Genomic DNA, 127,831 nt, shown 5'->3' with positions numbered 1-127,831 from the left:
GACTGGGGAGGCCTGACTGGGGAGGCCTGACTGCGGAGGCCTGACTGGGGAGGCCTGACTGGGGAGGCCTGACTGCGGAGGCCTGACTGGGGAGGCCTGACTGGGGAGGCCTGACTGCGGAGGCCTGACTGGGGAGGCCTGACTGGGGAGGCCTGACTGCGGAGGCCTGACTGGGGAGGCCTGACTGCGGAGGCCTGACTGGGGAGGCCTGACTGGGGAGGCCTGACTGCGGAGGCCTGACTGGGGAGGCCTGACTGGGGAGGCCCTGGGGAGGTTGGGGAGGTTGTCCCAAGCAATGCAAACCACAGGAGGGCCTTGGTGGCCCAGCACACATAGGGAACCACGCAAGCCCATGGTGCCTCCAAGCCGTAATAGGTCCTACGGATGGACGCCAAGAACTCACGCTGTGCCCTAGGGCTCGCGGTGCCAGATAGAGACAAGGTGCAGGGAGACTGGAGGCCATGGGTTAGCCCCAAGAGGCTGTGATCAGAACATAACTCAGGGTAAAGGATGAGCGGAGAGCGGGAGGCACACTAGGGACTATCTGTCTAACGTTAGTTGCAAGCACAGACTTCCCCAGCCCTTGAGGAGTGACTCTCCCCTACTTGATCTAGCAAGTAAACCCTGAGCCTCAAAGGTCAGCTTGTGGGGGCTTCAAGTAGCAGGCAACACCCTTGGTCATTTCACTTGTGTGCATAGAGCGCCACTGTGGGGCGCTGCTGGGAAGGTCAAAGGCCAACTGAGCTCGGTCTATTAAGACAGACTCCCTTTCTCAGTGGGGTTCTCTCTTCACCTGACCTAGGGAACCCCAGAACTTGTAAGGAGCATCACACAGCCCTCGACTACAGGCCTGACTCTATCCTGATAGGACCTGTTCAGCAAGCACCTGGGGATTCCTAGAAATACCCCACCCTATGTTAAGCAGATTCTAGCCTTCAGCAAATGGCCTTTAATCATACCTGGAAGTTCTTCCCCCACCCAGAGGATAGCTAAGCACTGTGTTCTCTTTCTTGTGATAGGACCCCATGCTACTGCATGCAAATGAGGTACTGCACCACTGCATGTGGATTAAGTATCCTGGCACCCCTCACCCCAGCAAATCAGACACATTCACCCACTCACCCTCAAACCCCTCACCACTGCCCAAAGTTCATACATCCCTAGTTCATGAAATAAAGGTTGGCTGGCTTGCTCTCTCATGCTCGAAGTATGCCTCCACCATGGGTGTCTGAGACTCCATTTATTCTGGGGAAGAATCGCCGCTGGATGCCTGGGGCCTGGCTGCTGGTCAAGGCAGTCACAGCAGAGCTGCCCGCTGCGGAAGCCTGCACCGTCGCTGCTAGCTCGGTGCTGACCGCTGGTGAAGCACCGCTGGGCTTGCATCTCAACGGACCTGCCTGCCAGCTGGTTTCAGACATCCACCTGCTTCCTCCGCCATGCTTAGCCCAGCAGCTTGACAAAGAGCTCTAACACTTTTGGTGTCATCGTGGGCTTGGGCAGCTCCCGAGTCTCCACTGCCACCTGATGCCAGCAGTCTCATTCTAAAAGAGCTAGCTAGCTGTAACACTCAGTGGAAAAGACCCTTTCCACACCCCAGCCTAGGGCACGGGCCTCACCCTAAAGTGCTCTAGTTGGTCCTGAGAGAAACAGGCCCTTTGATCTTGACTTCTGTCTGTCCTCATTCTGAAGCACGCAGCACCCAGACCGACCCACTGGATGCTGAGTGACACTCCACACAAACACACAGGACTCCATTTGTAGTCTAGAACTAGGGTAGTGGGCAGGGTGTGGTGTCTCGGCCAGAGGTTTCCCCAGGCTCAGACCTGCTGTGTCTCCACAGAGTGGCCTGCACAGCTGGAGGCGCTCCAGCAGATCTGAGGGAAGACAATTTGTCTTCCAGCTTTAAAGCGATGTCTGTCAGTGGCAAGCGCGGCAACGCCAGAATGCTTCAATGCCAGGAGCGATGGCTCGTGCCTATAATCCCAGTGCTCTGGATGCAGAGGCAGGAGGATTGCCAGCCAGTTTGAGGCCAGCCTGGACCACAGAGACCCTGTCTCAACAAGCGAATGTTTTAACATTAAATCCCTCAGGGATAGCAAGACCCAGCAGGTAAAGGCAGTTGCCTCCAAGCCTAATGACCTAAGTGTGATACCCGGAACCCAAAGGTGGAAGGAGACCAACTCCGTGGGGTTGTCCTGACTTCCACACACACCACGACTAATACCCACGTGCATAGACAAATGTCAATCGGTTTACTTTTACTTTAAACTACGTATTATGTGTATGGGGGTTTGTACATTTGCCCTTGGCGACCAGAAGAGGCCACTGGATCTCCTAGAGCTGGAGTTACAAGCAGCTGTGAGCTGTCTGGGAGGGGTGCTGGGAACTGATGTCAGGTCCTCTGGAAGGGTGGTGAGAGCTCTCAACAGTTAAGAGAAGATACATGTTGTGAGTAGCACACTACCCTGTGTTTGTGTCAACATGGTATTCTGTTAAATGTAAGCAATGACCACTGCTTATGTAGCCCTGCTGTGGTTTGAATGAAAATGGCCCCCACGGGCCCAAAGGGAGCAGCACTATTCGGAAGAGTGGCCTTTCGGGAGAAGGTGTGGCCTTGTTGGGGGACGCGTGTCAGAGGGAATGGGCTGTGAGGTCTCAGATGCTCAAGCCAGGCCCAGTGTCTCTCTCTTCTCCTGCTGCCTGTGGACTCAGATGTAGGGCTCTCAGCTCCCTCTCCAGCACCATGTTTGCCTGCACGCCGCCATGCTTCCTGCCATGCCGATAATGGACCAAACCTCTGAACTGTAAGGGAGATCACAATGAAATGTTTTCCTTTGGTTTGTTTTGTTTTGTTTTTCAAGACAGGGTTTCTCTGTGTAGCCTCAGCTGTCCTGGACTTTGTAGACCAGGCTGGCCTTGAACTCACAGCGATCCTCCTGCCTCTGCCTCCTGAGTGCTGGGATTAAAGGTGTGCACCACTACGCCTGGCCAAATGTTTTCCTTTGCAAGAGCTACTGTGGGAGATGGAGAGATGGCTCAGAGTTTAAGAGAACTGGCTGCTCTTCCAAAGGTCCTGAGTTCAATTTGTGGCAAGCACATGGTGGCTCACAACCATCCATGAGATCTGGTGCTCTTTTTTAGCCTGCACACAGAACACTGTATACATAATAAATAAATAAAAATCTTAAAAAAAAAAAGCTGCTGTGGTCATGGTATCTCTACACAGCAATAGAAACCCTAAGAAGCCCCATTTAGCATTTTGTCCTTTTAAAACTTGTTTCAGTGGATTTCACAAGTGAAGCAGCCCACTGTCTCTTGAGTCTGCCTTAACTAACAGGGTGGGAGCTGGTGCACACCTTTAATGCCAGCACTTGGGAGGCAGGTGAGGACATGCCCGTAGGCTTGCGTTAGACCCTGGCCTCTGAACCAGTCATTCAGGAAGCTAGCAACTGCCCATCACATCCTTTGTCCTGTCTCCAGGTTCCTTCCTCTCTTTTTACTATACTTCTAAGCTTCCTGCCTCCAGTGCAGCCTCATCATCCATCACAGTCCTGGGCTTAAACCCTGGGCCTTGTACATACTAGGCAAGTGCTCTACACCCCAGCCCCACTTCCTAGAAAAAAAAAAAAACCTTTTGTGGTGCAGCTCTGGGAACAGTCTATACATGGGGCCTCTTATGGGCGGCCTGGACTTCTACCAAGCCATGGGTGCCTAACAGCAATCCTGCTTCGTCTGTTACGGGTGCTGACCTTGGTCCATAGTGTCCACAGCCTCTTGTCCACTCCACTTCTCTCTGGCCAGGTGTAGCGCACTAGTACAGTCAGACACTAGATTCTGACAGGCCATCTGGGAGCCCTCCCACCTCCATCCCCTCCAACTACAGAGCCCTGGTACTGTTCCCATCGTGTGTCATGGAGAGCAGGCCAGGCTGGTCTCAGCTAGGACAGACATGCTAGATTAGTATTTCCCAAGGAAATGCGTGCTAAGTGCTCCACCCTCAAGGCTGAGTCTTTTTGTGCTAAGCGTAGAGATAAAGAGGCAGAAAACTGTGAGGAGGGTCAAGGCATGCTGCAGTTTTCCAGCATCAGGTTTTGTTTGGTTTTCTGTTTTGTTGTTTTGCTTTGTTTTTCCCCCCAGATTGAAAACTTGTTAAAGTCAGACTTAGACAAAACAAAATCTGGACACCCCACCTGTATCTGCTTAAACATGACAACTCTGGCGCAGCATGGAGCTGGTCCTCACCCAACACCTCACAGATGTTTCCCTTTAGTCCCAGCCCTGCTGGCCCCGTGTCAGCGGCAGCGTGGCCTGGCCTGAGGCTGATTTCCCACAGGCCCCTCAAAGGCCACAGCATTCAGAGTACAGATTTCCAAGATGAGAGCAAGGGTAGCCCTACCCTTAGTCAAGCAGACGCAAATAGCTTTTGACCCTGGCCCTGTGTGCCAGGGCCTGTGTTAGGTAGGCCTTGAGAGGACAGCAACATTTGAGGATAGAAAAAGGGAACCAGGAGTTCTGTGTTCTAAGTCTAGCAGGTGTCCTCTGGACACGTCTCTTCCATAGACCCCTATCTGTCCACGTGCGATCTTAAGGGACACAGGAGAGTCGCCTACTGGGGATGACAGTGGATACTGGGCAGGCTAAGGGAGCCAGGGCAGCGCTGAGGAGCAAGGTGCCTTCCCTACACTCCTTCATGCCCACCTCTGAGCCAGTGGTTTCCAGAAACACACACAGGCCTGCTGAGCTCAGTTCTGCATGCACCCAATTGGCGCTCCAGCCGCCTCCTGACTTGTCTGCCTAAACTCAAACTCTTTCCCCACACATTGTCTTGGATTTTGGCCGGCATGGACCCTGCAGACCGATGCGAGCATCAAAGGTGTAGCCCATATTCTGAGTCTCCAAATACTCTCAGGAGAGACCAGCTGGTGACAGGCTGCTTCCTGAGGAAAGGGCCCTCTCCTCCAGGGTCTTAGGGTCTGCCACCCGAGGCTCCCTCTCCCTTCACACAGAACCAGTCCCAGTGTTCTATGGCTACGGCACCTCACTGCTATCCCAACACACAGGAACCAAATCACCTACAAACCAGACCTGGGGTTTTTCTCATGGAGCCAGAGGCAGATAAGAGGTGTGAGCGAACAGGGAGGTGGCACAGCAATCTGGGCGACCCGTGCCGCGCGCGTGCCGGGGAATACATACAAAGCACTACTGTCATTTACACATCCCAAAGTGATCTAGTGGAAGCAATCCTTGGAGCGGAAGGCTTGTGTACATGGCTCACACTTGAGGTACCTGTCAGCACCACCACCGTTAATCATCCCTCACGAGCACACCGTAGGCACAGGACAGAGGATGATGATGCCTGCCTTGCTGGTCACCCGTATCACGGTAGTGGCACACACTGGGAAAACACAACAGGCCAGGCTATGCTATCAGCAGGTAGGCAGCTCCCCTGGGAGACGCCCACGCCTGGGCCTGAAGGCGATGCACCAGGGCTGCAGCTCACACTATGGTTTTTCCATTAGGCGGGACATTCCTAGGGCCTCACCCCACTTGACTGAGGCAAGCAAGGAATGCAAATACTGCTGGCTGGCATGTTCTCCATGAGTCAGCTCCCTCCCCAGGGCCCCGTGAGACTGCCGTAGGAGCTCTGGTTCTCCCGGAAAATAACAAACACTCTTCTATCCATGAAGCTAAGCTCCCATGCTGCACTGTGAGCAGCCAGAGGACGAAAGCTGGCTGGTAAGCCAGTGACAACACTCCTTAAGCAGCCTTCACAGTGCTGTTGAATGTGGCCATCTTACGAAACACCAGGGAGGGCCATAAAACACAAAGGACTTTCAAAACAAGCGTGGAGTCTGACATGTTACGACGTGCCTGCAACCTAAGCCCAGGCAGGAAGATGGGATTTCAGAGGCATCGGGGGCGACAAAGACTCTGAAGAAAGGCTGGCCAGGGACCCAAGAGGCCACCAAGCCCCTGACCCAGGGCAGGTCTCCTGGATCTCCTGGCTAGCAGGAGGTTACCTGGCAGGTACAGAGGCAGGAGGCCTGGGCCCTCCTGTGGCCATGGCCCCTTATTCCTGACCTGCAGAAGCACCAAGTACATAAGGGAGTGAATCGCTCTTCTCTTTTCCTTCTTCCTTCGCTTTCTTTTCTTACTATGCAACCTTGCCTGGCCTGGAATGCACTATGTAGACCAGGCTGGGCTCACACGCACAGATATCCACCTGCCTCTGCCTCCCGAGAGTGCTGGATTACAGCCGTGCGCCACCACAGCCGTCTGGCTTTGTGACTTTTCTTTTTTTTTTGGCTTTGTGATTCTTATTGTGAAAGCTTTATGAAGGAAAAATAATTCACAAAATACTTACCACAAGCTATTTTCTTAGACTACTTTCTGCAAGGAATCTGTTTTGGAGGCTGGGTCTTGTTAAATAGACTCAACTTGACTTCCTCCCCAGAGCAAGTGCTGCATGCAGGTCCATGCCACCATGCCTGTGTCTGCAGGGTCTTCATTTCAGTGTCTCTTGTACTCTGGAAGCAATCAGCTCCCTGCAGGACAGCGCCCTCTTCCGTTCCAGCCTGACAGCACACTGCTGAAAACAGTGGTGTCATGGTATAAAGCTGGAGATGTTAGCAACACTAAGCCAGACCGGAAAACAGACTTTATTTTTACATGTACAAATGTTCATTTAAAAATTTAACAATTAAGAAAAATATATACAAGCCCGACTCAAAGGAAAATTGAAACAAGCACTGTCCATCACGGCGATGAGCGGTCATCCCAGGAACCCGACTTTCGGCCTCTTGGGCCCCAGGCTTTCCTCGCTGTGCAGAAGGCTCTGCAAAGACATGTGCAGCACCTTGCCCACTCGCTTACTGCTCTGCAGGATGACAGGGACAAGACAGACGTCAGCAGTGAGGTGCCAACTGGTCAGCAGCTCCCACCTGCTTGCCAGTCTGCCCAACACCCACGTATATATGTCACAGAACTTTTAAAGCAGTTTTTCATTTGTCCTACACGTTAGGCACACCTTTCACTGAGCTACACCACAGCTTGCTAAAGGACTTTCAATTAATACAAAATGAACTATAAACCCCAACAGTGACAGAACAAAAAGTAGATTAGTGAGTCTATTCTTCAACTTAATGCCCCAATTGCCACTCACGGCGTTATTTTTAACTCACTGTATGGATTTTGTATATAGATGCAAAATAAGTTTAACTTTAGATACAGTGGTGTATAACTCAAATGTAAAATTATTCTTCACACACATTGTATAGATTTCTACTCTAATATGAGGTTTGTGCCATATAACTCAATATAGTACAAGGTTTGCTTCCAATGCTTTGAAAGTGCTACTGCGGGCTGTTTAGGATAGTAAGTATACAAGTTAATTGCTAGTTGATCAAATCATGGTGTTTTTTTATCACAAGAATATATATCTTAAGTACAAACAGATAGATATGATTATATAGAAAAATAAGGCAAAACAGATAAGGTATTTAAAAGCCTCAAAGACATACAGAATATGGCATTTAAAAATGTTTTTATTATTTTAAAGATTCACTGACAATGAGACAGGTTTAACTCCTGGCAACACCCCAGCCTCCCTTAAAGAGGATGATGAGCATCAAAGAGCCTCCTTATGGAGATGGCTTCAAATGTGGCAAATAAGACGCTAGGAAAAATGTCCACATTTCTACCACAGACAGAATTCTGCCTGAAAAAGGACAAGCTTGGATGTAGGCAGAGTCCACCAGCCAAACTCTGCCAAGACAGGGTAAGCAAGTCCTTAATAGTTCCTGCCTCACAAATGTGTCTGTCAGATATATTGGGCCAGAAGGCTGAAGCTATGTTCCAAAGTTACAGAGTTCTGGGTGACTGCTCAGGCAGCAATCTGTCTCTGTCATCTTCTCATTTGGGGAAGCTGCTAACCTGCACCCCCTGTCTCCAGGCTCAGGAACCATTTAAGAACACAACGTACCAACCTCAACTCTCCACGCAAACTGAGTGTTCCCAAGCTTGTGGCTGTGACTGACACTGGATAACCTCATGTCAGAGAGAAAGACCCCAAGCCTACCCTGCAGCCAGGCCAGGCACAACCATTGTGTCTAGCCTGGGTGAGGTGAGCCTCTAGGTATGACTACTTGTGGAAAGACTACTGTGAACTGCAGTTTCTGATTCCAGCACGCAGTAAATGCGGGCAGATGTGGGAGCCCACCTGTGAGCTGAGCCAAAGATAGGGATCCCTGTGAGCTGAGCCAGAGACAGGGGACCCCTAGCCTAGCAGGCTGTATGAGCTCTGGGCTCAAGGGAGAGATTCTGCCCAAACACATAAGGTGGAGAGTGAGTGAGGAAGACACACAGTGTCAACCTCTGGTCTCCACATGCATGCACAGGGATATGAATATGAACAGGCACCTACCACACAACACACACACAAAACACACAGAGGAGAGAGAGAGAGGGGAGAGAGAGGGCATGAATATGAACAGCACCTACAACAACAACAGAGAGAGAGAGAGAGAGGAGGATGGAGGAGGAGAGAGCGAGAGGAGAGAGAGGGAGAGAGAAGAGAGAGAGGAGAGAGAGAGAGAGAGAGAGAGAGAGAGGAGAGAGAGAGATGAGAGGAGAGAGAGGAGGAGAGAGAGAGAGAGAGAGGGAGGAGAGAGAGAGAGAGAGAGCGTGCTCTATACTAGAAAGATGTCCAAGTCTATCAAACAGGTGTCTGGCTATTCATGCAGGTGAAGGTGGGGGAGAAAGATGAGGAGAGAGCAAGGGCAACAGGAGTGGAGGAGAGGCCACAGCCTGCAGAGCTGCCCAGAGGGCCTTGCTTCACCACTGGGTATTCAGAACCACTGTGTCCATGATCTGAACAGCCACAGCCCTGTGGCTCTTTGAGGCAAGTTTGCAGATCGCACTCCCAGGTCCCGAAAGCTCAGGCTCAGCTCACTGATGGAGCTAATTTCCCAGGCACGCAGCCCTGGAGGCACAGCGATGACGACATCCTAGACACCTGCTTGTCCTCCACATGCCTCCGTTCTTCATGTCAACTATGGAGGATAACAGTTTGGGAAAAAAACACCAAGAACCATCCTGGCAGGTGGTATACAACAATCTACCTACTGTTTAAAACACTGGGGCTTCCCACTAAGTTCTCTGAAGTGAGTCCTCTCCAAGGGGAGGTGTGAGCTCCTCTTGTCTAAAGACATCTTTGGTGGGGCTCCTACTGCAGTCTAACAGCTTGCAAAGAACCCCACACGCAGGCTACTTAAAGGAGTGCAGAGAACTCCCACACTCAGGCTACTTAAAGGAGCGCAGACACAAGAGCTAATGGGCACTGATACGTAGGCTGGAGCTGGAACGCACAGCCTGAGAGACACGTCTTCACAGCCTACAGCTGGGCGTGGAAGCCCGCGTGAGAAAGCTATGGACCACGGATCGGGCAAAGTATAGCTTGTCCTTCCCACGTGGTGACCTTCTACAAAGACGTGCACACACTATAGTACATGAAGGCACTGAGAAGCAAGGTGAAGGGTATACACGCCCTGCCTCGGCCACAGTATCTCTGTGGGAAGACAAAGGCCTGGGAGGAACAGTCTTGGCTTTTCACATGACCAAGAGCGGTAAATCACAACATCAGTTGTATTCCCTCTCTGTACGTGTACATGCTTAAGTTAGCTCACATGTCCCCTCATGTTTTGCTTGTTTTAACAATAAGAACGAGACATGCTCATTTGCTCTTCTCGAGCTCCAACGCCTGGGGCTTCCAACAGGAAGGCCTCTGGAATATGGGAGATGGACACCTGGGTCCAGGCATGCTGCCCGTTATGCCCTGTCGGTGTTTGTGGAGGCCACAGGGGAACATGAGGCGTCCTCCTCTCCCATTCCTCACCTTCACCTCAGAGCCGGGGCCTCACTGAATGGGAAGCTCACCCACTGCTGAGAACGGCGGATACTGAGCACCTGCTCACAATAACCCGGCTAGCTTTCCCTAAAATACGTCCAGGCTGTGGAGAACCCAGGACAGGTCACTCTTCAGTGTGGTCTTATCCACTCTCTCCTTGGAAGGGACAGGAAAGATAGAAGTAATGTGACTTTTTATATGGTCAAAGACAATACTCTCAAATCAAAATGCAGCCACTGGGGATTAGAGGGGGGAGAGACTTGCTGAAGACAGTCACTGGCAGGGCCTGACCCTCAGCCCAAAGCTCTACCCATGAAGCTAGTCTGCCCACTGACCTCCTAACCCAGCTTGGGGTTCTGGGTGTCAATGGGGAAGATGCCTGGATGAGAGGCAGGACAGCAAGCTCCCACCTGGATGATGAAGAGACAGGGACAGCAAGCTCCCACCTGGATGAAGAGGCAGGACAGCAAGCTCCCACCTGGATGAAGAGGCAGGACAGCAAGCTCCCCGAGCCAGGCCTTACCTCCATCATCTCGAAGATGCTCTCGGGGTCCAGGCTTCCCTTCCCCACTTTCCTCATGCACGTCACAACTCCCTTGCTTGTCACCGACACCAGCAAGCTGGCCAAGGAACAGGCCTCCTCTTGAAGTGTGGCATCTACCACATGCCGGCAGCCAATCTGCAAGACCAGGGTGCTTAACACGCATGTGAACCATATACCAGAGTCCCAGAGTCCCCTGCACAAAGCCTATGTGGATGTACACGGATGGCCCACTTCAGGTCTTATTTTAAATTCTGCTCAATTGGAAAATGTTGGAAGGCTTGTTTGACATTTTTACCATGGTTCATTGTATGAATAATATAATTAAAAGACAAAATAGAAACAAGGGGCATGGGAGAACAGACAGCTCATCAGGACAGAGGCCATGTGAGGCCATGTGACCTCCTGCTCACCCCAACAGTGACTCTAGAGAGCCAAGCGGAGGGACAAGTCTGATGACCTGTCCTCCAGGCTGTTCAATCCCAACACTGAACATTTCCTTATAATTCCAGTGGAATTAAGCCTGACACATTGTGTTCTTGTTTGTTTGCAGATGAGGCCTTACTGTGTAACCCAGCTGACCAGGTACCTGCTATATAGATCAGGCTGCTCTCAAGCTTGCAGGGGTCCTCCTGCCCCTACCTACCGGGTTCTGGAATTATAGACAGGAGCCATCACACTTGGCTCAGTTTTATTTTTATACAAGTCTCTTGTAGAATTAGTCACAATCCCAGCCACACACAGGCCTGAGGCTATGCTAGATGTCAGGCAGGCTCTGAAGTGAAAACCATCCCTGACATGTGACACCCAGCACTGGCCCCAAACCCTCAGTTTGGAGGTGTGGCTATCAGGGTCCACAAAGCACCACTGTTTGAGACCCTACTGTGTGCAGCCACCTTGGACTCTGGGGTAGAGGGAGTTAACGGAAAGTGAACACAGAGCAGTGCGAGGCTACAGAGAGCGTCCTGGGACTCGTCACATCATCTGAGCAGAAGGCAAAGAGCATTACCTGATGGTTTCTACATTACTAGGTTTCGGTTAAAGCTACATGTGTAGCTGGACATGGCAGTGCACGCCTTTAATCTCAGCACTCGGGAGGCAGAGGCAGGCAGATCACCGTGAGTTCGAGGCCAGCCTGGTCCACAAACAAACAAGCTACATCTGTGCCGTTTGTACAGCTACAACCCATGAAGTAATCTCAACAGGCGAAGGTTGGAGGGGACCCACCTTCCCAGGGAAAGCTCGTACCTTGCACAGGGTGACAATGCAGGGGACATTCTCTACGCTCAGTCGGATGCAGTCATAAGGATCATCAGACAGTTCAATGTCCTTCGCTCCTTCTTCATCCTCTAGAACACGAACCCTTGGTATCCTGAGAGGCATAATTAAACTTCTATCTACTGGGAGGAGGAAGCCTGACCTTTCCTGAGGTTGAGAACAGCAGCTGAGATTGCTGTCTTACAAGCAGGCATCTCAGGGGCCCAGAGTACTAAGAAATATCCTATTTTAACTGAGCAATAAGCAGTCTGGAATTGGGTTGGTATGTCAAGAAAGCCTATACAACACACACACACACACACACACACGCGCGCGCGCGCGCGTGCACATGGGGGGTCACGGGGGGGGGGGGGAGACGAAAGAGAACACGCGAGTGCACATTAGTTTCATAATCCTTTAGTCCAAACCTCGCTGGGCCTTAGGTTGTGGAAGACCGTCGGGTGGTGCCCACTCTTCTAGAGGACTCCAATGCACAAACGACTTTTTATGCTCTATCTAAGGGTGTCCTAGGCACCTGGGGGTCAGACCGACAGTTGCTGGGTAGCTGGGTTCACAAGCTGGTACCCATTTTCCCAGGACTCCTCTCACACCACAACAGCTTCCCCCAACTCCGCAGCACCCACAGGAGTCAGCTGGCTGAGAGGCTGAGGACACTTCTGACGGCAGCTTCTCTCCCTTGCTGACACAGCTCAGGCTGCCTGCTGCTGTGGGGCCTGGCACACAGGCTCTCACATGGAGGCGGCCAGCGGCACAGCTGGGTGGACAGCCCACAGTTCCTCGTCTTACACATAATCCATCTTGAAGCTCACTTCTAAGCTTAACTTTGTTTTCATTTGCTCTCTAGTCGGCATTTATAACAGGAAGGGTCTAAATGCTCCATGGGTTGCAGTGTCCATGATCTAAGCACTGAGAACTAAAGCTAGGGGCTGCGATCCTCCCAGACACTAAGTACCACCACCGAAAGTGAAGAGGAACAGCCAGCTAACAGATGAGAGAGCTGCATTTAGGGACGTTTCCTTGTCATCGGCCCTTAAGATGCGGCCGAGCGTATTCTAAAGGACACAAGGGATGTTCCAGAACCACCACGCTTGCTCACTTACTCACAGTCTTGTTCCCGTTTACACAGTGCAGGGCTGAGGGCCTCAGCGTCTCCTGATATTCACCTTACTTTTCTGTGTCTCCAATGGACCCCGAGGCTCACTGATTCAGCCACACAAGCCGCCAGCAGCCTCAGCTCAAAGTTTTAAAACCTCGTTTTACCCCAGGACACTTCAAGAGATGAAGACATATCCACTCACACTTGCATTCAAACGCTAGACTCTCGTCACAGGTATATAATCAAATATTCCTTATATTTGGTACATAATCTTAGCTCCCTGTGTGTTCGCGGCCTATGCTTACAGCTTACCTATGAAGGGAAACCACAGGAGGAACCACAGCCCTTAACAAAAACCAAGCTGCTCCTTCCTAGAACAGTCATGCAAACGACCAAAGAGTGTGTGAGCACCTACTGCATGCTGGGCGCTGTGGGTACCAACTGTGTGAGAAAGCAAAAGGCAATTTGCAGAGTCCAGCACGTAACAGGCAGACAGACTGCAGCTAGGGGGTCTTTTTGCCTCTCTTTACATGTTTACATAACACATGCTTACCAATGGAAACCATACAAAAATAAAGATAAAAATATATGTATCTTACTCAGTTTTAGTATACAAAATTCCTTTCCTGGAGTTTAACATCCCTGTCAGTGTTCCATGTAAGCTCTACACAGGCCCGGAGGCCTGGTCTTCAGGAAGACCCACCTTGTGTTGAAGAGAGCAGCCTTCACAGCAATGGAAATGGCGTCAAACAGATTCCCACCACACTCCAGCAGCTGAGAGAGAGCACAGAGGAAAGAAAAAGTCAGCATTACTGATCACTAAGCATGAATTAACCCAGCCAAGAAAGAGTCCTAAGCCATGCTAAATGCATACTTAAAAAATAAAGACACAAAACCAGGAGTGGTGGCTCACGTCTATAATCCCAGGACCTAGGGGGAGGCGACAGGAGTCTCATCATAGGCTTGAGGCTCTTAGGAACAGCGTGCGATTCAGAGTAAGACTCTGTCTCAAACACAAAAAGACAAAAACACAATAAAGCTAGGCATGACGATGCATGCCCGTAATCCCAGCACTGCAGAGGCAGAGGCTGCTGGGTTTCTGTGTTCAAGGCCAGCCTGGTTGACACAGTGAATTCCATGACACCCTGGCTGTCTCAGAACAAGCAAGCAAAACCCAAAACAAATAAACACACACAATATAAAGTAATTAATTAAAATAAAGACGAGAAGGTGGGCTGCCCTCCTTGGCTACCTGAACATGAGGAGAATGCCATGTTCCCTAACTACAAGGCTGCTATTCCATGGCTGTGGTGACACAGTAAGGTCCCCCTGACCTGCTAAGGAGACAAGGTTCTCACAAGCAGTTAGGTTAGCACCTAAGCAGTGGCTGACGATAGCTCCCAACTGCACTGCAGCCTCACTCTAACCTTAGCTGTCACATACTGACAAAGCATGCTGCATGTATGGAGTCAAGGACACCTCTGGTCTATGAGTAACAAGGCACATACTGAGTGTTCAGACCTGAACCCCCACCCATTGTACAGTAATCATAAAAACCTAAGTCTACAGTCAGCAGATTCTCACTGGTCAGGTCAGAGCACACATCACACGGAAGCGGCAATCTACCCTCCTGAGGTTCTGGGGAAAAAGCCAACAGGCAGAGCCCTCGAGGAGATGAAGAAGTTATGTGCTGAGAAGCCAAGAATCTCTTTCTGGCTTTGATAGACATGGCATGTATTTGTATATCCATCATCTTCCTGAAAAAGACCCCTAACAACATTCATCTGCATAGAAATGCCTATCGCTGACCTAAGACCTAAATAAAAATACAATCCTGGAATTAAAAATTGGATCCTTTCCTCAGGTTTTCGAGGAAAATATCGCGCACACATCCCTCAGGGTCAGCTCTTGTACTTAAGCTCAGGGTGAGCTCCAAGAGGCTACGCTGCAGGTAGCCTCACGCACAGCTCTCCTGACTACGCAGCAGCCTCCAATCCCCAGAGAAGCCTTGCCACTTACTGCTTTCCTGACATACTCATCTATGCATATTTATATGGAGTCTAAAAATGCTCAGCCACAGTGATTTCAGGTGGTTATCTACGTCCCAATCAGAAACAGGAAATAGTGTACTTGAATCCTACTGTGTGTGCCAGCCTCCCTCCTTGAGAAGGCTACCCAGGCTCACACTGGCTGAGTTCTTTATTTCTGTAGGTTCTGTGCCCCACTGACCACAGATGATGCTCTAGTTCCCTTTCGTCTCTAGGTCTCTAGTGTCTACTCACAGAAGGTTTGGAAGGCTTACCTGAAAATCTGTGAAAAGAGCCCATCATCCCACACAAACTGCCAACTTGCTAAACTCTTATCTGTCTGGTATCATACTGAGGGTCCTTGTTTTTTGTTTTTTTTTTCAAGACAGGGTTTCTCTGTGTAGCCTTGGCTGTTCTGGACTTACTCTGTAGACTAGGCTGGCCTTGAACTCACAGAGTTCCACCTACCTCTGCCTCCCAAGTGCTGGGATTAAAGGTGTGCACCACCACCGGCTGGCTGAGGATCCTTGTTTTTAATTCCTTGGTAACTCCTGTGGGTAATTTTAGGTACAAACTCTGCTATGACTACAATCTTACTCTATGTTGGGAGAATATTTTATGTATTGTATGGAATGTACTGCCTGTCAATTAAAAAACCTATGGCCTATAGGACAGGCAAAACAGAATGGTGGACGTCTTCTCCCGGCAGATGTGAGAACAGTCTCAAGGTACCTGAACAGAGGGAACTAGCCACGTGGCAGAATGTATATTAGAATAAATAGGTTATTTTATGTTATGAGCTAGTCGAAAAGAGAGTCTATCTATAAGTCCTACCTACATATTTACAAATAATTTTGAGTCTCATTAGTCACTAGTCTGGGAGCTTGGGGCCGGGAGAAAAATGCACCTTACTACAAGTATAGAACAGGGTCACATGTACAGGGTCACATGTACAGGGTCACATGTACAGGGTCACATGTACTGCTCGTTAATGCTTTACATTTGTCTTGCAAATGAAAGACTATTACAGGAGACCATTTCTTCCCAAATGATCTGAACCCTGGATGCTGAAAACACTCCTCTAGGAAGGGGAAAGAACAGAGGGAGGAAAGAGATGGTGTAAGCCAGGGACAGTGCACGGTGACTCACCAGCACGTCCACGTAGAGAACCCAGCAGTGCTCCTGAGGGCTGATGCAGAGGGACCTCAGGTCTACACTGCCTCTTGTTGTTAAATATCCGATAGAGAGTGTTTGCGATCTCCGTGCCAAGGTCATCGCCTCCTCGCCCTTCAAATTCTGGAGTGGCATTGGCTGAACTACACAAGACAACAACAAAAAAAATGAGTGAGGTTTAAAAAAAAAGATTTGTTTGTTTGTTTGTTTGTTTATACAGTATTCTGCCTGCATGTGAGCCAGCAGGTCAGAAGAGGGCACCAGATCTCATTATAGATGGTTAGGAGCCACCATGCCATTGATGGGAATTGAACTCAGGACCTCTAAGCCATCTCTCCAACCCCGAGTGAGTCTTTATAAATACAAAGAACTTATTCTCTGTGGAATGTTGGAGAGCCAGAATAAAGGATGTCACCAAGAGCCAAAAGGCAGAGAGCTGTCCAAGTTTGCATGATGCAAAATGAGAAAAAGCAAAGTGATCGAAATGAAAAAAAGGGTGGTATTAGCAACCTGGGGCCTCTAGGCATAGGCAATGACCTAGCCCAGTGCTGCGCCCTGTGCTGTCAGTGGGTGTGACAGGCCTTCAGGCAGAGGCCTTCATCAGCCAAGGAGGAAGAAGAGGTGGGGGTAATGTGAGCCTCAGCTCTTCAGAGTAAACCAACACTTTTCTCTGGCTGGCCTGCAAACCTAGGAAGCCTCCCAGCTGTGAAACACAGCGTAGAGACGTCTCACCACAGCAGCTCTGGCTTTCAGTGCACTGTCAGTGTCAGACCCTTCTGGAGTGATTTAGAAAACACATGTGACAATAGACCAGAGATCAGAGCATCACTGGACTGAGAAGGAAAAGGAATAAAAGCACAATACAACTTCTGGCCTGTTAAACATCCCTGTTTGAAGTCATTTGATCTTTTTCAAGAGAGGGAAAGAAAATCATTGATACTTATGTCCAATTACCTCAACAAAGAATTAAGAAGAGCTCACATTCTGACATGACCCACAGGCTTTACAGGACTTTTTTTTTTTTTTTTTTGAGAGTTCTATACTGACACAAACCAGCATAAGTCTGTGGGGTAAGTACACATCACTCATCTATGTACTCAGGACAGGCACGGGGCTAGCCTCAGCTCTGACTTGGCCAGCATGACCACCCATCTATGTTCTCAGGACAGGCATGGGGCTAGCCTCAGCTCAGACTTGGCCAGCATGACATCACTCATCTACGTACTCAAGACAGGTACGGGGCCAGCCTCAGCTCAGACTTTGCCAACACGACATCACTCATCTATGTACTCAGGACAGGTACGGGGCCAGCCTCAGCTCAGACTTGGCCAGCATGGTGGCCTACAACTGGGACCTTGCATCTATTTAATGTCGAAAGGAACCTTGGGCCGGACGTGGTGGCAACGCCTTTAATCCCAGCACTCGGGAGGCAGAGGCAGGCGGATCAATGTGATTTCAAGACCAGCCTGCTCTACAAAGTGAGTCTAGGACAACCAAGGCTACACAGAGAAACCCTGTCTCAAAAAAAAAACAAAAAAACAAAAAAACAAAAAACAAAAAAACAAAAAAACAAACAACCAAACCAACAAACCAACAAACCGACGCCTCCACGAAAACAAGGAGTCTTACTTAGCGATACAGTCTAGGAATGAATCACACGGCAGCATCTATTGTGTAATGACTGAGTCTCCAATTGCCTACTCTTTCCTTACGCCGTCAGCAAGCAGATTAAAGAGCACAGGGCAGCTTCTCTGCTGCCACAGTAATGTGGCAGCCCCCAAATTCCTCTGCCGGGCTCAGCTGCAGGAGTGAAAAGCAGCTCTTATGGAGGAGTGGCCAAGACCACCAACCAAACCTTTACACAGCCTACTCTGACTCCAGCACCAAGCAGCTGACATTAAATCCTATGTGGTTACGTGCCTAACAGCACGCCACACAGGTCTCTGCGCACAACCAGAGATGCCTGTCCTCAGCTCTTATGTTCCCCCAACACAGCAGGCACGTCTTCAACTTCCCACTCTCAGAGTAAACCATTCATAGTCTATAGTTCAACTGTCGGCCTCATCTGCCCACAAAGCCAGTGAAACTTACCCACGTGAACCAGCCTGTTACCCAGTGAAACTTACCCACGTGAACCAGCCTGTTACCCAGTGAACTTACCCACGTGAACCAGCCTGTTACCCAGTGAAACTTACCCACGTGAACCAGCCTGTTACTTTTGAGCTCACCACCCCTTTAACATAGTTTACGATCGGGCAGAGAGGAAGATTAGAGGCTTCTGCAACCACGCCTAGTGCTATCTGCCTGGCCCCAAGCAGGATGTCATGGACTAAGGAGGTAAGTGTTCAGCATGGGAACAGAGCTCATGCATTGGGCAGCATTAAAACAAAGCAAAAACAAGGCTGGGCACCCGAGAGTCTATATTCTGACAAACAGGGAACAGACAGGGCAGAGAAATTGAGGTTCTATCCTTTGTCTTGGGCTCCTAACTTGCCACCTGTCCAGCAAGACATTGGGTTTAAGAGAAAACTAAGATCTTTTTTTTTTTTTTTTTTTTTTTTTGGTTTTTCGAGACAGGGTTTCTCTGTGTAGCCTTGGCCATCCTGGACTCACTTTGTAGACCAGGCTGGCCTCGAACTCACAGCGATCCGCCTGCCTCTGCCTCCCGAGTGCTGGGATTAAAGGCATGCGCCACCACGCCCGGCTGAGAAACTAAGATCTTAGAGGCGGCCTGTGACCTACAGTGGGACACTACATGGCCCAGAGGTAGCAAACAGAAATGTTTACAAATGTTTGCTATGGGCTACACACACTCTTAGCACTGCAGATGTGCCGGCCGTTCTGTTCTCACAGCAACTCTAGGCAGTATCTTATGTATCTTTATTTTACTGTGGTACTGGGAAATAAAACTAGGATTTCATAAATGCCAGGAAAGCTCTTTACCACCGAGCTACACCCTAACTCTCTGACACAACTCAGGTGAGTCAGACAGGTTGTGTAACTTGCTGTAGGTCACATGACCAGTGCCTGAGGAGCTAAGGCTCTAATTCTGCACTTTAGGCCTTACCAACAGCCTCCGTAACGTGTCGCTGCAGCTCAGCCTGCACTATGATCTCAGATGAGCCTTGCCTTGAGCACCTTTGCCCGCGACGAATGAATGAATGAATGAATGAATAGGTGTCCTGATCACAGGACTTATTAGATCATACATGTGGTCAAAGAAAGCAATCCTAGTGAAAAACCTTTTCTGAGAGAGGGGGGAGGGGGGTGGGACCACACATACGAAGGCTGGTAATTCCAGGCCTCTGCTTATATGTATCATCACTAACTCAGACCCTCCATATGCGTGCTCCAGTCCCTCTCCCAGAGCATGAAAAACAGCTCAGCAGCTGGGAGAACATGAGCCCCCCTGCTCTCCGCCCTCCACCCTGCCCTGCTCATGGCCTAGCTCTGGGAGAACATGAGCCCTCCCGCTCTCCGCCCTCTACCCTGCCCTGCTCATGGCCTAGCTCTGGGAGAACATGAGCCCCCCCCCCCACCCTCCACCCTGCCCTGCTCATGGCCTAGCTCTGGCTGACCTGGAGTAGGGTGAGGTCAAGGCGATGTCTGCTCCAGGGAGCCCATTACTGCTCCCTCTGTAACCAATACATCCTGAGAAGGTATGTAGCCTAGGGCAGGACAGGTGACTGTAGAGAGTAGTCCTTGGCTGACTTCTTTGTGTGCATGAATTCATTTCTGAGACCGTGGGGGGGGGGGGTCACGTCTCTGCTCTGTCACCTTCTCTATCCCTTCAGGCAAGAATGGTGCTCTCCTGACCAGCAAACAAGATACACAGTTGTACCCACCAGGTCCAAGACTGCAGTTCTGCACTAGGGAAAATACACACGATCATACTAAAAATCAGTTAAGATCCCAAAGGGAAGTAACAGAACCTTGGCACACTGAAACTCAGGGAGGTCAAGCACTCTCCTGGATCTCCTCCCGGCATCCCTGTGAAGCTCAGCACAGGCTCGGTGGGCTGCCATCTAGTGGTGGCTCAGTGACATGCAGCCCACTGAGTCTTCCTGACTTTAGATGGAAACCAACTTTTCCTTTTTTTGTTTTGTTTTGTTTTTTCAAGTCAGGGCTTCTCTGTGTAGCCATGGCTGCCCTGGACTCACTTTGTAGAGCAGGCTGGCCTTGAACTCAGAGATCAGCCTTCCTTTGCCTCCTGAGTGCTGGGATTAAAGGCGTGCTCCGCCATGACCAGTTTTCTTAAAGTTGCAAAGTCCTCATTTAAAATGGACTTTTATGAGCTACAAGCAAAGACCTGTGACAGGGTGAAGGCCCACTCTGCTTCCAGATGGGCTAGTGCTGCCCTGGGTCAGCGAAGCTAGTGCCATTTCCATGCGCTGAGACATTTGAGGTGTTTCACCGTTCCCAAGGAAGTGGCCACACTGAAGCAGTGAACTGCACTGTCTACTTGGGTCCAGACTATCGTAATTCCAAGGACACAAACCCAGAGAGAGCGAATTAGCAGAAAAGCAACTGGCTTTGAGAGACCAGGACCACTGAGAACCGAAATAAGAAAAACCTGGGAACTGGAGAGATGGCTCAGAGGTTGAGAGTGCAGGCACACACGCGGCAGAACATAATGAACCTGGGAGTTGCTGATCAAGCTGGGATCAGAATGGCAGGAGGGACCCCAGGGCAACCAGGTATATAACACTTCCTCCCCTGGGCAGCAACTGTGAAAGCCCGCATATAGGGCGCTCCGGCAGAGCTCTTCAGCGTGTGGCATACACACTGCTGGGCACCGTCCACAGGCACTAAAGAGCTATTTCTGTTTTCTAGACAAGAAAGAAGTCTCTGCTTCTGTCTCTGAGGACTAGGAGAGGCAGGCAGGGCCTCTAGACAAGCACTGCAGAACTCACTGGCACGGCATTCTGGGAGGCACTCTCCCACTGACCTACATCTCCAGCTCTCTTTTTATTTTATTCTTATTTGCAGTAAAGCAGAGTTGGAAATATAGTAAAGATATTTTAATATAGGCTTAATCCTGAGGATCAGGAGAAAATGACTTGCTAAGAAGAAAGTAGGGCACACCCAAGAGGACTCTGGGTGCTCTCAGAAGGTATGGAGGGTGCAACTGCCTGCCGGGCCGTCTGAGGAAGCCAGAACTCACTCTTGAGACGACATCTTGACAGGCTTCAGAACTCCCTGGAAACTGGAGCGCCCAGTGAGGTCCTCCGAGACGTCGGAGGAAAACAGACAAGCAGCGAGCCATGCTCAGGTAGGCCAGCTTTATAAACTACATCTTGACAGGAAGCAGCTCAAAGAATCTTCCCCCATGGGAGTCACCTGGCCTTGCCGCCTGGGACAAGAATGTGAGGAGGCAGATTCGCATCCCCGTATCGAGACACACAGCTGACAGTGAGACTCCATCTTGAGCAAGCCATGGTGTTCCTGCCTGGAAAACCCTGTACTTGCTCTCCTGGACAACGCTCCCCGAGACCAGGAGAATAAGGGCACGGACGGCGCGCACACGGACATACCGTGCCAGAGCTGGGTTTCACTGTGTGAACGCACGGTCCCCTCAACACTAGGCACCTCTCTGGTTCCAGGCTTGCGTCAGTTTTGTCATAGACAAAGATAAAACAGGCCCAGCGATGCGCTAAGCAAGCCCTATTAAACTCAGTGTGCTCACTGGACTGAGTATGAACAACCTATTCTCTGGGCTGCGGCTGTGAGTCCCAGGGGTGAGAAGGAACAGATGTTAATTTTATATGTCCTGGAAAAAGTCACAAACCAGAGCCCAGCGAGTCCTCCCTTCCCTGCACCTCAGCAGCTAGGCACGGCCCTTCTTATGATGCAGCCAGCCCCAGCGTGCCTTTGGTCTGCCCAGGACGAGGGAGGCAGAAGAGGAAAAGGAAAGCATGCCATCTCTTCTGTGCTAAGTAATGGGGTGTGCAGCGGAGGGCAGAGAAGGCACCGGAGTGAGTACCAGCAGCACACACCCGACCAGAGCAGCACGCAGCAGGCGGGGAGCTGGGGTGGAGGATGACAGAAAGATGAGCGCACATCACACCCAAGCTCAATGTGCTTCCTAAGTGGCCCCCGCATGCTATGGAGAGAAGAGGAGCCAGGCACAGAGCCAGACAGGTCTGTGTGCTTGGCCACTTGACCCTGAGAAGTCGCCTCTCCACTATAAACTTCATTTGTCTTTTTCTCACAGTTCAGGGAGGTTAAGCTTCTGTGTTTGAAAATGAAGACAGGAAGATTAACTCCCATACAAACATGGGCCCTCCTGTCTGGAAAGGCTGACAGTGGCCTTGCTAACTGGTTCTGTGCTTTTCTTCTAGTGTGAGCTGTGCACCAGCTGGGGGTGCCGCCAAAAATCCCAAGCGTAGAATCTCTGAGTGGCAGAAATGTTTCAAGTATGTTGTTGCATCTACAAAGCTTTGACAAAGTTCAGCCACGTGCACAACTATATACAAAGTCCCGTGGTCCCTCTAACAAGCCTATAAATGCAGAGATCTCAGAGCTACAAAATACACAGCTAGACCTAGCGAGAGCCATGAGGGGATCTAACCCAACTAAGAATGTTTAACGCTCTGGAGGCAGTGGGAACTGGGAGAACAGAGCCTAAAGATGAGGGCGGCTAATGTCTCATGTTTATCAGACGTGTTTACACTTTGTTCAGAGCGTTAGACAGTTCATATCCTGAGGGCTAAGAAAGGTCATCTGAGTAAAGTTCTCCTGAGTTCAAGCTGTACATAATCACAACACCCAGCTGCACTCCGCTTCTAAACAACTGCCGCTTTAATAAATAATCTCAATCAAACTCACTCTTATCTGCTACACCTGGGAGGCGTGAGACATTTTAAGAACAATTCCATGTTTTTGAAACAAACAAACAAAAAAACCCAAAACTGAAGTCACAAGACTGTTGTCTTGTTTCTTGGACTGTTCTCACATGCACTCAGAATTCCTTACACACGAAAGAAGACTCACTGTTGTCAACACTAGCTTCTGGGAGCAAGGCAGGGACAGAAGTGGAAATGAGACCATACAATAAGAAGTCTGAATACCAGGGTCTAAAGAGTTGGCTCCGTGGTTGGAAGCTGCTGTTACAGAGAACACAGGTTCAGTTTCTAGCACCCACAACTGTTTGTAACTTCACCACCAGGGGATCTAATGTCCTCTTCTGGTCTCCAATAGCACCAGGCACACATGTGGCACACAGACCTATCCATGAGGGCGAAACACCCTGCATATAAGATAATTCAATAGTCCCAATTCTAGAAGGAGAAAGAAACAAGCCAGTCACTGTCTAGGAGCTGCTGTTCCCGCTCTTCCTCACCACACGTTACCACGCTCCCTTTTTAGATGAAAAGATTCAGTACAGCTGAGGCTGCACGCTTTGGCCCACCGCTGGATGCAGATACCCAGAGCTGGTTCTTCCCAGCATGCTTTGTTGCCTGTATTGTGGCCATTTGCCCAGCTTGCTGGCTGTTTGGCCGATCCTGACCCACTTGCCAAGGAAAACATGTGATCTCTATAGAGCAAGAGCAGGAAGAGAAGTGGGGGTTCTGGAGCAGATGAGCCTATTACCTACCCTTGGGGGTTCTGGAGCAGATGAGCCCGTTACCTACCCTTGGGGGTTCTGGAGCAGATGAGCCCGTTACCTAGCCTTGGGGGTTCTGGAGCAGATGAGCCCGTTACCTAGCCTTGGGGGTTCTGGAGCAGATGAGCCCGTTACCTAGCCTTGGGGGTTCTGGAGCAGATGAGCCCGTTACCTAGCCTTGGGGGTTCTGGAGCAGATGAGCCCGTTACCTAGCCTTGGGGATTCTGGAGCAGATGAGCCCGTTACCTAACCTTGGGGGTTCTGGAGCAGATGAGCCCGTTACCTAGCCTTGGGGGTTCTGGAGCAGATGAGCCCGTTACCTACCCTTAGGGGTTCTGGAGCAGATGAGCCCGTTACCTAGCCTTGGGGGTTCTGGAGCAGATGAGCCCGTTACCTACCCTTGGGGATTCTGGAGCAGATGAGCCCGTTACCTACCCTTAGGGGTTCTGGAGCAGATGAGCCCGTTACCTACCCTTGGGGGTTCTGGAGCAGATGAGCCCGTTACCTAGCCTTGGGGTTCTGGAGCAGATGAGCCCGTTACCTACGCATGGTGTTTTCAAAGCACCTCACCACTTACAGGTTCACTCAACCCTTGTAACAAGCACACGCTGGGCTTCCCAGCTGATGGCCTTTTTCATACTGAGAAAAGCTTAGCAAGTGCCAGGGATTTTAAAACAAGTTAGGAGCTCGGCGTGGTGGCACACACCCTTAATCTCATCACTCGAGAGGCAGAGGCAGGAGGATCACTGTGAGTTTTGAGGCCAGCCTGCTCTACAGAGTGAGTCTGGGACAGCCAAGGCTACAACAGAGAGACCCTGTCTCGAAACCCGCACCCCCTACAAAAGAGTCAGAAACACATCCAAGGGTGCACTTATCTCCCTAAAACAAGGTTAGGTTCTCCTACCGCCTGACACTTTGCAAGTAAGTAAATGCATCCTGGATAAGTGAATGACTATATAAATCATGACATGGTTCTCTTTCTGAATCTTCATCTTTCAATCTTTCTTGGGAGGGTGGTGGAGGGGAAGCAGAGATTGAACCCGGCACCTCCATGCTATGCAGGTGCTCTACCACAGAGTGACCTCCCGAGCACCCCTTCTCCTTTAAAACACCCTGCGCAGTACTGACCAGTCAACAAAGAATTCCAGGTAGCCTTCATTTGGTTTCTCCAGCTTCGGTGTTCCCATCTCTGCTTTCACTCCCACCAAGATGTCTGTATGACCCTGTAGGCACATCCAAGAGTCCTTGCTCAGGAGCGACCACACTCATCTTCCACACGGTGGGTGCTGTGGGTAACGTGTCCTGTCCCTCCCAGGCAGCAGGGCCTGTAACTGACCTGGACCCTTACGGCTTACCCATCTCTCCACCTGGGTATGAACTGAGGCCACAGGACTTACCAGCTTGACTCTGGCAGACCCACTGGTGTTCGATACCACGTCAGTCTCCACTTCCATGCATCGGTAGTCCTCACAGGCACGGCCATCCACCCGAAGGTCTTCCTAAGGAACAAGTTTCAGGCTGAGATTCCAAACTCACACAGACTCCCTTCCAGAAACACACATTCAATCTCCTTTTCTCTCAGTGGGTCACCCCAACCCTCACTACTACTGACAATTCTACCAGCCTAAGCTAAGGAAGACACTCAGAAGTGACTTATCCTCCAGTTAATGACGGCAAAGCTGTGGTTTCAGGCAGATGTGCCTGACTACAAAGCCCTGCTATTTTTGGATGTACAGAATACATAGCAGAATGGAAAGGCACATACACAAGCCACACCTCCAAATCCACAAGGCTATGCTTTGCTAGAGGTACAGACACAACTGTTTCAACTAGAGCCCTGTCCACCCCAAACTCAGTGTTCTGCACCACCTTAAATACTAACCTTCTAAAATAGGGTCAGCAAACTAATGTAGGTGAGCCACTTGTTCTGTGACTAGGTGGTAACCAGGCACGCCCCTCCCCTAGGCACTCTGCATGCTTTCCCCTCGTTAACTGAGGGGAAACCCAGAGTCCTCCCTGGTCCTCATGTGGAAGATGGTTTCCAGGTTGGCTGCATGCTGCCTGTCCCTTCTGCCAGTCTGTTTATGTTTTTCATTGTTTACCCTTCCTTTCCCCAAGGAGCCCTGGTCCCTCTTACTGACACACAGCACTCGAACACTAGAATCTGGGCTTGTAATTTCTAGCCTATCTTAGCAAACAGAACTGAAAATACGTACGTACACACACACACACACACACGCACACACACACAAACACAAATTAACACATCTTCATTCAGTTCCCTAGCTATGAAGAAGCCAGGAATTCAAATCAATAGCTTATTTCCTACTTAATGTCCACAGTTCATTCCAGCATTTTTCTCATGTTAGTTCTGTTATGAAATCTCTAGAGGTGGAGGTAGGGAGAAACTTGGCTGTGGTTGTCTACCTGCGATTTCCTCAGTACAGACATTGTTTCGGGGCTGCTAACATTCTCCTCAGAGAAACAAACTTGCGGTGGAGAACGTTGTAACCTAGACTGATTGCACCTATTTACACTTCAGTTCCACTGACTTTTGGCTACTTTTAATTACTTCCTTACCCACTATGCTGGGTGTATGGAAGTCCCTCTGACTCTCCCAGCCCAGTCAGCTCTGGGTACCGGCCTCCTCCCTTTATCTGCGGTGTGCTTTTCCACGCCCTGCTTCTCCTCATCTATTTCCCATCCACCCCTGACCAATGATAGGCTTCTTATTGAGACCCAATTTATCTTATATTTACTCTACCCAAATGAATAGATATTTAAAAAAAAACCTTCCCCCTTTAAATTAAGCATTATTACAAAAAGCACCCACTTGACTCTGGAATTTGGACCCCTATATTGAAACAACTTCGATTTCTTATAATGCTCTACTTTGGGGGGTAATAATCCTCGTTTCTTATATGAACGGTGGCATATAATTTTACATGTTATTTTAAAAAGATTTATATTTATTTATGTATATGAGTGTTTTTACTGCCTGTAAGTACGTGTGCCACACACCAGCCTGGTGCCCATGGATGTCAGCACAGAGCACTGGATATATGGAGTTACCCATGGTTATGGGCAGCTGCATGTGGGCTGGGAACTAGCCCTGGGGCCACTGAAACAGTAGACAGTGCTCTTAACCGTGGAGTCAGCTTTCTGTTCCTTTACATGTTCTTCTTACACCGCCTATACCCAGTGAGCCGACACACACCACACAATGAAATGCCCCACGCCATCCCACTGAGGCCTTTCCTCATTCTTCATAAATACCCTTGAAAGGACTTTTAACGTCTAGATTCATTGTGGCTGGAGAGATGGCTCAGTGGCTAAGAGCACTGTCTGCTCTTCCAGAGGCCCTGAGTTCAATTCCCAGCAACCACATGGTGGCTCACAACCATCTATAACATGATCTGGTGCCCTCTTCTGGCCTGTGGGTGTGCATGCAGGTAGAGCACTATATACATAAGAGAAACAAACAAATCTTTTTAAAAACTAGATCCATTCATTTTACTTTATGTACGAGTATTCTGCCTGCATGCATGCATACCTGTGCACCACATGCTGCCTGCATGTATGCGTACCTGTGCACCACATGCTGCCTGCATGTATGCGTACCTGTGCACCGCATGCTGCCTGCATGTATGCGTACCTGTGCACCGCATGCTGCCTGCATGCATGCGTACCTGTGCACCGCATGCTGCCTGCATGTATGTGTACCTGTGCACCACATGCTGCCTGCATGTATGCGTACCTGTGCACCACATGCTGCCTGCATGTATGCGTACCTGTGCACCACATGCTGCCTGCATGTATGCATACCTGTGCACCACATGCTGCCTGCATGTATGCGTACCTGTGCACCACATGCTGCCTGCATGCATGCGTACCTGTGCACCGCATGCTGCCTGCATGTATGCGTACCTGTGCACCACATGCTGCCTGCATGTATGCATACCTGTGCACCACATGCTGCCTGCATGTATGCGTACCTGTGCACCACATGCTGCCTGCATGTATGCGTACCTGTGCACCACATGCTGCCTGCATGTATGCGTACCTGTGCACCACATGCTGCCTGCATGCATGCGTACCTGTGCACCACATGCTGCCTGCATGCATGCGTACCTGTGCACCGCATGCTGCCTGCATGTATGCATACCTGTGCACCACATGCTGCCTGCATGTATGCGTACCTGTGCACCGCATGCTGCCTGCATGTATGCGTACCTGTGCACCGCATGCTGCCTGCATGCATGCGTACCTGTGCACCACATGTATGCCTGCATGTATGCGTACCTGTGCACCGCATGCTGCCTGCATGTATGCGTACCTGTGCACCACATGCTGCCTGCCTGCATGCGTACCTGTGCACCACATGCTGCCTGCATGCATGCGTACCTGTGCACCACATGCTGCCTGCATGTATGCGTACCTGTGCACCACATGCTGCCTGCATGCATGCGTACCTGTGCACCACATGCTGCCTGCATGCATGCGTACCTGTGCACCACATGCTGCCTGCATGCATGCATACCTGTGCACCGCATGCTGCCTGCATGTATGCGTACCTGTGCACCACATGCTGCCTGCATGCATGCGTACCTGTGCACCACATGCTGCCTGCATGTATGTGTACCTGTGCACCGCATGCTGCCTGCATGTATGTGTACCTGTGCACCACATGCTGCCTGCATGTATGCATACCTGTGCACCACATGCTGCCTGCATGTATGCATACCTGTGCACCGCATGCTGCCTGCATGTATGCATACCTGTGCACCACATGCTGCCTGCATGCATGCGTACCTGTGCACCACATGCTGCCTGCATGTATGTGTACCTGTGCACCGCATGCTGCCTGCATGCATGCGTACCTGTGCACCACATGCTGCCTGCATGCATGCATACCTGTGCACCACATGCTGCCTGCATGTATGTGTACCTGTGCACCACATGTATGCCTGGTGCTAGAGGAGCTCAGAAGAGGGCATCGGATCCCCTGGAGCTGGAGTAATGATTGGATGGTTGTGAACCACCATGCAGATGCTGGAAATAGAACCCTGCAAGAACCACAGGTGACCGTAGTCACTGAGACTTCTCTCCAACCCACTGTTTCCTTCCTTCCTTTTTAAAAAAATAGAAACAAGAGGCTGGAGAAATGGCCCAGTGATTAGGAGCTTATACAGGACCTGCGTTCGGTTCCCGGTACCCGTGTCAGGTGGTTCAGAAGCACCTGCAACTCCGACTCCGAGGGACTCAATGCTGCTGGCCTCTGCTGGCCTCTCTTGTGCATACAACCACGCACATAATTGAAAATAATAATGAACTTCATTAGATTTTCAAAGCTGATGCTCCCCAAAGAAGAAGGGGGAAACAAAAAAAGACCACTGATCTTACATGTGGCTATCAAAAACTTATCTTTAAGGCTGGGCGTGGCAGCGCACGCCTTTAATCCCAGCACTCGGGAGGCAGAGGCAGGCGAGTCCCTGTGAGTTCAAGGCCAGCCTGGTCTACATGGTGAGTCCAGGACAGCCAGGGATCCACACAGAGAAACTCTCTCTTGAAAAACCAAAACAAAAATAACACCAAACAAAAACAAAAAAACTTATCTTTAAACTAACAGGCTACTGCCTATGTATTTGACTTTATTTTTGAGACGTTAAACAGAAAAAAGCAAAACATTGCTGCATTCCCCCACCACGTGATATTAACACTGACCATCTGTCACGCGTGTTCCAGTGCTTCCCTCTCAGCAACTTCTGAGAGGAACAAAACACCTAAATTACACAGAAGTCCCAGGGTAGCCACCCCTCCCACCCAGCTCACTCTTTCACTGGGGGAAAAAAATCCTCTTGACTCAAGAGACATGTTTGGAAAGCAGCAGAACCTGGTACCAGGTGCCTTGTCATGATGGCTGCACCACAAGATCCACTCTGGGGGGAAGGCTTGCAGGCGAGCAGACAGATGGTTGCCAGGTCAACACTCTCCGTTTCTTCTGAATGTCCAAAAGCAGCACCAAGCACAGATCGTAGCACTCATTTTTAGCTACCCAAGGACCTAAGCGCCCCCCGAGTAAAACAGGAAAATCAACAATTATACCACAGTCTACCAGCCTGCTTTGAAAAATTCTTCTCAGCCAGGTAGTGAGGGGGCATGTCTTCTGCCAAGGCATGAGCTCCACATACACGCCAGGGATACAAAGATCCCCTCTCAAAAAGCAAGCCACGCCCCCCCCCAAAACCAACCACACCTCGGTCCCCTCTTCCCGAAAAAAGAGAGAGGACTAGGAATGCTGCGCAGTGGTGGAATGCCTGCCTAGCATGCACAGGACCACGAGGTTCAACCCCCAGCACCAATAAGAAAACAAAACACTCCCTACTCTTTCCTACTTGTAAGCAACACACGTGTGAGAATGATTTTACTTGACACTCGGTCTTTATAGCTCAGTGTGGTCTTAAGCTGCTGATAATCTTGTCTGCACTTTCCAAGTGCTGGGGCTACAGCGCCAGCCACCAAGGCCTTGCGCATGCTAGGCAAGCACTCCGCTGCTAAGCTGCATGGCCCCCTCCGTGTGTGTTTGTGTGTGTGTGGTGCTTGCTGTTAGTTTATATTTTGGCCCCCCCCGTGTGTGTGTGTGTGTTGTGCTTGTTGTTAGTTTATATTTCGAACCCCCTCCCCACCGCCCCGGATGCATGGCCTCTTTGTGCAAAGTCTGCAGACGTCCATCCACGGGCCGCGATTCTAATCACTACAGGATCTCAGGCGCAGGTCTCTCAGGGCGCAGAGGCCACAAGGACAATCCTTTGCTCCCCGGTGGGCTAGGGACGTCCTCCATCCCGAGAGCAAGGTGGATGCACACCCGCCGCAGGCCGCACTGAGCCTCTGGGCGTCGGTCTTGGCCACGTGGCCTCCCCGCGCCTCCTCCCCGCGGCCGCGGCCGCCACCGCTACCTGCACTCCGTGAACGATGTAGACCTTCTCCGCCTCGCTTAGCGCCACCGACGCCATGCTGCCCGGCTCACCGCGCGTGCTCGCGCGTCATCAGCTCGCGCCCCACTCCCCGCCGCGCCTGCGCGTCATCAGCCCGCGCGGTGGCCGCTCCCGCAGCCGCGGCTGCCGCCACCGCCTGGAGCTCCATGGGCCTCTCCTGCGCGCCGCCCCGTGTGAGGCCGAGTCCGGCAAGCCGCGGCGCCGGGTGCCCGAGCCATCGCGGCTGCTGGAGGCTGGGCCCCGGAGCAGGGGCAGCAGCGGGCGGCGCGGGACTGCGAGCTGCCTCCAGATTGACGGTCAGTGCGAAGGGGAAGCCCCCCGGAAGGAGGGAAGCGCGGGCCCCCGGGACTCGAGGAGAAGCGCGCAGCCGAGCGCGCTGGGGCCGGAGTCGGAGTAGCCGAGCGCGCGCACGTGAGACAACCCCAGGAAGGCGGAAGTCGTGCTGTCCAGGAGGGGCCGTCTCCTCACCCCCCTAGGGTGGCTGAAAAGAAGAGAGCACGGCTCCCTCGTTGGGTCACTCTGGTCGGGAAGGGTCTGGACCAGCTGTGGGGCGCCAGCTTCTCAGTTTGCTCACCCGTCCTTCCACTCCAGGGATCGCTATTTCTCTGTCCTCTCTTCGCTTATCCCTTCCTCTCCCACTGCTCATCATCAAATAGTGACCTCTTTGCAAGTTATCGTTGTGTCATGTGGTTGCTGGAGTATTGTCCCAAAGAGAGTAGGGAGAGTGTCTTGCGCTTCAGGATGCCAGGATTGGGATGGGGGCGGGGGCGGGTGTCGCTGGGGGCGTTGAACAGCTGCCTAAGAAAGAACCGACCCTGGGAGGATATGGACTTGGGTTTCCGGAAAGGATGCCTGCAAGGTGAAGCTGGGGTCATCGTGGGAGCCGGGTAAGGAAAAGAGATAGGGATATGAGCCGAGTTTGAAAGGAGCAGGATGGGGAAATGGGAGGTAGAGTTTGTTGAAACTTCACTTACCTGGTGTTCTGTTTTTGAGAAAGTAGCCCCTCACAGCTTAATCGTCAAGAAATAAAAGATGCTGGCCATGCACGCCTTTAATCCCAGTGCTTAGGAGGCAGAAGTAGGCGGATCTGTGAGTTCGAGGTCAGCCTGCTCTGCGTAGTGAGTTCAAGGACAGCTAGAGTTTCATAGTGAGATCCTGTCTCAGAGAACCCCCCTTCCACCTCCCAAAAAGAAAAGAGTGTTTCTTTGCTTATGGCTTCACGGATAACCAAACAGGTAGACAGAACTTGTGACCAAAGACTCTTCTGTGGCAGAAGAGAAGGCTCTTGTAGGCATAACCACAGAACGTGTGATTAGAGCTGCGATGGTGAACTAATGGGGATAGTGGGATTGCAAGGTGAGACGAAAAAGCAACAGGAAGTGCCTGGCTATATTCCTAGGTCCTGAACTGTTAACTGCTAAGCCCCCAAATGCATAGTCTTTTCTTGATAGACTGGACATGAGTTTCCAGTGTCCACACGTAGTACTACAGGTGCTCCTGAGAGAAGCTTTCTTCAGGGTTAGACTTTGATCTCTAGGGTAACTGGGAAAGGTGGGGCCGGAAGGGTTTTGTCCTTTTCCGGAGGCACAGGTGCCACTCTTGATGCAGCACCAAGTCCCCATCTCTGTCTGGTTGGAGGACTCGATTCTATGTGAAAGACTGTTAAATTACAGGGGCCTCCTGGTGTTAGCTAGGGTATCTTGTGCTAGAGGTTACTGGGAAAAAGACCGTTTTAATAGTTTATGGTCTGGGAAGGCTTAAGATTGGAAGGACAGCAGCGAGAGACACTGGAAAAAAGTTTGACTACCAAGGAGTCATTTTCCTGGGGGAGGGGATCTTTCAACATCTCTTTTAAAATATATAATAGTGGTGGAACACCAGCACATGCAAAGGCTCTGCGTCCCCTCCCCCTGACCATAGACAACAGGCTTTTTGTGAGAGGGTTTAGTATTATTTATTTTGTGACTAATTTTGTGAGTGATACCTGATACTGGGTCCAGAAGCCCCAAGGAAGCAAACAGTGGAGCGTCTATTCTCTGCTAGAACCTTGGTACTGTGTCCGGTTCTTCTTCCTCTGTGCTGCCAGATCATTTTCATCATAGTCATTAAGTGCGTTAGATGTCTTTAAAACTCGTCAACTCAGTTCTTTTTTTAATTGAAGCAATTCAAAGGACATATTAGAACCAGAAAAATAAAACAGCCAAGGCTGGCACAATATTGTATTATACTAGTTTGCTTTTCAATTTCTGTTAGACTTCTTTTTTGTTTCATGCTCTTTTATTGCTCCATGTGTTTTTTGTTTTATAAAACTCTTGTGCTCTATTAATTCTCTATGACATTATGTGATGCTTATTGTGGGTCAAGAACTTTACAGAGATTCAATTTTCAAACTAGCCTTATGAGGGCAGCTTTACAGTTTGGAAAACACAGGAAGCATAGGTGTTTGATCAAAGCCACGGGCCACATAACTAGTAAGTAGCAGGCTGTGTCTGATCAGAGTCACAGACCACATAACTGGTAAGTAGCAGGCCGTGTGTGATCAGAGCCACGGGCCACATAACTAGTAAGTAGCAGGCTGTGTCTGATCAGAGTCACAGACCACATAACTAGTAAGTAGCAGGCCGTGTGTGATCAGAGCCACGGGCCACATAACTGATAAGTAGCAGGCCGTGTCTGATCAGAGCCATGGGCCACATAACTAGTAAGTAGCAGGCTGTGTCTTATTAGAGTCATGGGCCACATAACTGGTAAGTAGAAGGCAGGATTTGAGTGGAACCATTGTAGTTGCCAAACCTGCACTCCTGTCACCTTCCATAGCCTGTCACAAACTCTGTGTCACCCTCCCGGGACCTAATGAAGAGCGCGCGTGTTTGCTATGGGGCTGTTATGGTCCTGTAAAATCCTGCTCAATTTCGATTAATCATCCAGTTTTTGATGATGGTGCTTGAGGCTCATGAATCTTAAACATTCTATCATTGAGTTATATCCCCAGGCCTCAGGATTCATTTCAAAAGCGAGGATGGGTGTTCTAGCCTGAACTTCTCTTGAACCCTCTTCCTAGAGGAACATGAAAAGCGATGTTGATACGTTCTGTGCCTGCTTTAGTTCACCTCCTCAGGTAAAAGAAAGAGTTAGCTACAACAAGTAAAGCTAAACTCCATGGAGCCGAGAAGAGAGCCCTCCGGAGCAGGAGCGGGTAGCTCTACAGTGAGGGGCGGTTGAGTGTGTAATGAGCTTAGAGAGTCAAACATTCCGCAAGTGCCCTAGTGCCTTTGAATGCCTGAAGTTCTCACAGACCTAAGACATGAAAAATTAGGCACTTGCTTAAAAGAAGTTTAGAATTGCTTATAGCTAAGGAGTCGAGGCCCCTGAGCTGGTGCATGCACCAGATGGTAAAATGAAGTGCTCAAGTGAGCCTTTGGTAATTAGGGCTATAATAAGGTGCTAATTGTGCAAGTACAAGAGGGAGAGAGCTGCTGCTAACAGCAATAACATGATATAAAGCAGAAGTAAATATGTCCCACCCACCCCTGGTTCATGAAAGCTGTAAAAGCCACTTAGCAGAAGAGCCTGGGGCAACGTTGTGAACTAGAAACAGCAAGGGCGTCTTTCCTGAAGATCTCCTTCCTCTGCGTACTTTGCTGTTGTCTTGCTTAGGCCTTGTATGAACACTAGATATAAACAGCCTTTCATAATCTAACCATGGTCTGGGTGTCTCATCCTACATCTTGTGTTTTGAGACTAAAGTGATAGAAAAATTGATTAACCGTACATGAGCCATGCTTTTGCCCCTTAGAAGAAGGGTCTGCCATGTTTCACTTTAAGGGTCTGGCCTATCTGAGTCACGAGGTCGTGTGTGAGAACTGAGTCACATATCCCAGTTTCTCAGAGTCTGGGTGGAAACTGAGGGCTGATTCACGGCTGACCCAAAAGGAGGTTGACACCATGCTGCCTCTAGTTCCACTCTCGGGAAATTTCCCGAGACACGTAGTCAGGTCACTCCTGGCTGTCAGGTGTGAAGTGAGAGAGCTAGAGACAAATATTCCTGCTTTCGTCATCCCAGCCCTGCAGAAAGGTAGGAATTCTTGGTTTCATGATCCCAGCCTGCAGAAAAGGTCGGAAGTCACATTTTTGTAGTCTCACCCAAACTGTGGCTTTCAGGGTGCACACAGATGATTGAAGTCTTTGGATTTTGTTCACTGAGGACGTTGACCCTTCAGGGCCAGTGGGTATGGGAATACCTGTGGGTGAATTCAATTTCTCACTTAACAAAATGAGTCTAGCACCCACCTAGCCACAGTGCTGTTGTAAGTCTTGACCTTGGTACATAAAGTCTTATTTCCAGAGCAATTCAGTATGGAGAATCCAGAAAGACAGGTTAGTTAGGAAGATAAAGATCTGCAGCCAGCGGATCCCTTGGCTTCTTTCTAGTGCCGTGACGGGCTCTACTGAGCACTCGCTTTGTCTGTCCCCTTCCAGCCTCACTTTACCCCCAAACTAGTTTGCTGCTAGGTTGTAAAACTCAGACTAATCCTGGGTGTACAAAGATTTAAATATTGTCTGAACAGGTCAGTAGGTGAGAGCGCCAGCATCAAGCCTGACAAATAGAGTTTGACTTCCAGAACCCACATTGCAGAAGAGAAAATGACTCTCACCGTTGTTGCGCACGCGCTACACACACTCACACTCACAAGTTAAAAAGTAAACCCTGAGCAGACATTTCTGTGAGCTCAGGGCCAGCCTGATTCACTGAGCCTCAGGTCAGGGATGGCTATGTAGTGAGACCCTGTCTCAAAATAAATATTGGATAAAATGGCCTTTAACTTAGAGTGTTTGTTATTTTGAGCCAGGGTCTCTCTGTGTAGCCCTGGCTGTCCTGGAACTCTGTGGACCAGGCTGGCCTCGAACACACAGAGATCTACGTGTTTCTGACTGCTGGGTGCTGAGATTAAAGGTGTGCACTGTCACACCCAGCCTACCTGGGTTTTTACACTTCTCACTATTATTTTGTACTATTTGACCATTTTGTTGTTGTTGCTCTGTTTGCTAAGCTGTCTGGGACAGTCTGGTGCAGCCTAGGATGATCGACCTGATCCTGCTGCCTGTACCTCTCAAATGCTGGGGTTACAGGCCTGTGCACCCCACATGGTGCCCAGGATTGCACCCAGGGCTTTGTAAACACTGAGCAAGCACCCTAGCAACTGAGCTACACCCCAACCGTTATCTGTACCTTGATAATGCTGTTGGGAAAATCTAACAGAGACAATTGCTAGAGGTTTCTTTTGACTGTTAGTGAAGCATTGAGAAGGGTGTTAAGCTTTGGTTACCAAAGAAAATGTTTAAATTGGCCCCATCAACAGAGGGTTTCAGGATCTAATCCTTGCAAGGACCTTTGCAGTTAGCTTTGTCTTTGCCCCCCCCCCCTTTTTTAAATATATATATAATTCTAGCACTGGGGAGGCTGAGGCAGGAGGATTGCAGGGTTTGAAACTAGCCTATACGTTTCATGTTCCCCCATGAAGCTTTTCTCTTACATTATCTCACACACGCCTGGTGTAAAGCGAACAACAGAGGCTTGAAAGCCAGCCGCTCCTCTTGAGGGTAGTGCAGTTGAAAAGCTTTTCTTTTTGTCCTTACAAAAGCCAGGCCTTTGCTTGGGTGATGTCACAGTAGCTGTGAGTCTGCACAAGGCACAGTGTGAGGCCAGGTGCCACCCTCAGCACCCTCAGGTGGGAGCCTGTGCTTGCTTGGGCTTTGTCTAACATGGGTGGGCTTTCTCAGAAAAAGTTGTGTACAGACACTGGCCCCACAGGAAGTGGTTCTCAGCAGACTGTAAGGATTCATTCTTAGGCTGGCTGCTGCTACAGTGTCATGGCCTTCACAGCTCCTAGCCTAGAGCAGACTCAGTCCTCTAGATGGTAGCTAGGTGTCCCTCCACGGCCCTGCGTCCCTCCAGAATGCTTCTGTTCAAGCCCATGGCTTTGAACACTGCTGCATGGGACCAGCCCACCCACTCGCACCCGCTCTTCATAACCATGTGAGGGCAAGATGGCCAAACTGTAAGTAGCCCAGGGCCTGGTGCCGACATTGATGGGCCTTCTCTTGTTTCTTTTAGTCAGTGGTTATGCTGAGTAGTTAAAAGCCAGGTTTGGTTGTGGATTCTGTCGCTGCTGCTTCCTGGAGGTGTGAACGGAGCCAGAATTCTCTGTGCTTCCATTTCCTCTTCTCTCTAGGAAAGAGACGAGTGGAGCTTAGTGCCTCAGGTGAGACTGAGGCAGCCCAGTGCCTGCCAGCAGTAAACATTAGTAACAGCTGAGAAGAGTCCTAGCCTGTCTTACCTTTGTTACCCCCCAGTGCCATGTCAAGCCTTTCAGAAGCTGCCCTGAGAGGCAGAAGACAGCTTGTTGTCAGTTGAGATTGTATACTTGTTTTTAAGGGCTGTTCAGACTGAGGTGATCTCACCCATTGGTAGGTATTTTCTCTCTCTCTCTCTCTCTCTTTTTTTTTTTTTTTTTTTTTTGGCTTTTTGAGACAGGGTTTCTCTGTGTAGCATTGGCTGTCCTGGACTCCCTTTGTAGACCAGGCCGGCCTCGAACTCACAGCGATCCGCCTGCCTCTGCCTCCCGAGTGCTGGGATTAAAGGCGTGCGCCACCATGCCCGGCTGGTAGGTATTCTTAAGTAACCAGATCGGTGGCTTACTTATTGCTGTCTATAGGAAGGTTTTCTTTCTGCAGTACAGACTGCCTGTGAGGGGTTACTCAGGGCAGTGGCCCTCAGAGCCAGTCCAGCAGATTACAGCACGTACTGTTGGCCATTCTCAGAGAAGAGGTTACCCTTCTCCCCGCTTATTTCACAGGCATCCCAAGAGCACCTTGAGCTTCATTCCTGAGCTCTGAACAAGCTGACCCAAGTTTAGAAGAGGCCAGCTAGTCTCACAGAGCATTTCCAGGAGGCTTTGCTTCTAAGGGCTTGTAGAATGGCTCTGAAAGAAGGAATTGTTTATTAGATTGCTTTGTTTTGTTGCTTTGCTTTTTGTCGTGTTTTTGGGTGAAGGCAGGTGTTGAGGCCCAGGCTGGCCTGGGCTTAAAGAAATGTCTTTCTGTGGTCTGTTGAGCATTGGGTATGGTGTGGCACACTGTTAATTTTAGCACTCAGAGCAGAGGCAGGTGGGTCTTGTGAGTTAGTTCAAAGCCCATCTGTTCTACCGAGTAACCTCAGGCCAGCCAGAGATGTATAGTGAGCCCTTGTCTCAAAAACAAGCAAACAAAAAGAAGAGGACCAGTCAAGAAGCAGGACGGGCAGCTTGGCTTACTGTTTTCTGGGGTTTGGCAAACTGTAATACAGGCAAGGTTTGGGGTGCAGATGTGACGTTTACTTTTTTGCCCTTTAGATAGGGTTGAATGTGGCAGGCAGAGGGGAAGGAGTGCGGATTGTGTACAGTTGCCATAAGGCGAGATAGCCAGGCTTGCCTGCCGGAACGCCTTCCCAGCCAGGCTCTGAGGCACAGATGAGGTCCCTGGTACCTTTGCTCTGCCAGGCTCTGGCCATACCCTTACCCTGTGGGAAAGTTGAGTGATTCGTTCTGTTGCTATAATGTTTCAAACATAGTAATTCATTGTTCATTACTGGACTTTTGGAGTCTCACCCGAAAATGGGTATACATTTCACAGTCATTTGTGATCCTTACACAAATTTAGGTTACTATAGCTCAGATAAATGAAATTTCTGCTTGCTTGGTTCTTTTTTTTAAGATTGTATTTATTAATTTTGGTTTATGCATATGTATGTGTTTGTGCCTGATACAGGTGCTGGGAATTGAATCCAGCTCCTCTACAAGAGCAGTGAGTACCCTTAACCTCTGAGCCATCTCTCAGCTCACCTTCCCCAACCCCCACTCACTTAGAGCTTCTGGGACCTGGGCCACTCACCTCCCTTTGAAGCTGCTAGGTCAGCTTGTGAATGATGCTTTTGTAGAGCTTGGCACGTGACTGTAAGGTGGTCTGGAGGAGTCCAGTCCAGCAACAGTTCCGTGTCTAACCTCCAGTTAAACCGTGCAGGTTGATGTTAAATCTCTAGATGTGTTTCAAGAAAGTTATGAAATATGCCACAGTTTGAATGACATTTTAAGTGACTGTGGGGACAGGGAGTCACTTAGCTCTAATAGAAACTAGTTTAAACAGGAATTAAGTGTTTAGGGTGAGTTTGAGGGGAACGGCAGCCAGGCCCTATCCTCGCAGCATCCAGCATCATGCTAGGTGTGCTGGACAGCCTAGAGCCTTCTTCTTTAGGAGTTGCTGCAGCTTGCTAGTGTACATAACTGGATGGAACAGATTTATCTATAGGCTTCCCACCTGCAGGGACCTAAATGGTTTAATCGTGGTCGCTGCTGCTGTTGCATGTATGTTCAGGCGATCCTCGTCTTTAAGGCAGGGAAGATAATCACAGGGGATTGGAGGCCTCGCCAGCATGGCCCATTGTCTTGAGCTACTGAGTGTCACTTTACACAGCCTCAAATCCGCTCTCCGGCTGGGAAGGAATGCGCTTGTGAGTGGGAGAAGCAGAGTGGGCGTAATGTTTTAGAAACAGAATCTTCACACAGTGATTTAAAAGGGATTCCAGGAATTTGATATCAGACTTGTCTGAAGTGTCCCATGACTTCAGGAGGGATCGTGCCCTTCCAGGAGAACAAGTGAAGCAGCAGAGGACCACGGGGACTTGCTGGGAGGGAAACGGCAGCGTGTGGGGTCTTTTGTTCTTGTTATTTAAACATAGCATTTTTATCATTACATTCAGAATTTCATGCATGCTTACAGTGTGTTTTGAGAATTTGTGTGTTTTATATGATAGCCGTGCCTTTGCCTTCTGTCCCTAAAGCAAAGACTGTGACCAGGCCAAGTAGTACACTGATTTGCCCTCATTCACTGTAGCCATGAGCCCTGCCAAGCCTGCATATCTGCCAGTCTGAGTAGAAGGGCATGCTTGCTGTCAGGCGCAGTGGACGCTGTGCTGCGTGCCTGGGTCTGCACCAGAAGAAAGTGGGTTGGTTTGGGTTTCAAGACTGCTCCGCAAGCTTGGAGCAGGAAGAGTGCCTGCTCTTCCAGACCTGACTGGGTTTCCGGGCACCCACATCAGGTGTCTGTGGTCTGCTGTTGCCCAACTCCAGGAGAGCTGAGCTGCCTTCTGGCCTCTTCATGCATGGGCATATACAGACACTGCCCCAAACACACAAAGACTGAGAGCCCCAGCACCCTCAAATACCTTCTGTCAGGTGAGAATTATTAGTTTCCATTGGAGATTACTAGCACATGGAGGGGAGCTTTTTTTGATGCTATAAAGCAGCCCCAAAAGTACAGTATAGGCCACTGTAAGATGAGAGAAAAGGTTGTCTTCTCAGTCCCTCAATAAAAAACTGGTAGCCACTGAGAGGAACAGAAAACCTAGCCTCGCCAAAACAGGACTAGAGCCCGTGGCCCTAGTGCCCTCCTGGGCTCCTTGGCTTCTGGGCTCAGCCATCTAATCTGCCTTATCTGTCAACAGCCGGAGTGGCATGGTCCCTCACAACTCCTCCCTCTCCACCCCAGCACAGCCTTGTGTGTGCACAGCCTGGATGCCCCGCCCTCTCCACCCCAGCACAACCTTGTGTGTGCACAGCCTGGATGCCCCGCCCTCTCCACCCCAGCACAACCTTGTGTGTGCACAGCCTGGATACCCCGCCCTCTCCACCCCAGCACAACCTTGTGTGTGCACAGCCTGGATGCCCCACCCTCTCCACCCCAGCACAACCTTGTGTGTGCACAGCCTGGATGCCCCGCCCTCTCGCCAGGTCTCCAGGCCCTCCTCACCTGTGCCTTTACTTCTCTTGTTCCACTCTGAGGAGTCTGTTCGTGTCACTCTGCCTGTGGGTTTTTGCTTTGTTGCTGTTTAGATGCTGCTTGCGCCACGTTGTGTTACTTATCGTCTGTTTGACATCTTCATTCACTTAAAAACTTTGAATTTGAGCCCAGAATTCAGAGCCAGACTACAGAGTGCAAGAAAATAGGGCTTCTAATTCAGCAGAAGAAAACAAATGAACCCAGTCTTCCCAGATGGGGGAGGGCGGGTGCTGCTCACATTCCTGCCTTGACATCCCAGGAGTCTGCAGGGGTGCTGTAGAGCTCTGCACACAGGGCCTGTTCCTTCAGGGTCGTACTGAGCTGAGCTGAATGGAGAGAGGAGACTGCAGACAAGGAGAGAAGGGTAGAAGGACTCGGAGGAGACCCTAGAGGAGACTATTCCTCTGAAGGTGCATGGCTGGCTGCCAGGAGTGGTGCTGGGGAAGGGGCTCCTCCCGGGCCTCCCCTAGCCTGAGCACCGGCTTCACCTGGCTCCTTGGAAGCCGCGGGGCTGGGGCTGGGGGTTAGAGCTTGGGAACTGCTGTTGGTCTGTAGGGTTAGTGCACCTAAGAAGGGTCTTTGCCCACCTTTGTTGTTGGAGTAAGGCTGAGGGGACACAGGCCTCTTTTACATTGTTCCTCTGAGGCAGAAGTAGGAGGATTGCCACAGTTGAGTTGGTTAGGTCATGGGTCAGTCCTTACGGGAGCTACTACTTCATTATTCTGGAGAGGCCAGGCTTAGGGAACCTTACTTTCACTCTTGGAATATTGTGAAACTTGGGTGTGGGTAAGAAGGCTACCCTCAACATGATACAGACCTCGGGCTCTGCCAGATGGGCCTTTTTGTGGTCTTTCTCAGAGCAGGCTCTTGTTCCCAGCAAAGGGGCTGGAAAACAGCTCCTCCTGTACACTGTTTGGCCCCAGATCACTCACAGAACATTCTCGTTTCTTGAGTAAATATTAGTCTACTTACTTTACCACCCTACTCAGTGTATACTTTCTCACCTGAAAAGAAGCAGCCCAGGCAGGCCTCTCAGAGGTGGCCCTGGGACTGCAGAGCCCATTGCTTACTAGTGAGCACATGTACTGAGGGGCCTGAAGGACCCTTACACCTCAGATGAGCATCCTTCCTTTACAGAGACCTCTAGAAAGCTCTTTACTAGCCGTGCCAGCTTGCAAAAGTAGGCAGAGGGCACAGGGACAGTGGTCAGTGTCAGGAGAGGAGGATGCAGAGGGCACTGTGTAGACACAGCAGGGACAGTGGTCAGTGTCAGGAGAGGAGGATGCAGAGGGCACTGTGTAGACACAGCAGGGACAGTGGTAGTGTCAGGAGGGGAAGATGCAGAGGGCACTGTGTAGACACAGCAGGGACAGTGGTCAGTGTCAGGAGAGAAGGATGCAGAGGGCACTGTGTAGACACAGCAGGGACAGTGGTCAGTGTCAGGAGAGGAGGATGCAGAGGGCACTGTGTAGACACAGCAGGGACAGTGGTCAGTGTCAGGAGGGGAAGATGGCCACACAAAGGAGCTACTGGAAGTACAGTAGCTGCATAGGCTGTAGGTGACTGTGAAGCCCCAAGGTTCATTCAAGGTTTTGTTGTGTTCTGGGAGAAATGGGTGGTTGCCGTGCTGAGGCAAGCACAGGAGTCCCATCTAGTGTGCATCCCATCTCCTCCCTCTTTGTTTCTTTTCACTCTTAAATTTTAAGATTTCCATCTAACCAGCCAAATGATCGACAGGTGTTTCTGCTTTGAAAGAAGTCCCAGTTAGCCGGGCATGGTGATACATGCTTTTTACCCAGAGGCAGGTGGGTCTCTATGAGTTTCAGGCTAGCCAAGGCTGCAAAGCAAGACTGTCTCACTCCCCCAACCCTGACCTCCTCCTCCAAAAAAGGGGAAGAAAGAAGTCCCAGTTGCTTGGGAAACTTTGCTTGTATAGAAGGTTTATTCCTTAGTAAAACAGTGAGCAGAGTTCAGCGTCCTCATCGCCATCGCTACACACACAGCTGAGAGTGAACAGCTGCCGACGGGCAGAATGAAGTTACACCTGTGTCCCTGGAAGTTTATTTTTAGTGATCTCTCATTTATGAGAGCTACAACCTTGTGAAAATGGGAGTACTAGTGTAGAGGAGATGACAGGAGGATGTGCTGTCAGGTTTTGGGGTGCTTTGTAACTGACCGTCTACATCACAGAGGAAGCTGGGTCCTGATGATCCGTGCCTTGCTTAGTGGTTGGCAATTAGGGTTCAGCAACTCTCCTGTAAGTACTTAGGCTTGCGTGTTGATACAGCCCCACCATGCAGAGGCCACCAGAGGCATCTATGGGGTGACCTTCAGTGTGGCAGGAGCCCTGGTGATGATCCTTCAGATCCATTCTGTGAAGACACCCTGCCCCTGGGGAGTGTGGCTCTTCTGCTGTGGCCTATTAGCTATTTATTGGATTTGGGCTGTAATTGAATAGAATTTAGGGCTCTAAAATTTACTAGACACAGGTCTGTCTCCAGACATTCCTGGCCTGCAGTTTCCTACTGTAATTTGTGACTCTGATGCTCCTCTAGACAGGCATGTGGCAGCACTTCGCTGTCTGCTTGTCTCTAATCTTAGGTTACATTTGGGGCAGAGCCGCACTGTGTGCACATGGTCAGCCTGAGCAAGAGTTCACCCCACCTATAGCTGCTCCCTCCAGATGTTCTTCCTGATAGGGGAAGAGCGCAGGAAAGGCTAACAGCGTCTTCAGAAGACGCGGGGCCAGGGCGCAGGGTGACTGGCCGCTATGTTACACGTGGTTTCTGTGTCTGAGAACGGGCTGCGCCATCAGTTTCTCAGTGAGAATTCTGATTGGTGTTGCAGCAAGCTAGCAGCTAAGATGAGCAGAGGAGGTCATCTGTGTGTAGCTAGGCATGAAAGGGTGATTCTTAGTTCTCACTCGCTCTATTATTTAACTAGGTGTGGTGGCCCACACCTGTAACCCACCACGCTGGCAGCAGAGGCAGGCAGATCTCTGTGAATTCAAGGCCAGCCTGATCTACAAAGTGAGTCCAAGACAGCTAGGACTGCTACACAGAAAAACTCTGTCTCAAAAAACAAACAAAAAATAAATAAATAATAATAATAATTAGTATTATTTAAGTTAACAATACATAGTAATGGTTTCCTTGCGTCATTTTCATCCTATGTCATTATACTTTGTTCTGTTTCACTCCCAGTTCTTAGTTATTGCCTCTCTGGAGGTCAGTGTAGCTGTTAGGAAGGAAGTTGCTTACCCATCACTTTTCCAATGGAACGAATGTTTTCCCAAGAGAATACTTGTGCATGGCCAGTGAGCTATCAGGATGAGCCCCTCCCTGGAGCCCCTAACTGTGGCAGGGGCAGTGCTTCCCAGGTGAGGAGATATGGCTTGTGGTGGGAAGTGCCTTAGACACACTGGCCAAGATCGCTGTGCTGCCCCGTCACTCAGAAAGAGCAGAGCTCAGAGCCTCCTGCTCTAGAGAGCTAGCCATTTCAGTTCAGTGCCACTCTGTTTCACGAGAGCTTTTCCCCAGCACTTGCCGTCCCGGGTTGGATTTGGTGGACTGTCTGCCCAGTGGTGCTCACAGTCCAGGAGACTGAGGCTCTAGTCCCTCATTCGGTTGCTCTCCTGTGTCCGGTCTGCCTGCCTCTGGGAAGGCATCATCGCCCTGCCAGGTCTCTGCATTCTCGCCCTCACAGGAAGGCTAGGAAGGGTTCTTGTTCTGCACTAGCAGGGACAAGGAGGGTAAGCGGCAAGTGAGCAAGGCACCAGGCAGTGTGTGTGCGAGGGTCTGCACACGCACTGACACACTTGTTCAGTGCCCTGGCTACTGAAATAACAGCACGTTCTGCCCCCTTTCCTTCCAGATGCCAGGATGGACAGAATAGCTTATGATGCTTATCCCCGCCCACCACTTCCGAGACATTGAGCGGAAACCAGAGTACCTCCAGCCGGAGAAGTGCGCCCCACCTCCCTTCCCGGGCCCCGCGGGAACCATGTGGTTCATCCGCGATGGCTGTGGCATCGCCTGTGCCGTTGTCACCTGGTTTCTAGTCCTCTACGCGGAGTTCGTCGTCCTCTTTGTCATGCTGATTCCATCCCGAGACTACGTGTACGGCATCATCAACGGGATTGTGTTCAACCTGCTGGCCTTCCTGGCGCTGGCCTCCCATGGCCGGGCCATGCTGACGGACCCCGTGAGTATGTCTGGGCTCGCTTTGAGCAGGCCACATCCTCTCCTCTGGCCCTGGCATGGCCGTAGCCCTCACGCTTCCTTGGGCCTGTGTCACAGCGTGTGTGGCGGGTTACGTGGGCTGTCGCCACACTGCCTGCCGCGTCGGAGCTAGCTGGGGAAACCAGCTGTTTGGAGGAGCAGAGAGTTCTGAGCTGTGGTGGCCTGGCACTCCAGCAAGCCACGTCCACTTTTAGGTTGGATTGGGTGGCAGCTACCTGTAGTCCCAGGGAGGCAGAGGCCACAGAATGTTTCCTCACCCTGATCTCACGCCCTCCTGACTTTCCGCTGTGTTGTATGGGAAACACCCATTCAGGTAGTGTGGTGAAGCCTCCTGTGGATGCACTGTTCTGCTATGCGGGTGGTAGCCATTAAACCAGAAAGAAAAGTTCTGCTAATGGCCACATGCATCTTCTGTAAATCCCGGGGAAGCACAGCAGGGACCACAGGGATGAGCCAGTTCCCTTCTTCAGGCATTGTTAATCCCTCCTCAGGAGAGGCAGGCAGGGCTGCCTGAGGCCTCACATCCTGGGCCTGTGCACTGATGCTGAGGTTACTTGCAGAAGAGTGGAGCAGTCACCTGAGGAAGTGAAGAGCTGTGCACTCTTGAAAGTGTCCCATGCACAAGGGCATAAAGGTTAAAACAAATAAGGATTTATTCAGAAGTTTGTGTGACGCCCTTGCTATTGGAGACAGCAGAGGGAATTATGTCCCGTTCAGCTCACAGTTCAGTCCTGTTGCAGAGCCAGGTGAGGATAGTCCTGGCAGAGGACGTGGAGCTCGCGTGGACAAGCAGGGAGCGGGGTCAGTCAGTCAGAGGTTGGTCGTGAGCCATGGAGAGCAGACGGCAGGGGACTCTCCCATGCAGAAAAACAGGCATCGGCTCCCCTGGGCAGCTGGTGGCTGCGATGGAAAACCATTGGGACATGGATTTACCTTTGGGGTCTTCGTGGTTATGGAGAGGAAACATAGGAGAGGAAAGGCTCCAGAACCTCAGCGTGTTGTTGTTGTTGTTATTGTTTTCCGAGACAGGGTCTCACTATGTAGCTCTGGACCTCACTGTGTAGACCAGGTTGGTCTCAATCAAACTCAAAGAGCTCTGCCTGTCTCTGCCTCCTATGTGCTGGGATCAAAGGGGTGTGTCATTAAGTCTGTAAGATTTTTTTTTTTCTTGAGACAGGGTTTGTGTGTAGCTCTGGCTGGCCTCGAACTCACAGAGATCCTCCTGTCTCTGCCTCCCAGAGTGCTGGGACTATAGGCCTGCGCCGCCGTGCCTGACTGGCTGTAAGAATTTTTAACTAAAGCCCGAGGAGACCAGAGTATCACTGGACAAGGATGGCTATAGCAACAGTGTGCGAGGCCCCGCTGCGCACTGATGTGTGGACTGAGTGCCAGCCCCACAAGAGATTCCTTCCTGAGCAGCAGGTGCAGCTGAGAACGAGGGAGACAGAACCCCTGCCCTCTGGAACCTCACATTTCAGTGATAAATGAGGCGATGGCAGAAATTGCTAAGTGCTAAGGACAAGAAAACAGCAATGAGTGGTGTGGCAGGCTTTCAAGGAACGCCCCGGCGGGTCAGGGCAATCCAGGAAGGCCTCTCCGCGGTGATGCCACTGAAGCTGACCTGAATGGCATGAAGCTGCAGCCAGGGCATGCAAAAATTTTCAGGTAGACTGAGGCAGAAGAGAGAAGTGTTACAGAGCCTTGAGCTTGAAGCATGAGACTAAAGCACCATGAAAAGGCCCCGAGGCGGGATCATGACAGACCTTGTAGGGGCCTCAGGACCGTGGGGAGACAGGTGCAGTGACGCTGTGCTCACAGTGCGGTCAGGTGGGACTTGCAGAACAGTGAGACCAGAGGCATGGACAGCAGTTTAGGCAAGACACAGCACTAGATTAGATCAAGGTAGGAACAGAGAGGCTGGTGAATTTGTAGCTCATTGTAAGCCACTGATTCTGTTTTTAATAATTTTTTTAGAGATTTTTTTAAAAATCATGTATACAATGTTCTGCGTACATGTGTGCCTGCCTGCCAGAAGAGAGCATCAGATCTCATTATAGATGGTTGTGAGCCACCATGTGGGTGCTGGGAATTGACCTCTGGAAGAGTAGACAGTGCTCTTAACCTCCGAGCCATCTCTCCAGCACCGAGACTCAAATTAACCGTCACAGGAGGTGAGAGCCAGTGTCCTGAGCTCTAGGCAGCTCCCATGATGCAAATGAGGACTGCTAAATAACTCGCATTATTGAGGAGACCATTCCAGAGCGTGCTGTGTGGGCGAGCCTGTCACGAGATCTCCATGCCTCTGCCTGAAGTAAGCCCACATGTAAAACAGGTGGGGCTGACAAGTGGGGCTGGCACTACTGGGCACCCTGGCTTCTAGGAACCAAGCTGGGAGTCCAGATCTCAGGTCAAGCAAATGTCAACTAGGGCGTCTTGTTAATCAGCAAGTGGAGTCGGTTTCCAGCATGGAGTGACAGTCTGTTAGGGGACTTTCCTAATGGGGAACAGATGGTGGTGATGGCGTCTATCGCAGGAGTTCCCACTGCTTACAGCTGAGGTTATAAATAATATCTGCATTATGTGTCTTTTCGGTGAGGACCGAGAGGGTGGGCAGAAGAGGAAGGGAAACAGGAGAAAAGGGGCGTGGTCTCCACAGGAAACTGCAGCACCACTTCCAACCTGGGCTTTCCCAACTGTGACCCCAGGACAGTTCAGCCATGGCGGCTCTCTGGACCTCTCAGGGGTTGGTTGTTGACTCCAGCACAGCAGTAGCTGAGGTCAGACAGGAGGGGCAGAGAGAGATCACCCCCAAGTGTGTGGAAAATAGATATGGTGCCATTGAAAGTGGAAAAGAGTACTTTCAAAGCATATATTATAATTGAGTTATGTGGGTACAATAACTCAACTATAATATATGCTTTGAAAGTGCTATAAGCTGTTTAGGAGAAATAAGTTATACAAATTAAACGTTAGCAGATTAAATAATGGTCATTGTCAATTGCTAGTCTGCTTTTATCTCAAGAATAAACACCTTAGGTACAGCTGATAGATATGATTCTATAGAAAGACAAGGTCTTCAGAAACCCCAGAGACATGCAGAATATGACATTTAAAAATGTTTTTATTACTTTAAAGATTCATTGACAATGAGACAGGTTAACTCCTGGCAACACCCAGCCTACCTCAAAGAAGATGCTGAACATCGAAGAACCTCCTTATGGAGATGGCTTCAAATATGGCAAACAAGCCACTGGGCAAAATGTCCACATTTCTACCACAGACAGAATTTTGCCTAAAAAAAAGGGCAAGCTTGGATGCAGGCAGAGTCGACGGCCAAACTCTGCCAATATGTCTGTCAGATATATTGGACCAGAAGGCTGAAGAAGATGCTCCAATGTTATAGAGAGTTTTGGGTGACTATTCAGGTAGCAAACTGTCTCTGTCATCTTTTCATTGGGAAAGCTATAACCTGCACTCCCGGCATACTCAGATAATTAAGTTTACTCCTTCTCAAGTCTCTGAGGGAGTTGAAGACCAGGTCGCTTAGTTTTACAATGGAGCTTAATTGTTTAGGAGTTAAGATGATTTTAGGTCCAGATTAAGTGTTCTAAGTTGATAATGACAATATGTGATGGAGATTGATTTACATTCAGAAATTTAAATGCACCAAGATAGGAAAGATGTTTTCTTTAGGCTGTCAAATGCAAATAGCCAAAACACTAAGAATGTAACATTTGTATAATTCCTGACTGTATATGTGTGTAATAATATAAATGCATATGTACAAAAAAACATAAAAAAAAGAAAAAACAACTAAAAAAAGGTAAGTGGAGAAGAGAAAGGCCTGTCAACAGAGAGCGAGGACAGCTGGACACCTCAGGCATCATCTGGGCTGGACATGGTGCTGAGAACAGGCCATGCTGGTGCTTGCTCTCACGTGCACTTTCACCACGGCAGTTTTCTACGTTCCGGAAGTCTCCACGTGAGCCCGTCCTGTGGTTATTTCCCCAGCAATGTATCACTGGGAAGATACACTCACTCTGGCAGAATCCCCACCCCAGTTCCCTGACCTGTGGAATGAGGGTTATTATTATGGTTGAAGAGGCCAAATGGAAGCCATTGGCATTACCTCTACCAGGGAGAAGACTGAACCAAAACCAACTCTGCATCCCCGGAGGGATTGCACAGATTAGTGCCACCATCAAGGAGCTGAAAGAACAGGATGGGCGCTTCCCGCCACATCTCCCTTTAACGCTGTGTGGATGTGCAGAAGACAGATTATGAAGAATGACAGTTGGCTATCGCAAACTTAACCAAGCGGTGACTCCGATTGTAGCTGCTGTACCACACTTGAGCCAGTGAACTCATCTCCTGGTGTGTGGGGTGCAGCCCTTGATTAACACATGGCCACCAGGGCCACCAGAAGCAATTTCAGTTGGCAAGGCCAGCAGCATGCCTTTATAGTTTTACCTCAGGGCATATTAACTCTCCATCGCTGTGTCTTAACGTAGTTCAAAGGGAGTTTGATCATCTGTCTCTTCCACAAAATATCACACTGGTCCAAAATATTGATGTCGTTAGACTAATTAGGCCAAGTGAGCAGGAGGTAGCAGCCACTTTGGACTTGTTGGTAACACATATGCACATCGGAGGATAGCAAATAAAACCAACCGAAATCCAGGGCCTTCTACCTCATTAATATGTCTAGGAATTCAGTGGGTTGGGTACTTCTAGGGCAAAGGATCATTTATTGCACCTGACCCTTCCCAGCGCCAAGAAGAAGTACAACATTTAGTGGGTCTGTTTGATGCTGGAGACAGCACACTTGGGAGTGTCGCTTGGGCCTGTATACCAAGTGGCTCAGGGCTGCCAGCTGGAATAGGTGAAGGCGCTTCAGTGGATCCAGGCTGCTGTGCGGGCTGCTCTACCACTTCCGCCATACGGTCCAGCAGATTCAGTGGTAACTGAAGGAGCAGTGGGAGATAGGGTGCTGCGTGGAGCCTTTGGCAGGCCCCATAGGTGAATCACAGCAGAGACCGTTGGGATTTTGGAGCGAGGCAGCTCTTGGCCTCCTATTGGGCCTTAATGGAACCTGACCATGGACCGTGGGCCACCAAGTTGCCATGTGACCTGCGCTGCCCGACATGAGCTGTTATCTGACCCACCCAAGCCATAAAGCAGGATGTATGTGCACAGCATTCTTTAAAAGAAGACACTGAAAACTGAGGCCCAGGCCCTGTTGCCAGGAAGGCTAAAGCTGCACACTGCAGCCTGCCACAACTGCATGACTCCTTCCCGTGGGCCTGATCGCTCATTAAGCACATAATTTATTTCAAGTCTGAGAACTGAGAAAAGGTGTAGTATAACCGGGCCCAACTCGACCACAGCACTAAGAGTTCATCTGTGCACCTGCCAGTGCCCCGCTGCTCGCCCCTGTGAGCCAGCCCCCTGCTGTAAACCAGCCTCTGGGACTGAGAACACTGTCGTCGTCTGCCTGTGCACCTGCCAGTGCCCCGCTTCTAGCCCCTGTGAGCCAACCCCCTGCTGTAAACCAGCCTCTGGGACTGAGAACACTGTCGTCGTCTGCCTGTGCACCTGCCAGTGCCCCGCTTCTCGCCCCTGTGAGCCAGCCCCCTGCTGTAAACCAGCCTCTGGGACTGAGAACACTGTGCAAAGGCAGTGCTGGGGCTCAGTTAAATTCACCTGTTATTTCTTTGTGGCACCTTTACCTTTATGTGCTCCCTTTGCGGGGTCACCCAGGACCCGTGTAGGGTTCAGCATTATGTCAAGGAGCTCTTTACAGCTGCCTCCAAACCAGAAGAAAGCCTCCTCCTTTTATACAGAGTAGCCACCCTTTTCCTGGGGTGCTAACTGAGAGGGGTATTTCTGCCCAAACTCAGGGGCATGCATATGTTGACACCAGCCTTGTGATAACAGTGCCTCTCAGTCCCCTGCTGCAAGTGCACAGCAGTGCCAAGTCCTCAGTGTCATTTGAAGGAACCGGGGATGCATATGCTCTCTCATTTTCAATGATGTGCATGTATGTACATCTAAGTGGGCATGCGCACATTTGTGCCAGTGCCTGTGGAGGCCAGAGGTGGAGTTATAGGCGGTGTGAGCTATCTCCTGTGTGTGCTGGACCCAGGTCCTCTGCAAGAGCGGCAAGTGTCCCTAACCACTGAGCATCTCTCCAGCACCATTGATTTCTTTTCCTGCAGTAGGCTCTCACTGTGTAGCTGTGGCAGGCCGGAAGCTCACTGTGTAGGTGAGGCTGACTTTGAATTCGTAGACCCACCTGTCTCTGTACCACCCAGCTGCTTTTCTTCATTTTTAATATTCAGTCTCTTGTTGGGAGTTGTCTCTCCTGCTTTCCTTTTGTATGCTCTATCCTAGTCCTTAAAACAAGCCTATTGTCTTGTTGATGGTTATCATGCATGTTAATACACTGTGGTAGATAGCATTAAAGCAGCAAAGGGGGGGGAAAAGCTTTTCTAAGTCTTAGTGAAGCCACCTGATGAACATGTTTGTGTCCTGACTGTTGCCTGGGCCTGGATCCTTAGTCTGCTGCCTCTGAACCACGCTGTCTGATTCTGTTCACTCACTTCTGCTATAAAACGAGGCATCGCGTAGTCTCTGCCTCCTCATAGATTTATTGTCAGAATTAACTGACAAAATGCTTCCAGTCACAAAACATTTGGAACTGCGCCCGTGCTTTATAAGCACTCAATAAATGTCTGTTTTATCATTGTTACCTGGCTTGGGTATATTGAATGCAGGCCTGATGCCAGGCCGTGAGCAATTTGCTAGGCTATAGGTTGAAAGACATTGTCTCTGTCCTCTTGGAAATTTACAGACATGTTGGAAATGCAATGTATTTTACGGTATGTGTTAAAATGCCAGTTTAGACTGTGGGAGTCAGAGTTGCTTGTGGGTCCTGCTGTAGGTGGTGCCCAGGTCTGTGCCGTCAGGAAGAAGACAGAAGGAACGCCATTGATTTTGAAATGGGTATAGAGGACTTGGGATACTTCCTGCCAAGCTTCCTAGAGGGGCTTAGATGGTGCTAACATATTGTCCTGGGGCAGAAAAGGAGCTTGGACCGTGAGTGGTGCAGCATCGTCAGGAAGGACCCAGCTCTAGACCGGGGCCAGGGTCAGGAGCGGCTTCTGTATCTGCTCCAGGAGTTCAAACTCTGACCTATGGTTCCTAGGGAGCTGGCGAAGGCTTTATGTCAAGAACCACGTGGCCGTTCACAATCTAGAACGTTTTCTCTGGAAATAATGGGAGGGAGGCAGGGTCAGGAAAGCCGTGACAGTGACGTGAGGGGGCGTGGCCTGTGAGGCAGTTTCAGGTAGAGGATGACTGTGAGAGCACCTGAAGGTGGCTGCTGGATTTCTAGCCTGGGTAACGTGGCAGCCAGGACACCACTGGGCTGGAGGGTAGAGTGCTATGCCATGCCCAGTGCCGTGCCACGCCCAGTGCAGGAAGCTCCAGCAGCTTCTCCATGCTTCCTGTGGCTGAGTTAGCCATGTTTTACCTGGCTTTTATGGTTTAAGTGTTCACAGCCTACAGTGTTTACGAAGAGAAGAGGCATATAGAATGTGATTTGCAGTATAGGTAATGCTTCTCCTGAGTGATCAAGTCAGGGTGTTTCTTTTCCCCTTATGTGTATTTTCTTCTTTAAAACAACAACAACAACAAAAAAGAATGTATCACTTTGGAAATGAGAAGAAAACGCAGTGTTTGGACATGTAGGCTGTGGAGATCTGCAAGCTAAAGGACATTCCATTGGATAGGGGTGAGAGTGGCCGAGTGTCTCAGCAGATCTTCCCCCCCATGCCCTGCACCAGTGGACGGCTGCACTCAACAGGAAACAGAATTCTCTTGAGTTAGTAACAGCTTCCACAGTCCTGAGATTAAAGCAGACAAGTGTGGAGGAGGCAGTTCTGGGATTGGGTGGGGGTGGGGGGATCCAGAACTGTAAGGCATTTGTACCACAGGCTTGCCTGGCACTGGCTCAGGTGGCCAGGCAGGTGGGGTCTTGCCCTGATGGGAACAAGTCCCCTGGGAGGCTTATGCAATCGAAAGCACACCAGAGAGGCTCTAGTCACCAGCTGACTAATGCACAGTAATGAGGGTGTTACACAAGGCTCTGGTGCCTCTACAGAGAACCTCCACCTGGGAACCCTGTGTGGGTTGGGGTTAGGGTAAGGGTTGGTGGCACTGGTGTCTGTGTCCTTCTGCTCACATGGGTACTTGGTGGCACTGGTGTCTGTGTCCTTCTGCTCACATGGGTATTTGGTGGCACTGGTGTCTGTGTCCTTCTGCTCACATGGGTACTTGGTGGCACTGGTGTCTGTGTCCTTCTGCTCACATGGGTATTTGGTGGCACTGGTGTCTGTGTCCTTCTGCTCACATGGGTACTTGGTGGCACTGGTGTCTGTGTCCTTCTGCTCACATGGGTATTTGGTGGCACTGGTGTCTGTGTCCTTCTGCTCACATGGGTACTTGGTGGCACTGGTGTCTGTGTCCTTCTGCTCACATGGGTATTTGGTGGCACTGGTGTCTGTCCTTCTGCTCACATGGGTACTTGGTGGCACTGGTGTCTGTGTCCTTCTGCTCATATGGGTATTTGGTGGCACTGGTGTCTGTGTCCTTCTGCTCACATGGGTATTTGGTGGCACTGGTGTCTGTGTCCTTCTGCTCACATGGGTACTTGGTGGCACTGGTGTCTGTGTCCTTCTGCTCACATGGGTATTTGGTGGCACTGGTGTCTGTGTCCTTCTGCTCACATGGGTATTTGGTGGCACTGGTGTCTGTGTCCTTCTGCTCACATGGGTATTTGGTGGCACTGGTGTCTGTGTCCTTCTGCTCACATGGGTACTTGGTGGCACTGGTGTCTGTGTCCTTCTGTTCACAGGGGTACTTGGTGGCACTGGTGTCTGTCCTTCTGCTCACATGGGTACTTGGTGGAACTGGTGTCTGTGTCCTTCTGTTCACATGGGTACTTGGTGGCACTGGTGTCTGTGTCCTTCTGCTCACATGGGTACTTGGTGGCACTGGTGTCTGTCCTTCTGCTCACATGGGTGTTTGGTGGCACTGGTGTCTGTCCTTCTGCTCACATGGGTGTTTGGTGGAACTGGTGTCTGTGTCCTTCTGCTCACATGGGTATTTGGTGGCACTGGTGTCTGTGTCCTTCTGCTCACATGGGTACTTGGTGGCACTGGTGTCTGTCCTTCTGCTCACATGGGTGCAGCCTCCACACAGACTCCAGAGCTAGAGTACCAAGTATCATTCATCACCAGTGTGGAGTAACATGTCAGGTATCTAATCCTTGGCTCCCATCACTGACTTCTGAAGGAGCCCATCCTTCAGAACAGTCACACAGGTGAAAAGCAAAGCAAAGCAGAACCCTCTGAATGTCAGGCAGTGTGTCTTGGCATGAGAGAAGTGAGCTGTGGGATTGGCACTCACCAGTGGACCTTCCCAAAGGCAGTGCTCTTCCCAGGACTCAGAAGAGTCCTTGAGCCAAACTGCCACCCTACCCAGGGGTAGGGAAGACTGGAACAACAAGAACAGTACTAGCAAGTGAAAGCAAAAAAGTTATCAGGTAGTGTTGCAATTCCTTGGGAAATCCTTTGTCTGCGTTGAGGAGATCTGGAACACAGAGCCTGTATGTGAGCTTTGGCATGATCGTCTCCACTACAGAGTGACAGCTGACCCTGATGTCTTTCCTGTTCTCTTAGGGGGCGGTACCCAAAGGAAATGCCACTAAAGAGTTCATCGAGAGCCTTCAGCTGAAGCCTGGGCAGGTGGTGTACAAATGCCCCAAGTGCTGCAGCATCAAGCCGGACCGGGCGCATCACTGCAGGTACCGTGGGCTCTCCACAGCACCAGGCCAGCACCGGGACTGTGAGTGTCCCACCCAGGCAAGGAGTGACCACTAGGGTGGAGAAGGCCATTGTCTGGGCAGCAGATGCCTGGTGCAGCCTCTGCTGAGTGTCTATAAGGTCAAGAGACTCCTGATCCCCTGACACCCTGTGAGTACCTGAGACAAAGGCATCTCTCGGGCTTTCCTTGAAGCCACAGTTGCAGAGCTTGTGACAAGTACAGCTCTCAGGCAGAAGCCTGTTTTCCCTGAGTTATCACAGGTGTTCTTTGAGTCTTCTTGATGAGAAGACGTGTAGCTAAAAATTGCACTTTCTCATTGCAAAGGCAAATGACAGAGACCTGGAGTGTCCTACAGTTACCTTTACAACATGATACATGTTTGGAGTAAGGAGAGTTTGGAGGAAATTGCTTTGCTAGCCTGAGACACTACAGAGAAAGGGAGATTGTGATGACCAAGAGGCTGCAGAGAGGCTGAAAGGCCTTTCCTGTGCAGCCTCAGTGACAGCGTCTGTCTCCGTCACCCAGATGTCAGTCAGCCCCTCAGCCTACCATCTCCCCTCATCACCAATCTTATTTTCATCTTCATGGCCACCCTGGAGATGAGACACTGTTGGATGGCGATGCTCTGCATGAGGAAGGTGGATGGATAGCCGAGACAGGCCTGGATCCTGCCATTCTGGCTCTGGGTCTGTGTGGCTGTCTGGTTTTGAAGGGTTTACACAGGGGCAGCTGTGTGAGCACTTGAGTGAGAAGCTCTGTTTCTGCTGAGGCCATCGTCTTGGGTTCACTTTCCTCAGAGGTGTGTTGAGGCTCACTTCGTGTGCCTCAGTGGCATTCATTACCCTCTGCCACCCTGGAGGACTCACCGTGAAGCTGGAGAGGTTAGTGTTTTAGATCCAGTGCAGTTCTCAGGCCAAGTCTGTGTCTCTATGGGGCATACCGCCCCTCTGTCAGCAGCTGTGAGCGGCTGGACCCATGTGTAACTGCTCAGAGCGATGCTCAGTGTCGAAAGGCCAGGCCAGGAGCCAGAGGGTTAGCTTTAGAGGAGACAGCTGTCAGAAGCCACAGGGCTAGCTTTAGAGGAGACAGCTGTCAGAAGCCACGGGGCTAGCTTTAGAGGAGACAGCTGTCAGAAGCCACAGGGTTAGCTTTAGAGGAGACAGCTGTCAGAAGCCAGAGGGCTAGCTTTAGAGGAGACAGCTGTCAGAAGCCACAGGGCTAGCTTTAGAGGAGACAGCTGTCGGAAGCCACAGGGCTAGCTTTAGAGGAGACAGCTGTCAGAAGCCACAGGGCTAGCTTTAGAGGAGACAGCTGTCAGAAGCCACAGGGCTAGCTTTAGAGGAGACAGCTGTCAGAAGCCACAGGGCTAGCTTTAGAGGAGACAGCTGTCAGAAGCCACCGGGCTAGCTTTAGAGGAGACAGCTGTCAGAAGCCAGAGGGCTAGCTTTAGAGGAGACAGCTGTCAGAAGCCACGGGGCTAGCTTTAGAGGAGACAGCTGTCAGAAGCCACAGGGCTAGCTTTAGAGGAGACAGCTGTCAGAAGCCACGGGGCTAGCTTTAGAGGAGACAGCTGTCAGAAGCCACGGGGCTAGCTTTAGAGGAGACAGCTGTCAGAAGCCACAGGGCTAGCTTTAGAGGAGACAGCTGTCAGAAGCCACAGGGCTAGCTTTAGAGGAGACAGCTGTCAGAAGCCACAGGGCTAGCTTTAGAGGAGACAGCTGTCACGCCGCCGCTGCTCTGTTCTCTTTGGCCCAACACCTGGTGTTCTCTTTACTGCAGCTGCCACCACCTCTCACCCAGAGTGACCCAAAGTGGGCATCTAAGTGCTAGTGAACAAACAGGCTGAGCAAAGCAAGAGCTGCTGGTTCAGAGTAGCCTAGTGAGGCGCTAAACTGCCTGTGTCTGCCCCAGAGAATGTGTCCTGACAACCTCTGTTCATGATGACAGGTGCATGGAGCCCCAGGCTGTTCTGACAGGTGCATGGAGCCCCAGGCTGTCCTGACAGGTGCATGGTGGCCCAGGCTGTCCTGACAGGTGCATGGAGCCCCAGGCTGTTCTGACAGGTGCATGGAGCCCCAGGCTGTTCTGACAGGTGCATGGAGCCCCAGGCTGTTCTGACAGGTGCATGGAGGCCCAGGCTGTCCTGACAGGTGCATGGTGGCCCAGGCTGTCCTGACAGGTGCATGGAGCCCCAGGCTGTTCTGACAGGTGCATGGAGCCCCAGGCTGTCCTGACAGGTGCATGGAGGCCCAGGCTGTCCTGACAGGTGCATGGAGCCCCAGGCTGTCCTGACAGGTGCATGGTGGCCCAGGCTGTCCTGACAGGTGCATGGAGCCCCAGGCTGTCCTGACAGGTGCATGGAGGCCCAGGCTGTTCTGACAGGTGCATGGAGCCCCAGGCTGTCCTGACAGGTGCATGGTGGCCCAGGCTGTCCTGACAGGTGCATGGAGGCCCAGGTTGTTCTGACAGGTGCATGGAGGCCCAGGCTGTCCTGACAGGTGCATGGAGGCCCAGGCTGTCCTGACAGGTGCATGGTGGCCCAGGCTGTCCTGACAGGTGCATGGAGGCCCAGGCTGTCCTGACAGGCGCATGGAGGCCCAGGCTGTCCTGACAGGTGCATGGTGGCCCAGGCTGTCCTGACAGGTGCATGGAGGCCCAGGCTGTCCTGACAGGTGCATGGAGGCCCGCATGGAGGCCCAGGCTGTCCTGACAGGTGCATGGTGGCCCAGGCTGTCCTGACAGGTGCATGGAGGCCCAGGCTGTCCTGACAGGTGCATGGAGGCCCGCATGGAGGCCCAGGCTGTCCTGACAGGTGCATGGTGGCCCAGGCTGTCCTGACAGGTGCATGGAGGCCCAGGCTGTCCTGACAGGTGCATGGTGGCCCAGGCTGTCCTGACAGGTGCATGAGGCCCAGGCTGTCCTGACAGGTGCATGGAGGCCCAGGCTGTCCTGACAGGTGCATGGAGGCCCAGGCTGTCCTGACGGGTGCATGGAGGCCCAGGCTGTCCTGACGGTGCATGGTGGCCCAGGCTGTCCTGACGGGTGCATAGTGGCCCAGGCTGTCCTGACAGGTGCATGGAGGCCCAGGCTGTCCTGACAGGTGCATGGAGGCCCAGGCTGTCCTGACAGGTGCATGGTGGCCCAGGCTGTCCTGACAGGTGCATGGAGGCCCAGGCTGTCCTGACAGGTGCATGGTGGCCCAGGCTGTCCTGACAGGTGCATGGAGGCCCAGGCTGTCCTGACAGGTGCATGGAGGCCCAGGCTGTCCTGACAGGTGCATGGTGGCCCAGGCTGTCCTGACAGGTGCATGGAGCCCCAGGCTGTCTGGAACCCTGGTTAGGATAAGTAGAGTCCCTAAATCATGACATGTACTGGGTGCTTTGATGGTCTCTTAGTCCAGAGGCTACTACCTGGTCCTGGTTCGGGAGTGCTCTGCGTGTGTGTGTGTGTGTCTGTCTGTCTGTCTGTCTTATTTTGAGGTAGAGGTCTACACCTGCACCTCTTTTTTTATTCCCCTGCTTCTGGTGGAGTCTATAGAAGTTGATATTGTTTCCGTTCCCAGAGCTCTGGTGGGATCCTAGCCACACAAATCTTCCATCTAGAGTAATGGTTCTTAGCCTTCCTAATGCTGTGGTCCCTGGTGCTAAGTACAGTTCTTGTGTTGTGATGGCTTCAACAATAACATTATTTTGTTGCTACTTTATAACTGTAAATTTGCTACTCTCATGACTTGTAATAGAAATATCTGATATGTCAGATATCTACTACGCAACACCTGTGGAAGGGTCACAGCTCTAGAGCAGCCTTCCAGCTCTGTCTGAGGCGGACCTTTCCCTCTAGCAGAAGCCCTATAACCAGGCTGCTGTCACTCGGTGGGAGTCCTCCCATCCTTGAGGGACAGTGAACATGTGGAACCCTGTAACCCAGGTGCTGTCGCTCCGCGGGAGTCCTCCCATCCTTGAGGGACAGTGAGCATGTAGAACCCTATAGGGGTTTATGCTTCTGCAGAGCTAAGGCCTTGGGCTAATGCAATAAGTTCCCAGAGGAGGAAAAGCCTGGCCTTGGCTGGGACTCACACCCCGTGCTCCCTGTACCCCGTCATACACACGCTGAGGCTGGGCCTCACACCTCGTGCTCCCTGTACCCCGTCATACACACGCTGAGGCTGGGCCTCACACCCCGTGCTCCCTGTACCCCGTCATACACACGCTGAGGCTGGGCCTCACACCCCGTGCTCCCTGTACCCCGTCATACACACGCTGAGGCTGGGCCTCACACCCCGTGCTCCCTGTACCCCGTCATACACACGCTGAGGCTGGGCCTCACACCCCGTGCTCCCTGTACCCCGTCATACACACGCTGAGGCTGGGCCTCACACCCCGTGCTCCCTGTACCCTGTCATACACATGCTGAGGCTGGGCCTCACACCCCGTGCTCCCTGTACCCCGTCATACACACGCTGAGGCTGGGCCTCACACCCCGTGCTCCCTGTACCCCGTCATACACACGCTGAGGCTGGGCCTCACACCCCGTGCTCCCTGTACCCCGTCATACACACGCTGAGGCTGGGCCTCACACCCCGTGCTCCCTGTACCCCGTCATACACACGCTGAGGCTGGGCCTCACACCCCGTGCTTCCTGTACCCCGTCATACACACGCTGAGGCTGGGCGTCACACCCCGTGCTCCCTGTACCCCGTCATACACACGCTGAGGCTGGGCCTCACACCCCGTGCTCCCTGTACCCCGTCATACACACGCTGAGGCTGGGCCTCACACCTCGTGCTCCCTGTACCCCGTCATACACACGCTGAGGCTGGGCCTCACACCCCGTGCTCCCTGTACCCTGTCATACACACGCTGAGGCTGGGCCTCACACCTCGTGCTCCCTGTACCCCGTCATACACACGCTGAGGCTGGGCCTCACACCCCGTGCTCCCTGTACCCTGTCATACACACGCTCAGGCTGGGCCTCACACCCCGTGCTCCCTGTACCCCGTCATACACACGCTGAGGCTGGGCCTCACACCCCGTGCTCCCTGTACCCCGTCATACACACGCTGAGGCTGGGCCTCACACCCCGTGCTCCCTGTACCCCGTCATACACACGCTGAGGCTGGGCCTCACACCCTGTGCTCCCTGTACCCTGTCATACACACGCTGAGGCTGGGCCTCACACCCCGTGCTCCCTGTACCCCGTCATACACACGCTGAGGCTGGGCCTCACACCCTGTGCTCCCTGTACCCTGTGATACACACGCTGAGGCTGGGCCTCACACCCCCGTGCTCCCTGTACCCTGTCATACACACGCTGAGGCTGGGCCTCACACCCCGTGCTCCCTGTACCCCGTCATACACATGCTGAGGCTGGGCCTCACACCCCGTGCTCCCTGTTCCCCGTCATACACACGCTGAGGCTGGGCCTCACACCCCGTGCTCCCTGTACCCCGTCATACACACGCTGAGGCTGGGCCTCACACCCCGTGCTCCCTGTACCCCGTCATACACACGCTGAGGCTGGGCCTCACACCCCGTGCTCCCTGTACCCTGTCATACACATGCTGAGGCTGGGCCTCACACCCCGTGCTCCCTGTACCCCGTCATACACACGCTGAGGCTGGGCCTCACACCCCGTGCTCCCTGTACCCCGTCATACACACGCTGAGGCTGGGCCTCACACCCCGTGCTCCCTGTACCCCGTCATACACACGCTGAGGCTGGGCCTCACACCCTGTGCTCCCTGTACCCCGTCATACACACGCTGAGGCTGGGCCTCACACCCCGTGCTCCCTGTACCCTGTCATACACACGCTGAGGCTGGGCCTCACACCCCGTGCTCCCTGTACCCGTCATACACACGCTGAGGCTGGGCCTCACACCCCGTGCTCCCTGTACCCCGTCATACACACGCTGAGGCTGGGCCTCACACCCCGTGCTCCCTGTACCCCGTCATACACACGCTGATGCTGGGCCTCACACCCCGTGCTCCCTGTACCCCGTCATACACACGCTGAGGCTGGGCCTCACACCCCGTGCTCCCTGTACCCTATCATACACACGCTGAGGCTGGGCCTCACACCCCGTGCTCCCTGTACCCCGTCATACACACGCTGAGGCTGGGCCTCACACCCCGTGCTCCCTGTACCCTGTCATACACACGCTGAGGCTGGGCCTCACACCCTGTGCTCCCTCTACCCTGTCATACACACGCTGAGGCTGGGCCTCACACCCCGTGCTCCCTGTACCCCGTCATACACACGCTGAGGCTGGGCCTCACACCCCGTGCTCCCTGTACCCCGTCATACACACGCTGAGGCTGGGCCTCACACCCCGTGCTCCCTGTACCCCGACATACACACGCTGAGGCTGGGCCTCACACCCCGTGCTCCCTGTACCCCGTCATACACACGCTGATGCTGGGCCTCACACCCCGTGCTTCCTGTACCCTGTCATACACACGCTGAGGCTGGGCCTCACACCCCGTGCTCCCTGTACCCCGTCATACACACGCTGAGGCTGGGCCTCACACCCCGTGCTCCCTGTACCCCGTCATACACCATGCTGAGGCTGGGCCTCACACCCCGTGCTCCCTGTACCCCGTCATTACACACGCTGAGGCTGGGCCTCACAACCCGTGCTCCTGTACCCCCGTCATACACACGTGAGGCTGGGCCTCACACCCTGTGCTCCTGTACCCTGTCATACACACGCTGAGGCTGGGCCTCACACCCCGTGCTCCCTGTACCCCGTCATACACACGCTGAGGCTGGGCCTCACACCCCGTGCTCCCTGTACCCGTCATACACACGCTGAGGCTGGGCCTCACACCACGTGCTCCCTGTACCCCGTCATACACATGCTGAGGCTGGGCTAACACCCCGTGCTCCCTGTACCCCGTCATACACCACGTGAGGCTGGGCCTCACACCCCGTGCTCCCTGTACCCCGTCATACACACGCTGAGGCTGGGCCTCACATCCCGTGCTCCCTGTACCCTGTCATACACACGCTGAGGCTGGGCCTCACACCCCGTGCTCCCTGTACCCCGTCATACACACGCTGAGGCTGGGCCTCCACACCCCGTGCTCCCTGTACCCCGTCATACACACGCTGAGGCTGGGCCTCACACCCCGTGCTCCCTGTACCCGTCATACACACGCTGAGGCGGGGCCTACACTCTGTGCTCCCTGTACCCTGTCATACACACGCTGAGGCTGGGCCTCACACCCCGTGCTCCCTGTACCCCGTCATACACACGCTGAGGCTGGGCCTCACACCCTGTGCTCCCTGTACCCCGTCATACACACGCTGAGGCTGGGCCTCACACCCCGTGCTCCCTGTACCCTGTCATACACACGCTTGAGGCTGGGCCTCACACCCGTGCTCCCTGTACCCGTCCATACACACGCTGAGGCGGGCCTCACACCCCGTGCTCCCTGTAACCCCGTCATACACATGCTGAGGCTGGGCCTCACACCCCGTTGCTCCTTCCCTCCTGTTCCCCCGTCATACACCGCTGAGGCTGGGCCTCACACCCCGTGCTCCCTGTACCCCGTCATACACATGCTGAGGCTGGGCCTCACACCCCGTGCTCCCTGTTCCCCGTCATACACACGCTGAGGCTGGGCCTCACACCCCGTGCTCCCTGTACCCCCGTCATACACACGCTGAGGCTGGGCCTCACACCCTGTGCTCCCTGTACCCTGTCATACACACGCTGAGGCTGGGCCTCACACCCCGTGCTCCCTGTACCCCGTCATACACATGCTGAGGCTGGGCCTCACACCCCGTGCTCCCTGTTCCCCGTCATACACACGCTGAGGCTGGGCCTCACACCCGTGCTCCCTGTACCCCGTCATACACACGCTGAGGCTGGGCCTCACACCCCGTGCTCCCTGTACCCTGTCATACACACGCTGAGGCTGGGCCTCACACCCCGTGCTCCCTGTACCCCGTCATACACACGCTGAGGCTGGGCCTCACCACCCCGTGCTCCCTGTACCCCGTCATACACACGCTGAGGCTGGGCCTCACATCCCGTGCTCCCTGTACCCCGTCATACACACGCTGAGGCTGGGCCTCACACCCTGTGCTCCCTGTACCCTGTCATACACACGCTGAGGCTGGGCCTCACACCCCGTGCTCCCTGTACCCCGTCATACACACGCTGAGGCTGGGCCTCACACCCTGTGCTCCCTGTACCCTGTCATACACACGCTGAGGCTGGGCCTCACACCCCGTGCTCCCTGTACCCCGTCATACACACGCTGAGGCTGGGCCTCACACCCCATTCTCCCTGTACCCCGTCATACACACGCTGAGGCTGGGCCTCACACCCCGTGCTCCCTGTACCCCGTCATACACATGCTGAGGCTGGGCCTCACCACCCGTGCTCCCTGTACCCCGTCATACACACGCTGAGGCTGGGCCTCACACCCCGTGCTCCCTGTACCCCGTCATACACACGCTGAGGCTGGGCCTCACACCCTGTGCTCCCTGTACCCTGTCATACACACGCTGAGGCTGGGCCTCACACCTCGTGCTCCCTGTACCCCGTCATACACACGCTGAGGCTGGGCCTCACACCTCGTGCTCCCTGTACCCTGTCATACACACGCTGAGGCTGGGCCTCACACCCCGTGCTCCCTGTACCCTGTCATACACACGCTGAGGCTGGGCCTCACACCCCGTGCTCCCTGTACCCTGTCATACACACGCTGAGGCTGGGCCTCACACCCCGTGCTCCCTGTACCCCGTCATACACACGCTGAGGCTGGGCCTCACACCCCGTGCTCCCTGTACCCCGTCATACACACGCTGAGGCTGGGCCTCACACCCTGTGCTCCCTGTACCCTGTCATACACACGCTGAGGCTGGGCCTCACACCCCGTGCTCCCTGTACCCCGTCATACACACGCTGAGGCTGGGCCTCACACCCTGTGCTCCCTGTACCCTGTCATACACACGCTGAGGCTGGGCCTCACACCCCGTGCTCCCTCTACCCTGTCATACACACGCTGAGGCTGGGCCTCACACCCCGTGCTCCCTGTACCCCGTCATACACACGCTGAGGCTGGGCCTCACACCCCGTGCTCCCTGTACCCTGTCATACACACGCTGAGGCTGGGCCTCACACCCCGTGCTCCCTGTACCCTGTCATACACACGCTGAGTCTGGGCCTCACACCCCGTGCTCCCTGTACCCCGTCATACACACGCTGAGGCTGGGCCTCACACCCCGTGCTCCCTGTACCCCGTCATACACACGCTGAGGCTGGGCCTCACACCCTGTGCTCCCTGTACCCTGTCATACACACGCTGAGGCTGGGCCTCACACCCCGTGCTCCCTGTACCCCGTCATACACACGCTGAGGCTGGGCCTCACACCCTGTGCTCCCTGTACCCTGTCATACACACGCTGAGGCTGGGCCTCACACCCCGTGCTCCCTCTACCCTGTCATACACACGCTGAGGCTGGGCCTCACACCCCGTGCTCCCTGTACCCCGTCATACACACGCTGAGGCTGGGCCTCACACCCCGTGCTCCCTGTACCCCGTCATACACATGCTGAGGCTGGGCCTCACACCCCGTGCTCCCTGTACCCCGTCATACACACGCTGAGGCTGGGCCTCACACCCCGTGCTCCCTGTACCCCGTCATACACACGCTGAGGCTGGGCCTCACACCCTGTGCTCCCTGTACCCTGTCATACACACGCTGAGGCTGGGCCTCACACCTCGTGCTCCCTGTACGCCGTCATACACACGCTGAGGCTGGGCCTCACACCCCGTGCTGCCTGTACCCCGTCATACACACGCTGAGGCTGGGCCTCACACCCCGTGCTGCCTGTACCCCGTCATACACACGCTGAGGCTGGGCCTCACACCCCGTGCTCCCTGTACCCCGTCATACACACGCTGAGGCTGGGCCTCACACCCCGTGCTCCCTGTACCCCGTCATACACATGCTGAGGCTGGGCCTCACACCCCGTGGTCCCTGTACCCTGTCATACACATGCTGAGGCTGGGCCTCACACCCCGTGGTCCCTGTACCCTGTCATACACACGCTGATGCTGGGCCTCACACCTCGTGCTCCCTGTACCCCGTCATACACACGCTGAGGCTGGGCCTCACACCCCGTGCTGCCTGTACCCCGTCATACACATGCTGAGGCTGGGCCTCCTCAGCTTCCTAGACCCTGGCAGACTCCTTCCTGTAGCTTAGACTTCCAGTCCTCAGAGTCAGCAAACACATCTTCATGTGACCTGGCGCTCATCTGAGGAACAGGATGGTGGTCTAGGCTGAAATGGAGGACCAGACACAAAGGGAGAGCTGCTCTGGGACCGCTGTTCTGTCTTTCCTTGGCTGCACTGTCTCTTCAGAGCTGCTCTAGGCTAGAGTATGGGATGCTCTTAGTCGGCCCACAGTGCTTCAGTGAGTGAGGTGTGTAATAAGAACCTATGGGTGAAACCATGGCTCCCTCCGTCTCCATCTCTGCTGTGGCTCCACACATTTTCTAGGCTGCTTCACAGTCAGACACAGCCAGGCTAAGCCCAGGGCTCAACTCCAGCATCTAGTGGCGGGCAAGAAATAGCCCTAAGCCCGAGTCCCCCCACCCACTCAGGCCAGGCATACTCGCGCACCATGATAGGGTGGAACATGGCTGTGTCATTAATGCTGGTCCAGTACCCAGTAGAGTTAAGAGAACTTTTCTAGCGGCTTAAAGGCTGCATACCAAAGATGGCTGCCTCTGCCTCCTGGAGATGGAGTGCACCCCAAGAGTGGACGTGTTAATGCATGTAAACCAAAGAGCTTGTCAGTGTTTCCTGAAATTTGGAGGCTGAAAAGTGGCAAGAAGTGGTAGAAAGAAAGAAGGAGAAGTTTTTTGGTTTTGTTTTTTTTGTTTTTGTTTTTTTTTAATATATACAGTGCTCTGCCTGCATGGTAAAAGAGGGCATTAGACCACATTATAGATGGTTGTGAGCTACCATGTGGTCACTGGAAATTGTACTTGGGACCTCTAGAAGAACAATCAGTGCTTTTAACCTCTGAGCCATCTCTCCAGCCCATATTGGTTTTTAGAACAATGATAATACTAGAAGGATGAGGGTTAGGGTTCAGAAGGCACAACGCCAGAAACCACCTCCATAGCGAGCCTTTGGTGTGCTCAGTGCCTGCTGCCTCACCCTGTCTCCTCAGCCTTGGGCCTGAGAGCCTTGCCTGCCCTGCATGCAGCAGCTGGCCCGAGGAGACGTGAAGTGCTGCTTTGGCCTTCCTGTCCTTGAAAACAGGAAACACTTTAGACCCACCCCGTTATGCAATCCTCAAGGGCGAAGTCACTTTCCCTGCTCCCTTAAACACGTGTTTGTGTAACCTGGTTGCCTAGGGCACCTTAGCCCCTTGTGAAACCCAGCTTCCTGCTCTTCTTCTACACCTGGTCTCCTCAGAGTGTGAAGGATGGCTCTAAAATCTCCGTAGGCTACAGAACCAGAGGTCACTTTGTACCTCACTGACTCGAGCATGTACTTGAAAGGCCCCCTGGAGAATAGTAGGGTGGGAGAGGGCCTGCTCAGGAGCCGAGGCAAGGAGTGGCTACTCTTAGAAGCCTGTTCCTCAGGTGAGGAGGAATGAGGGACCCTAGAACTCGCTGTGTTGGGAAGACATGTTCATGAGAGAAACCGGAGCCCTGGGTGGCTCCACCCCTGGGGAGCAGAGGCCTGGTTCACAACACGCAGACCACTTGCACTGCTTACCTGCTTTAACACTCTGTATGGAAGGTCAGGCGTGGTGGCACACACCTTTAACCTCTGAGGTATAGGCCAGCCTGGTCTACAGAGCAAGTTCCAAGACAACCAGGTTACACAGAGAAACCTTGTTTTGTAAAATAAAAATCAAACAAACAGTGTTAATCAATGTATCATGTACATAATTCACGTGTGTTTTCGTGTGTAGTTTTAGAGCTGGTAATAGAAAAGGCACGCAGACAGACCATGGTAGGGCGGCCGAGCCTGACTCCCCATGTGCGTCCATGTTGGCCCTCCTTTTCCTGCTTGGCCTTCCTGCTCCTAGAGGTTGTGAGATGCGGCTAGCATTTCTGGGCAGTGCCTGTTGGCAGCATGCCTGCTCAGGAGGCCTTTGGCGTGATGAGGAAGAGCAAGGGCCAAGAACAGTATGTAGCCTCTGCTCGTCTGAGCCCAGCTGATAGCAGCTGACTAAAGTAGCCCAGGAGTCCACAGTCCTGCCATGGTACTACAGTGTGAGCCCTACAGCTTGGAAAAGGACACTCCATCTCTGCTGGTGCTTGGTAGCTTCTGGAACTTCTGCCAGTTCTTCCCCCTCTGTATCCTGCCCTGCAGGAACATTGCCTAAACTTACCTCACTGGCCACCTCAGGCAACCCAGTTTTAAGTTTCATGAGGCTTCAGAATAGCCTCCTACCTGGGCAAGAGTGAGCCTAGTAATGTGTGCAGATGCCTTGGAAGCAAATGATTTGACCCTGAAGGTCCTGACTCTGCCTTCCAGACTTCTTGCAGTACAAACTCAGTGCAGCTACTGCTGGTGCCCAGAGGTGTGGCACTGAAGCCATGTCTCTGGTGTCCCCCCTGGGTCACCCCAGCCCCTGCTGGTGGGTATTTGTCCAGTGGTTGTGTTCAGGCTGTGCATGCTGACGATTCCCTGCTGAAGGTCTGAATTCTGGTCGTTTCAGTGTCTGTAAGCGGTGCATTCGCAAGATGGACCACCACTGTCCTTGGGTCAACAACTGTGTCGGGGAGAACAACCAGAAGTACTTTGTCCTGTTTACAGTAAGTCGGCTTCGGAGTTCCGCCCCGCCTCCACGAGGCAGGGGAGCACCTTCCTTTGGGAGCTCAGCACTCTGAGCAGTCTTCATTGCTTCTGAGAAGGCTGCCTGCCCATGCCCCCCTCTCTGCCTCTCACGCTGCATCTCTGGTGCAGCACGTAGAGACTAACTGGGGGCAAGAGCTGCGTTCTGGCTCACCTGAGCGCTAGGCCCACACGGCTAAGGAGGGCGGCGCAGCTGGTGGCCCCGAGCCCTGAGCTGCAGGTAGGTGGGCAGCAGTTGGCACTCGGAAGCAGCAGCACATCTGTGTGCCTCACACAGCCCAGGCCACGCCTGTGTTCAGGCTGCGCTTCTGTCCTGCTTCTGCATATTCCTATAGAGTGGCTGGTGACAGGAAGTGGGGGGGTCTGTGGGCTGGAGGAGTCAGCCTGCCTGGGACCTGTTCCGTAGCCTGCTCAAGGAGACTCAGAGTTAGGGGCTTCTCCCAACAATGGCTCAGCACTGCTTTCCCGTTTCAGATGTACATAGCTCTCATTTCCTTGCACGCCCTCATCATGGTGGGATTCCACTTCCTGCATTGCTTCGAAGAAGACTGGACAAGTAAGTATGGCTGGGTTCCTCTTCCTGCTGTGGAGAGGGAGGTGGAGGACCTAAGTTGCAGGGGCTTCTATTCCCTCTGCAGTGCCAGCTCAGACTCGTTTTATTAGATATTCCAAAACCCCAGAGATTGATCAGGTCCTAAGAGGCACAAGTCTTTTTCATGACACCTGTCAGTTTCGACATGTGACATAGTAAGTAGTGCAGGACCAGACTGAGCATGTCCCAGGAGAGAACAGGCCCCGAGTGAGCAGAGGCCAGGATCCTGAGGCGGGCAAAGGGAGAGAGCTCTGCGTCTCAGTCTGCCAGGTACTTGTTTTACTCTTCACCCCTGCAGGCAGAACCAGGGCTACAGCAGGCAAGCTGTCACCCCCTGCACAACACCCGTCTCTAAGTGGGGCACCGTAATCGAGACCCCAGTCTCCCAGAGATCCATGCTAACTTTCTGCATAGGACACAGAGGGTTTTTAACTTTATTTTTGTATAATAATTATTTTCAGATTCCTTGTCTTGATGTAATGCTTAGACTGAGATTGTAGACAGTGTCTCCCTGCTTCGCGAGTGTTCCACTTAAATGCAGACAAAATTGGGAGAAATGGGTGGGAGAGGAAAAGCAATAAACAGCCACACACTGGGCTAGATCTTCACGCTCAGAGGCTGCAGCCACACACTGGGCTAGACCCTCACGCTCAGAGGCTGCAGCCACACGGTGGGCTTGACCCTCACACTCAGAAGCTGCAGCCACACGGTGGGCTAGACGCTCACACTCAGAGGCTGCAGCCACACACTGGGCTAGACGCTCACACTCAGAGGCTGCAGCCACACGGTGGGCTAGACCCTCACACTCAGAGGCTACAAGGCAGATGTGCCGGCTGGGAACCCCTTTCCAGTGCTGCCATTGGCGAGTACCCTCTTCCTTTTACCATTTTCACTCTTTTGCCCTTGGTGGCAACCACAGCTGAGAGGAGCAGAGATGAGCAGGGAACCGTCTGCAGAGCTGAGTGAGCTCAAGCTGCCCAGTGCTCTCAGGCGAGTGTTCTGAAAGGACATGTGTTCCTCTCGGCCCTGGCAATCCAGGTCAATTCTGGTATAGCCTTGGCAACTTGATATAGGATGTCCAATGAGGTCATCCTATCATCACAGTTGTCCCTCCTGTGTCAGGCCCGCTGGGCAGTAATAGAAGTGACTATCTCTGCTTTGTGGTGGTGCCCACAGGCCTGGTAGAACCCAGTAGGAGCCAGGCAATGTGCAGAGGGCTTTTTGAGCACTGCTTTGTTCAGGCCCTACAAGCCCCGGGATGGGAGAACATTCCGCATTTATAGATGACAAACACTGGGGTCAGAGAGGAGCGTAAGGAGAGTCTGCAGCTCAGCGTTGGTGTCAAGCAGGCATTCAAGCCTTGTCCATTGCTTCCAATGCCTGGTCCTCCCAGCCAGGCTCCCGGTGCAGTGCAGTCTCGAGGCAGCGAGGCTGGGAAGGCAGTCCCCAGAGTTGGGACCTGAAAACTGCCGTGAGCAACAGTTAATGTCATCCTTGGTTGGCTCTGACGAGCTGTTGAGCCTGTGACAGAGCTATATAGCTGTGCCACAGGACAGGTGCTTTGAGTTACTATTCAAAGACAGGAGGAGTTTGGGCCTGGAGGGGAGTGGAGAGCCTCCCTGGCCTAGTGACAGGGCAGCTGAGAAGGGTGTGGCCTCCACACACACCACAGCGCACAGGTGACATAAGCTGTGCAGAGGTTCTCTTGTTGTTCTTACTCATCCCCTGTACTGAAGGGAGAGCAGATGTCAGGTGCCCGAGCCGCTGGCCAGAGCCTGACTGAACGGCTGCCTGGAGCCTGCGGCAGGGTTAGCGGGAGAGATGGGTGTCAGGTAAGGAAAGGGGCAACTGAGTTCCGTGTGGAAGGGATGGGAAAGGCAGGTTAGAGCAGAATGTTAGGGCGATCCTCGTTAGAGCTCATGGCCTGGCTCTTGTCCCTGACCCGTGTCTGTCAGACTTGGGAGCCTTCCTCCTTCCTCACGCAGGGCCAGACGGTGGCCTGACTGTAGTAGCTATAGCCAGCTCCTCAGGCTGGTGGCCGCTAAGACCAAGGTCTGCCCACGGGCATCAGGCATGCCAGTGCTACAGATACACATAAGCATAAAAGAGAGAATTCACGTGGGGGAGCAAGTTCCAGGGAAGCAGAGGGGAAGGCATTTCAGATAAGGTACTCCATACCAGCCTTCCCATCACACACTCGGTGGTCAGAGCCACCCTGCTCATCCCTCCATCCCATCTCCCTAAATAACGGCCCATGCAGCTGAGGAAGCAGGCCTGACCTGCACAGACCAAACCAAGAGACCTGCGGCACATCAGCAGACATAGTGCAAGCTCCCCCTCCCCATTCACACACTGTCTCCCTCAGCACCGTAGAGCACTGGGTATTTGAGTTAGACTTTGTTCAGACAGAGGAGCCCACTGCTTAGAAACCACACTTGTAGTCACAGTCAGGGTGATCGAGTGCTTGGAGCCACCCCACCGTGGACAGAAGAGTAAAAGCTCTAGTGAGAGACTTGACGTCTCTGGTAGAAGGGGTATGACCACACACTGCTCAGGCCACTCCTTGGCACGTAGTCAGCTTTCAAGTCCCCAAGCTCCCAGGTACCCCTGTGACCCTACCCTAGATTCTCACCTGGAACCCGAAGGAAGCATGGAGTGGCATGGGCTGGGGACACCTGTCCAGGAAAGATCTGGCCAGGCCAGGACCGGGGCCTTCTGAACTTGCATCTCTCCTCTGTGCTCTCTAAGAGAGGCAGGGTCTCCTGAGGTGTCACAAGCTACTGCATGGCCTGGGCGGAGTGCGCTGAGGCGCAGGGTTAGAGAGGAGGACTCCAGCTGGGCCAGTCCCCTGGACATCTTGAGGGAGTAGGAGGAAGGCAGGGTGGGAGCTTGTTGGGGTGGAGCAGGGAACCATGCAGCCCGGACAAGGCCCATGTTGCTTTCCTTGCAGAATGCAGCTCTTTCTCACCGCCTACCACGGTCATCCTGCTCATCCTGCTGTGTTTTGAGGCGCTGCTCTTCCTCATCTTTACATCAGTGATGTTTGGGACTCAAGTACACTCCATCTGCACAGATGAGACGGTGAGCAGGGTGCCTGTCTCCTCTAACCTAGCCGTCAGGGTCCAGGGCACAGTGCCTTCTGTTCCAGCGACCTTGGTCATGTTTGTGCAGGTATGGCTGGTCACAAGGGAATGGCCCTGCCTGCTGCCTTAACCAGAAGGTTACCTTTAACACAATTCCTTCTATATTACAATTCGGCCAGGCTCTTGTCCTTCTCAGCAAGGCTTCTAGACATGAGCCTCTAGAACTGATGTCACAACTGGATCCAGGAGACAGATCTGCCTTGAGCTGCCAGGGCAGCACATTCTGGTCCTTGCCCATCTCATCCTCTGTTCCTCTCACCCACTCACCTCATGTCCTACAGGTAACCTCTGGCCTTCAGGAGATATCAGGAGCCTTGAGGTGGTTGTGATGTAGTTTCTTGACTTCTGTGCTTTGGGTTCTAGAAGATGGGTGGGCAGCACTTTGCCCTGAACATGCTAAGGAATCATGGGAACCTGGATCCAACCTCGTCTTCAACCTCTTGCTTCCTCCCGGCTCTCTGGGTGCTGCCCACCAGCTCCCCAGATAGACGCTCCTCTGTGGTCTAGGGTGATGCTTCTCCAGGACCAGCACTAGAGGGAGGGCCGCTTCTTCTGTGCCTTCAGGTGCTCCTCCTGCTCTGTGGGCCTAAACGCAGAGAGGGCACAGAGCTGCCCACGTGCCGTTGTGCTCTAAGGCGGCTCCTGGTGCTTTTGACGTTAGGTCTTTTAGCCAGCGTGCGTAATTTATAAGCATTCGTCATTGCAAAGGTCTGGTAAACATAGTGGCTTTGGTGTATATTCAGCCATATATCCAATTGGTAAGTGGGACCAGCTGCTCCACAGAAGCCCTTTAGGGAACCCAGATGTGACTGTCGTGCCTTGCTCATTTGGGGAGCACGTCCAGATCGCCCAGAGCATGTTCAGGGGCCAAGGATAAACTGACAGTCTGGGCCTAGTTGTTCTTCCGAATCAAAACTGTCCCTAAAGAGAATTGTGTTGCCTGTGGCTCGTGGGGAGAGCAATGGCTTCCTTTACTGATGTCCTCCTAGGTTCCTAGGTCGTGAGACAAACATGGGCTGCCCTGCCCCCTTCACAGCAGAGACTCATAGCAGGCAGTCAGGCAGCCCTGCTCTCTGCTGCTCTGGAAGGTCAGCAGCTCTGTTTGAAGCGGGAAAGGAAACTTTCTTCCTAGCCTCTGTTTTTTTTGTTTTGTTTTGTTTTTGTTTGTTTGTTTGATTTGTTTGTTTTTTGTTTTTCCCTGAGACTTGACAGGGAAAGTGGCACAGGCCTTGAGAACTGCCTTGGCCCCCATGCTCCTGAAGGAGCTCTGGAGACCGCCCTTTCCCCTCACGTGACCAAGGCTGCGAGCCGCTCTCCCTCTAACCTGCACTAATTCCCTCTGCCTCTTGTGGTGATTCCTCCCCTCACCAACTGCCTCTCGCTGTCTGCCCACCGTCTCCCTGTGTGTCTGTCTCTTCAGCCTGCCCAGCGGCTGCTTCTCTGTCCTCAGGGCTGGGTAGACAGCGCCAGAGCAGTCATATCAGCTGCTGCTTTTTTTCTTTTTCTTTTTCTTTTTTCTTTTTTCTTTTTTCTTTTTTTTTTTTTTTTTGTCTGCAAAGTGGTCATTGTAGCTGCAGCTCTCCTGTGCATCTTTCCCACACCAACAGCCACCACTGGTTGTCAGAATTTCAAGCTCCTGCTTTGTCCTTTACATACACGGGTGCCTCGGAGCACTTCCTGACCCATCAAGGATTCAGGACTGGACGGTGTCAGTCTTGTTGGCACAGTGGCGTGGCTGCCTGCTGAGAGCTCGTTATCCTTCCTCAAGTCTTGTAAATGTGTGCCCACCAGAAACCACTTTCAGTGACACTTCTGAGAGGCGGAAGAAAGATGCAGTCTTGTAGGTAGCTTTACTGCTTTGGAAAAGAAGTGTTCCCTCTGGTCACCTGAGGCATGTGGACACCCCTCCCAAAACTCCAGCAGTGGGGTGCTTGACTGAAAGTGTGATTGTTCTTGTTTTCAGGGAATAGAACAATTGAAAAAGGAAGAGAGAAGATGGGCTAAAAAAACAAAGTGGATGAACATGAAAGCTGTCTTTGGCCACCCTTTCTCTCTGGGCTGGGCCAGCCCCTTTGCCACACCAGACCAAGGGAAGGCAGACCCGTACCAGTATGTGGTCTGAAGGACCCCTGACCGGCGCTGCCACTCAGCCCACATCACGGCACCGCCCCATCCGCTCTCGTGAATGTTTAGGCCAAAAGCAAACAAAGTGACTACTCTTAAAACTTTTTTATGTCTTCAGAAAAATGGCTAAGCATTGCAGAGAAAAAAAAAAAAGTCCTCATGTTTTATTTTTTAAAAAGAAAAATCATCCTTTCAACTTTTTGATGACTGAAGCTGCTCTTTTTCCTTTTAAAATCACTTCTCTGGCCCCTGTTTCCTCTCTGCTGTCTGTCAGCATGACTAACGTCGAGGGTGCTGCCCAGGCCCTGCCCCTTCCACTAATTGAAACCCCCGATGCTGTGCGTGGATGAGCTGGCCCAGTAGGAAAGCCGGGGGGCCCTGACCGCCTCTTGCCCACAAGGCAGCACTGACACGCACAGGACTCAGAACCTCATCGAAGATGATGCCAACCCCCTGAGGCCTAAGAATGGCAAGAGTGGGGCTGGAGCCTTCATAAGGGTCCTTGGTGCGGTGGCCTCTGGCCCAAGTGGACAGAAACAGTTGGCCTCATTCTCAAAATTGATTGCCAGCCTTGCACTTGACAGGCAGCAGTGTACAGACTGACTTGGGGGAGGTGGGGGAGTTTAGGCCCGTTGTACTCTGAATCAGCAATTATGCCCCTCTGGCTTTGGGAGACTTTGGAGGAGAGATGTTTTCCAGCTCAAAAATGCCTTACACAATCACAAGAGGAGAAACACAGTTTCAGGCTACAGCTACTTCCTAGCCCAGTTCCCACCCTTTCCCAGCAAGATGCCAGTCAAGCTATGTTCATTCTGAGGGAAGCAGACACACACCTATCAGGGTCATCTCATTTTTAAGTTGTGTCGTGGGCACATACTTTCTGGACTGTAAAGTCCTCCAGATGTGCACTGACCTGTGTCTCACCTGTGTTTAGCCTGGCGGTGGCTGTGGTGTTAGGCAACGTTCTTAGAGTTGCCAGGTAGCCTCCCACCCACTCACCTGCATCTCAGCCTTCCACACAGACTGGCTTTCCCCTCGGTAGGTACTGACTGCAGAGTCTCACAGGAAAGAGCTGGTCTGGAGCTGGGGGAGGACCAGGGGATGTTGGAGGTGCTGAGAGAAGACCACTCTGGAACACTACAGCCCGTGTGGACCCTGAGCACCGTGAAGTCCTCCACACCAGCGGATTTTAAACAGTCACCACAAATATTCCCTTTTTAGCCTTTGCTTGGGGTTGGGGGTGGGGATAGGGTTTTTCACTCTCATTCTGGGTAGGAAGGAAGTTAATGAAGCCCTGTGGTTTCCTCAGAAGTCAGGGGAACGTTCCGCCTCTTTCCAACTGTCAGTGCTTCCACATGGCAACAATGCAATAAACCTTTTCCAAACCTCTGCTTCTGCTCCGCTCTCTCCACAGGGCCTGTGCAGAAGGGCAGCCAGTGTCAGGCTACAGTCAAAATGTGTGTGCGTTGGTGGGGAGGGCGCTCTCTGGCTCCAACAGGTCAGTCTCTGGAGTCTAGGGCCAGAGCCTGCCCAGCAAGAGCAAAGCTGAGCCGTTAGGAAGCGCCCAGAGCCTCCATCTATGGGACTAGAATGATGGTATCAAGTGATGACAGATGAACAACCCTGGGGTGTTTAACTGAGGACTTGGTCACCTTCCCTCCTCAGTTGGCTTTGACTTTCCTCTGCTGTGCTGTTTAGGCTGAGATCCTCTGTGTGTGTGATTTTACACATCATTTTATATATTTACATGTATGGGCTATTTTAGATCAAGTTCATAGCATTTGTTCTCCAGGTGCCTTTTAAATTTCATTTATAGTTCTTTGTATATTTGAAGGAGGTGTGGCCTGTTGCAGGTTCAACAGGGTCTAACTTTGCTCTAATACTTAGGATAGACAGCAGGCGGCAGCAGGCAACACTGCAGCTGTGGTTTCTTTTTCTCTCTGTCTCTCTGTCTTTGTCCCTGTCTCTCTCTCTCTCCCTCTCTCCTTCCTTCCCTCCCTCCCTCTCTCTCTCTCTACACACACACACACTTTTCCCCTCAAGGAAATGACCTTTTTTTTTAAGTGGCATTCTGTGAGTGGCTCATGGCTTACCCCCATGAACTTTCTAAAGAACGCAGTAGATGGTGCTACAGGAATTTGAATCCTGAAACTAAAGCTCACCCTTTAAACAGGCTTGCTGCAGGTCCCATCTGAGTTGGCCTCTGTATTATTAGAGGCTAAAAGCTGCGAAGTGGGTGTTATTAGTGCTGTAGTCCGAGGGACTCGGCAGCCCACCCTAGGGTGGCCTGTGCGTGTCCATTTCATTTTCTCTGAGAACACAGAGGCCAACGTGTGTGTGAGCAAGTGGTTGTGCCTGTCCCGCGGGGTCCTCTGTGCCTTCAGATGCGGCGAGGCCCTTCTCGTGCCCCTCTCTGGGAACTGAGCCTCTGCCACCATCTTTCAGAACGGGAACATTGCAGAGTAGACATGAAGAAGCCGTGGCCAGTGGGCGGGGTAACCCCACGTTCTTGTCCACTTCTTGGTGTCACATCTGCATATTTGTGTGGTCTTGGTGACATGTATACAGCGTACACCAAAGTAGAAATGTGTGTGCCTGGCCTTCCCTTGATGCCATCTGACCTTGGTAACACTTGGACCTTACAAGAGGCAAAGGGCCTTTGCTCATCCCGGCTCAGCCACTTCGCATCCTGATGAGAAACCTTCCGAATCAGGCAAACTAGCAAGTGCTTACTGAGGAAAGTCACGCAGGGCTGCCATCACAGACACCCGCTCCAGGCAGGTGGCCTTGGGCTCTGCAGGCCGGCCTGATTCGTTTTCAGTTTCTCTTCTTTCAAAATGAAGCACACCTGCTTCAAAGGGTGAACTAGCCCAGGGACACAGGCGGTTCCAGGCTAGGAGGGCCACCTTGTTTGGGCCGTGCTAAGGATCAAGCCTGGGGCCTCAGTGTGCAAGGATGAGGCTTCACCCATCCCGTGCACCCATCACTTCACCTGCTGCTGCTGCTGCTGCTGCTGCTGGTGGGAGCTGTTGCTGCCCAGTTCCTGGCATGTGGTGTCTGAGCCCAGCAGGTGCCCACACTGATCAGCCACTGACGCTTCCTCCCACCTGAGATGTATAAACGCCTCTGACCGTGCTTGCACGTGGCCTTCAAGCCTGTCTTTCCTAGCGCCACCTTTGCTGAAGAACCAGCGAGAGAGGGTTTAAACCAAGGAAGCCACCTCCCAGTGAGGAGCACCCATGCTCTCCGGCCATGGCGGAGTCCTGTTCGCCCTTTCCCGCCGTGGCTTCGTCTCACAGGCTTGGCTCTATCTGAAGCCAAGCATGGAGTGCACACGTGCAACCTTAGCAGGTTCAGACGTGGAGGCAAGAGGACCAGTTCAAGGTCGTCCTTAGCTGTATGGGGAGCTCAAGGTTGATCTGTGGTACACGAGGCCCTATCCCAGAAAACAAAGAATCATAAAGAGCCAGCAACAGGGGTGTGTGTCTACTCCCAACACTTGGGAGGATGGGGCAGGAGTGTGGCTTGAGTCCAGGAGTTCAAGACCAGCCTAGGCAGCACAGTGAGACCCTATTTCAAAAACAAAAGGAAAGAAGCCACTGAGCAGCATGCTCTCCCAAAGCAGAGCCTTCACCTCCTTACTTCCTCCCTCAGAAGAAGCTTGGAAGTCGTGGCCTGCATGGAGCAGGGAGGCCAGGCCCCTTCCCATCCCCCACCCTTACACCCATGGCTGCGTGGTGAGCAGCACTGCAGGAGTGGCGTGCCAGAAACCCTGCGGGGTGAGTGCACCAGCTCTGGAACAAAGGACACCTCAATCCCTCAGCGGGGGTTAGAATTTAGCGCAGTACTTGAACAACCTGAGTGTGTGCTCCAGCCCCTGCCTGGCCACTTCCTACCAAAAAGACAAGCTTGGACAGTCTCCCCACGCCCTGGTTTGTCTGTAGAGCATCTGAGCGCCCACTCTCATGTTTTCTGTAAGCATCGGCTAGAATGTGGAAGGTAGAGCAGTGTGGAGTTTGACTCTGTGTATGCAGCAGCTGTGCTGGAGCTGAGCCTTTCCAGCTGAGGTGATGGATGTGAGAAGGGGTCTCTGTGTAACTCTGGCTAGCCTAGAATCTAGAGATGGCGCCTGCCTCTGCCTCCTGAGTGCTGGGATTAAAGAAATGCACCACAGTGCCCGGAAAGACAACAACAACAAAATTTCCTGCTGAATGCTCTTGCAGAGTGTTCTGTGCCGTGGCCTACATTGGAAGGGCGTGAACTGCTGCTGGAGAGAGTGGTGTCCTCTGACCAGCTCTACAGAGCCTGCCGTGGGAGTGGCGGCCAACTCTGTCCCTGCTTCCGGGGTTCTTACTCCAGGGGTTTCAAAAGCCCTGAACACGTGCCTGGGCCTCTGCCTCCCTTGGAAGTCTTAGGTCTCATGCATGCATTCTGGAGTGTTGGTGACACGCCACAGGTCGAAACAGTTCCATGGGGGTGTGGGGAGGGGGTCGTGTGCACACTGCTCCCTGTGGGAGTGCACACTGCTGTTCCCCTGTGGTACGACATGGGTCACTGGATGGCCCAGGGTCATACACAGCTGCCAGCTCCACTTCTCATGGCCACATACTGTTCTGCTTTATAAAATTATTTGCTTAGTCTGCATTTACTGCACTTTTCAGTTCTCAACTTTTCCCTGTAATTCAGTGTCGAGTTTGTAATGCAAAATCTGTGTCTTGGATTGCTTTTTATTTGTTTTTTATGTTTGTTTAACTTTTCATTGTGAAATATTTTCAGACTTACAAAAACTAGCAAAATTGTGTATTTTCTACATGGCATTCAGTGTTACCAAAGATAAACATCTTAGAGCGACAACAAATTCCTTTCTCTTTTAAGAAAATAATTTAGAAAGAAAAAGTGGGGGAAGGACTTGAAGTCTGCATGGTGGCACAGACCTGTAGTCCTAGCTATTCAGGAAGCTAGGGTGGGACAGTCACTTGAGCATAAGAGTTTGAGGCCAGCCTGAACTATGTAGCACGGTGAAACCCATTTTCTCTTTAAAAACAAAACTTGTGAGACTGACTTACTGCCCTCCACCTCAGGGGCCCTCCGGGGGCTCCCCTGCCTGCCCCTTTAGTTTGTCTAGTTTGTCTCTTTACCTCACTCCATTTCTACCAGTTCCTCAGTCTTAAATTTGTCAGGACCTAGATTTTTTTAGTTGAGGATAAATTCATATAATGTAATGCAAATCATTTTAAGTGTATAGTTGGTTCTGAGGCATTTATCAAACTCAGAATAAACCACTTCCGTCTGGTTCCAAAATAGTTCCACCGCAGAGTGTGGCTCTGTGAAGCCTGCAGGTCAGGGTGTCTGTTCTTGGCTTGGGTTGTGGATTTCGGCAGGAATGGCTCTGGTGTGTTACACATGTGGCCCACTGTAATTGGGAACACCCTCTTCAATCATGGCGGCTCTGACTCTGGTCATTGCGTTAAGTCAGTTCCTGTGACACTGCACTGCTGTAAAGTGGCTTTGGCTCCTTTGGCAATTGATGTCTTATGAAGAGAGAACATGGGGTCAGATTGTTTCTGTTGTTTGCTTTTTGTCTTTGTGTGTTTGTTTTGTTAAAGACAAGCTCTCTATCTCTGTCAGTCCTGGAACTCACAGACATCCACCTGCCTCCGCCTCCCAAGTGCTAGGATCAAAGGCTTGCGCCACCACCGCTCAGCTGAGATAAGGTTCTTTGACTGGCAGCTTTTACAGAAGTCAGGAGACTTATACCCAGGAGTTGTTCTGGGAAGAGTGCTGCAGCATCGCTGTAGGATGTGGGTGTCAGTGGTGGAGCACACCAGCATCTGTCTGAGAAACTCAGTAGAGTCCACTGGCTTCCAGAGGAGGTAGAGAAAACCGAGGCTACGCTGGGGCTCAGGACTCTGTGAGGAGGTTACGGGTCGGGAGATCTAGTCTGGTGGTAGCTTTTTCTACCCATCTCCCTCTTTCTGTGGCCTGGTGGCCGAGTCACTGGCAGCGTCCACAGCAGGTGAGTGGTCAGTGTGGGAGAGGCCCAGGGGAATATCCATGCATGAACAGGCCTGTTGCCATGCCTCACAGCTCTGCCGCGGCCTGGTGCCTGCAGCATGTGGCCTCTGCCGCTTCCCCCGCATGTCTGTGCCCTGTGCTGTGTCATCAGCCCTCAGCTTTCCCCACGCCAAGCTTGCTGGTCCTACTGTGGGCAAGAGGCCCCGTTCTTAGCGGTTTCATCAGATGGATAGTCTAGCCCATACCTACAGGAGCCAAGATATCCTTAGCCATTGGGTATCTGGTCCTGGCCTAGGAGGAAGGGTCTGGGGCTAACGGGGTGACAGGCGGCTCCAGTGCTGGGCCTGCTTGGTGTGCTTGTCTGTACCCTGCCCTACAGTCCGAAGGCCTGGGCCACACCGCGCTTCCCATCCCCTGCTCCGCCATGGCAAAGCGCGTGTTCTGTGGTGTAGGTCACGGCACCTGACCTTCTGCCCCGTTCTCCTTCAGGGCATTGAACGCCTCCAACGAAAGAAACAGCCCAGGGAGCACTCGGGCAGCTGGAAGTCCGTCCAGGAGGCTTTTGGTGGGGACTTTTCCCTGAACTGGTTCAACCCTTTCACCGGACCTTGTCAACCAGAGACACCCATTGACAAGGGCTTGGTCCGGCAAGTGTCATCTCTGTCAGACGTGGACAACATGGAGACAACCGAGAGCCCATTGGAGGAGACAAAAGACAGGGATTCTGTGGAGGTGCTGGATGAATAGAGGCCCTAGAGAGTAAGGCCGCAAGAGTGCCGCTGGCTTGAGTATTCCCCAGCTCCCTCAGGCGTCCACGGGCCACTTCCTTGGTGTTAACAACTGTTGACCAACCCTTTTTCCACGTAGGACCTGGGTGGTGAGGGCAGAGAGGAGATTAGGGATTGTCTAAGTTCCTCTTAGCAGGGTGTGCCAAAAGGGATGGCCAGGAACAATTGTCCAGGCCGGGGAAGGCTTCCTAGTCTCTACCCAGCAGGGGAAATGGTAGCCAGTGCATTCTGGGGCAGAGAAGGCCTCTTCATCAGCCATTCCCAGGGAAGGGTCCTTGACTGGCTGGCTGTAGAAATCAGGACAAAGGAGGGGGCTACTGAGCCTGCCTTCATGGCTTGGGCTTGGCTGACAGTACCCCATGCGCCTGCATGCACTCATATATGTGCAGAGCCTGCCTGCATGGGCATGGCCTGAGACAGCAGTGGCACCAGACCCTCTGTGGCCACAGTTCGCATTCCCAGAAGAGCTGGGGAAGGACATACATTGAGGTCCTGGAGAAAGTCTAGTCAGACATTGGGACAGGCACAGCCAGAGATGGCTGTCTTTAGGTTTTAGAGCAGCTCCCAAGATGGTGCCTCACAGAAACCTGCATGGCTAGACCTGGCGGCATGCCTTCATTCCCAACACTTGGGGCGGAGAGCCGGACTTCTACAGCCTAGTCTACGCAGTTCCAGGCCACATCATGAAACCCTGTCTTAACAAAGGAGAGCCGCATTGTACCCAGGACATGCAGACTGGTGGGCCAGGAAGACCCCAGAAGGTAGACCGCCACACAGAGTGGCAGCAGGACACCAGCACTAACAGATGCAGCCTACCCGACCCTACCGCAGGCCGGGGTTTTCTCACAGCAGGTCTGCTTCCACATTTATTCACACTAATATGAGGAGCACAAGTTGGCCCTAATGCTGGCACTATTTGGAGGGAGCTGTCCTCTGGCTGCGGTGGGCTCACCCAGACTGACCTGCAAGGCCTGTGTGCTCAACCATATGCCAGGGAGAGCGGGGCTCCAAGGAGCAGCAGTTGAAAGTAGGAAGGAGTCTTTGTAGTCAGGATCCGTGTCAGCTCAGGCCCTTAAGAATGTCCTTGCACACTGGGGCTGAAACTAGTCTTACTTGGGGCCCACTTGACCAGCAGCTGCGGTATCTCCCAGCCCCGATGCCATGTTTCTAGTGTTTCCCCTGGGAAGGTTGAGGTGGGCAGGCTTAGAACTCCTCCTCCCTCCTCAGCAAACCCATCACCATGTCGGGCTTTAGCCGCACCTCTCCCAAGTCCAGGAGGTAGCACTCTGTCTAGCCCTGAACCACGTGCCTTCATACCAGGACGCAGTGGCCTTCTCTCCATGGTGGCTACTGACGTTGCTCGGCACTGCAGCTGACAGGAGCAGGCCAGTGTTTCTGCAAGGGAGGCCACTCACACGCCTGCCTCTTGCTTTGAATAAAAATTCGTTGGTCTACCTCTGTGGCTAAGAGGCACCTATTTTCCATAGATCCTAGTCCAAAGCCCTGGACAGCATCCTTCCTCCGGTCCAATGTGTAAAATAGGAAGTGTCACACAGACACTAACAGTGACTTCATGGGTTATAGCTGGTCGCTGGTCCTTGGTCCCAGCATAGACAAAGGTCATCCCACGAGCACACAGCAGAAGCCTACTGCATGCCAGGGAGGTGGGCTTCTGGGCAGAAGGAACCAGGACTGACATGTTCTTGTTTTGAATGAATGAAGGAGAGGTGATAAGTGTTCTGAATGAATGAAGGAGAGGTGATAAGTGTTCTGAGAAGTTTTATATCAACTTGACACAGCTAAAGTCATTTGAGAGGAGGGAGTCTCAACTGAGAAAATGTCTCCATGAGACTGGCCTGTACAGTGTGCAGTGCATTTTCTTGATTGGTGTAGGAGGGCCTGGTCCGTTGTGGGTGATGCCACTCCTGGGCTGGTGGGCCTGGGTGGACCAGCCAAGAGGAACAAGCCAGTAAGCAGCATCCTCCATGGCCTCCGCACCAGCTCCTGCCTCCTCAGAGATGGGCTGTTACTGGAAGTAAGACATAGTAACTAACCCTTTCCTCCCCAGACTGCTTTTGCCCATAGTATTTTATCACAGCAATAGAAACCCTAAGGCAAGACTGTCCTTTGAATACACAACGTGCCCCTTATTCAGTCTGTACTCAGCGTGTCTAGAATGCATGTCCACTTAGAATTGCAGTCCTTGAGAGAGGCTGGCCATGGAGAAGAGGGCCCAGACCAAGGAGGCCAACCTGTTGGAGAGAGTCTGTGGATCCATGAAGTTCAGGGGCAGTGGCCCCCAGGTTACTTTAAGCAGCTGACTGGCATAAAAGACAAACTGACTCAGGACCACACAGCCATCTTAAAGTTGCCAGATTTTAATTCAAAGTGTAGCGATTCTCTAGCAGATCCCTCGAGGCAGAGCAGAGCACAGGCTCCTACTCAGAGGAGGGCTAAAGGCTATCGGGCTCCCTCCCACGGCTTGCCTAGAGACAAGTGGGCCTCACGCCAGCGTGCGACCTGCTTCTGAGAGGACAGAGCCTTGGGAAAAGAGCATGTGGTGCCTGGCCCAGGTCCAGCTCCAGGATGCTTTCCTGTAAGCCTTCCAACGCAGCCTCCAGGCTCCGCATGGTCCAGGAGGAAGGTGCCGCCACCTCCTCCAGCTCTGGTCTCACCTGTTGGTTCTGAGCCCAGACGGTGCTGGCATTGTCTTCTGAGGCCATGACGTGTACTTCAAGCTGGAGAGTGGTGCCCTGGCCCCGTGCGGCTACTGCCTGTGGTTACATTGGCCTTCGGGGTTTATCTTTTGCTGGACTGGCTCTTGAATCTGCCCTCACATGAGTAGTAATCTAATCTAATCATCCCTGACCTGAAAGCTAAGCGCAGTTTAGGAAATGCTAACATGCTTAGCCAAGGCTCAGAGCCAATCAGGGCTCCCGCCTCTGTCTCTATGGTCACGGATGGGCTACTTGGTGATGAGGACGATCTTCTCAGCATGAACCTCCTTCACTTGCTTGGAAGTAAACTTGACAATAAATTTCCTGGGTCCAGTTTTCACTGGATTGCATTTCATTTGGAAATTAATGGTGTTTCCAGGTGCCAGTGCCCTAGAAAATGCAAAGGCACACAAACAATCAGCCAAAGGCGCCACAGAGCGGAAACACGTCACATGAGGGACCAGGCACCTGGATCCAGTGCAGCTCATGGGAAAGCCCTGTGCTCTAGAGCCCAGGAAAGCGAGTCTTCACCTGGACTGTGGCCAGTTGTCTCAGCTGTAAGACAAGATGGCCGACTGGAATGGCTGCTTTCCAGCTATGTCAGTCACACACCCTCCTGGGGGCCTCCCGAACAGGTTTCATGGGGAACCTACAAGACAGTGTTCTCTACCCTAGGCGTTACCTGAGTGTAGCAGGCTCTGAGAACAGAAAAAAAGAATCTGTTTTTAACAATGTTCCTTGGGAATCGGTATGTCTGTGGACGTTTAGGAAACTAGTCGCAGAAGAACCGGAGTCTGCTCGATTTACTCGGAAGAAAGAAATAGACTGAGGAGCAAAGCCTGTCACTAAAACCCTGACTGGGTCTGTCGGCACACCAGAGCCAATCGTGTCTTCTAGTCTATCAGACAGAAAACAGTGCACAGAGGCAGCAAGGACTCCAACTAGGAATATGGCTGACACGTGGATACATGGGAACTTAGCCCATGTTCCTGCAAGCGGGGACTCAGCACTGCCATTTGCTCAGCACAATGCAGTACCAGTTTAAATCCCAAATCAAGATGATTCTAATAGTTCTCTTTCTGAAAAACTGAGGGAAGAAATCTATCTGCCTTCTACATAGCGTGTGTACTTCTGAGCACAGCATTTAAATGACACACATCACCTGCGAAGACAAGTGAAGAGCCTATTAGTCCAGAGACTGAGGACTGTTGGGGATTACATGTGTTATACAGGATGTGTTGGAACAGAGACTGATGACTATTGGAAATTACATGTGTTATACAGGGTGTTTTGGAGCACTGTGTAAATGGCAGGTTATTTGACAAAGTTGGCTGTGTAGGATTCCACCTCAGAATTAAAAGCCACAGTAATAGTTAATTATGTAAATAGAACCATAAGTTGCAGAAAAAGTCTTGTAATGACATGAAATTCAGTATCCACAGAGATTAAAAATGTAATGTGAGTTCCAGCGGTGAAGGCATCTTAGGACTTTAAACAGTCTAGCCTGGGGTAAAACTGTCTAGCCTGGGGTACAGTTCCACAGGAGGCCTTCCGTGTACGAGGTCCTGGCCTCAATTTCCAGGGCAGCACCTTAGAAAAACTAACAAACTTCAGTGGCAGGTGTGGGGACGCATTCCTTTAATCTTGGCACTTAGGAGGCAGAGGCAGGCGGATCTCTTTGAGTTTAAGGCCAGCCGGTTCTGTATAGCAAGTTTTAAGCTAGCTAAGGCTATAAAGTGAGACTATCTTTAAATGAATAAACAAACTCCTACAAGCGGCTTACAACACAACATTCCTTACTCAATTCAGGCTGTGCTCACATGAATAAGAGAAAATTACTCTCTGGGGGAAACGGTCAAAAGAAACAACAAACAAATTAAAGGAGCGAGTCAGCAAGAACACCCAAGCTGTAAATAAAAAGACAAGGATGCTTTGACAGTCCTGAAGGCCAGCAGGTCGACAAGAAACACAAAGGTATGCGGCTGGTGGAGCGCCAACCAGTGCAGTCTCTTCTACAATTTGGCACCAGCAATATGTGTTTACATTTTCCCTGTGGCCCATACTAGGAGTTTACATCTCAGAAGTGTGGCAAATGTGCGTGAGACCCATGTGCAGGGTGTGTATCATCAGAAGGAGTTGACAGACTCACCCTTGTTCCCAGGATTTCATGTGAGCGAGGCCCAGGCTCTCCACTGAGAACCTGATGTTGGTCAGAGGGATGGGCAGGGTGTTCTTGAAGATGCAGGTGATGAGGAGGGGCTCGTTGACCCTGCCTGTGCTCGGCATCTGTCAGAGTAGGGAGTGGAGAGGAGACAGCTGTGACAGACTGACACCAGGGGGCCTGTGGCCACATGGGAGGCTCAGCGGAGAATCTGGCCACTGGTGTTCTCTTGCATTCCATGTGTTTGCACATGCTTACCTCTAGTTTTGTCAAACTTTTTTTTTTCCCGAGACAGGGCTTTTCTGTGTAGCCTTGGCTGTCCTAGACTCGCTTTGTAGACCAGGCTGGCCTCGAACACACAGCGATCACCTGCCTCAGCCTCCCAGAGTGCTGGGATTACTGGCATGCGCCACCACACCCATCTGTCAGACATACTTTTAAGAACTCTAGGTGGGTAATTTGGTGGTAGCCAGAGGTCCTAGTATGAACTACATCCTGCTCTCATGCAGCGTGTCAGGATCCCCGTTTCCTGCAGGCCGAGTGGTTGTGAGAGCCCTCACTGTACTAAGGGTGTTGCCCAACTCCCCAATGACCTCACATCCAAACACAGGCCGTGTTCCTCTCCTGCAGTACGTCCCACCCCGATGGCTAAAGCCAGAGCAGCTGACACTCACACGTGCCCCTGCCACACCTGCCCTGGATGTGCCCTCTTCCTCAGGGTGCCTCCTCCCCTTCCCAGGGTTCCTAAAGCACAGTCACTTTAGTAAAAAAAAAATGTGTGGCCCTGTTACACAAAGAAACCCTGTCTCAAAAAACCAAAAAGAAAAAGAAAAGTGTGGCTGAGAAAGCTGGAGTGTCTTTATATCTGCCTCACAGGCACATGAAGCACCAACCAAACACACCTGCACACCAGGCCTCAGGGACAGGTGTTCTCTGACGCCCACAGGCATCTTTGCTGCTGCTGAATTCTTTTAGGTTTGCTTATTTTATCTGTGTGAGTATTTTGGTTGCATATATGTGTATGTACCACATGCATGCCTAGTGCCTGCAGAAATCAGGGGGGGGGGAAACAGATCCCTTAAACTGGAGTTACAAGTGGCTGTGACTCATGATGTGGGTGCTGGGGACTGAACCTGGTTTAGAACAAGTGCTCTTAGCCTCTGAGCCATTTCTCCAGCCCTTCAAAAGAGATTCTTGATGATCCAGCCATGGCGAGCATGCTGAAACTGCTGCCAAGTACAGTAGGTCCTGCGGAGCACGCACACACTGCCTCATTGAGTGGGGCCAGCCAGTGTCCCACCGTGTCTAAGGATGAGTCAGTGACTCATGTCCTCAGCCAATCTGCACAGAAATGGCAAGACACAGTCTTCAAAGGGGGCCACGTCCTCACCTGAGAAGTTCCTGTGGGAGCTGCCTGCTGAGACGTAGACCTGTGTGGCTGACCCCGTGATGGCAAAGGGCCCTGGGATGACAGTCTCCCACGACTCATCAGAAAAACAGTGAAGGCCTCTTGCGCATGCTGCCTGTGACTCCCACTTACGTGGGAGAAAACTGAGCAGAGAGCCCAGGCTAGTCTGGCACCAGCTTCATCTCATACCACACTGGGGGCTGGGCCCATGGCAAGCCTTGCACTTCACTGGCTTGTACCCAAAACTCTTTGATACACAGGAAGCTGACAGCGTGGGTCACTTCTGGTAGGAGGGGCCGAGCGTCTGAGGGGAGGGTGCGAGGAGACTATTCAGTGTGCCAACTGCTTCTTTGTAAGTTTGTACTGTGTGTTCCTCATTTTTAAAAAGTTTAAATCCATTTAACCAAAAATTAAGAAAGAAGAAACTGCCTGACTTTTCAGAAATATCTGTATGGGGGAAAATGATGTGCCATTTTCCTTAGGAATGCAATTGGCCCACAGATTAGTCAGCCAGAGGATCACAAAGACCCTGAGCTCTGCCCCTCTTCAATAGGAGCCCTTTCTGGCCTGCGGAAGGCTCACCTCTATAGAGAAAGCAGGGTACAGGAAACACAGGGTTGTGTCAGTGGCCACCCTGTCCCCAGACTCCATGATCTCTGCAATGATGAACCCTTTGATGACCAGCTCATCATCAACCATGCCCAGTTTGTAGATGTAGGAGTTGGCGTCCATGCTGAGAGCCACCTCGGATTCTGTAAAAGAGGAGGAAGAGAGGAGAGGGGAGTCCTTGGCAACGGGGGTTGGATTAGCACTAGGGACAGAGCTGCCTGGCCTTAGAGGAGCCTTGTCCTCTCTCTGGAGAGCCTGCACCAGGGTCCAAATGGCTTAGTGAATAACTGAGTTAGTGCTGTCTGCCCATGCTGAGGGTACCCACAGCCCACTGATGAGAATGGGCAAACCAAACAAACTCCCTGCTGCTGCAGAGGCTCTTTGTGACGCCATTAGCACTCAATGTGTGTTAGAACCCGGCCGCCATTTTAGCATCTGCCTGGATTCTTTATCACCACCAAAATGTAAATGCTCAAGAAATACTATGTCTCTCCAAACATAAGAGGTTGGCGTGTGGTTGTAGCCCACAGAGAAGAGAGAGACACAGATGCTGGGGTCCTCATCCTCTGGGCTTGAGTCTCATTGGCCCTCGTTCTGGTACCTTGACCTTGGACGTGCACAGTCTTCTGGATGATCCCCAGGTTTGTCTTCTTGCTGCCCGTGTATGTCTGTAGGTCGAGGGAGCATGAAATGTTGACATTCTGTGGGGTGCCTGTTTTCCTTTTCAAAATTAGGGTCAAAGTGATAGGATATCCTAGCTCCACCGAGTTCTGAAGGACGGATAGGCGAAGAGTGCTGTTTGGAGAGCGAGTGTTGGGCTTGTCCTCATCAGGACGGTTACCAGAGGCATTTTCCATGGCCTTCCTTTCCTCCGGGGAGCCTGTTAAAACAGAATATTTCCTGAGGACACCCTTGGGGTCTGAGAGAGCCTTCCCATTGTCCTGGTTAGGATTTTTAAAAGTCAACTTGGCAAAGCCAGGGTCATCTGGGAAGAAGGGGCTTCAATAGAGAGGGTGCTGTCCAAACACAAGCCTGTGAGGCACTTTCTTAGTTAATGGCTGATTGAGAAAGGCCTAGTCTACTGTGGGTCTAACACCCCTGGGAATGTGGGCCTGACTTGTATAAGAAAAGTTCAGTAAGATATGGGGAGCAAGCCAATAAGTGGTACACTCCATGGCTTCTGCCTCACTTCCTGCCTTCACTTCCTGCCTTAGCTTCCTGCCTTCACTTCCTGCCTTAGCTTCCTGCCTTCACTTCCTGCCTCCAGTCCTGCCTTCACTTCCTGCCTCCAGTCCTGCCTTCACTTCCTGCCTTCAGTCCTGCCTTCACTTCCTGCCTCCAGTCCTGCCTTCACTTCCTGCCTCCAGTCCTGCCTTGGCTTCCCCCAGTAGACTGTGATGCAGATGTGTAAGCCAAACACACCCTTTCCTCCCCAAGTTGCTTTTCATCCTGGTCTTTATTATAGCAAGAAAAACCTAACTAAAACATAACTTGGTACCAGGAGTCAGGTGCCAGGAGAACAGGCCATGCTGTTCTGGGGAGGATTATGGGATGACTGTGGAACTTTGATCTGAGAAAGCTGTTGAGTGTTCAAAGCTCAGTGGGCTAGTCAGTGGGAGCTTGGAAAACAAAAAATTTGAGAGCAATGTAGACAATGAAATCCTGGCTTAAGAAGTTTTAAGGGAGTTTTTGTTTTTGTTTTTCTGCATAACCCTGGCTGCTCTAGAACTCCCTCTGTAGACCAGGCTAGCCTTGAACTCATAAATCCGCCTGTGTCTGCCTCCTGAGTGCTGTGATTAAAGGTGTGCGCCACCACCATCACCTGGCTTATGAAGTTTCAAGGGAATCTTGAGAGTCCATAAAGAATCTTCCAGAGCCATCTGTAGGGTACATTTGAATCAAGACCCTATGGCATCTGGTCAGCTGGAGCTCAGCCATCAGCTGTACACTGAGAGGCAGAGGCAGGCTGAGCTCTGTGAGGCTGAAGCTAGCCTTGTTCTACAAAGGAAGTTCTAGCCCAGCCAGAGCTACACAGAGAAACCCTATCTTGAAAACCCAAAAACTAGCTGGGCGTGGTGGCGCACGCCTTTAATCCCAGGACTTGGGAGGCAGAGGCAGGCAGATCACTGTGAGTTCGAGGCCAGCCTAGTCTACAAAGTGAGTCCAGAACAGCCAAGGCTACACAGAGATACCCTGTCTCAAAAAAACAAAAAATAAAAATAAATAAATAATCAGATGTTTATCAGGAAACCAGCACCACTAAAGTGAAACCTTTACAAGACAATCGATTGCAGGTGGAGATGAGAAATTGGGTGTGATTAAAAGACCAGCATCTGGCCTGGAGAGATGGCTCAGAGGTTAAGAGCACTGTCTGCTTTTCCAAAGGTCCTGAGTTCAATTCCCAGCACCCACATGGCAGCTCACAACCATCTATAGAGAGGTCTGGTGCCCTCTTCTGGCCTGCAGGTGTACATGCTAGTAGAACAATGTATACATAATAAATAAATAAATCTTGAGAGACACAGAGACACAGAGACAGAGAGAGAGGCCAGCATCATTGAGGTGAAATCTTGTGAGCACTTCCTGATTGTCAGCACACAAAAGCTGTGGCACAGAGAAGGTGAAGGCTGCATCTCATGCCAGCAGCTGAATGTGGTGACTAGCACAAGAGTTTCCCAGGAGGCACTTGCTGTGAAGTTGTGAAGGAGTCACGGAGATCAGCTGAGGCGTGGCACTGTGACAGACCAGGAGAGAACGTTGGTGAAGGTGCAGCCATGGAGACCCCAGCATATCTGAAGTACAAGAACCGTGAGAGAACCACCAAGGACAGTGTAGCACAGAGCACATGTGTTCAGGAGACAGGCTGTGTGTGCTGCAGGTGCAGGGCCAGAGCACAGGTGTTCAGGGGACAGGCTGTGTGTGCTGCAGGTGCAGGGCCAGAGCACAGGTGTTCAGGAGACAGGCTGCGTGTGCTGCAGGTGCAGGGCCAGAGCACAGGTGTTCAGGGGACAGGCTGTGTGTGCTGCAGGTGCAGGGCCAGAGCACAGGTGTTCAGGGGACAGGCTGTGTGTGCTGCAGGTGCAGGGCCAGAGCACAGGTGTTCAGGGGACAGGCTGCGTGTGCTGCAGGTGCAGGGCCAGAGCACAGGTGTTCAGGGGACAGGCTGTGTGTGCTGCAGGTGCAGGGCCAGAGCACAGGTGTTCAGGGGACAGGCTGCGTGTGCTGCAGGTGCAGGGCCAGAGCACAGGTGTTCAGGGGACAGGCTGCGTGTGCTGCAGGTGCAGGGCCAGAGCACAGGTGTTCAGGGGACAGGCTGTGTGTGCTGCAGGACCAGAAAGCAGAGCCTTGTAGGCCTCTGGGGTCCAGAGGATGGTGAGTGGATCTCAGATTTGAAACACTAAACTTTTTTGCACTATTGGATTTAGGCTTTGCTTTGATTTGATTGTGACCATATCCTGGATCTTCCCTCTTAGAATAAGAAATATGTAATGTATTTTTTAACTTACAGGAGCCCACAGTTAAGAGACTTTGAATATCTTTTTCTTTTCTTTTTCTTTTTCTTTTTTTTTTTTTTTTTTTTTTTGGTTTTTCGAGACAGGGTTTCTCTATGTAGCCTTGACTGTCCTGGACTCGCTTTGTAGACCAGGCTGGCCTCGAACTCACAGCGATCCGCCTGCCTCTGCCTCCCAAGTGCTGGGATTAAAGGCGTGCGCCACCACATCCGGCTATCTTTTTTTTTCAAGACAAGGTCTCTCTGTGTAGCCTTGGCTGTTCTGGCTCACTTTGTAGGCCAGGCTGGCCTTGAACTCACAGCGATCCGCCTGCCTCTGCCTCCCAAGTGCTGAGATTAAAGGTATGTGCCACCACCGCCTGGCCGACTTTGGATATCTTAAAGAGAGTGTGGGACTTTGAAAAGTTGAAGTGTTTTATATTGTGATAATTGATATTAATATAATATCTTGGGAATAAACAAGACAAGAAAAGGTATTGTTTAATAGTGTGTTGTGTTTGTGTGTCAAGCTGACAAGCAGTCAGATGTCCTGGTGGGGTTTTTATAAACTTGACACAAAGCAAGTGCATTTAGGAAGAGAGAATGGCACTTGAGAAAATGCCGCTATTTGATTGGCCCATAGATAAGTCTGTGAGGTGTTTTCTTAATTAATGACATGTGGGAGGGTTTATCCCACTGTGGACCTGCCACTCTCAGACAGCTGGGCCTGGGTTGTATAGGAAAGCAAGTTAAACCACCAGACAATATGGCGTACTCCTTTAATCCCAGAACTTGGGAGGCAGAGGCAGGTGGATCTCTGAGTTTGAAGCCAGCCTGGTCTACAGAGTGGGTTCCAAGACAGCCACTGCTACAGAGAAACCCTGTCTCAAAAAACCAAAAGAAAAAGAAAGAAGAAAGAAAGAAAGTCGAGAAGACCTGAGGAGCGAACCCTCAGCGGCGTTCCTACACGGCTTCTCCTCCACTTCTTGGCTTGGCCTCCTCAGTGCACTGTGACCTGGGGTGTGTAAGCCAGACACACCCTCCCCTTCCTGACCTGGGGTGTGTAAGCCAGACACACCCTCCCCTTCCCAACCTGGGGTGTGTAAGCCAGACACACCCTCCCCTTCCCAACCTGGGGTGTGTAAGCCAGACACACCCTCTTCTTCCCGACCTGGGGTGTGTAAGCCAGACACACCCTCCCCTTCCCGACCTGGGGTGTGTAAGCCAGACACACCCTCCCCTTCCCGACCTGGGGTGTGTAAGCCAGACACACCCTCTCCTTTCCAAGGTGCTTTTCATCATGGTCTTTATCACATCAATAGAAACCTAACTAAGGCACCGCTGACTGGGACTGTGCACGCCTCCCAGGGGCTAAGGCACTGCTGACTGGGGCTGTGCAGGCCTCCCAGGGCCTAAGGGTTCACACTTAGAAGCACCCACGGCCCAGTTCTGGGAACTTGTCGTAAGTGGGAATGGCAGCAGAAAGAAGAGTGGTTCCACCTTAGCCTGCCCAGGGCTCTCGAAATCAACCTACGATCATGGAGCATGGAGGCTCACACCTCTAATACCAGCACTTGGAAACCTGAGACAGGAGGATTGCTATGACTTCAAGCCCAACCTAGACTACAGAGTGAGTTTCAGGCCACCTATAAAGCCAGACCTTATCTTAAAAACAAACAAACAAACAAAACCATGAAAAGAGGCAGGAGGAACTCAGAAGGCGTGAGCTAGTCTTGTTGCTTCCTCTCCCCCTAGACCCTGAGTCACCCTGAAGACAGGCAGACCTGGTCACAGTGAAGTCAGAAGCCTCCCTGTGTGGTGCTGCGGGGGTCTGGAGCATGGCCACAGCCCCACCATGATGGCTTTACTGTCCTTTGACTTCTGTGACAACTCCTGGGAGAAGTCCACTCACAGAGCTGACCGTGACCAGACTCAAACAGCGTCTTTCCTGGTGTACTTGAAAGAAAATTAAAAAAACAAAAACAAAACAGCGAGAAAGCCGGGGAAGAACAAAGAGAAAGCGAGAGGGTGCTCTCATCCTGAAGCTCTGCACAAGGGAGGCTAAAGCAGAGCCCCATGTGTCCCCCAGCCAGACACAGCGCCTGGGCCGAAGCAAGTTTACTTCCTTATCCCAGACAAGGCAGCTAGCTGCACAGCCATTCCCATGAGCATGAGGCAAATGGGAGGCGTCAGAGGTCCCCATGATGGACACAGGCTGCATGGAGGAGCTGCAGGGAATCAGTGCACAAGCACACAGTAGGGACAACAAATGGTCCAATTCCCAGACTGCCACATGGTATCCACAAGCTTATAGCTTTCAGTGAGGCACGACCCCACACACGAGGAGAACTGGCCCCCAGGACCCCACACATGAGGAAAGCCTGATTTGGAACTTACTAGTGAGATGGCCCAGCCAGTAAAGGCGCTTACTTACTACAAGCTTGGTGACCTGAGCTCCATCCCCAGGACCATATGGTAGAAGGAGAGAGAGCCGACTCCCACAAGGTGTCCTCTGACCTCTACATGCACACTGTGGTGTGTTCACCCACACATATATGTACATACACAAAATTAATTAGGTGCAAAGACCATTGTGACTATATCGAACAACTCACAGGACAGGGAAAACAGTAGCTCACCAAACAGAAACTATCCATAAAGAACTTGCAATGGTTTAAAGTCAGTAACAGCTTTCTACAGTTTAGAGACTGCACAGGAAACAGTCAGAAAATGTGAGGTTAGGCTAATTGAAATTACTTAGTCTTCAGGGCAGAAAGAAAAAGTACAAGGAAAAAAGCAACAGTACACTGAGCCCCCTCTCCCTGAGGCACCCTCACTCTGATTTTTTTTTTCTTCTTGAATCTCCTACTAGGACAGTAAAATGGCTCAGAGGGTAAAGGCACTTACTGCCAAGCCTGACAACCTGTTTACAGAGGGCACATGTTGTCTTAGGTCCTGCCCACACCTGCTTGCTCACAGGTACAGAATGGAAACGCATGGGAAGGGCTGTTTTCCCTTCACACTGCAGTGAGCAGCCCTGAGAGCTGGCCTCCTGCATCCCAGGCTGGCCCCAGGCTCACTGTGCTGTGGATGACCTTAAACCTTTGATGCCTCTGCCTTTACTTCCTCATTGCCAGGACCACAGCATGTGTTTTTATAGTGCTGGGGACTGAACCCAGGACCTCTGTTAAACCAAACAAGCACACTACCATCCGAACCACATCTCCAGCCAGCAGAGCAGCGGGCTAGAGGAAAGGGAAGCCCTAAAAACAGGTCAGCTATCCCGAGAGGTGGGTGAGTGTTGCTGCCCACAAGCACCCGGCACCACAGCCATCAGGGATGGGGCGGACAGGACCACTGTGAGGAGAGCAGGGGTCAGATACAGGAGTAGATTCTGTCTCAGAATGATGGAGACACTGGCGCAACCCCAAGGTCCTCTTTTGCTTGCCTCCCCTAGGGACAGTCTGCTGTGTCCCCAGGAAATGCATCAGCCTATCTGGGGCCTCTTCCTCTCAATCACCTATGCCCAGTGTCAGTGGCTGAGGAACATAAGTGTCATGCCCAGTATCAGGTGCTCCATGGCCCACGGGCCATATTTCTTGAGGCAGCCTGGTTTGGTGGAATCTGGGCAGACTTACTGCACAGTGGAGCAGACCCAGAGACAGGAGGCAGAGGCCCTCTCATGTCAAAGCTGACCTGTAGTTCTGGCAAAGTACTTGCCCAGCATTCACAAAACTCTGCTCCAGAACTTTAAACAAAGCAAAACAAAACCGTAGGCCAGCCATGGTGGCATACACCTTTGATCCAAGCACTTGGGAGGCAGAGGCAGGCAGCTCTTTGTGAGTTCAAGGCCAGCCTGGTATACATAGTAGGTTCCAGGCCAGCCAGACCAACACAGTGACACTTGTAACAAAACAAAACAACCCAACTAATCCTGACTCAGCCACTTTTAAGATGGGTGAATCTAACCCAGAAAGAACATCTCTAAACATCTCTGAGCTCCATGTCTGTTGTCTAAAGTGTCCAAAGCATTGCAGGACACTGCAAGGCCACAGGAGTCTGGTGTGTGTTGACTGCCCAGGCAATCTGCAATCAGCTTTTATTTTAAATAGGGCATCGAAGTGTAGCCAAAGCTCGCTTCCAAGCTGAAGCACTTCTCTTGCCCTGACCTCCAGGCGTGTGCCACCACACCTTGCTACATCATCTTGCTCTGGAGTCACGCCCAGCCTCCCCCAGGGCACACGCGCATCTCACACTGCCTGGGATGAGCAGCCCACAGTGCGGAAAGCCCCGCTGGCCTTGGACCAGCGCGAGAGGCAGAAGCCCTGCACAGCTACCTTCAGTGAACTTGTACTGCAAGGTGATGTCCTCACGTCTGTTCTGGCCCACCATCTTGGTGCTGATGTTCCTGCCAATGCTCGCGGTCTCCACAGCGATTAGCACATTCTTGTCCCTCCCCTGGCTCTGCTTCACCAGCCAGATGAACTTGTCACCATTCACCTCCGTGAAGACGAACTTGGTGTCATACTTGATGTTGACTGCGCCCTGGCGGATGGCACTCAGTGGAGAAGGGCCCGTGCGGAAGCTCCCTGGGGGGATGCGGGAGAGATTGGCTGCCATGGTCCCCTTGCACATCCTGCCCTAAATTAGCATGGCAACAGCAAGGATTCTCAAGCAGCGGGGAGCATGTGCTCCAAACATGAAGGGCACATCCCAGCTTACGACGGAAATGCCCAGGTCATCTCAGGCCCAGAGGCAGGGAGCCATGCCCCTGTTTCATCCCAGCACACTGCCTGCTTCCTGTATGGCCTGTGCTTCCATTTCCTGAATGCTGGAGATGAAGCTAGTACTGGCCTCACAAGGGCATCAAGCAACCAGTGAGCATCAAACCGAGGAACGCGCAGTGGTACTTGGCACTGTGATTATGGGGGGGACCATCGCCAGCCAACGCTGTTGACCTAAACCAATCGTGCTGCCTTCTGAAGTTCTGACGTAGGAATAGAGAGGCGTCCGTGCTGTCATTAACAGTTTAGTAAGCATTAGTCCTTCAGCAATCATTGACTTTCATCCCCTTGTACTCTGGGCACCGGGCTTGGCACAGCCTTGTCTTATTTAACCTTCAATACACACAACTGCTCTCCCTGGCTGCTTAAAAGCAGCCAGCCCTGCAATTAATTCAGTGTAGTTGGGGCCAAGACTCTGAACAGGGCTTCTAATCTAAACTGACTGTTTCTAACATGGCAGAGGACTTCCCACGCTCTGCAAAGTGGGTGAGTAGATGCACCTCTAAAGCCCTGTCCACCTGGGCATAGGGCTGCTTCTACCCCTCAGGTAGAGAGTGACCCTAGGCTGTGTGCACTTGCCAAGTCTACTTGTCCCCACCTTGGCAGATACCACTGAGCCCCCAGGGGAAAGACTGTGAGCTCTGATGCTGAGCATCTTTCAGCACAAGGTGTGGCAAGCTCTCCTCCCCTTGGGAAGATCGTTGGAGGTCCCTGGCTGGCCAATGGGAACGGGGGCACTGTGATTTTGCCTTGGGGAGCTTTTGGGACACTCTGCTTGGAAGAATAGAGGCATTGAGGTATTTTAAATTGTGATTTAGTGTCTTTGGGGACCTGTGCCTCCTGCATCTGGGTACCCCTCCTCAGCCCACATGGCTCCCTCTCTGCCCTGATGAGGACGTTGCCCCCCAGGAGGCTGAAGCAGACACCGTAAGGGTGCTTGTCCCTGTGGAGGCCATAGGGACGCAGGAGTGGGGCAGCCAACTTGCAGGGAAACTGGGACAGCCTGGTTAGAGAAGTCCTGTTACGAAACGTAGATTCACTTGATCTCATCTCAAATGTTTCCATTTACTGGACAACTTTTTTGTTTGTTTGAGTTTATTTTTGTGCATTTTTGTTTTGTTTTGTTTTGTTTTTGAGACAAACTCAAAGCTGAGGATGGCTTTGAACTCCTGGCCCTTTTCCTCCTCTTGAGGAGGGATGGTGGACAAGTGCCACCACAACCAAGTAACTTGCTTTTTTAACATTCAGACTAGCTTGGCTGATCCTGGTGGAACAGCCCTATAACCCTGCACTGAGTATGCCAAGCTGGACAAACAACATTTCTCCCTTCTCTTTTCTCCTCCAAACCCTCCTATACTTCCCTCCTGCTCTCTCTCAAAATCATGGCCTTTTTTTTTTTTTTTTTTTTTTGATTTTTTGAAAAACCTTAAGTAAATAATATAAATTAATGACAATGACTTGATTCTGATACAGGAGAAACTTGAAGTAAGAAAGTTGATGCTATGAAGGATTTACTTGTAAACTTGCTTAAGAAAAATTAAGTTACACAAAGTAGAATTCAGTGAAAGAGGTGCTGCCTTGGATAAGGCTGGGCAGGGAGCGGTGTGCTGGGCAGGGAGCGGTGTGCTGGGTGTGGAGCGGTGTGCTGGGCAGGAGCGGTGTGCTGGGTGTGGAGCGGTGTGCTGGGTGTGGAGCGGTGTGCTGGGCAGGGAGCGGTGTGCTGGGTGTGGAGCGGTGTGCTGGGCAGGGAGCGGTGTGCTGGGCGTGGAGCGGTGTGCTGGGCAGGGAGCGGTGTGCTGGGTGTGGAGCGGTGTGCTGGGTGTGGAGCGGTGTGCTGGGTGTGGAGCGGTGTGCTGGGTGTGGAGCGGTGTGCTGGGTGTGGAGCGGTGTGCTGGGTGTGGAGCGGTGTGCTGGGCAGGGAGCGGTGTGCTGGGCAGGGAGCGGTGTGCTGGGCAGGGAGCGGTGTGCTGGGTGTGGAGCGGTGTGCTGGGCAGGGAGCGGTGTGCTGGGCGTGGAGCGGTGTTCTGGGCAGGGAGCGGTGTGCTGGGCGTGGAGCGGTGTGCTGGGCGTGGAGCGGTGTGCTGGGCGTGGAGCGGTGTGCTGGGCAGGGAGCGGTGTGCTGGGTGTGGAGCGGTGTGCTGGGCAGGGAGCGGTGTGCTGGGCAGGGAGCGGTGTGCTGGGCAGGGAGCGGTGTGCTGGGCAGGGAGCGGTGTGCTGGGCAGGGAGCGGTGTGCTGGGTGTGGAGCGGTGTGCTGGGCAGGAGCGGTGTGCTGGGTGTGGAGCGGTGTGCTGGGCAGGAGCGGTGTGCTGGGTGTGGAGCGGTGTGCTGGGCAGGGAGCGGTGTGCTGGGCAGGGAGCGGTGTGCTGGGCAGGGAGCGGTGTGCGGGCAGGGAGCGGTGTGCTGGGCAGGGAGCGGTGTGCTGGGCAGGGAGCGGTGTGCTGGGCAGGGAGCGGTGGCTGGGCAGGAGCGGTGTGCTGGGCAGGAGCGGTGTGCTGGGTGTGGAGCGGTGTGCTGGGCGTGGAGCGGTGTGCTGGGTGTGGAGCGGTGTGCTGGGCGGGGAGCGGTGTGCTGGGTGTGGAGCGGTGTGCTGGGCAGGAGCGGTGTGCTGGGTGTGGAGCGGTGTGCTGGGCGTGGAGCGGTGTGCTGGGCAGGGAGCGGTGTGCTGGGCAGGGAGCGGTGTGCTGGGTGTGGAGCGGTGTGCTGGGTGTGGAGCGGTGTGCTGGGCAGGGAGCGGTGTGCTGGGTGTGGAGCGGTGTGCTGGGCAGGGAGCGGTGTGCTGGGCAGGAGCGGTGTGCTGGGCAGGGAGCGGTGTGCTGGGTGTGGAGCGGTGTGCTGGGTGTGGAGCGGTGTGCTGGGTGTGGAGCGGTGTGCTGGGCAGGGAGCGGTGTGCTGGGCAGGAGCGGTGTGCTGGGTGTGGAGCGGTGTGCTGGGCAGGGAGCGGTGTGCTGGGTGTGGAGCGGTGTGCTGGGCAGGGAGCGGTGTGCTGGGTGTGGAGCGGTGTGCTGGGTGTGGAGCGGTGTGCTGGGTGTGGAGCGGTGTGCTGGGCAGGAGCGGTGTGCTGGGCAGGAGCGGTGTGCTGGGTGTGGAGCGGTGTGCTGGGCAGGGAGCGGTGTGCTGGGCAGGAGCGGTGTGCTGGGCAGGGAGCGGTGTGCTGGGCAGGGAGCGGTGTGCTGGGCAGGGAGCGGTGTGCTGGGTGTGGAGCGGTGTGCTGGGCAGGGAGCGGTGTGCTGGGCAGGAGCGGTGTGCTGGGTGTGGAGCGGTGTGCTGGGTAGGAGCGGTGTGCTGGGCAGGGAGCGGTGTGCTGGTGTGGAGCTGTGTGCTGGGCAGGGAGCGGTGTGCTGCTGGGCAGGGAGCGTGTGTGCATTGGGTGTGGAGCGGTTGTGCTGGGCAGAGCGGTGTGCTGGGTGTGGAGCGGTGTGCTGGGCAGGGAGCGTGTGCTGGGCAGGGAGCGGTGTGCTGGGCAGGAGCGGTGTGCTGGGCAGGAGCGGTGTGCTGGGTGTGGAGCGGTGTGCTGGGTGTGGAGCGGTGTGCTGGGCAGGAGCGGTGTGCTGGGTGTGGAGCGGTGTGCTGGGTGTGGAGCGGTGTGCTGGGTGTGGAGCGGTGTGCTGGGCAGGGAGCGGTGTGCTGGGCAGGAGCGGTGTGCTGGGTGTGGAGCGTGTGCTGGGTGTGGAGCGGTGTGCTGGTGGAGCGGTGTGTGGCAGAGCGGTGTGTGGGCAGGAGCGGTGTGCTGGGCAGGGAGCGGTGTGCTGGGCAGGGAGCGTGTGCTGGGCAGGAGCGGTGTGCTGGGCAGGAGCGGTGCTGGTGTGGAGCGGTGTGCTGGGCAGGGAGCGGTGTGCTGGGCAGGAGCGGTGTGCTGGGTGTGGAGCGTGTGCTGGGCAGGAGCGGTGTTCTGGGCAGGGAGCGGTGTGGCTGGGCAGGAGCGGTGTGCTGGCAGGGAGCGGTGTGGCTGGGTGTGGAGCGGTGTGCTGGGTGTGGAGCGTGGTGCTGGGGCAGGGAGCGGTGTGCTGGGCAGGAGTGGTGTGCTGGGCAGGAGCGGTGTGGCTGGCAGGAGCGGTGTGCTGGGTGTGGAGCGGTGTGCTGGGCAGGAGCGGTGTGCTGGGCAGGGAGCGGTGTGCTGGGCAGGAGCGGTGTGCTGGGCAGGAGCGGTGTGCTGGGCAGGGAGCGGTGTGCTGGGTGTGGAGCGGTGTGCTGGGTGTGGAGCGGTGTGCTGGGTGTGGAGCGGTGTGCTGGGTGTGGAGCGGTGTGCTGGGTGTGGAGCGGTGTGCTGGGCAGGAGCGGGTGTGCCTGGCAGGGAGCGGTGTGCTGGGCAGGAGCGGTGTGCTGGGTGTGGAGGCGGTGTGCTGGGTGTGGAGCGGTGTGCTGGGCAGGGAGCGGTGTGCTGGGTGTGGAGCGGTGTGGCTGGGTGTGGAGCGGTGTGCTGGGTGTGGAGCGGTGTGCTGGGCAGGGAGCGGTGTGCTGGGCAGGGAGCGGTGTGCTGGGCAGGAGCGGTGTGCTGGGCAGGAGCGGTGTGCTGGGCGTGGAGCGGTGTGCTGGGTGTGGAGCGGTGTGCTGGGTGTGGAGCGGTGTGCTGGGCAGGAGCGGTGTGCTGGGCAGGAGCGGTGTGGCTGGCAGGGAGCGGTGTGCTGGGCAGGGTAGCGGTGTGCTGGGCAGGAGCGGTGTGCTGGGTGTGGAGCGGTGTGCTGGGCAGGGAGCGGTGTGCTGGGCGTGGAGCGGTGTGCTGGGTGTGGAGCGGTGTGCTGGGCAGGAGCGGTGTGCTGGGCAGGGAGCGGTGTGCTGGGCAGGAGCGGTGTGCGGGGCAGGGAGCGGTGTTGCTGGGTGTGGGAGCGGTGTGCTGGTGTGGAGCGGTGTGCTGGGCAGGGAGCGGTGTGCTGGGCAGGAGTGGTGTGCTGGGCAGGAGCGGTGTGCTGGGCAGGAGCGGTGTGCTGGGTGTGGAGCGGTGTGCTGGGCAGGAGCGGTGTGCTGGGCAGGGAGCGGTGTGCTGGGCAGGAGCGGTGTGCTGGGCAGGAGCGGTGTGCTGGGCAGGGAGCGGTGTGCTGGGTGTGGAGCGGGGTGCTGGGTGTGGAGCGGTGTGCTGGGCAGGGAGCGGTGTGCTGGGCAGGGAGCGGTGTGTGCTGGCAGGGAGCGGTGTGCTGGGCGTGGAGCGGTGTGCTGGGCGTGGAGCGGTGTGCTGGGCAGGAGCGGTGTGCTGGGCAGGAGCGGTGTGCTGGGCAGGGAGCGGTGTGCTGGGCAGGGAGCGGTGTGCTGGGCAGGAGCGGTGTGCTGGGCAGGGAGCGGTGTGCTGGGCAGGGAGCGGTGTGCTTGGCAGGGAGCGGTGTTCTGGGCAGGAGCGGTGTGCTGGGCAGGGAGCGGTGTGCTGGGCAGGGAGCGGTGTGCTGGGCAGGGAGCGGTGTGCTGGGCAGGAGCGGTGTGCTGGGCAGGGAGCGGTGTGCTGGGCAGGGAGCGGTGTGCTGGGCAGGCTTGCTCCACACGGCAGGAATCAAGAGCCTGAGCTAAAATTGAAGTCTAGGGATACTGAGTAAGTTCCTGCTAATGTTTCCTCACCAAGACTGACCTCAGATTAGGTTCATTTCTGATAGCAAAAAGAAACAACCCTAACTTAAAACTGGCTATGAGGCCCAGCCCCATACAAAGAAACAGGCCTCTAATGTGGGCAGCTCCAGGGGCAAGGTGGGTGACAGCCATCATTAGGTCCCCTGTGCTCTTGTCAGGAAGAGCATAATTCTACCAGGTAAGCAAGATAAACTTTGGTAACAACTATTCAAAAAGAACAATACTGGTGAGTGTAAGAAATTATTCTGGAACTATCTTTGCTGTGTAAATCTCCCATCTGCCCAAGTGGTCAGACTGGTACCTGCTCAGCTGGGCAGCCTTGATTCAATCCCTGGTGCCCACTGGACAGAAGGAGAGAACTGACCCTCACAAGCTGACCTCTGACCTCCACATGGGCACCATGATTCACATGTGTATACACACAAACCAGTAAATAAATAGTTTAAACACTTTTGAAAAGATGAGTTGTGAGCTAGCTAGCTGTACATCCTGTCAGCACCTACACTTGCTGCTGTGTCCCGTGGCTGTCACCTCAGTGTGAGGGTTACCACCAAGGTGCACTTGACCCCGCACAGAGCACTCAGAAGAACAGCAGACATGGCCTCTGTCCCCAGCTCCTCTGCGCCCCATGCAAACGTACCCTCGCTAATTTCCTGTGGTGTAGCATCCAGGACCTGCCAGCCGTCATTACCCTGCGGGAGATCCTGCCTTTTCATCCAGGCATCTGTCCACACGTGGAAATTCCTGTGGCGTTGGAAACAGCCCCATCAGAGCCAGCATGCAGTTAGAAATCCTGTCATCACAGCCCTCAAAAGTTCTTCTGAAGAGGGGGATCTCTGTCAAGGCCAGGGCGGTGCTGAGTAGTGTGCGGACAGCAGGGCTTAAAGCAGGTGGGGGGGGAGGGGTTCCTCAGATCCAAAGGACGCAGAAGACACTCAGCCTCTGAGAGATGACTGAGTGGCTGAGTGAATGAATGAATGAGCAAGCAAACAACTGTAAACCCTTCCCCCACTCAACAAGACTCTGACTTTCTTGGTGAACAATTTTGTATCTGGATAGTGTTCCATATTCTTGCTGTTGCTTGTTGTCTTTTCTTTTTCAAGACAGGGTCTCTCTGTGTAGCTTGGCTGTCCTGGAACTCACTCTGTAGACCGGGCTGGCCTTGAACTCAGAGATCCTCCTGCCTCTGCCTCCTGAGTGCTGGGGTTAAAGGTGTGCGCCACCGTCAAGCTATTCTTGCTATTGTTACACCGTGTGAGGTAGCAGAGGTTAGCATCGCCAGTATATAGCGCCAAAGCGAAAGGCTTGGCACACGAACTGAACCTGCACAGCAGTGTGTGCAGAGCAGTTGTAGGAGTCATGACCTCACCCCAGCCTCCAGACACTCGCTCTCCCCTACAGTGTTTTCAGCCTCAAGGTGCCTGCGTACTGACTGGGTCAGAGAACAGAGGAAACAATGCCTCTTGTTGACTGGGGGCCAGAAGTAAATGCCAATTCTTGGGCTTTGCCTCCAACAAGCCTTCCCAGGAGTTCTGAGCCACACTATGAATCTGACTATGCAGACTGGGTTTCCAGAGTTGACACTGCCCACAGCTTGAACCCATCTACAGAGAGGCTGCAGGACCCACAGGGGAACAGAAGAGGAGTCCTGCCGCCAGGGGCGCCACGAGACTGACCCTGCCGCCAGGGCGCCACCAGACTGACCCTGCCGCCAGGGGCGCCCACCAGACTGACCCCGCCGCCAGGGGCGCCCACCAGACTGCCCCCTGCCGCCAGGGGCGCCCACGAGGCTGACCCCGTCGCCAGGGGCGCCCACCAGACTGACCCCGCCGCCAGGGGCGCCCACCAGACTGACCCCGCCGCCAGGGGCGCCCACCAGACTGACCCCGCCGCCAGGGGCGCCCACCAGACTGACCCGCCGCCAGGGGCGCCCACCAGACTGACCCCGCCGCCAGGGGCGCCCACCAGACTGACCCGCCGCCAGGGGCGCCCACCAGACTGACCCTGCCGCCAGGGGCGCCTACCAGACTGAGTCCTTGGTCAGATGTGGGATTGTCTTGCCAGATTCATCCAGGTAGATGTCTACCGTGAGGTTCTTTTCTGTGTCGTGTGCTGACTCAAAGTTGGTCACACTGCGAGCTGGGATGCCCACTGCCCTGAGTGCTGTGAAACGACCCCAGGCAGGATGGTTAGCGTCCGCGGGAGCTGAGAGGCCCTGCCCCAGCTGCAGCCTACCTGTGGTCAGGATTCCAGAGAAGACCCCAGCACTGCCCGAAGCACACGGGCACCCTGGTGATGTAGTGCTGCTGCAGGATGGGCACGCTGCTGCTCCACACGTACGGGGCTGTGCCCCTGCTGTAGTCCCCCGACCAGTTCCCCACCAGCACGCCGTTGTTCACAGCACACATCTGGCACAGCAGAGAACAGGCTTGGCATGGGCGCCCTCCCAGGCCCCAGAGTTTGTCCAGGGTGGGCAGGGCGCCCTGAAAAGCCAAGGAGCAAGCTTTAAGATTAGGCCTGGCTACATAGTGAGACTGGGTCTCTCCTCCTGCACTTCCAAAAGAAACCATCACTCGTTGAAATCCACCATAATCTGGAAAGGCCTCGCCAATGTGCCCATGTGGAACAGACTGTCTTCATGCGTGTTAGTAAGGTCCCTTCCTGGATGCAGACGGCAGCAGATGTCTATTTAAGCTAGGCACTACAGAGATTCGCAATGATGCAAGCCATGCTGCTCTTTTCACTACATTTTACACTTCAGAAAGTTTCTATTAAAACAAAAACACATTATGTTAACTTGTGATTTATTATTACCCTCTTAGAAGAAAACAGATTTCATTGTGAGCACGTGTGTGTGCGTGTGCGTGCGTGTGTGCGTGTTTGTGTGTGTGTATGCGCGTGTGTGCGTGTTTGTATGTGTGCGCGAGCGCGTGTGTGCATGTTTGTGTGTGTGTGCGTGTGTGTATGCGCGTGTGTGTGCATGTGTGTGCGCGTGTGTGTGCGTGCGTGCGTGTGCGCGCGCGTGTGTGTGCGTGCATGTGTGCGCGCGTGTGTGTGTGTGTACGTGTGTGTGTGTGTGTGTGTGTGTGTGTGTGTGTGTGTGTGTACACATTTGTGCTAGGAACCAAACTGATCCTCTGCAAGAACAGCAAGTGCTCTTCCCTACCGGGTAATCCTTCCATCCTCCAAGATTACTTTTTTTCTTTTTCTTTCTTTCTTTCTTTGAGTCAGGGTCTCAGTATATACCCCAAGGTTACCTGAAACTCTCAGCAATTCCCCTGCCTCAGTATCCTGAGTGCTGACATTATAGGCATGAACTGCTATACCCAGCTAAAACAGGCATGTTTAGACTGAAGACTTTCTTTCCTCCTTCTTACGGTGTTGGGTATTGAACCCAGAGCCCTGCATCCCTGGCTCCATTTGTTGGTGCTTGCTTGCTTTTATCTTGGGAAACAGTCTTGCTGCATTACCCAGGCTGCCATTGCACTGTGGTCTTGCCTAAGTCTCCTGAATAACAGGACTGCAAGCCTATGCCACAAAGCCCAGTTAAGCCCAGTTTTAATTTATAATATTTGTATACATACACATATATAAATACTTAGAAAGACTATAGCTTCTAAATATAATATTTATATACCTAAAATATCTTATGAATGCTCATAGGTGTAATCACAAAGTACAACTAATACTCTTTCAAGCTATTTGGGGTCCTGGTACTTTTTAGAAGTATCATGATATCCTGAGACCACAAATTTGAGGGTTGCTGTTGGTGATGCAGAGGACAAGGTGGCTGGCCATCAGCAGTGAAGTCCCTGGAATGTGCTTATTGAACTCAAGATGCCTGGCATGTATGCAGAGTAGTGCTTTGCAGCTGCGCCTTGCCCTGCGGACCTCCAGTTACAAGCAGCACTTGACTCCTGGGTGCAAACGCAAAGACAGGATTGATTTTTCAGCAGGCACAGCCCCTACTTGTCAACACACCTGTGAGGCACAGGCTGACACACGACATACCTAACAGTAAAGAGAACCAGTTTATAAGTGGATCAAAGCAAATTAGAAACTATAAAAGCACATGGGCATCCTAAATCTACCAGGAAACCAGGCCTGCCGCCTTGCCAGACACTTTCATCTGGACTCTGAAAGTGGGAGGCATCTAACAATAGCAACCTATCACCTGTGTGTCTGGTATGTCAAGGGAACTGTCCCAGGGGCCTCTGTTTGACTCTATCCCTACTGCCAATATGGCCTACTTAAATGGATGTCAATCTGGGCCTTGTCTGCACCTCACCCAGTGGCCTCCACTGTCCCACACCTCATTTCTACAGCTTGACTTGAACCTGAGACTTGGCTGAAAACTGTAATCCAACAGGGCTGCTCTGCAGCACTTTCCAATGGACCCACAGAAAGGTCAGATCTCCCCTTCCCTCTCTCTCCCCCTCCCTCCTTCCCCGTCCCACACACACACGCGCGCACGCGCACACACACACATCACACACACACACGCACACACACACGCGCACGCGCACACGCACACACATCACACACACACACACGCACACACACACACACGCACACACACACATCACACACACACACACACGCATACACACATCACACACACACACACACACGCACACACAGATCCTGCTGCATCCTTACCAGTTTCTTCGGCCTATCAGGTTTCTTAGAACTCATTGGATTTTGCTGCTGTAGCTTCTTTGGCCCTTTTACGACCCTTGTATAACTATACACGCATACATCCATTCATCCATTAATGCAGCATACATATAGAATTATTTACTGTGTGAGATATACATATATATATATATATATATATTTACACACACACACACACACACACACACACACACATACAGGACAGGGTTTCTCTGTGTAGTCTTTGCTGTCCTAGAACTCACTCTGTAGACCAGGCTGGCCTCAAACTCACAGCGATCCTCCTGCCTCTGCCTCCTGAGTGCTGGGATTAAAGGCGTGCGCCACCACCATCTGGCCCGAGAGATATTAGTAAGACTGAAATAAAAGAGCCTATGTTTGCCTTGGCTGGCAAAGGAGGGCTACTTGGTATGTTGCAGCTAAGGTAGCTGGCATAGCTTATGAATTTATTGTTATTCAATAAATTCTGAAAGACAAACACGTGCGTGTGTCTCTGTCATAGTGCACCCCTGACAGTGCTCATCCCACTGCAGCCAGGCTTGCAGGGAGGGAGAAGACCTTGAATGTTGGCACCGTCATGTAGACTGGAAAACCCATTTTCCTAAGGTCAGCTTAGACGCGGCTAAGCTGGCCTTCTAAGTTCCAGTTTGAAAATGTGTGCTCAGAAGGACAGTGCAGAGAAAAGTTCCCTCATGCTCTGACTGGCTGCTCAGCCTCAGCTCCCTGTGTGCCCTCATGGAGAGCGGCCTACTGTGTGCCTCATGGAGAGTGGCCCCTACTGTGTGCAGGGAAAACCTACATCAGTTGAGCAGGTGTTGACAGACCACAACAGCATTATGCTGTAGATTTGCAGGAGACAGAATGTAGAGCCTGGCCTCTCCACATACCATGGTGCATATGGTCCTGGACACAGCCACCGGGCTCTGCAACTCACTGGGCTCCAGGTGGGTCAGCAAGGAGAAGCAGCAGTTCAGGACATGTTTCTCAAACTATCATGGAATATGAAGAAAGAGGCATCAAGAGTCCGCCTGCATCAGACACCAGCCCGCCCCATCTAATTTGCTCTGCATTGAGGGCTCTCCTATCTCCCAAGTCAGGAACACCTGACCACAGTCTCCCTAGATCCTCCACATGCATGTAAAACAGCCAGGACACATGACAGGCAGCTAAGTACATCCAAAAAGGCTCACAGGGCACAATCATCGAAAAGACAAACACAGGGGGTTGGGGAGATGGCTCACGCGGGGAAAATGTACAGATATACAAAGCACACAGGAGGTTTGAATGCCTTGGTATTCAAGTTAAACAAATGAAACAAGCTGCCAACAACAAGCTGCAAGAAATATCTCAACTAGGTTAGCATTAGTAATAAACAACGAGTGGGGGATGGGTGGCTTGGAGAGATGCTCAGTGGTTAAGAGCACTTGTTGCTCTTGCAGAGGACCCAGGTCAATTCCCAGCACCACACAGTGGCTCACAACCAAATCCAGGAGAGGGGGCAGAGAGAGGGGGGCAAAGAGGGCAGAGAGGGGGGAGAAAAAGGGAGAGGGGGTAGAGAGGGGGGAGAGAGAGGGGGCGGGGCAGAGAGGGGAGAGGGAGGAGGCGAGAGGAGGGAGAGAGAGGAGCAGAGAAGGGGCAGAGAGGGGGCAGAGAGGGGGGAGAGAGGGGGCAGAGAGGGGGGCAGAGAATTTTTTAAAAAGAATGAAATGCTCTAAACTGTAAATTTGTGACCAAGGAGAACGGCCTTTTGCTTTTGTGTTCATAAGGTTTTTTTCATTCATCCCCCTCCCGCTTGGCATTTATTTATTTTAGACTATTACCTGACCGAAGGTCCAGGGCTTCTCTTTAATTTGTTTGGCAAAGCCCATGTAAATGTAGCCGGTGTCATTAAGGATGTATTCCTGCCGATCCTCCTCACTAGACATGAAAACGATGTCATCTGGAGCGAGATCACAAACACACATGGGCTTACTGGCCTCCCTGAAATAGAGGCAGCTCTACCCTAGGGTGGGTACAGGGAGCAGGAAGAGTCGCAGCAATCCATCACACACCAACAATACAAAGACTCAGATGAAGTGGCTCACGCCCTGACCCCAGCACTCGGGAGGCAGAGGCAGGTGGTTCTCTATGAGTGTGAGGCCAGCCTGGTTTACACTGAGAGTTCTAAAACACCCGGGTCCACATCAAGTGACTCTGTCTCAAAAACAAAAGCAAAAAACAAAGAACGTCCAAAAGTACATCCTGAGCCAGGTATAAGGCTCTTTCTCTGGAAAAACTTGGGGAAATTTGAATATACACAAAATTATTGTGATATATAAACCACAATCCATTAACAAAAAGAGAGACTCCAGGTGCTGGAGAGATGCCTCCGCAGTTAGTAAGAATGTTCTTTCAGAGGACCCAGGTTCCATTCCCAGCATCCTCACAGTGGCTTACAACCATCTCTAACTCCAGTTCCAGGGGACTCACTAGCCTCTTCTGACCTCTACAGGAACAGGCACACATGTGGTGCACAGTCGAGCAAAATACATACATTAAAATAAAATAAATTGAAAAAGAGAATCCATAAGTTCACAGAGATGATGGGTGGATGGATGGAGGGGGAGGGAGGGATGGTGTGAAGGGGTGTGGGGGATGTGGATGGGTACGGACAGATGGATGGCACAGAAGTAAGGATGGATGCTGTGAGCAGACGTATGAGTGATGGACACGGCTGGGTGGCTGGGTGGATGGTCACGGATGGGAGGGTGCTGTTAAGGAGAAGGAGTGCCAGGGCTATCTGTCAGAGTGGGGGAGCTGGGCTGGGAGATCTCTGTGCAGGAAGTACCCACGCTTGCAGCCACTGTGCGTGCAGAATCTGAAGACTTCTTAGACCAGGCAAGACTCAGAGGGGGTGGAGTCTGGTGAGGGGCAGGCACAGTTCTGCATGGTTGTAAAGTCTTTCCTTCCACATAAGCTGCTTACTATTTATGAAAGGAAATATCATCATGACATAAGGGAATTTGGACAATACCTAAACCAACGATGCAAGTTTAATGTCCCCCAATAAGGGACATGACGTACGGTATGCTTCCACATAACAGTCCATCCAGACACACACAGCTTGAATCTAAGGACAATCAATGGACAAATCACAAAAATCAGGATTTTTTTCTGCTAAGACAAGAGGCGTCTATTCCCCTAGAACTATGGTTCTTAACTTTCCTACTGCTGCATCCCTTCAATACAAGTCTTCCTGTTGTGGTGACCCCAACCACGACATTGTTTTGTAGCTTATACACAGCTGAGAGCCCCTGCCCTGGAGCATCACTGTTAAGAAAGACAAGAGAAGCCGGGTGTGGTGGCACACGCTTTTAATCCCAGCACTCGGGAGGCAGAGGCAGGCAGATAGCTGTGAGTTCGAGGCCAGCCTGGTCTACAAAGCAAGAAAGAAAGACAAGAAAGAAAGAAAGACAAGAGAGCCATCATGGCTGATGACTTGAGTTTGAGAAGTTGTACACACACACACGCACACGCATGCACACACACATGCATTCTCATGCATACACTCTTACACACACACACACTCATACACACATGCTCACACATAACACACATTAATTAAAGTGTTGGAAATTAAAACAAAAGGCTGGAAGGCAAGTGTGAGAAAAGACTAAGGTGGACTCTGTCTGAGGTGTCTCTGGTGCAGTGTTTCTGGAGCGAGGCCAGTGAATTTTAAGAAAGGAGAAAACAGAAAAGCTGTGTGGCTAGGGAAGGAATGAGTGGGAATCTGAAGGAGGCTGGGGGGAGGGTGCATATCATCAAACAAACTGAACAAAGCTCTCAGAGAACTAATAAAAACTGAGAAAAAATAAAGTACAAGATACAAAATAAAAAATGTAAAATAAAAAGGAATCCTTGAGTGACATTGGTATGTGGGGTAGCCACAGGAAGGAGTAAGCTGGGCAGAAGAGCCAAGTTTGCAGATGGGAGGAACTGCTGTTGGGGTTCAAGTCCCACCCTAAGGTTGTGAAGAAAGGAGTCATTGGTGGCTCCCAGCAGTCTCTGAACAGGGCTGGAAGCGGAAACTGGCTGAGTCTGGCAAGGCAGTGAGAACAGCCAAACTGGCCTAGAGGACCTGGAGGCCTGGCCCCTGGCAGCTCCTCCTGGCATGCACGCACTAACTGCACCTGGCCACATGCTTCAGCCAGTCAAAGGGCAACTTGAGAACAAAGAGCAGCTCCAGGATTCTGCGCTGCAAACTGGGTGCAAGCACCGGAGGGGGCACGCTGCACAGGAGGGCTGGAGGGGGAGTGCTGCACGGCAGGGCTGGAGGGGGCGCGCTGCACGGCAGGGCTGGAGGGGGTGGCGCTGCACGGCAGGGCTGGAGGGGGTGCGCTGCACGGCAGGGCTGGAGGGGGAGCACTGCACCGCAGGGCTGGAGGGGGCGCGCTGCACGGCAGGGCTGGAGTTACCTGCGCACCACGGGTTGAAGAGAAGGAAGAAGAGCCCAGCTTTATAATCGTTCACGGTCAGTTTGTACTTTCCCACTCCGGCACTGGCGGAGCTGATGACAGTCAGTGTGACCTGCGTGAATGAACAGGAGACACGGTGGACACCTCCTTCCCTGACTCAGCAGTGAAGCCTATGAGTCCCTCTCTAGGGTCCGCGAGCAACCAGGGGTACCCCAATGTGAAGAGAAGCAACCCACAAGGAAGTCTAGCAAGTCCCCAGAGTGGCAGATAGACCGGTTTGCAGCTCATAGGTGTTTTTCACCCCAAACTTGACTCGCTTCAGTCCCGCCTGCATGCGGTGCCACCTCCCAGGTCCTACGCTGTGATAAAGGAGCCTGGTGGCTGGTGGTGGCTTTCCAGCATGGGAAGACAGACAGCCTTACAAAGGCCATCAAAGAAGCCACCGCAAGCCCGTGCACTTCAGCGGGTCGTGCGCTGTGCTGGCAGCCACTAAACAAAAGGAACACTGATGGCATCGTCAAGTTTTGTTAAGAGTAGGGACGAGGAGCAAAGTGCCTGGAGGGAAGAAGAGACAACTACATTTATAGGAAGTTACTATTTTTCTTTTCTTCTCTGCCCTGTCTCTGTCCCCCACTTCTATATCTGCCTCGTACCCCCCCCACCCCCTCTTTGAGTCCAGGTCTCTCTATAGCCCTGGCTGTCCTGGAACTCACTAGGTAGACCAGGATGGCTGGGAACTCACAAAGATCCACCTGCCTCTGCCTCCCGAGTGCTGGGATTAAAGGCGTGTGCCACCACTCCTGGCTCTGCTGGGTTATTCTCACTCATCTTCCTCTGTGCATTTTTCCCAGTGTACATAAGAGAAAACAGGAGTTACGCAAGCCATCTGGCTGGTCAGAGCTGCTGCATGCTAGGAGTAAGCAAGAGGGAGCTGAGGGACCCAGGCCCACGCGGTGAGGAATAAGCAGCATGGCACCCTGGAAGGCAAGGAACTACTCACTCGGTTGAGGCGGGCAACTACCCAGAAGCCACCAGGCAGCAGCCCAACACTAGGGCCCTCACCTCTACGCCAGCCTGTTTGGTAATCTTCACTTGCCAGCCCTTAGACCGGAAGGCTGCCAAAGGATCAAGCACCACCGTGGTGCGTGAGGACTTCGGTCCTGGAAACAGCAACAGGGAGGTGAGTGTTGACATCTGCCCCAGTACGGCCACCTCTGTCCACTCGCCGAGTCCCACCACTCCTGCCTAGCTCCTGCTGTGTAGCCAGGAGCCGGCCCCCCTGGCCTCAGCGGGTTCATGGTCTTCCTCTGGTTTGCACTGTCTGCTCATCTCCTTCCTGCACCCTTGCCTATGACTCCAGGGCCCCTGTATGTCTCTGTTTTGTTAAACTGCTGAGCCCTAGCCAGTGTAGTCACTACGACATGCATTAAACTAATGATCTTCCTGCCAAAATGCAGTGTGTGTGTGTGTGTGTGTGTGTGTGTGTGTGTGTGTGTGTGTGGGTATGGGTGCACGCACACACGCACCGCAGGTCAAAGTTGAATGTTTTCCCCAGTCGCTCTCCGCCTTGTTTTCTGAAGCAGGCTCTCTCAATCTGGAGCTCACCAAGTAGCCTAAGGCAGCTGGCCAGTGGGCACCAGGGATCAGCCTGTCCCTACCACCACCAAATTCACACCATACTGCTTGGCTTCTGGATGGGTGCTGGGGACCTAAACTCGGGTCCGTATGCTTGCGTGACAGGCACTGCTCCAACTGGACGTCTCCTGAGGCCTTCCAGTCAGGGTTAGGGTAACCTGAAGCCCACAGAGCTACAGTGTCGGCAAACAGCGCCCACCCCCGCCCCCGCCATCCTGCTGCCCGGCCTCACCAGTAGTGAAGGTCAGCTTCAGTTCGTCCCGAGTTTCGATAGGTCGGCTTAGGATCAACTTCATGTTGAACATCTGTCCTCGCCTCAGCACGAGCTTCTTGGTCTGGAACGCGGACGTGTGGTGGGCAGTGGCATTCTGCTCTTTCTCCCAGTTCACATAGTAAACCACCAGCTCTGTGAGTACACAGTATGTGAGGAGACGGTTCAGGGAGGGGTAGAGGGGTCCCCTGTCCTATCCCTGAGATTTGGTCCCTGTGGTGGTCTGAATAGGAACGGCCCCCATAGACTCCTGTGTTTGAATGCTTGGCCCATAGGGAGTGGCCCTATTAGGAGGCGTGGCCTTGTTGGAGGCCGTGTGTCTCTGTGGAGGTGGGCTCTGAAGTTTCATACACTTGAGCTATGCCCACTGTGGCACACAGTCTCTTCTGCTGCCTGGAGATCAAGATGCAGAACTCTCAGCTGGGTGTGGTGGCGCACACCTTTAATCCCAGCACTCGGGAGGCAGAGGCAGGCGCATCTCTGTGAGTTCGAGGCCAGCCTGGTCTACAAAGCGAGTCAGGACAGGCAAGGCTACACAGAGAGACCCTGACTCAAAACAACAACAACAACAGAGCTCTCAGCTTCTTTTCCAGCATCATGTCTGCCAATGTCGTATCACCAAGAGAATAAACTAACACTCTGAAACTGTAAACGAGCCCCAATGAAAGGTTTCCTTTATAAGAGCTGCTGTGCTCGATATGTCTCATGGAAACCCTAACGAAGACAGTCTCGCACTGTCCTCACAGGGTTACAAGGGTTGAACTGAGAGATGGAAGTCATAGCCCCTCCAAGCGTGTCTGCTAGTAACTGTTAGGCAGTGTCCCCACTGCTCACCCCGCCCCCCCGCCCCCCCCCCCGGTCTGCAAACTGGTACCTGGTGCTAGAGAGAAGGAGGAGAGGAACAGCCATTGGCTGCTCCCCATTCCTGTCAGCCCAGATGTTGGCCTGCTGCAAACGAGACAACACCATGAGGTGGGAGTTCACACCAAAGAAAGAAAACAGTGGAATAGAACGTTGCCAGACTCAGTCTTTTTATCCAACTAGAGGAGGGGGCTCTGTGAGCTCCCACGGTCCAGTGAGACTCGAGGAGGCCAGGCTGTGTGGAGGGAATCAGCATCCCCTTCCACCGAGCCCTGTCTCGAGTTTGCTCCCACAAAGGAGCTCAACTGATGGAGGAAAAGGCAAGCCCTTTCTGGGAGCAGCCTCTGTGAGTACAAGCTTGTGTGTGTGTGTGTGTATGTGTGTGTGTGTGTGTGTGTGTGTGTGTGTGTGTATGTGTGTGTGTGTGTGTGTGCGTGTGGGTGTATTCCTAAATACATAGCACAGCCTGCTTGGTCTACATAATATCACTTGTATGTATGTGTTTTTGGGGCTGAGCAGCTGGTGTAATGGGGCTCTTCCCTGGGGAGGATGGCCTCTCCTGCTGGCCAGCATTCCTTAGCTGCCTGTGGTTCTTCCTTTTAAGCTCCCCCAGCCACGCGGGCACATCGCTTCATGTCATCCTGGTTCATGCCATGGTGAGGCAGTCACACCGGTGAGGCTTCATGGCTGTAGCTTCTGACATTTCTAGGACAATCCCACAGCTAACTTCTGCTCTTAGGATCCGCCCAAACTGTCTTCTTCGGTGATGCCTGAGCCTTAGGTGTGGGAGTTGTGGACCTATCAGTTGGGGCTGGATGGAGGTGTAGTTCTCAGCCTCAGGGTGCCATGATGCCACGGTGCCATGATGCCACGGTGCCATGATGTCACGGTGCCATGATGCCACGGTGCCATGATGCCACGGTGCCATGATGCCACAGTGCCATGATGCCATGGTGCCACGATGCCATGGTGCCATGATGCAACGGTGCCATGCCATGGAGCCATGATGCCATGATGCCAAAGTGCCATGATGCCACGGTGCCATGACGCAATGGTGCCATGATGCCACAGTGCCATGGTGCCATGATGCCATGGAGCCACAATGCCATGGTGCCATGATGCCATGGAGCCATGATGCCATGGAGCCATGATGCCACAGAGCCATGATGCCACGGAGCCATGATGCCATGATGCCATGGAGCCATGATGCCATCGTGCCATGACGTCATGGAGCCATGATGCCATGGTGCCATGATGCCATGATGCCACAGAGCCCCCAAAGAAAATAAGTTAGATGCTTTGGACTATGAAATATCTAAGTGAAAAAGTGCTAGGAACACAAGGAGTTCAAAAAAGTTGTGGGAGGGCGACCTAGAAAGACAGCTCAGTGGTTAGGAGTTCTTGCTCTTCCAAGGACTCGGGCTTAATTCTCAGCACCCACGTGGTGGTTCAGAACCATCTGTAACTCCAATCCCAGGGGATCAGATTCCCTCTTCTGGCTTACTTGGGCACCAGGCACACAAGTGGCGCAAAGATATGCATGTGAGCAAAACACCCATACGTATAAAATAAAATAAAGCTGGGCATGGTGGCTCACACCATTAATCCCAGCACTTGGGAGGCAGAGGCAGGCGGACTGCTGTGAGTTCGAGGCCAGCCTGGTCTACATAGAGAAACCCTATCTCGAAAAAACAAAACAAAACAAAAAATAAAATAAAAAGTTAAAAAAATGTTAACCAGACAGATTTAAAATAACTTCTAAAAATAAAGCACTTGAAATTAAATATACAGTGAACGGAGCTGGAGAAATGGCTCAGCAGTTAACTCTGGCTGCTCCCAACACCCACATGGCAGCTCACAACTGTCTATATATGACTCCAGTTCCAGGGGATCCAATACACTCTTCTGCCTTCCATGGGCACCAGGCACACACACAGAAATAAAATAAAATAAAATAAAAAACAGTGAAGGGCTGGAAAGATGGCTCAGGGGGTAAAGGTGCTTGCTGCTGAGCCTGATGGTCTGAGGTAAAAGGTGGGAGGGTGTTGGGTCCCCTGGAGCTGGTGTTACAGACAGTTGTGAGACGCCATGTGGGTGCTAGGGTTCTCTGGAAGAGCACCAGTGCCCTTACCCACTAAGCCATCTTGCCAGCCCCTTCGTTGGAGTTTCTATTGCTGTGATGAAACACCATGACCAAAGTGACTTCAGAGGAAAGGGCTAGTTGGCTTACACATCCCGTCATTGTCTACTGTGGGAGGCCAGGGCAGGAACTGAACCCTGACAGGAACCTTGAGGCAGCAGCTGATGCAGAGGCTGTGGAGGAGTACTAGTCACTGGCTTGCTCCTCGTGACTTGCTCAATCTAGTTTCTTATTTTCTTTTCTCTTTCTTTCTTTTTTGTTTTTAAAAAAGATTTAGTTACTAATTATGTATACAGTGCTCTGCCTGCATGTACACCTTCAGGCCAAAAGAAGGCATTAGATCACATTATAGATGGTTGTGAGCCACCATGTGGTTGCTGGGAGTTGAACTCAGGACCTTTAGAGGAGCAGTCAGTGCTCTTAACCTCTGAGCCATCTCTCCAGAGGTGAGGTCTCTCCCCATCAACCACTAATTAAGAACATGCCTACAGCCTGATATGATAGAGACATCTTCTGAACTGTGGTTTCCTCCTTTCAAATGACTCTAGCCAGTGTCAAACCGACATAAAACCAGCCAGCACAGCTGCAACGCCATTTGCCAAGCTCGCTCACAGACATGTCTCTCTTACTAAGGCTGAGAAAACCCAACGACGCATTGCTGACCAGTGTATAGCATCTCTCTGACCAGCAGATCCCTCCAAGAAAACACAGCCTTCCCAGGCCCCTGGCCTTGCCGTACTCATCCTCCGAACATGGACACGCGTTCAGCCATCTGAAGAATCTCTGTGGCTGGAGGGCTTTGAAGAACCATGTTTGTCATCATCCAACGTCAAACTACACCCCTCTACAGAGCCCCAGAATCATCATCCCTTGCCTGACCCACAGCTCTGCATCCAGAAAAGGCTGCAGGATGCGTGCATCAAGCTCACAGAGCGCACTAACTGGGCTCACGTGAAAAACTAAATGTGGTCAGCGTGAGGAGTGTGAGTGGAAAGCGAACAGGCATTCTTCTTATTCTTGCAGTTGTTTGGAGAATCTCAAAGCGTTGTGTGTCTGAAAATTTGATTCTCTTCAATGAATAGACAGCAAGGCAGGTGACAGCGGCCCAGGCACCCCACCATAGGGCAAGTGGCTGAATCCGAGGGTGGACAGGAGCAGGTACCCACAGCCACCATGCCACTGGCCACGTTGTACCTACTCACCGTTCTTAGCGTCCATGGTCCAGCTGCCTCTCTCTCTCTGTAGCCCTGTCAAGACTCCTGTCAGATGCAAACGGCACTGCCAGAGTCATTCTCAGAGCAGGATATGGCTCCTTTTTATGGTCCTGGGTTAGATGTGGCCCTGCAGTGGCTGCCAAGAGGCGAGGCTTGGGGACCATATCAATCAGAAAACAATAAAACCTTAATATCTTCCATATCAGCCCTAGGAGGAAACACAGGAGACAGGATGAGCCTATTTCAAAGAAAGAAGCACAGAGAATGGCGCCATGTATCTTCTATTGCCACAGGAACAGTCACCAGGCCAGGACCATGTGACCCTGGAACAGTCACCAAGCCAGGACCATGTGACCCCAGGAACAGTCACCAGGCCAGGGCCCTGTGACCCTGAAACAGTCACCAGCCAGGACCCTGTAGACCCTGGAACAGTCACCAAGCCAGGACCCTGTGACCCTGGAACAGTAACCAAGCCGGGACCCTGTGACCCTGTAAAAGTCACCAGGCCAGGGCCCTGTGACCCCAGGAACAGTCACCAAGCCAGGACCCTGTGACCCCAGGAACAGTCACCAAGCCAGGGCCCTGTGACCCCAGGAACAGTCACCAAGCCAGGGCCCTGTGACCCCAGGAACAGTCACCAAGCCAGGGCCCTGTGACCCCAGGAACAGTCACCAAGCCAGGGCCCTGTGACCCCAGGAACAGTCACCAAGCCAGGGCCCTGTGACCCCAGGTACAGTCACCAAGCCAGGGCCTTGTGACCCCAGGAACAGTCACCAACCATGACTCTGTAGCCCCAGGAACAGTCACACAAACCAGGGACCCTGTTCCCCAGAGAAACTGGGAAGATCCTTATAAAACTTAGGGCTTTTTATTATTTTTAAATAAGGGTTGGGTAGTGTTTTAATTTTTGTTCATATTTTGAATGTTTAATGCATACACATAATTCAGGACTTTTGCAGTGTCCCCACTCTCTCTTAAGCCCCTGGCATGATGTGCTGTGTCCACTGAGAATACATGCATGCACTCCACGAATGGTGCATACCAACACATTCTAAAACTAGCAAGGACTTGGAGGTGCTGGAGACTTTGGTGTCCACATGTGGCAATCAGCCACTCTTCCCACAATTTCAGCAGCTTCTTTCATCAGTGCTGCAGGGAAAGGCTTTCACGGCCTCTCGTCCATATATTGTGTCTATAGGAAGAACCACGGGCCTTCTTGTGGAATGTGGCCCAAACATGCCAAGATGTGTGTCTCCTGGATTCCATTTTCTGCTCTCCTTAGGGGAGCCTATAAAGTCTTTTTGTTTGTTGGGTGTGGTATTTTATATGTACATTGTATGTAGGTACAGTCACTTGCACATATTATGTGTTGATTATACTTGCTTCTGCACATGTGTCTGGAGGCCAGAGGTTAGCATCAGGTAGTGTGGCTTTCTAAAATTATCCACCATCCACCATGCCCAGCTTAGTATCATCATCATCATCGCCGTGTGGTGTGTATGCAGGTGACCACAGAGGCCACCAGAGAAGGGTGTTGGATTCCCTGGAGCTAGAGTTCTAGGTGGTTTGAGCCTCCACGTGGAGTTGTAGGAACCAAGCTAGACCCTCTGCAAGACAAACAGCGAGTGTGTTAATAACTGCTGACGACATTCCTCAATGAACTGGGCTCCCCATTTTACCAAGACTGCCTGGCCAGAAAACTTTGGGGATCTTGTTGTCTCCATTCTCTGCAACCCTGGGGTCACAGACAACACCCCCATGCCCAGCTTTGTACAGTTTTCTCGAGATCTGAGCCAAGGCCCTCACATTGGCTGAGCATTTTACCCGCTGAGCCATTTCCCTGCCCCCATCCTTGTAACTGTTCTGACAATGTTGACTCTAGTGAAAGAGCCGATTTTGGCACAGAAACACAAGCCTCAGAGCAGGAGTAAGACCCCCTGAACTCCAATATGTAGCAGCTGCTGCCGTGTCCTCAGAACACTGTCTGAGGGGCTGAGACCCTTCTGGGTCACACAGTCACTGGCCCTGGCTGCCTGGATTTCAGAGAGCTCTCTGGCACTGACAGGCTGAGATTGCATCTGCAGATCTTAACTGGCCAGACTTGCCCCAACCTGCTGTCACACTGACAAAGGAACAGCCAGGGCAGGTTCGCGCTGCAGGGTTTTACCCCCTGCCTTCAGGACGAGGATATTAGCAAAAGCCTTATTTTTTCCTACTTCCTCTTGTATAGTTAGAATTTAGGGCCGCACACACGAATTACATAAAATTAAGGTGTTTGTCATTTGAAACGGAAAGAATAGAAGCCTGTGGGGAAAGTCCTGGCGCAGGGACAGCAGGGTCTGTCTGTGTTCCAGCCTCTCTCGTCTTGGCCTATGGAGTTCCTTTCCCAGGAGAGGGACCTGGACAGGTAAGCGTAAGCTCTCTCCAGTGTCTTCTGGGCCAGACCCAGGGTAGCAGGGTGAGAACAGACTCAGGGTCAGACCCACTGACCAGCTTCCCTTCTGCCTCCACCGAGCTGGCTTGGAGTTTGTGTATGTGGCATCTCACTGTTAGCTGGCACCGGGGGCCACCTAGTCTTACCTTCCCAGCCCGCTCCACAGCAAACAGCCGTGGCTGGTTAGAGGTCACAGAGGCTGTCAGCTTCCAGAACTGCTGCTCCAGTTGTACCAGGGCCTGGGGGTAGAGGGTGGGATACCAGCCCATCTCACGCCCTTTGTCCTGCTCATAGGCGTGGGCCCCACGAGGGGACAGAAGGCTTTGGATGCAACTCCTAGGAAATGGGTACCACTGACCTTCTCAGTCCAGAGACAGCGGGGTCTTGGAGGGAGAGCGAGAAGCTGGCAGGAGAGGTCTTGGGGGTTTGTGAGAAGTGGACAGAAAATGTACTTTGTCATGGAACTCTCCTCCAGGATTGGAACTTGGTCATTTTCCCTCCCGCTGGGCTCTTGCTCAGGCCTCGGTATGTGAAGAGACTGAAGTAACTAAGACGGTGTGTGAGGCTCACAGGGCCACAGCAACTGTATGCCTGGCCAGAGCTGGGGACACAGGCTCTCTCCTCCCAGAAGGAAAGGAAAGCCAGGGAAGGGGCTGCTTTTGTGGGTCCATGTCTGCTCTCCTACCCTACCTCTGCACCGACCTCCCAGTTCTGAGGAGAAGCGGCATAGGCCTGGCGGCTATCCCATTGCCACAGAGCTGCCCTGGCGCCACACACTGGTTCTGGGTCATAAAGATGTCCTTCGCTGCTGACCTCACGTCTGTGGAGACAGGGAGGAGTTGGTAAACAGCACCCAGAGACCTCTACGGACAGCACTGTTTCTTCTCGTATCTGAGCCTCTGCTTATCTTTACTCAACTCCTATGTATGCAAACAACTTTACAAGAGAAAATAAATGTCTCTAATAAACCACACAATCTCCTCTCATCAAACCAGCCCAGTGCATGACAAGTTGATTGTGGCAGAGCTGCCCAGGATATGCTCATCTCAGAGTCACCCTGCTCCCAGAGCCAGGCTAGTCTCTACAATTGCTTAGGCATTTCTCCACCTCAGCCCTGCTGGGGGTCATAGCCATGCAGCGATGGGCTTTGCTGTCCCAGGCTGTACCTTCTGTGGGTCAGAGGCTTGACTTCTTGACTTGATTAAGACCTGTCACCTGGGATAGACTGTGCAAGGGGTGATCTGGACTCTTGCGCCTCAAGTAACAAATCCTTTCAGGATGCTGTTGGAGGCCAGCTAGGGGACCAGGAAGTGCAGCTGGACAGTTCTCTCCTGTCTGTGGCCAGGCAGCCAGATGTGTGGAAACATGAGCCCTCTAAGCCTGATTTCCTAGAGTGTAAGCTCTGGATGACTGTGGTGGAACACACCTATAATCCCAGCAATTAGAAATTAGGGGCAGAGAAACCAGGAGTCATCCTCAGCTCCATAGTGAGGTTGAGGCCAGCCTGGGCTACATGAGAAGAGTCATCCTCAGCTACACAGTGAGGTTGAGGCCAGCCTGGGCTACATGAGACTCAAAGTCTTTAAAAGTCAGTAACATGAGAAGAAAAATTTGAGGAACCAATCTCTGTCTAGCTCAGCTCTGGAGCCAACCCCACTGGAACCCATTTGCAATGTGTATGTTCCACCAAATTTGTCTTATTTGACACACTTCTTTGTGTGTGGCAGAGTACAGCTGGGCTAGCAAGCATGTGTGTTTTCTAGGTGAACCATCACAGCAATGGCAACTTCATGTCACACTATATTAAACATCATCATTCCAATTTATCAACAAGCCATTGTCTTTAAAAGTTTTGTTTTGTTTTTCTGAGACAGGGTTTCTCTGTGTAGCCTTGGCTGCCCTGGACTCACTCTGTAGACCAGGCTGGCCTGGAATTCACAGTGATCTGCTGCCTCTGCCTCCCGAGTGCTGGGGTTAAAGGTGTGCACCACACCCGCCCTGTGTCTTTAAAAGTTTTTAAACACACACACACCACACACACACACACACACACACACACACACCACACAACACAGAGAGAGAATAAAAATTCCTATCTCTTTCTGAAGGTCAGAGACTAAACATTGTGGCTACAGCCCAGCCTGTGTCCCCTTCCTCCTCGCCCACCTTATCAAATGTAAATACTGCTCTGAGTTAGGGTTCATTGTTTGCCTGCCTATCTATCTGTCTGTCTGTCTGCCTGCCTATCTGTCTGTCTGCCTGCCTGCCTGTCTGTCTGCCTGTTTGTCTGTCTGTCTGTCCTGTCTGTCTATCTATCTATCATCTATCTATCTATCTATCTATCTCATCTATATCAATCATCTGTCTGTCTATCTATCCATGTATCATCTATCTTAAACCTAAGAACTGAGGATTAAATGTGGAGCCTCAGGCCAGCTCATCAAGAGCTCCACTACTGAACTATATTCTTAGTTCCTTTGATAATTTAAAAACACCATCCATGTGAATATTTTAAAAATAAGTAGCATTGTTTGGATCTTTCATTTTTTGTAAATGTAGTATATTGAAAGTGTCCCTAATGTTTTTCATTCCACATTATGGTATGTGTGGGACATACTCATGCCAGTGTGTGTGTGTGTGTGTGTGTGTGTGGTGTGTGTGTGTGTGTGTGTGTGTGTGTGTGTGTGTGTGTAAAGGACAACCTTGGTATGGGTCTTCATTTTCACCATGTTTGAAGTAGGGTTGCTGGGCGCTGTGCTGCACATGACAGGGAGGCTGGCCTAACAACATCCAGGGTCCGTGTGCTAGCATGCCTGACTTTGTGGGTTCTGGGGATCTAAACTGAGGCCTTCATATTTATGCAACAATACTTTACACACTAAAGCTCTACAGTATGGAGATTTATTCATCCACAAATTCTCTGCCTTGTTTTCACTGCTATCCAGTCTCTCCTGACTTTCCTTCCATTGATATTATCATCTCAAATTTTTCTAATTATTAAAAGTTGCAATAGACATTTTTACTTGTCTCCTTTGGCAGCTGTGTGAAAGTTTCTGGGGCTAAAGTTTCTGGTTCACGTTTGCTTTGCCAGATTATGCTAATATGTTTCCAAATAGGATGCAGAGTGTAGGTTTGCTCTGCAGCATGGAAAAGCAAAACAAAAGAGCACACACATTACAGAATTCGTTTTACTCAAGCATGCTGACACTTCCTGTGGTCCCAACACTCAGGCAAACAAGACAGGAAGACTACAAGTTCAAAGCCAGCCTAGACTATAGAGCCAGACCCTGCTACAAATAAAGTGTTTCCTAAGGGTCACCCCAATCTCCACCCATACCCTGGCACGAGGGAGTTGCTTTGAACTCACCTACTGTTAATAGACATGACTCTGCCAATCTTGTATGAAATGGCCTCTTGCTGAGCTCCACCCTGCTTTTGTAGAAGCTATTCCTCACATACAACGAAACCACCCTCTTCAAGTGTAAAATTTTAGTCTTGCCACTGTTGAAACAAACAAAAGAATAGAACAGACCATCAGCCAAAGAAGCCATGAGCCTCAGCTCCAAGTGATCTTGACCTGTTTCCACTATGTAAAATGCTAAGAAAAAGGCAAAACACTTTTTAAAAAAAAACACAACTCAGCAATCTGCTCTAATGTTCTGACTTCTCATTTCTGGCTAGTTCCCTCTTCACCTGAGTTCTCTCTCTGCAACCCATCTCTCTGTTACTGTCCTGGTAAAAACTGCCTCCTCTCTCTGTAAAACTGCCTCTTGGGGCTGGAGCTCAGAGGTTTAAGAGCACTGGCTGCTCTTCCAAAGGTCCTGAGTTCAATTCCCAGCAACCACGTGGTAGCTCACAACCATCTATAATGTGATCTGTTGCCCTTTGTCTGGCATTCAGTTGTTACATGCAGGCAGATCACAATATACAAATAAATAAAATTTAAAAGGAAACAAACAAGCCTGCCTCTTAAGTAGCTTCCCTTTCCTCTCTCTTCTCATGAGAGTTGGACACATCTTATTCTGGCAAATCTTCTCTGATTCGTCACCTTTTCTGCCACTCAATTAGACATCACTTTCAAACCTGGGCGCTTCCTTCTACAAAACTAACTTTACCTACATTGTCTGGGATTAAGGGCGTGTTCCACCACAACCTAGACCTAAGCTTTTCTGTACCTGAAACTTTCTCTATACGAGGCTGGCCTTGAACTCAGATCTATTTGCCTCTGTCTCCTGTGTTAAAGGTGTGCTTGCATTCCAGCTGGATTGCACAGAACTAGAACTTTGGATGTGATCTCTTGCCAGAACAGCCATGTTCTGAATTAACATTCCTCTGCAGGTTACTACTGTTGTAGCTTTGGCTGTCCTGGAACTCATTATGTAGACCAGGCTGGCCTCAAACTCACAGAGATCCACCTGCCTCTGCTTTCCGAGTGCTGGGACTAAAGGCGTGGTCCACCAAGGCCAGGCTTTCTGGCCCCTTCTAATGAGGACACTCTCCATCCTCTCTGTTGACTCTAGCTTGAGTCAAGTTGACACCAACTCGCCAGCACGGGGTGGGGCTGAGTGTGGGCTGGGTTTTGGGAATGTGAGGAATGAATGAGACCATAAATAGCTCTGGGCAGAGAAAAGCTACTGAGGCAGGTCCAGTGTGGGATGCTCCGGCCGGAGGGAAACTGAGGCATGGCTTAGGTTTGAGGGTCTCAGCTCTGCTGCTCTCTTCTCCGTCCTACCCCACTTCAGTGCTGCCTAGCTTTCCACGCTGCCAGCTTTTCTTCTTAGACAGTATCTAGGAAAACAGGGCAGAGAAGGAGCCATCTCTGGCCCCAGTTCCTTGCAGAGACCGACACTAAAGCATCGTTTTATTATGGATCCTCATGCCTGGCCTGGTGTGGTGGCTCAATCCTATAATCACAGCCCTTGAGAGGCCAAGGAAGGAAGGTTGCCATGACTTTGAGATCAGCCTGAACTACAAAATGAGGCCATCATAAAACCAAATCCAAGACTCCCCAAGCCTAATTTTTTTAAATGTCTGAAGACCCCAAAAAGCCACTTTCCCAAATAAGATATACAAATGACTGATAAGCACAGAGACAATGCTTGATTGTTACTCACTATAGACATGCAAAATGAAAGCCGCAGAAGACGCCACTAGCATGGCTGTGACCGTGTTAACAGTCGCTCTCACAGGCTCTCGAATGTGCAGGAGCTAACCCTCTGGGAATGCCTGCTGGGGAATGGTTCTGCTGCCGCTGGTCCCACTCCCCTGGCTGGAACCTCAGGAAAGGAGCTGTGCAGCAGCAAACACCCCTCACTCTCCTCTTCCTAGTTTGTGGGTGCAAAGTGGCAACTGCTTCCCCTCTTGAGTGACGGGCAGGCGGCATCCTTGAGCGGAGAGCCAGAATCAACCCTTCTCCAAGTTGACTTTGTCAGAGGATCTTATCACAACTACTGGAAAAGAGACAAAACGACGGCTATAATAAAAAGATGAACACAGGGGGGGGTTGAGTATGATCAGAGTGTTTCATATGTATGAAAATGTCATAATCAATGTACAATTAACATGAAAACTGAAAAGGATGGATAATAATAGTGTTGCCAAGGAAGTGGGCAATTGGGACACTCGTGCTTGGATGGCTGGACTACATAAGTAAACGGTGTGTGCTGCTATAGCACAGTGTAGTTAGCTCCTCAAAGAGTTGAACAGGAATCCCAGCACTCACGAGGCAGATCTCTGTGAGCAGTCAGGGGTCACCCATGTCTGTATAGCTTAAGTTCCAAGCTAGCAAGGCCTGCGTATAGGGATCTGCCTCAAAAATAACAGTAAAGCGAAAAGACCAGGTTCAAATGGATTGTTATGTGTCCTAGTAAATCAATTTCTAGGTATATACCCAATGGAGTTGAAATCATATTTCCAGAAAACATCTTGAATATGAATATTTTCACCCATATTATAATAGCCCCAAAGTGGGAAGAAAAACCCTCTAACACATGATCTCAATGCACTCACAAAATGGCCTACCTGCAAGACAGGATGGAACTGAGCCACAGAAAGGAACAAAGTATTAAAACATGCTAGATTTGAGAGAGAGAGAGGAGAGAGAGGAGAGAGAGAGAGAGAGAGAGAGAGAGAGAGAGGAGAGAGAGAAGGCCAGATACTAAAGACCATTAAAAAAAAAAAAAACCATTATATAAAATGTGTAGAATAAGCAAGTGGATAGCAACAGAGCCTTTGTGATGGCAGGGACTGCGGGGGAGGGGCAGAGAGCAACTGCTGATGGGAATGACTTTCTTTGAGTAGTGAGAAATGTTCTGGAATTAATAATGGTTGAAAATCTCGTGGTTGTACTAAAAATTGCTGAGTTGCAGCCTTTAAAACATAAGTAAATAAAAAACAAGAACAGAAAACAGTAACTTCCCTATTAAGGCCACAGGCCATAGAGCCTGACGTCAACTCTCCAGCTCTGAAGCAAACAAAACTCAAGCCATGATCAGGGATGCACACCAGAAAGATGAATATTGTCTTGTAGTTTATTGTGCAAAAGAACCACTCTCTGCAACAAAGATATAAATTCTCAGGTGATCCCAGAGGCAGACCTTTCTGCTTTCTAGACAATGGTTCCTTCCCTCTGTGGAGAATACCCTGACTGTGGTTTTCCTTATCTGTGAACTAGCCGTCATCGCGAACACATGCGTCCAGCAGGTGTCTGGATGGAGGCAGAGCCTCCTGAGGACAGTGCCTCGGCCGATGTGGACTTCTGACATGCGTGATGGCTTTCCTAGAGACTAACAGACACCTTCAATGCTTGTTATTTTTAATTTATGTGTGTAATGGTGTGCACTCATCTGAGTGCCATGTGTGCGTTTGGTTCTAGGAGAGGTCAGAAGAGGGCGTCGGATGTGCTAGAACTGAAGTTACAGATGGTTGTGAGCCACCACGTGCGGTTGAGAAATCGAACCTGAGTCCTTTCCAAAATCAGCAAGCATTCTTAACTGCCAAGCCATCTCTCCTGTTGGCGCCTGGCCCGCAGAGGAGCATAGGCCATGGGCGTCTTGAACGGTGTTCTTCCTCCTCACTGGTAGAACGACAGGATCAGAACAGACTACTACATGGAACATGAAGCCTTCATAGACAAGGAAGAGGCTAGTGACAGGAGTGTTTCGAGACTTGTTACAGTGAGGAACACTTTCTTTACCACTGGGTCTCTCTGGGCTTCATGTGCTGATGTGAGAGGGAAGACAGGAACATAAAGAACGAGTGCTTAGGAAAGGCAGACTGGGCTGACAGCTTTCCTAGGGCCCGAGAGTCAATGAATGAAGACCCAAACTCAGGCAGGGTGCAAAAGCAAGAGCGCTTATCTGCAGAAATTCCAGCATGCAGGGATCACCATGCTTTTCAAAATGGCAACCACGGAAGTGAGCACACAGGCTCAATTTACAAATGATTGGGAGGGTTCGTAGTGACCTTTAAATGGATTGGTTAGCAGTGAGTCAGAGTGCAACACAGGGGATTCAGGTTTGACTATTGGTTTGGGGACTTTTCCTAGTTTCTGGGGATTTTGTTGAGTCGGGAGGTTTGGCTTCTACTCATTAATTTGATTAGTTGGGGCCAGCTGTGCTCTTTTCAGGGACTAACAAGGCCATAAAGTAATATACACATAGTTTTCAGTCAACCTGATCTGTCTGTCCATGCGTGCCTTATTTAGGAACTGGTTTTCTGAATCCTGAGAAACAGAAACTCAGGCCTAGTCATGGAGTCAGGCTAGCCAAACAGTCTGGGGTCTCTAGATGGTCTCCCGGGGTCTCTTAGAGTCCTCTCATTACCCCCCTTAAGAAATGTTTCCATCTCGAATCATGAGATATACTTATGGGTTGACATTGTTGTTTCAAAATCATTAATTGCACTGTAGCGATGAGTTCCCTGACAAATCTAACCAAAGCGTTGGTAAGGACATGGGCCCGAGTGAGAGCGAGCAGTAGTAGGGTAACAGGCCCGTGAGGGCTGAGGTTGATGCAGTACGCCAGGGGAACAGTTAGACAGGAATTCGTACCAGCTGGGAGCTTGTTCTTGTTCTGTCTTTCCTTCTTGTAACCTTTTCCTAACAAGGGCCATGGATTCCTTTACTCGACATAGAAGCAGCATTCCTTTGCTAGGGCTACACATAAACCTTCCTGTGGTAAAACAATAGGTGTAGGCCTCTTCTGTTCTGCAGCACTACTTCAGCTAGATTAGAAAGTGATCTTACAGATGAGTCATGGATTTCTCCAGTTGTTCTATGGCTGACCAAGTGCTGATAATTTTTTGTCCTACCACAAGGGCCACTGTGGTTTTAACTGAAAATCCCTGATCATTCTATTTTACCAATAAAGACTCAGGAGCCAGATGTTGTGGGGGAAAACCTGCTAGCTCAGAGGGGCAGAGAAAGCACCAGCTGACCTTCCTGCTCAGCTCACATCCCAATGGAGGAGGCCTCAGCTGACAGCCCAGGAGGAAAAGGTAAAACAAAAACAAAAACAAAACAAAACAAAACAAAAACCAAGGCAAAGGCTTCCTAGCTCAAAGCCCAAAAGCCAAAGGACAAGGAGCTGAGGGGCTCAAGAGCTGGAGAGCTAAGAGCCAACGAGCTAAAATCTGAAGAGCTAAAACTAAAATTCCAGTAGTAAAGCCCGAGAGCTGAAAGCGCCAAAGCCCCTTCTACTTCTACACGCTGTCTTAAACCCTCAACTCAAAGTCCCACCTGCTCTTTAATCCCTGTCAGCTGGTTTCTAGCTCTGCCGTCCCAAGCCCTCTTGGGGGTTCTCACATTTATACCCTCTTAAGTCCCCAGAATTCCAGGTATAAACTATCTGCAGCTGGCAAAAATCTCACCCCTCCTAGAGCAGGTGACACATCACAGTTAGTTGTTGTGGACAATCTGAAGCAACTGCATTTCCCACACCTGGGATTAAATAAAGATATTCACATCACCTAACTGGGATTTTTACGAAGCCAAAATGTGCACTACAGAGCATCTTCCTCATGGGCTAGTCAGGAGGAGGGTGTGCTAAGCACCTAGCTCTCTGTGAATCACAATTTTGCCTTGGCTCCCATGGGAGTTTAATGGAGTTTGGAACTAAGAGCAGGGATTGTTGCCAGGGGCGGGGCAAAAGTGAAGGGAGTCCAAGGCAGAGAAAGTAAGCATACACCAGAACTGGAGCTTGTGGACTTGCAACCTTTCTATACTAGTGGTCTGCTGGGGACTCTGGTATGTGGGAACCGAGAGATGGCAACAGAGATGCTCCTGTTGGAGTGGCCAGGGGAGGGC

General features: G+C 52.1%; 3 protein-coding genes across 3 annotated transcripts; 1 reads left to right on the top strand and 2 right to left on the bottom strand.

Annotated features, from left to right (window-relative positions):
- Positions 1-6,752: 6,752 nt before the first annotated feature.
- LOC127184170 (exosome complex exonuclease RRP42-like) lies at positions 6,753-30,638 on the bottom strand. The gene is made up of 7 exons (XM_051140415.1): positions 30,507-30,638; positions 25,023-25,124; positions 15,996-16,142; positions 13,523-13,593; positions 11,694-11,817; positions 10,428-10,583; positions 6,753-6,877 (listed from the first exon to the last, which is right to left on the bottom strand). Exons 1-7 carry the CDS (start codon positions 30,636-30,638, stop codon positions 6,773-6,775), a joined length of 837 nt encoding a protein of 278 aa, XP_050996372.1. The 3' UTR covers positions 6,753-6,772.
- A 101-nt stretch (positions 30,639-30,739) lies between these two features.
- On the top strand, positions 30,740-80,102 carry Zdhhc3 (zinc finger DHHC-type palmitoyltransferase 3). The gene is made up of 7 exons (XM_051140075.1): positions 30,740-30,916; positions 44,367-44,696; positions 54,478-54,602; positions 67,326-67,422; positions 67,937-68,018; positions 71,005-71,135; positions 79,826-80,102. The coding sequence occupies exons 2-7, from the start codon at positions 44,391-44,393 to the stop codon at positions 80,081-80,083; spliced, it is 999 nt and encodes a 332-aa protein (XP_050996032.1). The 5' UTR covers positions 30,740-30,916; positions 44,367-44,390; the 3' UTR covers positions 80,084-80,102.
- A 2,630-nt stretch (positions 80,103-82,732) lies between these two features.
- Tgm4 (transglutaminase 4) lies at positions 82,733-116,299 on the bottom strand. The gene is given in 15 exon segments (XM_051140115.1): positions 82,733-83,231; positions 84,991-85,127; positions 86,993-87,162; positions 87,621-87,899; positions 94,847-95,098; positions 101,485-101,588; positions 102,869-103,007; positions 103,080-103,104; positions 103,106-103,252; positions 106,406-106,507; positions 107,339-107,457; positions 109,973-110,084; positions 111,035-111,132; positions 111,840-112,013; positions 116,082-116,299. Coding segments are annotated over 15 exon segments (2,016 nt in total). The 5' UTR covers positions 116,098-116,299; the 3' UTR covers positions 82,733-83,089.
- Positions 116,300-127,831: the final 11,532 nt, after the last annotated feature.

This window comes from Acomys russatus, chromosome 32, assembly GCF_903995435.1.
Source record: "Acomys russatus chromosome 32, mAcoRus1.1, whole genome shotgun sequence".
NCBI lineage: Eukaryota > Metazoa > Chordata > Mammalia > Rodentia > Muridae > Acomys > Acomys russatus.
This window is presented reverse-complemented; position numbering and strand designations above follow the sequence as displayed.

What these genes read in the sequence shown, in the direction of transcription:
- LOC127184170 (XM_051140415.1), bottom strand. Translation starts at nt 30,638, where the DNA reads ATGGCGTCGGTGGCGCTAAGCGAGGCGGAGAAGGTCTACATCGTTCAC. An exon ending in GCTGCTCTCTTCAACACAAG is followed by an intron (nt 11,818 to 13,522) that starts GTGGGTCTTCCT and finishes TATGCCTCTCAG; the next exon opens with GATACCAAGGGTTCGTGTTC. An exon ending in GCATCTTCGAGATGATGGAG is followed by an intron (nt 6,878 to 10,427) that starts GTAAGGCCTGGC and finishes GTCATCCTGCAG; the next exon opens with AGCAGTAAGCGAGTGGGCAA.
- Zdhhc3 (XM_051140075.1), top strand. Translation starts at nt 44,391, where the DNA reads ATGATGCTTATCCCCGCCCACCACTTCCGAGACATTGAGCGGAAACCA. An exon ending in GACCGGGCGCATCACTGCAG is followed by an intron (nt 54,603 to 67,325) that starts GTACCGTGGGCT and finishes TGGTCGTTTCAG; the next exon opens with TGTCTGTAAGCGGTGCATTC. An exon ending in CCATCTGCACAGATGAGACG is followed by an intron (nt 71,136 to 79,825) that starts GTGAGCAGGGTG and finishes GTTCTCCTTCAG; the next exon opens with GGCATTGAACGCCTCCAACG.